A 122671-nucleotide genomic window follows, 5' to 3' on the forward strand; every position below is an offset into this window, starting at 1 on the left:
GGAATGCTGCTCTCCCATACAAATGTCCCTTCTGTAGCCACCTGTGACACTTCCAGTCATGCCCACAGGAACACTCTACTCCACCCAAACTGTTCCAGAGGAACCTGGGATTTGAACACTTGCCAGCATGCCCATTTCCCCTACAGCCCTTTCTCTGGATGGTGTACACATTTTGCAGGCTTTTTCAACAGCTGACCTCTCACAAAACTGTTCAGGACAGAGACTCTGCCTCCCTTCTGGAAGTGCACCCATTCCATAGAGTGCGCAAAATTCAGTCAACGTACTGATCATGGGAAAGTTTTAAGAGCCATTAATTTCCTTTCAGTTTTCAGAAAGATTTTCTGTGATTGTATAGCATCATACAGACTGAGTCGTATTTATGTGTTTAAGAATAATATGTACATATATGCACTAACAAAGGGGGAAGGCAAGGTGGGGAATTTGAAAGCAAGCAAATGAATTCCATACTTAGACATGATAGTGAAAATAATGTGCAGTTTATAGTATATATCCTATGTAATGTAGAGGCACTGGATGCGTTCTCAACACAGTATAAATAATACAACAAATGGAAAATATTACATATAGTGATGTAAGTAAGTTCTAATTTAATGACAATAACAAAAAGAACCCAAGTGAGTTAAACATACGTTCAAAATAAAACTTCCACAGTATATTAAAAAATGAATATCCACTACCAGTTGTCTGAGACATGCACACTTGAAACCAAAGAACAGAGAAAAATCTATTTTTAAAAAATGGGAAGCAAAATCAAGCTAGAAGAACAATATTTGACAAAATAAAATCCAAACATAAAGAGAAAGGTTAGATATTGATCAAAACAAATAGCAGAGTAAAAAACATAATCATGAATATTTATGATCTTACATTTTAATTTCAAAATGTTTAAAGCAATGACTGTCTTCAAGAAAAATGTATAAATCGACTATTATACTTGAGGGCTTAATACTTTCTTGGGTACAAAGAGATAAACCATTAGATATTCAAGTAGCTGAGTTATTGAACACAGAGAGACTCTGCGTCCAGCAATTATAGAATATATATTTTAATTAAAGATACACCAAAAGATAGGCCACTCTGAAATTGTCAATGAATTCTAAGCTCTCTGCATATAATATATGACATTAGAATTTAACAGTAAAACGTTAGTTTTGAAATCACATGAATTATAAAACAAAATTACATATTACTAACAACATCTGGTCTAACGCAGTAAGAAATGAAATTTGTGCTTAAAATTCAGTAAAAATTGAAATACCCTCACATCAAAATTTTGTGAGAATAGTTAAAAACAGACATTCAAGCTGTCTGTAAATTTATTACAATATAATATTACATACAAACATTCAACTCAAAAAGTTGTCAGAAGACTTTCATTACAGAACCTAGAGAAATTAAATTGAACTGACCTGGAAACTTCTTCCCCATTACTCAGAATGGCACACTACTGCAAGATGTCACACAGTCCAGTGGAAAATTAAAAGTCATCAATAGTCTCTATCAGGGGTTGAACCCGCATACTATAATACCAACCTGCTAGGCAAAAATGTGTTCACTGGTATAGTAGTGGCATGCCAGTTATAGAGGTCACCAACCACTTTATTTTATGCTTGAATCTGAGGGCCTCTCCACAAAAGTCCATGGCTCAGGAGGTCCATGTGACTCCAGCATAAGCCAGATGAGACAGGAAACAGGAAAATCCCTGGAAGCTGATGAGCCAGCTAACCTGGCACAAGCTCAAGAGCCAAGTAACCTTGACTATTAGGGATGAGCAACAAGAGACTTTGTCTCAAGTGAAGTGGAAGGTAAGGACCAACACTTGAGTTTGTCCTGATTTCTATATGTCCATTCAGGCATGTATATGCCTCCATTCACACACACACACACACACACACACACACACACACACATTACATATGCACACACACACACACACTGTTTTGTTTTTGTTTTTGTTTTTTGTTTTTTTGTTTTTTTGTTTTGAAAAGGATACAACTCAGGAGCAACTGTATAAGAGAAATAAGGGAGAAAGGATGTGGAGCTCATATGATGTCACCGGATGCACTGTCCCTACAGGTTCTCAATCTGTTCACAAGGCAGGAAGCTCTCCCAACACCAATGTTCAGGATTTTGATAGAATTCTTAGTATGTCAGGCACAACTGCATAAACCACTGGTATTTGGAAGCAGAACTCAGCCTGCAGCCCCTTTATACTTCCTGGAGGTTAAGAAGTAGATCTGAACATCCTTAGTTATCAGTGAAACGTAAATCAAAACAACACTGCATTCCATCTTATACCCATCATAACAGCTAAGTTAAAAAAAAAAAAAAAAAAAAACTCAAATGACAGCACATTCTGGCAAGGATGTGAAGAAAGGGGAACATACCTCCATTGCTGGTGGGAGTGCAAACTTGTACAACCACTTTAAAAATCAATCTAGCACTTTCTCAGAAAATTAGGAATAGTGCTACCTCAAGACCCAGCCATACCACCCCTGAGAATATACCCGAAAGATGCTCCACCATACAAGAACACTTGCTCAACTATGTTCATAGGAGCTTTATTTGTAATAGCCAGAATCTGAAAACAAGCTAGATGTGCCTCAGCCAAAGAATGAATTTAAAAAAATTAAAAATAAAATTAAAAAGACTGTGGTACATTTATACAGTGGAATACTACTCAGCTATTAAAAACAAGGAAATCTTTAAATTTGCAGGCAAATGGATGGAACTAGAAGTGGTCATCCTGAGTGCGGTAACCCAGACCCAGAAAGGCACACATATATATACTCGCTTCTAAATGGGAATCAGCCCAGCATAGATGTTCCCTTAGAAACTCCACCCAGCGAGGTATTGGGACAGATGCCAGAACTCGCTGCTGGACTCTGGGTGGAGCATTGAGAGTGGTTCGGAAAAACAGGCATATGGAAGGACCCAGAGGGTTCAGGAGCCCCACAAGGAGATCATCACAGCCTGTTGATCTGGACCCTAGAGGGCCTGCACAAACTGTAGCACCAACCAAGGACAACGCATGCAGTAAACCTAGACCCCTGTTCAGATCTAGCCAACGGACACATCATTCTCCACAGTTGTGTGGAGAGTGGGGACTGCCTCTGACATGAACTCTGGTGCCCCCAATTTGATCATTTCCCCTTGGTGGAGAGGTCCAGAGGCACACAGAAGAAAGGGAAGCAGGCTATCCAGATGAGCCCTGATAGGCTGCAGTCATATGGTGGAGGAGGAGGTCCTCTTCAGTCAAAAGGTCTAGGGAAGGGGAATAGGGCAGAAGGCGGGAGTTTGGGAAGAGGAGATACAAGCGAGGGGATGACAATCAGGATATAATCTGACTAAATTATAATAAATTAAATTTTTTAAATTCCACCAGGAAACTCCTACAGCGATAAATACTTTCAGCAAAGTAGATGGATACAAAATTAACACACAAAAATCAGTAGTCCTCCTGTATACAAATGACAAAGCGAGAATGAAATCAGGAAGACAGCACCTTTCACAATAGCCTCATGTAATATAACAATATCTTGGGATAACTGCAACTAAATAAGGGAAAGATATGTATGATAAAAAAATCTTCAAGTCTTTACTGAATTTATTAAATTTTAATACATTAAAGTTTAAAAATAAAAATAAACTGCAATTTAAAAAATAAAGGGTCTTCTGACCTCAAGTGATGTGGAAAAAAAAAGTAGAGCTGAACTTTCCAACCCTCTAGTCATATGGCTTGTTTCTCTGACAACTACACTTCTTCCTGAAGCCATTGAAAGACCCATCAATGGTCATCTCACTAACATCAGTGACGTTTGAATGGAACTTACTATATTAAGCACATATTTCTGTTGGGGCGGTTTTGGTTTTATATGTAAACATGTTTTTTTTTTTTTTTTGTTTTAATCCAAGGTGTGGGATATGGGGGCTGCTCCAGTTGGTCCTCATGAGAGGACACGTAATGTTTGTCATCAGGGAGCTACCTTGTGCCGGGGAGTGGTCTTTGCCAGTGGGAGTAAACGCCAGACCCAGAGAGAGACTGGGTGCTCTGAGACAGAGGAAGGCTGCTGGCGCTGCCCCTGCTGCTCCTGGTTGCAGTTGTAGTTTTACAAGTAGATGAAGAGCGAGGATTAGACTTGCCCCAAGGAACCCAATGACCCTAAACAGCAGGAAGTAGCTAAGGAAAATTACTCCCCTTCTCCCCACTAACTTTCTTTCTTTACTACCTGGTGTTGAGATGTTGAGAGGGGTTGTGGTGGAGAAGGGAGAAAGATATAAAGAACTGAATTTAAAATAGATTTTAAAAGTATATGCCTACGTATTTCACTCAAATTACTCAAATTATGGAATGCCAAGGATTCTGAAAGCTTGTACCAGGAACTCAGGCCAAGGACTAAAGATGTATTTCCTGTCACAGGGTTGGGGCCAGCAAGATGGCTCAGTGGGTATATATAGGTGCTTGCCTTGAAAGCCTTGTAATCCGTGTTCGAGCAACAATTGAGGTTGAGATACCAGCATTAGACTAACAGGGTTTCCTCAGTGAGTCGGAGCATCTGGTGGGGTCAGTTTAAATTTAAACAGCTTGTATTGGATGCTTGCTGCCTCTCTATAGCAAGGGGTCATTCTCAGAAGCCAGCCATGAATTCTTAACGAGAACTGAGCAATCGCCCCATGGGTCCTTGCCCAGGATCTCTTTTCCAGGTCAGCCTGCCAGGGCTCTGTCCAAACTGAATAAAATATTTCCTCATTTTACAAGAAAGCACTAAAATAAAACAGAATAGATGGCTTCTAAAAAAACCTTTCCAGTTCTAAGGGAAGTCCCTGAAGTTCCCCCATCAAACCTGCACAGCGAGACTCTTAAATCCCCATATCCTTCCTCCTGCAGATGCTTTATTTTCAGTTCTCTGCAGTTCTGGTAGAAGTGAACGGAGCCCCCTCATGAGCCTCCAGCTCACTTTCCACCCAGGCCGCACATGAAGCAAATGCTTATGCGAGGAAACCTAGGGTGGGCTGTGGGGTAAATGCCAGGCAGCCACACATAGAAGCTACTTCAAAAGTAACAGATGTCATTTCCATCCACCGCCCCCTCATTCATCTGGCAAGGAGCAGAGAGAGGATTAGAAGGGAAGAGGATTCCATACAGTCAGGCAAAATTAATTAGCTGCGATTTCACTGCTGAGCTGCCAGGTATTTCACAGCACAGTCACTCCAAGAGGCTGCCTTTGTATAGCAGTAACACTGGATATGCTTTCAATACTCCATTTTCCTCCGTGCATGGGCAAGCAGAAGATGCTGTGTTTGGCTTAGAACCTTAGGATAATCATTTTCGCACATTAAGAAACTCAATCATTTTTTATCCCATTTTTTTCTCTTCCAATTCACCTTACTCACTCGGGAGGGAGGCTGGAGCCCTCTCAGGGCTCACCGTCAGCAGGATGCTCACAGGGGCTTCTGTTGTTCTCCTAATTGATGTCATCATCCTGGGCATTTGGCTCAACCTTTCTGGATCTTTGTTTCCTCATCTACAAAACAGGACTGATAGCATCTGCCTCTGAAGCCCCCAAGCATAATATCATATAGGATTATGGAAGACACACACTCTGAAATCCTAACAGCAAGTTGGTCCCAGACAATGGATCATTAGCCAAAACTAATTAATTTGCATGGAGCTGAACTCTCAAGCAATTAGGAGCTCTTACACTCCATACCTGGTGTGTGTCTTGCAGGCTGAGCTCTGGCTGTGTCTATCAGGTTCTGCAGAAACACTAGCAGCTATAGACATGGATGGGATGCCCATCTCTACCGCCTGCTGCTGCTGTTTGGAAAAAGTCATTCCTCATGTCTGCTGTTGAGTCTTCACCAAACCATCAACACAGAGCCATTTATTTGCAATGGATATGGAGAGACCTATGCAATGCCTTGATTGAACTGATAGGTTTTCAAGGCAGTTTTCACATGAAACTAAACAGTTAGGGAGAGGGAAAAAAAAACTGAGACGCTAGGGTGTGATCACAGTCAGACACGGGAGTTAAGTAGTCAACTCTGTCACCACGTTGAAAAGCCAGGCTTTTCAATCACAGGTTCCTGAACATTCCTTGACTTTAAAGGGGAATACAGATACTACAGACACAATGTATACATGACAACAAGGTGTATTGACTTTCTGATTTGCATTTAAGGAAACTGAAGACACACGGGGAAATTTTGCTGGGTAGGAGAGGGATTGGGACTTTAATATCAGTCCCATCTGATGGCCAGAAACCACCAAGGAAAAACAACCCCATTCCAAGCCTGTTATGCACAACAAGTAACAGAGTGAACTGGAACTTGACAGGTATGGCTGACCAGCCCTGTCACAAATCTGTATCATTAGAAGTCATAGACAAGCCTGGCTATTGGAAAGGTACCCTGCATGAGATCATCTTTTCAGTGGCCCCCTCATAATCCTCAGCCTGCTCTCTGAAGCTACACAGAACAAATCAGAATCCGCCTTGAAATGGTACCTCTGATCTCTACTAAGGACCGCTTTCTCCTTTCTTAGTTTCCAACTTTGAGAGACACAGTGTTGCCTAGAGCTTTTCTTCAACACTGTAGTTGGGTTAATGTGGGGTGAATCTGGGTCAACCCTCTTTTAAGACTCAATGCCGAGGGCTTGGGAGTTGGTTTGATGGATAAAACACAACACAAACAAGGACTGGAGTTCAGAACCCTAGCTATCACATAAATATTGTGTGGCCATGACAACCTGCTGCTAATCGCATCACTCAGGAGGCAGAGGCAGAGGCTCCCGGGAGCAAACTGACGAGTTGGACTAAGCCACTCAAGAAGCTACATGTGGAAGTAAAAAAACTTCACATATACGTATATGCACAAACTAAGACTCAATATCCCTTCTGTAATATGGATTTTTTTTAATTTAAAAAAAGATACCCCTTGCAGTCTTTTGCATAATGTGAGCACCAACCCTAGTTCATATGAAATGCTCTCAAATGTTGGCACTTCAACAGCATGCAGATGATAAAGGAGAGCATAGCTCCTAATATTCTGTGAGCTATACAAACATAAGTCTAATGCAGACTGTATGCTCCACCGAATGCTGGAAACATTCTGTATTCAAGCTCTTCTGTTGACATACCGACAGCCTTAGGCATTCTGGTATGTGTGTGATGACACATGCACTAGCCTCTCAAACACTCTAGTTCCCTCCTGCCACATCAGCTCAAGCTACTCAGTGCCCTTTTCTGCCTGGGACCTCTGAATACCTGTTCAGACTGTCTTTGTTCTAGGTTCTGGAACCTTCCTTACTTTCTCCTGGCTTTTGCTACAGCCCTCCATGAAGGCCTTCCAGCCATATTAGCTCCACTTGGGATATTTCCATGGATCCCCAGACTCATCTACCAAACATTTACGTAGCATCCCCATATGGGTATTGTTTATGAATTTAACTCTGTCCCACAAGAGTCTTTCCCTTGGCTCCCAGGATAATATCATTAACACTTGGAAAGCCATGCCTGATAGAAGTAGGCCTCAACAAGGAAAGGCCACCCGCTGAAGACAAGACATTCTTTGTGGAGTCCCCAAGTCCTTTATGGTTATCACCTACCCCTTTGAGCAGCAGAGAAGGCATACACATCTCACTGATGAGCTCATACCTACTTCCTCAAACAGGGAGGGGACTATTTCCTCCAGATGGTGGCGCTATAGTTTAGATCTTAAGTATCCATGCAAAGGGCTAACTCTAAAAGCTTAGTTCCCAGCTTTGCCCTGTTGGGAGGTTGTTGAACCTCTAAGGAATGGAGCCTCCTAGGACATTTTAGGTCACTGAGAATGTGCCCTGGAATGGGATTACAATAACCCAGTCTCTTCTCCCTTCCCATTTGTATTCTGGTGTTAAGATGTACAATTTTACCATACAGTACACTCTCTGCCACAATGCACTGCTCGCAAACCAACTCCCCAGTGCACACAACATCAGGGCCTAAAAGCAATGGATCTAGTCACTCATCAGCCAGAGTCTTCAAAACTGTGACTACAGTAAGCCTTTTATCTTTGTAAGTTGTTGTTTTTTTTTTTTTTTTTCACAAATATTTGGTTTGTAATAAAGGAATCACAGATAGGCTTGTGATTCATGATAAAAATCTAACAGTGTGGTCCCTTGGGGATGGTCTCTACACAGCTAAGTGGTAGGGCTAGAGTTAAGGCAGTTCAGGTTTGTGGAATACACTGCTACCATGAGAGTTCTTTCTGAGGTCTTCAATAAAGTTCTCCCCACACTAGGATATGAAACACCCTCCACTGGACAAGAAAAAGAACCCGTGCCACCCCCCAAGACATGGTCCTTGCAGACATATGTGGACTCACCAGCCCTATCACAGGCTAGGGGGTAGTGCTTTGCCAACATGAAATGTCTTCTGCTAGTTCCCAAGAAAGACAGATAAGAAGCCAGCAGGCACTGCCTGCTGATTAGAAGCAGCAAGAATAGAGCCAACTCAGGACAATTGACGGCATCAATCTCAAGGCTTCTCACTCCACCCTGCCCCACCCCCCCAACTACTCAGGAGTCTCTCTCTCCTAGAGGACTCTTCTGTACAGCCTGCAGATAGAAGGCCTGTACAATGGAGAGATAAAAGGCAGCTCAAGGTGTTCCCTCTAGGAATAAAGACAGCTGAAAAGGAATGAAAGAAAACTTCATTCTTTTCATTGCAGCATTTATTTTTTTCTCTTATAAATCATTGTGTCTAAAAGGTCACTCCTTGAGGCTTTCTGGGGAATGTGCTTCCTCCCTGTTTTTAGTCATGAAGTCTGAGTGTCACAAGATGGAGCGGCTGATATGGCAGATACTCATAAAATCTTAAATTGTGACCACATGAATAGGTAAAATAAAACTTACCCATGCCCTCAGATTCTAGCCTTTTCATGAACTGACACACTACCTACTGCACTAATGAGACACCTAACTGTAGTCCTTGTAACGACTGAACTTACACATTTCTCTGCTTTCATGTGTCCCTTGCCAACATTTGTTTTTGAAAGGAACCAATGATGCTGGTTTTCCAGAATGGTTCAGGAGGCAGTGGTTACGACTCATCCCCTATCCAACTATCTGCCCACCTACCCATCCAGCTATCCACCCAGCAACCCATTCATTCATCTACATATACTCATCCAAGTTGGCAAATTTTTATTCTTATTATTTTATTTGGGTTCTTATATCTATCATCCTCTTCCACCGCAATCCCTTCCAATACCCCAACATTAGATAATTAAGAAAAGTTAGAGGGGAAAGGGGGCATAGAGTTCTTTAAACTGCTTCCTGCTGATTAGGGACATCGAGTTCCTTGGGACATGATTGATCTTCATCAACAGAATATCCAATTTCTTTTATTTCATCTCATTGCTCATGACCACTTGACAAACTGCAACAACAGCAACCAGGAGCAGAGGGACCAGCAGCCCTTCTCCTCCTCCTCCCCCTCCTCCTCTTCTTCTTTTTCCTCCTTCTTCAGAACACCCCTGGCCCCTCTCAGGGCTCTGACATTTATCCCCTCTGAAAAGTTCCAAGAATTCCAAATGTCAACTATCCTCAGCTGGCAAAATCACATCCTACTAGTGCATGAGGCAAATCATAATCACCTGCTGTGAAGCAGCCTCTTATACCACAGCTGGGACTAAAACAAAAACATATTCACACAACATAACTGGGCTTTTTAAGAAGCCAAAGCTCTCACTACGTATCCACCCATCCACCCACATGTCCATCCACCTACCCATCCAACATGCACCCACATGTGCCTCTACCCACCCACCTATTCACCATCTTCCCACCCTTCCCATTTATCCACCCACACATGCATCCATGTTTCCATTTATCTACCAACCCACCCATCCATTCACCCATACTTCTTCCAACAACAGTTCACTGTATCCTATGTTCTGTCCCATCATTAAGGAGCACAGCAGGAAATTCACAGACATAACACACCTGCCCTTATGGGGTGGGCATTCAAAGGGGGTGTAGACAAATCATTCAACACAGCAGAATAGTGAGGATATATATATATATCACGATTTCTACCCCCAAAAGACAACCTAGAGCCTGTGGTCCTGAAGCCTTGGCTTCTTTTGCTGTGAAGTGAGTACATTTTTGCTTTCAAAAGCCTAGACAAGTGGCCTCATGTTGCCCAAGGGCACACTTAGCTACCACTTTCATTATGCACAAGGTTTTGAAGGCCTGGATCTGCCAGGTGGGGAGCTTGGCATCCTGTCTTGCTGCTAACTAACTGCTCACTCTCTTTGGGCAGATGTGCTGGGAAAGTTCTCTGCCTAATGAAGAGGAATTGAGTTGGCAGTAGCTCTCAACCTTGGCTGCAGACAGAATCACCTGGAAGGTTTGAGTCTGGGTACCCAGCCTGTATGCAGACCAATTAAACAAGAGTCCTGAGCTCAGAGCCAATCAGTGCACTCCTTAAAGCTCCTCTGGGGAACCTGCTAGGAACTTGAGGGCAAAAGGGAGGGGGTTGAAGCTTCAGCTCCAACTAGCAAAGATGGTTTTACCATAGTCAGCTCAAGAATAGGGTATGCATTGGATCTAGGTTCCTAATAGGCACCACAACCTGTCTCTAGCCCAGCTCCCCACAAAGAGCAGGCCCATGGTGGGAAGGAATACCTGAAGGAAAGGCTCAGGCTGAAAGCAAAGGGAAAGGTCCCTAACAGGCATCCTAAACAGCCAGGGGCACTGAAGAGCCCAGGAGAAAAGAGGAAGTCAACAGATCTTGGCGCTACAAGCCTCAAACCTCTTATCCATGAAAAGACCAGAGATCGCCCTGGCTTCCTCGTGAGCTGAGCCTCTGAGTAGAATGGCTATTAGGAAGAAAAGCAAAGGAAATCATAAATATCCATATACCATAACTGTTATGTGATTCCTCCCTTCTGGTCACTCAGAGCTGGGAATAGTCAGTCACATGAGGCTTGGAGGGAGACCCTTGATGCAGGAATATGAAAGCCCACCCCCCCACACACACACTCTGGCTTGTGCAGTCTCTTCTCATAGATTCCCTAAGCTGCCCACATCTGCCCTCTTCATTCCCAGCCATGCCCACCAAGACTGGTCCTCTGAGTGAGAGGACCAGAGAGCTTCATTCATGCAGCCAAGGAGAGGGCAGTTTGCCCTGGGGTGGAGGGAGGTGGCAAGTGGGAACCCTGAGCCGCCACTCCTCCTAGGCTCCCTTCAACTGCACAATCTGGGGCTCCTACCTTCCTCTCTTGCCTGCTCCCTTCCCACCCACTGAGCACTCTCTCTTCCACACTCTCCTTCTCAAGCAGATTTGTTTGATTACCTATCCCCTGTCCATGCCTCTGAATTCCTCTGGGAAATGATGCCCAGGCACTGATTTTTTTTTCTCCCAAAGAAAACAGCTTTAAGACTGTCCCTTTGCTCACTGTTGAGACTACTGACTGTATTTTACAGAAATAAAACATGTAAGTGTGTTCTCTTGGTTGGCACAGATAAAAGGAAACAGCCGGCAGCTTGGTAAATACCTCCGTGGAATCCAAGTTCTGGAGACAGGAAAAGAGAACCACAGCCCAGTGAGTCCCCACTTTGGCTGTAGCTGTTATCACCTGGATGGATAAGGAGGAGGGTTTTCATCACCCATTTCCCCAGGGGCTATGATGTAATTAGTTTTCAGGAGGCAACCGACTTGGAATTTAGTCCTCCCTATCCTCACTCCAGGAAAGTCTAACCTGAGTAAAAAATAACAGCTGCGTCCTTTCTTCTTCCTTCCCTTCCCTTTTCCTATCCCAGTCCTTTCTTCCCCTTCTCTTTGTCTTTCTTCCTCTCCCATCCTATGCCCCACCCTTTTTGGCATCTTTCTGACTGTCCCACTCCATCATTCAAGCATCTTAAAAGAGATGGGTCATGATACAATGAAGTCTCACTACATTTTATCCTCCAGGATCCTGCCTGTACTCTCTGCCCACTGACCCTCCTGGGTCCCCACCTGTGCTCCCTCTGCCCACTGACCCTCCTGGGTCCCCGTCTGTTCTCCCTCTGCCCACAGACCCTCCAGGAACCCTACCTGTACTCCCTCTGCCTACAGATCCTCCAGGATCCTTCTGCCTGGTTCTGCATGGACAAGCCCTGACTTTGCAAATAGAGTTTTCAGGATAAGGTTTTTTGGAGGACCAAAGGGATCCAAGTGTTTTTTCATTCATGAGCTATAGGCTCAATTTTCTTAACAAATATATTTTGCTACGAACTTATTAACTGAGAGTACCTCACTTCTAACCCAACTAACCTAAACAATAGGAAAAGGAGATTAAAGAATACAATAACGAAACTGTAAGGATGTCAGTTCCGAGGAACAATTCTCCTGGTGGAATCAGCAGGATTTCTTCTGCTGGAACCTGGAGTAACCAGAACCCAGAACCTCAGCCAGAGCCAGGAGCCAAAGCCTTCCCTCAAGCGATTCTCTCTAGGAGAGTCTAGAAGTGGAGCGATGAACAGGCAAAATTATCCCAAGTCTCCAAAGGCCCTGCCTCCTGTTTCTGGCTCACATTTATACCTCCTCTCAGAATCTTTTCAAGGATGTTTTTCAGCTGGTTAATAACCAATCTCCCCCACACAGTGATTCGACTTCTTAAGGGGATAAACATCACCTGTTCTCTCACAACTTTTTCTCATCCCCCACTTGTGATTTAAACAAAAAACATGCTTATTTCTCTGAGCTTCTTCTAAGAATAAAGGAGGAAGCAGACAACAGACCCAACTCAGTTTGTCTAGCTAGAGAGAAGAACATGGGGTAAGCACTGCACTAGAAACAATTAGAGCTTGAAAACTCAGGAGTCTGGGGGCATGCTCGTGGAAAGAACAGGCAGTGAGATCAGAATCCAGCCCAGATCATAGGCTGAAACATAGTGAACAGGATGGAGTCAAGGAGAGTGGGCTTAAGTAAAGGCCATGGGCAAGAAGGGGGTAACCATGGGAAAGGGTGGACAGGAAGATGGAAAGAAATGTGAGCTGGGCGTGGTGGTGCACGCCTTTAATCCCAGCACTCAGGAGACAGAGGCAGGCAGATCGTTGTGAGTTCGAGGCCAGCCTGGACTACAAAGCGAGTCCAGGACAGCCAAGGCTACACAGAGAGACCTTGTCTCAAAAAAAAAAAAAAAAAAAAAAAAAAAAGAAAGAAAGAAAAGAAATGTGGCATGTGGCCTCCCTCTTTACCAGGATCCCTGCCATATCCTCCTGGGCATATCACCCCACCTTGCCTCTTCCCATATACCCCCTATAGCTACAGAAGGGTAATTTCAGAGAAACGGCCATTTATTGAACTTTAATTCAAACTATCGCCAGATCACATCCAACCATATTGATCACACTGACAAATTTTCCTTAGTACACACTAATTCCCTGACCACGTTTAACAACTCTTTGTGGCACAAGTGTCCTCTCCTGCAGCCAATTCAAATCAAGGCTCATAACATGACGTGGACTAAATTCATTTGTAGAGCACTTGACTAGAACAATGGGAGGGGACAGGACTTGAAATAGACAGGCAACAATCCTAGCTTTCCAGAAAATATTTGCATAATATACCTGATAATTCTTTTACATCTCTTTTAATCTAAAAGTTACTGCCACAAGACACATGCACACACACATATACTTACACATATGCACACACATATACAAATACACATTCACACAACAACTACATACACAGTCGCACACACATAAGCATGCATTCACATGTACACAATACCAACCCCTGCATGCACACACCCTTGTTTGTATGTTATATATTTTCTGAAGAATTTGGGTCATTTGGCACTATAAACTTATTAAAGTAAAGTGAAATATAAAACAAGCTGCAGAGTCTCTAACCAGGCAAACCAATCATCCCTGCTAGAGTTTCTCTTTAAAATTCCCCCCAAAGGCTCATGGTCAGACGCTGGACCCCCAGCGTGGAAGCACTGGAGAATGGCTGAACCTTTATGAGGTAGGGACTGTTGAAAAGCCTTGCAGTCATTGAGGTGTGTCCAGAGAAGGCATGGTGAGGCCTGATCGCTCTCATTTCCCTTTCACATCCCATCCAGGAGACTGTGAGTTCTTTTGCCATGCACTCTAGCTAGGACGTACTTCTCCATCTCCAGCAACGCCGTTAGAGACACCCAAGAAACCCCAGCCACTAGAAGGCTTTTCCCTGTGCAGTTAATCATCTCGGTTAATGTGTTACCATGCTGGACAGATGACTAACACGCACCCCAAAGCAACTTGAACTGCTTGGTTGGCAAGCATAAGCAAAGCTTTTTGGACTATTTCTTGTAAATCCCTATTAGAGAGAAGCAGAACTTCAGCTCAATCAATCAGAAGCCGTCAACAGATGTAGAATTATCAAACGAGGGGTAGCCCAGCAGGCTAGACAAATACACCGGTTGGGTAATGTAACTCATCAGCCACTTCCGTTACATCACATCCAATGTCCACACTACGAAGATATCCCTTGGGTTTTCACTGCAGGGTGACTGAACTGCTTCTGCTTGGAGCTGCCCCACTCTGGACTTGTTTGCTCAAATAGACATCTCTATTAACCCCATTCTTCATCTGATTTGATGCATCCTCATCTGTATGACCAGTTTCAAAGTCAAGGGAAGGACGGGGGCAGAAAATCTGCAGCACCAGCACGAGGTCAGCCCTAGCTAAGAGCTGTTTCTCTGGGTGAACAAATGGAAGTGAGAGGGAAGTGGACAGTTTGCCACCACCCCCCCCCCCCGCGTCCCCATTCCAAACGCGCTGTGAGGATGTCCCAGCCTTCAGGACTGTGCTGGGGAAAGAAGTGATGAGACCAAAGGGTGCAAGTAACACTGGCTGCTGTTTTGAATCATCTTGGGAGAGGGGGAAGCAGCTTTCTGCTTCCCACCATCTGTCTCGGGAAACCTCGCTAGGGTCCTTCTCTGGCCTTGTGCAGCCTTTGCTAGTGGCCTGAGCTGAGAATCCTTTTGCAGCTCTGATGTCAGACACAGCCAGAACACAAAGGAGCAGCAATGAGAACAACATCCAGTAACATCCACTGGGCTCTAGCTCCCCGCCCCACCCCCCGTGACAATCTGACGTTGCTGTCTCCCTAGGAACACGTTCCCGTGTAGCTGCCACCAGAATTCATTAAGGGATGAAGGAATCAGAGGGTTTGAAATACATAAAGTTCTCCTGGGGGAAAAGTCTTCAAACCATAGAATGTGTACAATTAAGGGCGGCAGCCAGAATTCTCACTACTGTTTAGCCAAAAAATGGGAGTTCTTTCAAGAATACACCATAGTTACAAAGTTACATAGTTACATAGTTACAAATGCAGCATGGCTGTGCTTTGTTGGTGGGAACATGGTGGAATACAGTGTTGCAGGTTTCATGTCGGAAAAGGAGTCTTTCATAATGCTAGCAACAGTTTACAAATCCCAACCATCAAAATAAGACATGAAGAAATGGGGGATCAACATTAAAAGAAAAGCAAGCTTATCTTTTTAATGCCTTGTATGAAAATATCACTGAATGGCAATTGTACAGGAAGATCACCAAAGCATATAAAATCCAAAGGAGAGCTGTAGAAAATGGCAGCCCAGGCCCAGTGTGGTGGCAAACACCTGTAACCCCAGCATTTGGGAGGCAGGAGCATGCAGAGCTCTGTGAGTTGGAGGCCAGCCTGGTCTACATAGTGAGTTCTAGGACAGCCAGAGCTACATAGACCCTGGATCAAAGAAAGAAAGAAAGAAAGAAAGAAAGAAAGAAAGAAAGAAAGAAAGAAAGCGATCCTCTCAGAAATTTGTTATGCAGTTATTTAGTAAAAACATTCTGCATGCTACCAGAATGTTGGGATGGGGGAGAGCTTGACGAGCATTTGTGTGTGTATGTGTGTGTATGTGTGTGTGTGTGTGTGATTTCTTTTTCTGTTTTATATACTCACTTTTTTGTATCTTTGTATGAGTGTTCATGTGTGTGCACATATGTGTGCTGGGGTGCATGTGTGAGCGTTGGTATCACATGTCTTACTCAATTGCTCTCCACGTAATTTTTGAGGCATGGTCTGTCATTGACCTGAAGACCCTCCAATTCCACTAGACTGCCTTGCCAAGAGCTCCAGAGACCCACCAGTCTCCACTTCTCCATCACTAGAATTACAAACCTATGCTGTTTCAGTCTGGTTTGGTTTGTTTAAACATTGGTGCTGACATCAAACTCAGATCATCATGCTGCCAGCGAGCACTTCACTGACTGAGCCATCTCTGTGGCCCCCATGGTCACTGCTATATGTTATGAAGTTAAAAAGGAAATGCAAGTGATCGCCAAGGTGAATTTTGGACATGATAATCATCTTGGCACAGTGTAATGAAAGGGCTCTCTTACTTATGACATCCCGGAATAATGCAACTTAAAAGAGCACTGAGGTGAACTTATATTCTTGAGTCCTCAAAGCCAGGATACAAAACCAAGGCCCAAAGCTCTGATGGAAAGTAGTGGCAAAGCCAAAATTAGTAGCCAGGTGCGCACACGCACGCACGCGCGCGTGCACACACAGACACACACACACACACACACACACACACACACACACACACACACACACACGCTACCTGTCTCTTGCTGCCCCCTGCTGCCCCTTGCTGCCTGTCCTCTTGACACTGAGTACTTAGCAGCAGATCATCATATTTTGGGGTTTTTGTTTGTTTTGCGTTTTGTGTTTTGTTTTGTTTTGTTTTTGTTTTTGCCTGGAGTTATTTACACTGCTTTCTTGGAAACACAGACTTGGACAAAAATCCCCTTTCCTTTGTGCCACAGTACCACAAAGCAAAATGCACCCCCAATTCCCCCACCCCACCCCCCGCATCGTGACATTTTTAATCCATACATTGCTCCCTCCTGTGGCCAAGGTCTGAGCTCCCTACCTTCACTGCTATAAACAGATCTCTGTGGAAGATGCTGGGAGCGAGTCTACCAGTGCCACCTACTGGCCACCTAGAGTATCACAGGTCTGGCTGCACCAGAGGTCTAGGAGGAGTATCTTTAAAAACTGGGAGAATTCGCCATCAGGGGGACTAAAGTGTTCTCTAAGACTGTTCCAGTCATGTTAAGTGGCCATCATGATTGAATCAGGACCTTGGAAGAAAGAGATTGAGATGATGTAACCCCGACCAACGCCTTGAAACTCCTTGTGCCCAAGCATCACCTGGAAACGTTGTTAAGATGTAGCTGCCCATCAACCTTTGACCCTGAATTATTCACAAGCTCCCAGGTGATGCTGCCAATAAAGGATCATATTGTGAGGAGCAAACAAATTTGGGCGGAAGTACACAGACCAAATCCAAATGCTTGGGTGGCAGTATCTTCACTTGCCAGCTATGAGAGCTCATCAAATGGATCTCCAACATTAAACCCTACATGTTTAAATACAGGCATGCCGACATGTATTCCTCACTGTACTCTTGTGGGGCTGTAGAGGTGATGTGTCAACCTGTGAGTGGTGTTTCTGGGGCATAGTAAGTAGAGACAGTCAGCCCTTACCATCACATTGGTTTCCACCCAGTAGTTTCATGTCCTCAACAACGTGCTGCCTGTGCATCCTGTCAGTGGAGAGACCTAATACACAAGGATGTAAATCACAACATCCCGGAGTTATGGATGTCACGGGTTCATTTATGAACCCTCCTTGCTGCCAAGGTTAGACCCACCTACATCTGTAAACCCAAGGCTTACAGTCAGTTCACTTCATCGTGGTCTCAGTCAACCCAGATGAATGTGCTTGTTCTCTCATAGCCAAACTGGAAAGACACAAAAGCACGAAGATTGATGCCTCGTGGCCACACTGGAGGTAGGCTGTATTTCACATGTGCTCTGAGCAGACACCAGAACGTGACCTGCAGGTAAAGTGTCCTGTGAACGCAGAGGGAGAGGCATGGTGCTGTGCAGCCACAGAGTCTGCATGCACACACTAGAATCATCTCTCTGTAACCAAGTGGCCCCAGCAAACCCTACAAGGTATTGCAGCCTCAGTTTCCTCACCTGTAACAAGACATAACGAGTATAGTATTATGACATCTGCATGGAATACGGAGAGATTCAAAAATGCTTGTTCCTCTCGGGCATGGAATCTCCTAAATGAGAGAGCTTCGACTTTAAGAGACACTGAAGCTCGCCTCCGCTGTCAGCTCTGGACCTGTGAGCCCAGGATATTAGAAGGAGAAGCTGTTGTAGACATCTCCACTTAAAAACCAAGCAGATGGTAATTTATTTTATCAGCGATGACTTTAGATCACTAAGGGTAAAAGATCTGCCTCCTCTGGGTTGCACCTAGAGGCAGAGTGACTGGAGTTTCCTCTACACTCCTCACCCTGGCTTCTGGCCAGGTAGGTCTAGCTTATCCCTGGCACTATCTTTACTAATCCCAAACTCCTCAGCCTCACTAGCATTCCCTTTTACACACCTCTAGACCTGACCGCATGACCCTCTTTTTCCTCCCCCCCCCCTCCCCCACAAACTTCTGACCCAAGGACCAGAGCTCAAGTTGCAGGAGATAATTGGACCACTGAGAAGGCTCCCGAAGCCTCTATACAGATATGCAGCGTGTTAGTTATTTGTCTTGTTGCTGCAACAAATTGCATGATGAAAAGCCGTGGGGTCTCTGTGACCTCCACGGTAATGATCTGCAGGAGACAAGAAGGGAGTTTGGGTGAATACTCAGTAGCCAGTGTTGGTTCAAACTTCTGGAGTCTGGCTCCAAGTGTTTTATTTTAGGCACCTTAAATACAACACAATTTGGTGAAAACTTTTCTAGTGATTGTTAACTCAATCCTAGGGGCACCACAGAGCATACATAAATCGCTCTGAGGAGCAAAGTAAACTGAATAAAGATTGGACATGACTACACTGAAGCTCTTTGTAAGGCACATGTGGCACCTTCCATAAAAAGGTGTCCTATAGACAGACTATGCATGACACCTTCTATCAAGATCGGTTCTACAGGTTGACTGAGAAAAGCGAGCCTGGGGGAGGGTACAGTGTGGTCTTCCACCACACAGATAGTGCACAGGTCACCAGGCTACTCTTTATCCATTTCCAGTCTTCTGGGCAGACAGCAGGTATGGCATTTCTTCCTTGAGAGAGCAACTTTGGGGCTTATCTGTGAGCACAAAGGCCTCCATGTCTCCTACGAAAGGCAACTTAAGGAAGACTCACAGTTTGAAGATACAGTCCATCATGGTGGGCAAGGCACAGCAGCAGGAGCTTGCAGTAACTGGTCATATAGTGCCCCAGGGCAGCAGAGAGATAGCAATCTGCTCACTTTCACCTTTTCATTCAGTCTGGGACTATAGTCAATGGCAGTGTATCCTACGTTTAGAGTAGATACTCCCACCTCAACTAACCTCTTCTACAAGCCCCTTCACAAACATGTCCGTATTTCAATGGTGATTCTAAATTCCATCAAGCTGACGAGATCAGCTGCCACAGACAAAAACCATGAAAAGCGGAACCACAAGATTCTAGGACAAAACGGTCCTGAGACCACACCTCGGCCACCATGTGCGGCTACACGTACACCAACATTGTCCATCCTACAGGCTTTTCTGCCCTTTCCTGCCAGTGCAAGACCCTCCCTGATATACACCCTCCACAATTCACATGGACACACATATAAACAGCCCTAGAACTGCACCCTCAGAACCCCTAACCATCCTGTCTTGCACTGCCCTCACTAGAGTCCAATGCCCACCTTATAAAGACTCTGCAGAATCTGACTTTCAGAGAAGAAGCGGTCACTGGTGATTTATGAAGTATTCCCAGAGTAGACCTGTGAGCGAGAAGGAAAAAGGAACAAGAGAGCAAAGACAGCAAGAGCACAGAGGGCAGCTTCAGCCTGGCACATCCCACACCAAGAAAATTCTAGAGGGTAACTCTAGATAATTCTGTAACTCAGAATGGGCCCAGCCCACGGCAATTGGCTGGGATCCCATACTTCATAGTCAGCAGCTTTTGATAGTGGCAGCTAGAAACATTAAGTCCAGCTGCTCCCAGCCATGGAACAATCCTTGAAGGAAGAGCGGCAGGTGGGGATGACTGAGAGGCGGAAGTTAGGAACAGTGTTGGTAACCGAGGTTTGGAGAGGCAGAGCCCTGACATCATGGTTTCATGTGGTCCCTGCAGACTCACGTGCGTTGCCCCGAGGCTGACTTGTCTCTGTGTTCCCAGCACTCAGAACAGCGCAGGGGCCTTACAAAATTGCAGGAAATCTCCAGCAAAAGAAATAGACATTGGCCAGACAGTGCACAAGATCTACAGATTGAAAAATGAGACAACAGGGAATGTGGAGACCCAAACAGGACCATAGGCAAAGGTCAAGGGTTTCTATCCCAGATTTGTGCTGTTTTTCTAGGCTACAAGTTCCGGCCATTTAAATCAAAGGAAAAAAATGCACTTCATTCCCAAAGCTGGAGGCCCCTATCATTACAAAAGATCTAATGGAGTTACTGCTTAGAGGACACTGTCTCTAAAGAGGGGACAGTATCTCTAGAAGTTCTGAATCGAAGCAGGAATGAAGCAGGGGGAGGGGGGATGAGAAGCCTCAACTTCCCGAAGTCACATGAAGTACCCAAAGGACACAGGCGATTGGTTATGGCAGCTCGCTTGTCTTCACCAGCTAGCAAGTGGAAGGCAGGGCTGAACAGGCTTGTAAGCCCCTGACAGATGAGCTTTCCCAGGAGAGCTCTGAAGGATCCGTGCCAGTGAACAGGCAATTTTTAGTCCTAGGCTGTTGAGAAAGAGCAAAGATGAGGACAATTCCCTCTCCCTTGTTAGAGTCAAGAGGCAGAGTGGCACCGCATGCACTCTCATATGTATTCATGAGTGTATACACACACACACACACACACACACACACACACACACGGGGATAGGGCGGAGGGGGGCAGTAGACAGACAGACAGACAGTGGTTCTCAACCTGTGGGTCTCGACCCCTTTAGGAGCTGTATATCAATCAGACACTTTATGTATCAGATACTTATATCATGATTTGAAACAGTAGCACAATTACAGTTATGAAGTAGCAATGAAATAATTCTCTGGTTGACCGACAACACCTCTCTTTGCTGAGGCTGCTCATCTGCAACCTTCATAATGAGTATGTGGATGCATTTCTGAGTTTCGTGAGGTATCACAGAAAACTAATGATGCCTGAGGAGGGGCTGTGAGAATACTGATATACATCCAGCTGGGAAACATCTATTAGGACACAGAAACCGAGCAAAGCTATGACAAAAACTGTGTTAAAATATCCTTATTAACAGCTAATCTGCTTTGCTTTAGGGTCCTTTTTTCTTTTTTATATTTTTTATTTTAATATATTTTATTAATTTATTCATATTACATCTCAGTTGTTATCCCATCCCTTGTATCTTCCCATTCCTCCCTCCCTCCCATTTTCCCCTTATCCCCCTCCCCTATGAATGTGACTGAGGGGGACCTCCTCCCCCTGTATATGCTCATAGGGTATCAAGTCTCTTCTTGGTAGCCTGCTATCCTTCCTCTGAGTGCCACTAGGCTTCCCCATCCAGGGGAGGCGTCAAATATGGGGCACCAGAGTTCATGTGAAAGTCAGACCCCACTCTCCACTCAACTGTGGAGAATGTCCTGTCCATTGGCTAGATCTAGGTAGGGGTTAGAATTTTACTGCACGTCAAAACACTAGTTGAAGGGATACGTCCCATGAAAAACTTTACTTACCAAGAAAGTGGGTCAGAGGAGAGGACATCCTATTGAGACCTTAGGCGAGAGTAGCATGGAAGAATGGGGAAATAGTAGGATCCACAGGGTCCTGGAAACCTACAAGAAGAACTTTATGACAGGCAGATCTGGGTCCTGGGGGCCGCCTCAAACTAAGGCACCAGTCAAGGAGAATATAAGCAGTAAACTTCGAACCCTTACCAAGACCTAGCCGACGAACAGGATATTCTCCACCGTTGAGTGGAGAGTGAGATCTGACTCTCACACGAACTCTGGTGCCCCTCTTCTGTCCACGTCCCCTGGATGGGGAGACACTCAGAGGAAGGATAGCAAGTTACCAAGAAGAGGCTTGATATTCTAAGAGCACATATAGGGGGAGGAGGTCTCCCTCAATCACAGACATAGGGGAGGGGAGAAGGGGGGAAGTGGGAGGGAGGGAAGAATGGGAGGAAACAGGGGAAGGGCTAACAATCAAGATGTAATATGAATAAATTAATAAAAAATGTAATTAAGAAAAAGAAGTTTACTGCACGTATTGTCCTTGGCTGGTGTCATAGTTTGATTTTGACTTCTTAGTTCTATTGCTGTGAATAAACACCATGACCAAAGAAATTTATAGAAGAAAGCATTTTAACTGGAGGCTTGTTTACAGCTTCAGTGGGTTAGTCTATAACCATCATGGTGAGGAGCATGGCAGCACACAAGTAAGCAGGAAAGCATGGTGCTGGAGCAGTGGATAAGAGCTTATACCCTCATTCAAAGGCAGAGAGAGAGAGAGAGAGAGAGAGAGAGAGAGAGAGAGAGAAATGGAGACAGACAGAGGAGGGGAGAGAGAGGGAGGGGGAAGGAAGGAGGGAGGGAGAGGGAGAAAGAGTGTTAATTGGGAATGACATAAGTTCTTGAAACTTTGAAGCTCATCTGCATTGACACACCTCCTCTAAAAAAAAAAAAAAAAAAAAAAAAAAAAAAAAAAAAAAAACCACAACTCCTAATCTTTCACAAATAGTTCCACTAACTGGAGACCAAGTATTCAAACATATGAGCCTACGTGGATTGTTTTAATTCAAGCCACCACAGTTGCCTTATACTCTCTGTATGCGCGGAAACTGCCCAGTTGTGCCCAATTGTAAGTACATCTCTGCTCCTATCTTATCCTTATGGCCCAGGTAGTAAGGCTGGAAACCTACTAAGCATCCTCTATTGTGGCTCCTTGAACCTCGCCTTCATAAGTGAGTCCTCCTCAATTAACGCCCCCTCTTTTTTTTTTTTTTTTTTAATTTTGTGGCACTGGAGATTGAACCCAGGCCTTCACGCATGCTCGGCAAACACGCTACCACTGTACTACTAACCCAGGTCTTTTCCTGTTTTTTGAAACAGAACCTTGCGAAGGCTGTGTTGCCAGACTGAGCTTAAATAGGCAATTCTCCTGCCTTAACCTCCGAAACAGGTGGGATTCCAGGCCTTCATGAGCAAGCCCAGCGCAAAAGGCCCTCTTTTTGTTTTGTTTTGATTTGATTTTGTTTTTGTATATTTGGCTTCCTGCTCCTTCCTAGAAGGTCCCTCACAAAAGCTAACACCAGTAGCCCCTGGATCTGCTTCCCCCAGGCCTTCTTGGCAACTACAGAAGACAAGCTGCGTGTTCAGCAGGGCAGGGGAATGACTCCACCTGAAGAAGAAACGGAGATGGGAGAAAACGAGAAAATGCTAATGAGTCTGAATGCATCGCTTTTGCTTCTCTCTGAGCCATTATTGTTCTTGTGAGTACAATTGGTTAAAGGAGTGTTCAGGGACTTCTAAAATTGTTGGGAGAGATGGCGCTTCCCCTAAACCAATAGTGGAATTACCTAATGGGGGACATAAATCTCCATTGTAAAAACTGACACTTTCTCTTTAAGGATGAGACGCACTACAGCTCAGACCTAAGCCTTATTGTTGTTATAGATGTGTCAGGTGAATGATGTTAGGAGGCGATATTCCTCCCTTGGTGTGTACTATGCAGTAAAAGTTAAGGAGTTTCTAAGAGGATTTTCCATGTCTGTCTCATCAGAGTCTGTAGCTATTCTTTGATGTTAAAAGAAGGTCTAATGCAGCCATCGGGTTTCTGGTGGCTGGCTCACTCAGGGACTCCTTGCCTCTTAAAATGCTGAACTGTTCATGGAACATAGTATTTTCTTAGGAAGATTCAGGGAGGAATCTGGCTCCAAAAATACTGTGCTAGACCCAGACTCTGGGCTACTAGCTTCCATATGGGTTTAAGGAATTTAGTTATTTTTTTAGAATACTATTATTTTAATTCTTGTGAAATCGTTTGACCATTTGATGCTTCTGTTTGTTGTGATTGACATAAATCCTCTGAAACTGAAAATGACCAGACTTAACTACCTCCCAAGAAATCATCTGGCCCTGAGCAATCCTCTAGTCCTGTGCAGCCCAGCTGCTAATAGAAATACAGAGATAAAAACAATACACACACGGGGTACATAAGATTCCCTGCCTATCACTACTCCCCAGAGTCAGAATTTTGGATAAGAAGCAAGAATTGCAGCCAACCATGAAGCCATAAAAACAAGAGGCATACCAATGTGTGGACATAGGCAGTGGCTACCTTAGACAGCAGTTGTGAAAGCAAGTCATGGTACCAAGTAGAGGAGCAAACCAAGTCATGGCAAGGCTGGGTTAAGGGTTTTGCCAACACCCAGCTTATTGGTATAAATTGCTGTTACTACAAAGGTTTGCAGAGTTGTCCATGACCTTGGCTCATTGCTCAGAATCTGAACAGAATGTTCCCTTTAGGAGAGAGTGGATGTGCAAATGTTTGTGTTTATGATAAGAGCAGAATAAAAGACAAGAATTCTAACAAGCCCATCTCAGCACCTCCCCTTCCACACACACATACTCTCTCTTACACACACTCTCACACACACATATACACACTCACACACACACTCTCGCACTCTGTCATACACACACATACTCACACATACACACATGCACACAAACACATATACATACACACATACACACACTCTCATACACATACACACAGATATACACACTCTCTCACATACAAACACTCTCTCATATACACACCCACACACACTCATAACCACAAGCACTCTCACACACATACGTAAATACACACTCACACACACATGCACATACACTCTCTCACACACATTCTCTCCTACACACACTCTCTCACATGCACTCTCACAAATACACACCCTCTTTCACACTCACATATGCTCTCTCTCACACACACTCTCACACAAATGCACATATGTACATACACACATACATAAACATACACACACTCTCATACACTTTCTTTTTATTTATTTATTATAATTTATTCATTTCACATGCCGATTGTTATTCCTTTGCTTGTATCTCCCCATTCCCACCCTCCCTCCCTCTTCTGCCCTATTTCCCCTCCCCTAGACCTCTGACAAAAGGGGACCGCCTCCCCCACCATCTGACAGCAGCCTATGAGGTCTCATCTGGATACCCTGCTTTCCCGTCCTCTGTGTGCCCACATGATTTCTCTGCCGAGGGGAGGTGATCAAATCGGGGGTACCAGAGTTCACGTCAGAAGCAATCCCTGTCCCCACACAACTGTGGAGAATGAGCTGTCCATTTGGCTATATCTGAACAGGGGGTCTAGTCCAGTGCATGCATTGTCCTTGGTTGGTGCAACAGTTTGTGCAGGCCCCCCTGAGTCCAGATCTGCCAGTCTTGATGGTCTCCTTGTGGGGCTCCCGAACCCTCGGGGTCCTTCCATTCCACACCCACCATTCTCCTGTATGACTCTCGTCGCTCCACGCAGAGTCCAGCAGTAAGATTCAGCATCATCCCCTGCTGCATGGAGCATCTCAGAGTACATCAATGTTGATACAATATCGACATGTCTTTCTGGGTCTGAGTTACCTCACTCAAGATGATTGTTTCTAGTTCCATCCATTTGCCTGGAAATTTCAAGATTTCCTTGTTTTTAATGGCTGAGTAGTATTCCATTGTGTAAATGTACCACAGTTGTTGTCTTTTAACCCGTTCTTCTGCTGAAGGACATCCAGGTTGTTGCTAGATTCTGCCTATTATGAATAAAGCTGCTATGAACAAAGTTGAGCAAATGTCTTTGTTGTATGGTGGAGCATCTTTCAGATATATGCCCAGGAATGGTAAGACTGAGTCTTGTGGTAGCACTATTCCCAGTTTTTGGAGAAAGCGCCAGATTGATTTCCAAAGTGGTTATACAAATTTGCACTCCCACCAGCAATGGAGGAGTGTTCCCCTTTCTCCACATCCTCATCAGCATGTGCCACCACTTGAATTTTGGTCTTAGATGTAAGATGGAATCTCAGAGTCATTTTGATTTGCATTTCCCTGATGACTAAGAATGTTGAGCATTTCTTTAAGTGTTTCTCACCCATTCGATATTCCTCTGTTGAGAATTCTTTGTTTACGTCTGTACCCCATTTTTAATTGGATAATTTGGTTTGGTGGTGTTTAATTTCTTAAGTTCTTTATATACGTTGCATATTAGCCCTTTGTCGGGTGTAGGGTTGGTTAATATCTTTTCCAAGTCTGTAGGCTGTCACATTCTTCTGTTGACGGTGTCCTTTGCCTTACAGAAGCTTTTCAGTTTCATGAGGTCCCATTTATTTTTTGTTGATCTTAGAGCCTGAATTATTGGTGTTCTGTTCAGGAAGTTGTCTCCTGTGCCAATGCATTCAAGGGTCTTCCCCACTTTTTTTTTTCAACAGATTTAGTGTGTCCAGTCTCTAATCCACTGGGACTTGATTTTTGTGCAGGGTGATAAATATGGATCTAGCACCATTTGCTGAATATGCTATCTTTATTCCATTGTGTGGTTTTAGCTTCTTTGTCAAAAGTCAAGTGTTCATAGATGTGTGGATATGGATTTATTTCTGGATCTTCAATTTTATTTCATTGGTCAACCAGCCTATTTCTATGCCAGTATCATGCTTTTTTTTTAATTAGTGTTGCTCTATAGTACAGCTTGGGATCAGGGATGGAGACTCCTCCAAAAGATCTTTTATTGTACAGGATTATTTTAGATATTCTGAACTTTTTTGGTTTTCTGTATGAACTTGATAATTGATCTTTTGAAAGATCAATTTACAGACATTGAGACCTATAAGAATTTTGTAGGTATTTCCATATGGATTCCATTTTAAATCTGTAGATTTTGGTAAGATGGCTATTTTTACTGTGCTGGTCCTCCTGGTCCACGAACGTGGGAGATCTTTCCATCTTCAAGTACGCTCTTTAATTTCTTTCTTCAGAAACTTCAAGTTTTTCATAAAAGTTTTTTAGTTGCTTAGCTAGTTACACCAAGATACTTTATATTATTTGTGGCTATTGTGAAGGGTGTAGTTTCCTTAATTTATTTCTCAGTCTGTTTGTCATTTGTATAAAGGAGGGCTACTTATTTTTTAAAATAAATCTTGTACCTTGCCATGTTGCTGAAAGTGTCCATCAGCTGTAGGAGTTCTCTGGTGGAATTTTGGGAGTCACTTAAGTAAACTGTCATATCATCTGTGAATAGCAATACTTTGACTTCTTCCTTTCTAATGTGGATCCCCTTGATCTCCTTTTGTTGTCTTCTTGCTCTAGCTAAAACATCAAGTACTATATTGAAGAGATATGGAGAGAGTGGCCAGCCTTGCCTAGTCATTGATTTTAGTGAGTTTCTTTGAGTATCTCCCCCATTTAATTTGATGCTGGCTATTGGCTTGCTGTATACAACCTTTATTATGTTTAGGTATATGCCTGTATTCCCTATCTCTCCAAGACTTTAAACATGAACAGGTGCTGGCTTTTGTTAAAAAGCTTTTTCAGCATCTAAGGAGATGATCATGTGTTTTTTTTCTGTCAATTTGTTTATATGTTAATTACATTGATGACTTCTGTATATTGAACCACCCCTGCATAGCCAGGATGAAGCCTACTTGGTCATGGTGAATGATAGTTTTGATGTGTTCTTGGATGCAGTTTGCAAGTATTTTATCGAATCCTTTTGCACCAATGTTCATAAGAGAAGTTGGTCTGAAATTCTCTTTCTTTGTTGGGTCTTTGTGTGGTTTAGGTATCAAGGTGACTGTGACTTCATAGAATGAGTTTGGTGATGTTTCTTCCATTTCTATCTTTTGTAGCAGTTTGAAGAGTATTAGCTCTTCTTTGAAGGTATGGTAGAATTCTGTGCTGAAACCATCTGGCCCTGGGCTTTTTTTGGTTGAGAGACTTTTGATGACTGCTTCTATTTCCACAAGAGATATAGAGTATTTAATTTGTTTGCCTGATCTTGATTCAACTTGGGTAAGTGAAATCTAACACAAAACTCTCCTTTTTGTCTAGATTTTCAAATTTTGTTGCATATAGGCACTTGAAGTAAGACCTAACGATTCTTTGGATTTCCTCATTGTCTGTTGCTTTGTCTCCCTTTTCATTTCTGATTTTTTTTTTTTTAATTTGGATGGTGTCTCTCTGCCTTTTAGTTAGTTTGGCTTAGGGTTTGTCTATATTATTTATTTTCTCAAAGGACCAGGTCCTGGTTGTGTTTATTCTTTGAATTGTTATCTTTGTTCCTAATTCATTGATTTCAGCCCTGAGTTTGATTGTTTCCAGCCATCTACTCCTCTTGGGTGTGTTTGCTTCTTTTTTTCCTAGGGCTTCCAGATGTGCCATTAAGTTGCTTATATGATATGTTTCAAATCTCTTTATGAAGGCACTTAGTACTATGAACTTTCCTCTTAACACTGCTTTCGTTGTGTCCCATAAATCTGGGTATGTTGTGCCTTCATTTTCATTGAATTTTAGGAAGTCCCTAATTTCTTTATTTCTTCCCTAACTCAGTTGTCATTGAGTAAAGTTGTTCATTTTCCATATGTGCGTAGGCTTTTTGCTATTTCTGCTGTTGTTGAGGCCCAGCTTTTGTCCATGCTGGTCTGATAGGATACACGGTATTATTTCAATCTTTTTGTATCTGTTGAAGCTTGCTTTGTGACTGAGCATATGGTCAATTTTGGAGAGGGTTCTGTGAGGTACTGAGAAGAAGGTATAGTCTTTTGTGTTTGTGTAGAAAGTTCTGTAGATATCTGTTAAGTCCATTTGATTCATGACATCTGTTAGTGTCCTTATTTCTCTGTTTAGCTTCTGTTTCATTGACCTGTCCTTGGGCAAGAAGGGAGTATTGAAGTCTTCCACTATTAATGTGTGGAGATCAATGTGTCGTTTAAGCTTTATTAATGTTTCTTTTACAAATATGGGTGCCCTTGTATTTGGAGCATAGCTATTCAGAACTGTGATGTCATCTTGGCTGAATTTTCCTTCAGTGAGTATGAAGTATCTTTCCTTGTCTCTTTTTATTAATTTTTCTTGAAAGTCTATTTTATTAGATATTAGAATAGCTATTCCAACTTGCTTCTTGCTTCTTCCAGCCCTTTACTCTTAGGTAATGTCTATCTTTGTGGCTGAGGTGTGTTTCTTGTAAGCAGCAGACTGTTGGGTCCTGCTTATGCATCCATTCTGTTAGTCTGTGCCGCTATTAGAGGGTTGAGACCATTGATATTGAGAAAGATTAATGACCAGTGACTGCTAGGTTCTTTTATTTCCATGTTGGTTGTGGTGTGTTTGTGTACTAATTTTTGTTTCGCTAAGGCACACACACACTTCCACAAACTCTCTCACACACATACTCTCTGGCACACATAGGCAATTTCTCATACACAATCTCTCTCTCTCTCTCTCTCTCTCTCTCTCTCTCTCTCTCTCTCTCTCTCTCTCTCTCTCTCTCTCTCTCTCTCTCTCTCTCTCACACACACACACACACACACACACACACACACACTTTCCTGACACCACATCTTTGATTATGCTACTTGTTTCCTTTCCCTAGAGATGTTATCCATTCTTTTCCTGATATTAAATTCATATTTTATTTATAAAAAGTCTCTGAGTTCATCCTCTGAAGTGAGGATAGACATGGATACAAACACATCCATGAGCCACACGTGTTGCTCAGCAAGAACAGAGACAATATTGAGTCTTTTTGAAATTTTGTGTTAATTGACATAGTGAACATATGCTATGTAGCCCATAGGCTACAATATGATAATTCAATAAGTGTATATGGGTGGCATACACAAATAGGATAATTAGAATTTCTTCTGCCTAGAAAATATATCCCTTTGTATTTTCAGCTTCAAATTGCCTCTCTTTAAATTTTTTATTAAATATTTAAGTTTTTATAAACTGTGGTCACCCTGCTATGCTGTAGAATAGTGCGTGTCCAGACTGTTTTTTGGTGCCCATAATCCAATCTCTTTTTAATTCTCCCTTCCTTGCCCTTCCCACAATCTAGTAATCAATTTTCTATTTCTAGGCAGCTTTAATTATGTATGTAAGTGAAAACATGCATCATCTGTCTGTCTGTGCCTGCCTTGTTTCACTTACAAAATGACCTCTGGTAAATAAATCAGTTGATTCCGTATTTTGGCTACTGGAAATGGTGTGCAGGTATCTTTAGTATACTGATTATTTCTTTCATTTTATATCCAGAGTGAGTTATCTGGATCATAAAATGCTCTACTTTTACTTTTTTAAAGAACCTCTACTTGGTAATGACAAGGCTTAGGGAGACAGCATAGTAGTATAGGGCTGGCTTAGCATTCTGGACCCAGGTACAATCCTCCGCACCATAAAAGGGAAAGGATGCATACTTTCACCAGCTATAAGGGGTCCCCTTCCTCTGCACCCTTTTCAACATCTCTGATTTATCACTTTGGGGCAAGTAACCATTCTGACTGGGGTGGGTTCATATCTCATCATTATTGTGATTTGCATTTCCATCTATATTACATAGGGGAACCATTTCAGGATGTCAATATAAGCAATGATTTTTTTTTTCAGCATCAATACCCTAGGCAACAAAAGCAAAAGTACACAAACAGGATTGTATCCAACTAAGAAGCTTCTTGAGCAAAGAAAACAACCAACAAGATCAAGAGACTGATATTCAGAATGAACAATGACAATAGTACCCAACTGAGGTAAATATCTAGAATAGAAACACACACACACACACACAACCACAAAAAAAGGTAAATAATATGATTAGTTGAATTAACAAATGATCTGAGCAAATGGTTTCTCAAAAGAAAATGCTTATGAGTAGCTAACAGATATGAGAAATGATAAGTGTGATAGTATGATTAAAATGCCCTGCATAATCTCAGGCATCTGAACACTCGATCCCAGGTTCCTATCACTGTTTGGAGAGGCTTAGGAAGTGTGTGTGGCCTTGCTCGAGGAAATACATCACTAGAGGCAGGTTTTAAGAGCTTAAGGGCTGGTACAATTTCCACTTCTCTGTCACTCAACTTGCTGTTTGTGGTTCAAAACGTGAACTCTCAGCTGTTCCTGCCACTATGCCTGGTGCCTTTGGCAAGGCTTCCCTGCGGTGATATCGATGGAGGCTTATTCCTCTGGAATCGTAAGCCAAATAAATCCTTCCCTTCTACAAGTCGCCTTGGTCAAGGTGTTTTATCACAGCATTAGATAAGTAACCAATACAATCAGCATCACCAGTCACCACAGAACTGCAAGTCAATGCACTGAGTCTTACTCAGTATCTGCCCAAAGATGGTGTCCCATCATCTCAGGCCTACCAGGAACACACATGTAGCCACAGTCATGCTGACTGGCCCTGCAACAGGGGTACTTAGCCGAGGAATCATGAGGCCATCAAAGAGAGAAAAATTGGGAAAGTGCACTCACTGACACTGGAGAGCTGGAATTAAAACGTACTCATGGTTAAGTGGCCAGAATCTGTACTCTCTGGGAGAATCAGCATAACCATGACAAGTCAAAATCTCAGCACCAAAGAAGGGACATGGTTAAAAAAAAGTCCTACCCCTAACCAAGAAGATAGTCACAACTGGTCAAATGCTCAAATGGGAATCAATTTTCCCCTGCTGAGTTTCACAGTGTATATCAACCAGACTCTAGGGAAGGTTCCATGCCCAGGAGTAGCTAGCTAATACAAACAGACCCTGTGTTTGTGTGTGTGTGTGTGTGTGTGTGTGTGTGTGTGTGTGTGTGTGTGTGTGTGTATGTGTTTTCTTCTGCCTTGTCTTTTTTATGTGTATGTTAATGTTTATTTCTGATGTTTTTGTTGGCTTTTTAATTTTTCATTTTTGTTTTTGTTTTGAGAAAGAGAGAGAGAAGCCAGGAAGAGACAACATGAAGTTGCATGGTCCTGGAGGAGGGGACAATGTAGGAGAAGTTGGCGAAGGGGGAGTGATATGCTCAAAATACATTGTATAAAAATTTTTAAAGAATATTATGACAAAGTATCAAAAAACATATATATATATATATATATATATATATATATATATATATACTCAAATTAGCATTATCCACAGTAACCAAAATATGGAAGCAGCCCAAATGATCATCAACAGACAAATGGGTAAATAAAATAATCTTTATGCTTTATGAGTACTAGAAATGAGCTACAATCCAACATTAAGATGGAGAGATTATTGAAATTTTTAATGTGTTTACTTAGGTTTCTCTGAAGCATAAACTTAGAAAGGAATTAGAATCCTTCCTAAGCTCTGTGGTTTGGAAGTGTTCCCAACAGGCCAGCCTATTAGAGCCTTGTCCCTGGCCTGCACACTACTAGAAGGAGGCAGACCCTTTAAGATATAGATCCTAGTGGAAGAAAGTTATGTGTGCCTTTGAGGAGGGTCCTAAGATGCTTCTCACTTTTGTCTCTCTGTTTCCTGACTGCCATGAGTTAAACAAGCCTCCTCCGCCACATTCTTCCTACCACTCAGTACTATGCCTCCTCAAGCCCAAAGACACAGGTCTTAGTGACCATGGCCTCAAAGTCCCCCAGGCCCCAGCCATCACCACCACATACGCTTCTAAAGAACCCACCTTCTCCCTCACCCCTCTTTAGCTCATGAACGCTTAAATATCCCCTAAGAATACCTGCCATGCAGGAATCTCCAAGAATCTGTGCCCCAATTTGCCCTTTAATTCCCTGAAATTTATCTTCCATTAAGATGCATATTGTTTTTTACAGCTTCTCTTTCCAGTTATAGATTGTAAATTTTCCTTCTGCTGAATCTTAGAACAGACTGTTTTTTTTTTTTTTTTTTTCATTATATTTGTAAGGCTCGGGGGGAGGGGGGAAAGGAGGCCATTCCTTTATTTGAGAATTCTGACATTTATTAGCATAATAAAACTCTCAAGATGAAATTGCAGTTTTCCAGACAGTAATTTCATTTGCAGGACAACTTACAAGGAATTTATCTGAAAGCCAGGTAAAACCTAAAATATATGAGACGTACAGAAAGTGCAGGCCTCAAATAAAATGAAATAAATGCGTTAAGGATGGAAAACTCAGCTGTTATCTATCGCATATTAATTAGCAGGTGACAGGAACCACTGTCCAGGATGTCAGGTTTTCAACCCATCTTGGACTCCGTTCAAAGTTGCCATTGGAACTTTCTTCCAGTTTGTGGGAAATCATCTTGTGGAATCCCCTGACACAGCACTGCTTGGCAGGAAGCTGCCACTGTGTGGTTGTGGATAGCAAGGTCTTTCATTTGGACAGAGAGTGCCTATTTGTCACTTAATTGATCGACCAGAAGAAATTAATGATAAACCACATTTAAAAAGCCTATTCCCGGTTATACTGAGGTTTAACGAGATTCAGTGGCCTGAACAATTTCACATAGCTGGTACATAGCAAAATCAGAACAAAAGTGGGTCTTCTGTGTCCTGGTAGAAATAATGTAATTAGAAAAGGACAGCTTGGCTAGAGTTTGAGAATACCATAGAGTTCAGAAAGCAAGATCTCTCCATCCTCACCTCATTTCACTCATGCAGTGATACAGGCTGACTGGAGGCAAGCTATGGAACTGATACATTAAACTGATATTATTTAACATACTATGTCCAGCTATGATGCCACACACCTGTCATCCCAGCACTCAGGAGACTAACACAAGAAGGTCATGAATTCAGGACCTGACTTGAGATACATAATGACTCCCAAGCCAGCTTGAGCTACTTGGGAAGACCCAGACTCAAGATACAAAAAGTTAAAATACATATTTGTATGGTAGACATTTACCTTGAGTTTCTAAAAGGTAAAGACTAAATAAAATACCTACTTGACTCAGGGGTAGTATCTCAGAAGACCATCCCAGAGAGGCAGAGAGGGAAGAAACAGAGAATGAATGAAAAGAGGGGTGCTGGTTGACCTAGCTACTCCATCTTGCATGACTGTCTTCTAAGAGGCCAGATCAAGAGCTGGATTTCAGAACAGTCCCTTTGCAAGGATGAAGGAAAAAATGATTGTCCAATCTGAGCATCCCACTGACCCAGGGCTCACTGTAAAAGCAAGGGGTAAATAAACGGTAGCCATTTTTTCACTAAAATGTGGAAAAGGGAGAAAAAGGGGGAGCCAAGCATAGTGGTACTCATGTATGCTACATGTAAGTCTTGTTTAGACTCTAACAGGAAAAAAACTGACTATAAGAGATACCTGCTGCTCCTAGCCCTTAATGAAGAGCTATTGGTAGTTCATAGTTGTTGAGGAAGACAGAGTCACTCTTCTTTGAAGACATGGTCACTAGCAAAATTTCTATGATGCAGTGAAAGGTCACATCCATGCACATATGGGTAGCACTAATTGTACTTAGTGAGTTATTTTTTTTATATAAATACATTATGTTGAGGATATACTGGTGTGGAGATGGGAGATAGGGTGGTCAAAGGGCAACAGTCAATATTATCACTTTTGTTGTATAGATGTATGAAATTCTCAATAATAAAGAAAAACTGTTTAAGGGATAATAAATAAATAAATAAATACCCCCGGAGAACCATGTGTGGCAAAGCAGCATTGGCATATGTACATATGAGGCTGAAGAGCATGGGGAATGAATAAAAGCAGAGTCAGTCACACAAAACTGGCTGTAATAATAGCCCTGAGGGTGTGCAATGCCACAAGAGGCCAAGGATGCAAGAGACAGAAGAGCCAAGAGGTTGATTAGAGAATAAAGATGCCTATTCTCCTGATGACATGACTCTCAGAAAAGATAAAACAGTTTCCAGAGTCCATCCATCCTTTTATATGCACCAAACCTGGTGCTGCAAATATTATACAGTCTCAGAATATTTCAGAGTGTGGATTGGAACCAAAACCTTCCAAATTTCAGAACCTGTGATCTTGCTCTCACATCTGCTATCTCCTTGTCGGTGACCATAAAGGAACAACATGATTAAGCTCAAATTAGACACCATCCTTGAGAGTTTCCGAGTTCCTGGGAGGTTACTGCCATTTATATGAAGAATATGTTCAGATTAAGGAGACAGAAGAATTAAAATGACAACAGAGCTAAGCCTTTAAGTAGGGAGCACACAGAGAGCATTCTAGACAGCAAAGCCTCATCAAGTATCTAAACAGCATCCTTGGATTTATAATGCATTCCAGACCTGTACACATTCACATGGAATCTTTACTTCAGCATTGCAAAACCAGAACCAAGGTGTGCAGTAAGGTGGAATAAAGGGGTAGAAGTAGTTAGAAGAAGAAGAAGAAGAAGAAGAAGAAGAAGGAGGAGGAGGAGGAGGAGGAGGAGGAGGAGGAGGAGGAGGAGAAGAAAGAAGAAGAAGACCAGAAGACACGACCGAAGCCGCAGAACGAAGAGAAGACGAAGACGCGGAAGGCCAGTCAGACAGACGCCATGCCAGCCAGCAAGAGTCAATCACCTATTCTGGAAGCTGAGTTTAGAAACCTTGGGTAATGTCCATGGTGGTGTCAACAAGCTATGAAAGATGCAAGAAATCTATGTCGTCCACTAAGTAGTCACAAGTTTGCTTCTGTTATCTCTGTGAATTTATGAAATGGCATAAAATAATTTGCTAGAAACCATTGCACATTGGTGTTTGAAGTTTTCCAGAAGGGCACTCACTCAACAAACACTTACTGAGTATTGGCCTTATATATTAAATGTAAAGTTCGGCACTGGAATTGCTTTGGGTTATTAAAATATGATCTATTTGCTCTAGGAGTTCAGTTTAGCACAGCCATGTCAGACCTCCAGGAGCATCATTATTTGGGGCTTCTGCCTTGAGATTTGGAATAGAACCAGTCTTGTAAATACAATCACATTTTGTAGGTCACATTCTAGAGACTCAGTGTTCATCTGAAGAATGGTGGATCTTCCAGAAGACCATGAGGCTTTGAGTTGGGACATTCTTAAGCTCAGTTCAAAATTAGGATATTCAAAGGAGTCTGAAGAGGAGGGGAAAAATCATTCAAACAACAAGTGATAGTCCGGTGGGCTATCCCTCTGTCCACAAGGTTCCTGTAGCAACTCTCCCCCTGAAACAGTGATGATTTCCTCCTAAAGGGAAAAAGAAGAAAAATCCAATTAAGATTCAGAAGAGAGATAAACATTCATAGGGAATCAGGTAGAAAATGGTTGAGACAAGAGGACTAAGGCCATATATCTACCTCCCCTCACTTAACTTTCTAGACATAAGGGGAAACCTTCTTTTAGAAGAAATGCAAACCAGTGCAGAGGTACATGCTTATAATCCCAGCACTCAGCAAGACAGAGGCAGGTGGATCTCTGTGAGTTCGAGTCCAGCCTGGTCTACAAAGTAAGTCCAGGACAGCCAAGGTTACACAAAGAAATTCTGTCTCAAAAAGAAGAAGAAGAAGAAGAAGAAGAAGAAGAAGAAGAAGAAGAAGAAGAAGAAGGAGAAGGAGAAGGAGAAGGAGAAGGAGAAGGAGAAGGAGAAGGAGAAGGAGAAGGAGAAGGAGAAGGAGAAGGAGAAGGAGAAGGAGAAGGAGAAGGAGAGGAAAGGAAAGAAGGAAGAGGAGGCAGAAGAGGAGGAAGAGGAGAAATACATCTGTACAGTATGAGAAAGTAAGAAGGAAGTCCACAAAGTGCAGGCTTGGGACAGGTTAGAAACACAACTCCAAATAAATGTTTGCCCCAGCTCTTGGTGAAGCAGAAGAAACCAAAAGCACAGACATTCCCATACCCCTCAAAGAGCTACTCATTGTTGGCCCCAAGCCTACACCAGACGACGATGGACTTGGGAAACAGAAATTGTCTACTCACAAATAAGCTTGAAATTGAAAGTTGGAAGACTGTCTCATTATTGAAGAGTTTAAGGACCACCTCAACCATAACAGAAAGATGCAAAGCTCAATAGTTCAACGGATTTCTAAGACAACACCAAGCTTCTAAGAGGGAACAGGAGGAAGCTTTAAGAGATCTACATTATCTTTCTCAACCAGACAAGTCATCCATGAAAGAAGAGTGGGCTGTTACCAGAGAAAAATGAGCATACAATTGAAAAGCATGACTATTTAAAATAAAAATATTTTCAGCAGAATAGGCATAAGTAAAAAACAATTTGGTAGATATAGAAATTATAACATCAAGAAAAAGATACCTAAAAATAGAAAATGGACCATGAATAAGAAAAGACAATTTACAGGTGACTAACTGGAAGTAGCCATTAAGTATATGAAAAGACACCTGAGCATCAGTGGCCACAAGAAAAACGCAAGCTACACAATAGTGAGCTACAGTGTCTGATGAGAGAAACTGCCTCAGACAGTTCCAGCAAGAACATGAATTGGTGCCATGTTTTTAGAAGGCAACCTGGCAGGTCTTCTGTAATTAAAATGTGCACACTTTTCCTTCCAGCAATTTTAGTTCAAGGAATTGATCCTGGAAAACACTGCATATGTATCCATGGTGACAAAATGGCATATACATAGTACAAACGTCTCTAAAACACTGTGCATAATCATGAAACTGGAAGGTAGAAAGATGGACACAAGAGGAACATGAGTAATTAAGCTGAACTCTACACCCATACCAAGGAATTCATGGAGCACTACAACTCCTTGTCCTTACAGTAATGTGCAAAGATCTGCCAGGCATGTCTTTGAGACAAGTTCTTATGTGCTGCAGGCTGCCCTTAAACTCACTATGTATCTGAAGATGATGTATCTTGAGCATTTTATTCTCATTTCTCCCTCTTATTGAGCATTGAGATTACAGACTTACTCATCCACTGACGCACCTGGTTTATTCAGTACCGGAGTTCAGATCCAGGCCTTTGTGCCAGGCAAGGGCTATAATGACTAACTGATGTTCATTCCCAACCCCACCCACCCAGATCTAAATAACAGACAGCACCTACAGATGATGCCGAAATGACAGGCATAAGTTTTCATCACTATACACAATGATACCTCATTGAAATCTCACAGGGATGTCACTGAATACACCCCACTGAAGAGGAGACTGAGCCACAAAGGCCTGAGTAGTGGCCCAAAGCCATGCATCATAAGGTAACTGGGATTTAAACTTGACATTCTGGTATCAAAGGCCATGTCTTTAAGCACTACCTTATAGTTTATTAAATATGGGGTTGGAGGTTAAATTGTTATATGCTGTGAAAATGACAAAACTATGTATTTTCTTATGTGCATAAGTTTTGGTATTACCGCCTAGCAAATAACATATGGTACACTAGTAATTCAAGGTAAAAGATGCAACATGGGGCTTCAAATGAGTGAGGCTGACATGATTAATGTAATCATGAATTAATGGTATAATTAAATTTTGATTTATTAAAACTGACCACCAGACGTCCATGTGAGCATAGATGATATCTCTGTTTAGGGCTTGAAGTGAAAGTGTTGATCTCCAAAATTTAAATTTGGAACAAATAAAGCCATTCAGAGATATGTGCTCTGGCCTTCCTGTGCAGAACCTGCCCTAAGGGCTGGGCATTGACCCTTTGATTGAAATCCTGGTGAAGACAAGGAGCCATAGCTGGTGACATAGCTTATTTTGGACGAGAAGGACAAACACTGGGCGCAGTGGGTACGCATGACCTGAAGAGGAAGGTGGCTGGGGCCTGAGCTCCTGACAGCAGCCAGTAGCAGCCATTGGAACTCAGCCAAGTGCCTTGGCCTCCTTAGTCTTGGTTTCCTGGCAAACAAAGCTAACATGTCTCTAAAGCATAGAGGTCACCGTGATTATGAGGGCTTGTATGCTTGACCCAGAACAGTGCTACCAGAATGCACACACTCCCTTCCTTCCTCCTTCCTCCTCCTTCCTCTGGCTGTAAAAGGCCCTTCCCAACACAAGTAGACATTTACCCTGACCCACTCTAAATTCACACCACGTATCTGTGAATGAACAGTTTTCTCTTCTGTCCTGTCTCCTCTCCCTTTCTGTCCCTCTCTGCTTTTGGTGTAGTGCTGTTGTTTTTGTTGTTGTTGTTGTTGTTGTTTTTGTTGGAGGTGTTGTTGTTTACATCCATGTAACCTGAGCTGCCCTTAACTGGTGCTGGTTCTCTTGCCTCAGTATCCACAGTCCTGGGATTTCCCAACACGCCTGCCTAGACAGGTGATTTTCTACGTGCTTTATTCATAAGGCAATGTGAGGATGTAGCTAGCTTTCCAGGCCTGAGGTGTTCTGTGGATGGATAAAATAAAGAAAGCAATCTATAACATAAGAGACCTTATAACAGCAAATCCCAGTGCAAGCAATTTTGTGACACCTTCCACACCTGTGAAACTCAATTAGATATTGGACCTGAAGTCCCATAACTTTACCCTAGAATCCCTAGAGCCTTCCTGAGGTCCAGTTGCCGAGGTACAACTGTTCTTACAGTTATGACAGCTCTCAACAACTGCACTAACACAGAAGCTGCTTCTCAGTATGATATGTGAGACATTTACAAGACAGCATCTTTCCTGATGTGATTCAATGGCAGGACAGATGACAGTACTGGACACAGGATCACAGGGTGCAGTTATGGATACAATACAGTTTAAAAATCCATAAGATTTCAAATAAGCACTATGTGTATTTATTTGCTCAATGTTATGGCTTAAATGTGCTCCCCAAAAGAATGTATTCCAGACATAATTGCAATTTAATGGTTTTAAGGGATAGGATCCAGAAGAGACAATCCGGTCCTAAGCACTCTGCTTCCACAAGCCGGATCAAAGCCATTGTCTCAGTAATGGGATCCTTGCTATAAAGTGAGTTTGGCCCATGTGTTTGTGTGTGTGTGTGAGAGAGAGAGAGAGAGAGACAGAGACAGAGACAGAGTCAGAGACACAGAGACACAGAGTCAGAGAGACAGAGTCACAGAGACCCAGAGACACAGAGACCCAGAGACACAGAGACAGAGAGACAGAGACAGACAGACAGGCAGGCAGACAGACAGACAGACAGAGACAGAGACATGCATATGCATGTGTATACACAAGTGAGCTGGCCTGTGCACATAGGAAAAGTGTGGAGGCCAGAGGTCACTCTCCAACTTAATTTTTGAGACAGAGTCTCTCCTCTGAACCTGGAGCTTGACACTTTGCCTGCACTGACTGGACAATGAGCCTTCAGGATCTGCCTTCTCTACCACCTATCAGGAGTTAATGCAGTAGGGAAAACCTCCGTGAGTGACACTCCCTCCATCTTGGACTTCTCAGACTCCAAAGGTGTGAAAAATGGCTTTTTTTTTTTCCTTATAAATGTTCCAATGTGTTGTGCTCTATCGCAGTGGCAACAAAAGCGAAGGATACTGAGGCTCAGTAGGACTATGTGACATGGCCAAGGCCACACATGTCCCAAGCATAAGAGTAAGTTTAGACAAAAAAGGTGCTGACTCTACTGTGGAGACAAGTTGCTAAGGCCACATGACGGCTTGCTGTACTCCAGCTAGCTTGAAAGCTGCCAGAGTTCAGGGTAGGAGTTGCTGAGAGGGGTGCATGCTAAAATTAAGACAAGGGCTTGGACAGAGAGCTAGCTGTCATCTCCTGTGCTAACAACAGGCAGCACTCAGGTACTCAGGGGAGAGACACCTGGGAGCAGCATTGCAGGTACACAAAGCAGGTTAAGGCATGAGGAAGAGGGGAGAGCACAGCCCCCAGAGCCAGCCCTGAACACCTTCTACCCCAACTTCTGCTGGTCTCTTCTGCCACAATGTGCCATAGTTCAGAGACCCTAAAGCCTTGGCTTGGAGCCTGCACTGGCTGCCCTTGCTTCCGTCAACGTCTCTGCCAATCCCGAGCCCTACTAACACTTCAATGAGGGATACCTTGTGGAAATCAATGAGGTCTGTGAGGGTGGCATGACGATTAGGGTCCACTCCCAGAAAGCTGTAGAAGTCCCCAGAGGCATCCACAAGGAAGTGCTTGAAGCCTCTCTGCAGGCGGTAGGACAGGGTGTAACCCCAGATCTTCTCACTGACCCGGACCAGAAATGCTCCTTCCGTCATATTCTCCAGAAGGTCTTCTGCGCTCTCTCTGCTAATAATTCCTAATTTAAAAGAGAAAAAAAAAAGAAAGGAAAAGATCAAAAGGCCTTGGTAGGCTCTGCACCTCCTTCTAATGCACTGCCAAGTCATCCTTACTCCTTTCCCTCCACCTCAGTTCACAGGCCAACTGTGCTGTCTAGGGTATGAGAGGGGAGGAGATAGGAGGCAGGTCTCTTCCTGCTGCTGCAAAAGTATACTGAGCCAGAACACCCAGCCATGAGCCTGGGGACAGCATTTCTACAGAGTGGAGCATGTTTTTCTCCAAATTAAAGCACACTAATTTGGATTAATTAGGTAAGCAAGGAATTACTAATGAGCTAGAATTATAGCATCTATTGATTACAAATACTAGAGAGCCTTAAATCCCAGAGTTAATGACTAGCCAGAATGATGGAGGACCATGCCACATTGACTGGGATCAGTGGATGAAACCTGAGTGAGTCGTGTTTTCCCTGAAGTCAGGAGGGTCCAACCTTGTGACATTGAAACACAAAATGATCATCAGCAAAGCTCACTCTAAAATAATACACAAACATTCCTCCAGTATGTTTGTTTACAATTTTTCTCAAAGCTGCCCCTAGAGTTCTTGCAGCCCCTGGGCCTGATGGAAGCGTCCTCCATATGCCTATGCACACTGAACCCAAGGTTCCTTAGTAGATGAAAGTGCATCTCTATTTCACTTGAGAACAGAACCTTCTAAGGTGCTTTGACCTATGCCATATGGAAGACAGGTCTGGCCTTGGAATTACCTACACATTGGCAGCAACCCCTAGAAATAAATGGTTTCATGCAGCTGCCTCATCCAGGTGACTTAGAGAAGCCAAGTATTTGGTGGGTCAAACTCTGGAAAGCAGGAAAGTAGGTAGATGAGAGGGCACCAGAAGAGGTATATTCATTCTTCAATGCCTGCCTCCACCAAGAGATCTTCTGCCAAAACCTTAACTTTTCTAATATTCTTTGATATTTATGTGATTATAACCCAAATCTATTTCATAGGTACACTATGGCTTTCAAGTCCAATAAAAAGTTCTAAGTTTTTTTGGTTGTTAGTTGGTTTTGATCCTGGTAATAGTTGTGGGTTTGTTGGGTGCTGTCTTAAAGAGCAATGAATTGTAACACATCCCCCTCTGCTACCTACCTGCCTATTTGACAAGGTACACATACTTTATGTACCCTGTGCCTGAGGAATGGTATATATGTACCCACACTGGCAAATATCCCTTTTAAGGACAGTCAACATGATTGAGGGCTACTGTTGACATCATTTCCCAGGTCTCATAACAAATGGCAATCAAGCTGGCTAGCAACCAGGCAAATAAGTGGATGGTCCAGGAGATGGAGAAGGAGAAGGAAAGCCATCTAGGCACAGAACACTTAAAGAATGTGCATTGCTCCATGCCAAAGCTGGACCAAAGAGTGGTCCCATATCAGAGAGCAACTTCCTGTGACTCCATCCCAAGGCCATAATTGTTTCCTCGCATTGAAACTCCATTTTGGAACAGGAACTGAAGCTAGGGAGACCCATCAAGGAACGAAATGGGCTGTGAGCTTAAGTGACTGAACTTTCACCAGAAAAATTAGAGAGCTAAACTGAAAGAGATGCATACTAAAAGAGATGACAACTTTTTTCTGTTGCAAAAAATTGATGGTCACATTTTTTTACATGTATGAACAGGCAAGCTTCATGGTGCACACATGGAAGTCAGAGGATAAACTGTAATTTATTCTCTCCTTCCACCTCATAGGCTCGAGGACTGAACTCAGGTCAGCAGGCTTGGGCAAGTAACTTCACCCACTGAGCCATCTTACCGCCTGCTCATTGCTAGTTTTAAGTAAAACATAAAAAGTATGCCTATTTACAGGATATCATGTGACCACGTGACATCTTTATATAAAATTGTCGTTGGTAAGAAGATTATGTGATGGATTTTTTTAGTCATTAACAGGAAGGTCAAGAGTAAGATGAGATTGCTTATCAAAACATTCAAGTTAGGGCCTAGTGAGATGGCTCGGCAGTCAAGAGTCCTGCTGCTTCACAGAGGGTCAGGGATGGATTCCCAGTGGCTCACAACTATCTTGAACTCCAGGTCCAGGGTGACTTGATCCATCTTCCCTGAACACCCACACACACATACATACACACACAAAAAAAAGGAAGGAAGGAAGGAAGGAAGGAAGGAAGGAAGGAAGGAAGGTTAGGAAAACAAGTTCTGCCTATTTTACATCCTTCCAGGAACAATAATTTAAAAGTCTGAACAAAGGGTGAGGATGTAGCCCAATGACAGAGTGCTTGACTGGCCTGCACAGACCAGTGGGCTCCATCCTTGGCACCACATAAGTTGGATTTGATGGCATAAGCCACAAGCCAATAATCCCAGCACTTGGGATGCTGAAGCAGAGAGATCAGAAATTCAAAGTCATTCTCAGAGAGTTTAAGGAGAGCCTGAGCTATTAATACCCTGTTTCCAAAAAAAGGAGGCAGGGGGGAGAAGAAGAAGAAGAAGAAGAAGAAGAAGAAGAAGAAGAAGAAGAAGAAGAAGAAGAAGAAGAAGGAGAAGGAGAAGGAGAAGGAGAAGGAGAAGGAGAAGGAGAAGGAGAAGGAGAAGGAGAAAAGGAGGAGACAGGAGAGGAGAGGAGAAGAGAGGAGAGGAGAGGAGAGGAGATAAAGAATCTTAATGAGATGCTGTAGGGAGCAGAAGCAGCCCAGGATGGGTGAATTTCTGAGTGAATGTGTATTGTTGACATGGACATGGCTATGTCAATGACTTCATAGGCTCAGACCCCTGGAGGAATGACAAAAAGCCTTCTCAGTGGGGATGAGGCTCCGAGAAAAAATGGCAAAGCCTTCTCTTCTGGCCCAGAAAATGTCCATCATAGCTTTCTCCTCCCAGATATTTATAGCCTGAAGACTGCTCCCCTACAGAGAATGTTCCTAACTAAGCCTTGATCCAGCTGGGGACTATAAACTCTGCCTCCTTGCTTACCTGTATGTAATAACTCCACCTCCTTGTTCAGCTGTATGCAATAACGCAGCCTTCCTGTTCAGCTTTGTATGAACGCAATGAGCTGGGCGCCGTAGTTTCTTCAGTAGAGTGCCCAGTCCACCCAATCCCAGATTTTCTGTCTGTGTGTCTCTCTATGTTTATCTTTTCTTTATTTCCCTGATGCCCCGGTGAGAACAAGCCTCTGGACACTGTACAAGGACACAGCAAGATACACAGGCATATACCCCAGGGCTTATCACCCTGAGCATTGCTGATACTTTAGACTGATTTTTTTTTTCCAGAATCACTGGCCTCGTCCTCTCAAATGCCCAAAGCACCTCCCAGTTGCTACCACCAAAAATGTCCCCTGCCCCAGGTTTCGTTCTCAATCACCTGCTGAGAACCCCTCACCATGGCACAGATTAGGAATCTCTAAACATATGCTAATAACTGAAAACAACAACAACAAAATCTTAGACCATACTACTGCAGCAATCATAAAGCTTACATCAAACGTATGGTTTCAACATTGGTTTATATTGATATATTTTCACAACTCTAACACCTATAAGAGCTATGAAAGCAATGACTTTTCAGGTTTCTTTTTCTTCCACTCTATCCTCGTGTCTGGGAATGTGTCTGGAACTTGGGCCATCAATAAGTAGCACAGAATACATGATAGCTGGGAACTACAATCCCACGACTGGCATTTATGAGACACTGGCATTGTGACAGCCACTGTGCTAAGAGGTCAATCAGCATTGGCTTGCTAAAGCCTCACAATAATCTTCTCAGGCAGATGCTTTTATACCCAAGCCCCATTTTGCAAAGTAAAAAAGGTGAGGCTGAAAGATACTGAGTTACTTAACAAGGTCTCTCAGCTAGCAAGTGGCAGAGGCTGGATAGAGGAACAGTCTGTCAATTTATTCTCCCTCCGTCCCCCCCGCCCCCCCCCACAGGGAACAGCCCAGAGCCTCCCATGCAGGAAACTGGAAGACTGTGTGAGCAAGGTGGGGATTAGCAAAACAAGTTCCTACCCCCAAGAAGACTCAACCAGGAAGTGCATAGAAGCTTCTCAACGGGCTGAGTTCTAGGTGAGCCAGGACCAGGGCTGTAGGCACAGACTGAGAGGAAGGCTACCCACCCTTGGAGAAGCAACGCCCAAGGGTATGATATGGAGAGGAGACAACAACTGAATCTGCAAAGAAGAACTCACATCCGGGTTTGAAGTCTTTCCAGCAGAGACAGACTCATCACCAGGCACTGGGAGATGAAGCTCAATGGCCCCTGAGTATCTCCGGAAGGTGACACCAGAAGCCCCGTCCTTTATATAACATGGCTTGGTCTTTACACATGACCTATGAAAACCTTCTGTATTGGGCACTTTAAATCACCTCCAGATGGCTCACACTATCTAACTCAAATGACATATTAGGCAACCAAAAAAAAAAGTCTGTACTTGTTTTATATAGATGAAATCTTTGTGGATTTAACTACATTTTCTTTGGTTGGTTGAATCCACGGTTACAGAACCCATAGACATAGAGAGCATAAAGGACATATTAAGTGAAACAGCAACAGGGCCTCACGGAGGCTGGGACCACAGTAGGAGGTTGGGTGCTGTTGCCCCCCAAGTGAGCCACAACCGCAGCTGATCTTGTCCTTTACACAGCTCAAATGTCACAGCTATAGGAATACACTGAAGCAAACAGCCTCCGTTTCTACCTGGACTCTTAATGGGAATGAAGGAAGAGGCTTACACCTGATCTCCCTGCAGGTGTCCAGAGCTCACAGCAGCCCAATAGCCACAGCGCCCTCTACTGTGCACCAGTAGAAAATGATAGTGCTTCTCTCCGGAGACAAGCCCTTCTTTGGAGTTAGTTGCCCAGGCTACCGCAGTGCCGAAGCAGGAATGCTGCTTGCTGAGTTAGACAACAAAGCCAGCTAACTCCACCCACCCACCAGCAACACTGCCCAAAAGCTGGCATCTGCAGTTTAGCAACCCACTGAAGGAGCCAGCAGCACCCAGCTTCTTCTTGCTGTATCTTAAGTACAGACCTTAAGTAGACACATACCGACACCCTCTAACTCTTGCCTCCAAATCCCACTCGAATGCTCTTAAACACCCTGAGCATCAAGTTCTCGATCCAGATATTTACTCAGCAAAAGGAGGGCACTTCATAGTCCCGAAAGTTGCCATGCTCTAATAGAGCCATAAATCTGCAGGTTAACACAGCCTCAAGCCTGACCCAGAGCTCCGTCTCCTTCTCAACCCCAGTTCCATCCTTGGAAATCATTAGCTGGGAACTGAAGCCACCCAGGTAACCAAATAAGCTTTTTTTATTTCTCTGTCAGTGCTTCACTCTGAAAAAGACACAGAGGCAGGCCGGCTGCCCAGGTTCCCTTTTTATGAGTCTCAATTTATCTAACGTGCATATTTCTTAAAGCTTTCGCCGGACCGCCTGACAACTCCCCCATTACCGCTTAGCTATTTCTCATTCTTTTTTTTTTTTTTTTTTTTTTTTTTTTTTTTTTTTTTTTGCCTGTGACTTTCCTTTCTTACTGCCACACTTTGCAGACAATATCATTAAGAAGGCCGGAGTTATTAAGCTCTTCATTCTCAACAGTTTCTCAAAGCATCTGAAAGCCACAGAGATTGTGATGAATAAATTCAGATACCTGCATTTTTTGTTTTTGTTTTTTTTTATTTTTTATACTTCCAAATGAAATTGAACCACGGCTAAGTGCTGAGACAAGGTTTTCAGTGGACAGGCTTCCTAGATCCAAATATACTTATGCACAGGGGGGATTATTGTCCATGGCTGCCTGTCTCCTCACAGCTTCCAGGCCAGGTTCTAAGGCCACTTGTGCAGGTCAGTGTTCTGACTCTACAGAAAACACCAGAGACAGTCAACACAGAAACAGACAAGGTTTGCTTAAGATAGGGAAGATCCACTGTAGGCCTCTGGAGAAGGAGCTGGGTGGCAGTGTTAAGACAGCACGGATGAGGCATTGGGGCGGGGGGGGGGGGGTGTGGGAAGAGATGACTTGGTGGTTAAGAGCACTGACTGCTCTTCCAGAGGTTCCGGAGTTCAATTCCCAGCTGCCACATGGCATTTCACAACTGTCAGTAACTCCAGGATCCCACAACGTCACTCACACATACAGACAAAGCACCAATGAAAATTAAGTAGAGATTTTTATAAGGAAGAACGGCATGGGCGTGGAGGACCTGCTCATCTCCTGGGGAGGGATCCAAAGAGAAGGGATGGGGCCCCGCCTATAATGCCATTCAAGGTCACACTCCTCATAGCCTCCCGAGGTCCGCCCACCTCCTAAGCACGCCCCTCAGTCAACAGCCTTTATCATATGGGCCTTTGGAAGCAATGTGCATCCAAACACATGACAGAGTGACAGACACCACCCAGCAAAATAATTTCTGAAGCTGGCTATGCATTCTGTATTCTGCGGAGCACTCATCTCAACTGGACGCATTTATTTATGGCATGATTACTTGTGTACCGTCAGTCTAATAGCCCATCCATCTGCTTCGATAAGTCAGAGACCAGGCAGCTTTCCTGTGTAGAGACCAGCCTCGCCTGCTTGATCCTGGCTACCATCTTCTGGCAAAGAAGCAGGGACCTTCCTTTGCCGTCTGTCTATGCAATTTCAACAGAGGTGGACTCTATCTACACCTGCTCCGGACAGTCTTAAGACAGCGCCATCAGGCAGCTCATCTACCAGGCCACAGCTATTGGCTTGGGTGTGATCATGTGACCAAATCCGAGCCATCAAAGCAGAAGACAGGAAACAGTAGTGGGACTGGTGAGTGAAAGCAGACCCTCTGCTGTTGCTGCTGCTGCTGCTGCTGCTGCTGCTGCTGCTGCTGCTGCTGCTGCTGCTACATTTAACCAGAGAGAAAAGATATGGCCCCTTAAACAATGGCTGCTTCAGAATGAAAGCAACGGTGAGTGGAAAGGGGCCAGTGGCTGAAATATGCTTGCTCCTTAGGTCAGGTAAAGTCTGAAACTGGTCCTAGCTGTCTGAGGGGGCGGTGCTTTTCAGTCCCGTGAGCCGAATTTCCTTTTAGTTATGTTGCTATGCATTTTTTCTATCACCTGCAAGTGCACATGAGTTCCATGAGGGCAGGGGTCAGCGCTTCCACTTATTACTTAAGTATACCATGAGTAATCAACTAGCTGCTTATTTGTTTGTTTGCGCTGAGACAGACTTATCTGTCTTTGAGGGGCTTTGAGGGACTATAAGTCCAAGGTTGAGTTGATTCATCGACTGCACTTGTGGTGACAGCCCTAGGCTGGGAAACAATGTGGTAGAAGAACAGAAATCAAATTTGTACACACGAAAGAGATCACATGACATGGCAGGAAGACGGGAGAGGAGACAGGCCCCAAAACCAGTAAGTTCCTGTTTAACTGTATTTACTGCCTACAGGCCACATTAAACACTCAGACAGCACACTTCGCTTCTCTGAAAATAAAAAATGGCCCCAACGTCTGAAGAAGCCACCTTCCCCAGGCAGAAATGAAGCATGACCACCAAGACTGCCCCGCAACCCAGAACACCTGAGTACCCCCTAAAGACACCATCATCTCTTCCACGTCAAGATGCCCAGGCCCTACAGAAACTGACCCCATCACTGTGTTCCCTGAGGTGATTGCAGTGTCTCGGTTTCCTCACTGGTGAGATGGTGGCGTGGCAGAACTCCAACATGGTGAAAAGCTTCTGAGATTCTGAAGCCAGATGGGAGTATAAATCCTTCCATGATTGTTTACTGGCAGTGTAGGCTGAGGCATGTGCCCTCAATTCTTTGGCCCTTCATTTCTGTAGTGGACTAAGTGGACATATGTGGAGCCTAAAGAATGCCTTGCATACTGTGAGCTCCATACACAAAATGGACAGAATTAACACCTACTTCATGTGTTTATATGTGGAGTAAATGGAATGTTGGATAGTCAATCAGTATTTGATATAAAGCCGAAACAAAGTCAATGTTCAAAAACCTATTGAAACATAAAAGGCCATCATACTCCCACAAGTGCAGCCAGACATAGACCCCAAAGATGTAGCCCAGTGTATGCTTGAGAACAGGAAGTCACAAGTCTGTAGTGAGAACTTTCAGTCATGGGAGTATTTTTGCTGTTGTTGTTGTTGTTTTAATCCCAGGTGAGGGATGTGGGGCGGGTTCAGATTGACCACCACAGCTGACTATGGTTTGTCTCATGCTCTGCAGGGGCATGATTATTCCAGCTGAAAATAGTTTATGTTAGCAATTCTGGGGACTCTTGATAAATGTTGGAGCCTGAAGAGGGGGCTGCTGCTGCTGCTGCTCCCCCTGTTGCTGCTGCTCCCCATGTTGCTGCTGCTCCTCCTGCTGCTACTCCCCCTGCTGCTACTCCCGCTGCTGCTGCTGCTGCTAATGCTATTGCTGGTTCCTGTTTGCTCCTCTTGCTATTTGTTGCTCTTTGCTGGGTTGCTGGATTGCTGGTTGCTGGCTGGAGACATCCTGATGACAAAGGTCAAATTTGCCCCCAAGGAATTTGATTCTCCTACTCATCAGGAAGTAGTCTAACAACATTGGCACCTCCTTTCTCCTCTAACTTTCTTTCTCTCCTACCCAGTGTTGGGAGTTGGAAGTGGATAGGGGTGGTGTAGGAAGGTAGGAAAAAGAACCCAATAGAGTAGCCAAAATCCCAGCTATACATATCCCCTATCCACAGAAGCCACGAAGCTAAATGAGGCTTTCGAATGTTCTGCTGCACAATCCCTATCGTATGCAGGGCTTGGGAGCAGAGCCGGCACTAGTGTTATAGTCGAAACCTTAGGGATAATAGTGCAATCTGCTTTCCTTAAGCAAAAGCAATATTGTTCTTTGTAACCCCTTTTGGGGATATCTAACCAATGTACACTTTCAGGAAAAGAATGAAAACAATTCTTTTGTTTCTTGGTGGAATACCTTAAGCAAAAATCGTAGAAGCTGGGATCATAGCTTAGCGGAAGAATGTTTGCCTGTCCTTTGCAAGGCCTCATGTTCAATCTTCAGCACTACAAAAGCCAAGAAAATGGGTCCAAGTGACCTACCCTTTAAAAAGTTTTTGAGACCAGACCTGGTGAAAGGTTTTTCTTTTCAATTCTGCTCAGGAGAGGGGGTCCAAGAGGTCTTTTAACTCCACATGCAAGGCAGCCCTCCCAACGGCCTGTGTCACACCTGTGGCTTTCAGAAACGACTTCAAGACAATAATCATTGTGTTGGTGTGAACAGGAGGGACCACCGTAAATGCATGTGTTTGAATGCTTGGCTCATAGGTAGTAGCACTATGAGGAGGTGTGGCCTTGCTGGAGTAGGTGTGGCCTTGTTGGAGGAAGTGTGTCACTGTGGAGGCCAGCCTTGAGGTCTCCTATGGTCAGTGTGACACAGTCTTATTCAGTTGCCTACAGATCAAGATGTGGAACTCTCAGCTCCTCCACCACTAGCTATGGAAATGATGGGCTAAACCGCTGAAACTGTAAGGTAGCCCCGATAAAATGGTTTCCTTTATAAGAGTTGCCTTGGGTATGGTGTCTTTTCACAGCAGTGAAAATCCAAACTAAGACAATCATAATTTTTGATTTGAACTTTTTTTTTTTTTTTGAGAGGGAGAGAGGCTAAATTAGTATCATCTTCTTTTGGCATAGCCATATGATGTCATTGTTTTCTTCTTATCTGAATGAGAAGACTGATTTATAGCATACCCTAGAGATACGAAACCACTGGTGTATACACTTCAAGTCCCATGGTTCACCTTCCAAGGCCACCATGTTGATTATTGCATATAACAAACAGCATTTATTTGTAAGACTTGATACCTAGGACCCTCAGAACAAGACCCACTGTCGTTATTGTCCTCAGCTTTGTCTGATGCTTCAGGTAAATTTTTAGTGCTTCAGCTCATATTCCTGAGACCTCAGCAACTATTCTTGGCTCCGTCCATCAACAGAAATATCTTCCCAAAGCCTCACACCAGGTTCTTCCTCACTGTCCTTGGATGCTAATGATAACTGCCTCATGGGCTCACACACACTCTTCATCTGCCTCAGAAACTCTAGGCCTAGAAAATAATCACTAAGAACAAACTGGCCATTCCCAGACAGCTCCTGGGGCTAGGTTGGGACATGCACATCAGCTCAATTCTGCAAGGTCATGGAGCAGGGAGAGTGAGAGACAGCTTGTACCGAAAGTGATTCTCAGTAAGGGTTTATAAATCCAAAGCAGACGTCTTGTTTTATCCCAATATCCACTCCTGGATATTCAGAGAATTCAAAGAAGAATGGAACACCCAGAATAGAGTATATAAGATCCTGTGTGTTGTTCAAAATTCTGGGTTTACTGGTGGGGAAAGATTGGGTCAGCTTCTGCAGCTTTCTAGGCCTTGTGGTGGTCACCCATAAAGGGATATCTATACCCAGTTTAAGAAGCCCTTGACAGTGATGTGAGGTGATGTATATCAAATTATACAGTTCAAGTAAAGCATGAGGGACTACATGGAAGAGGCACATCAGAAGGGTGGTGAGAGGAAAGCCATCTTAACTCCTAGGCTCCCTGAAGACAACACTGTTTACAAAGATGGGGAATGCCAGCTCCATACTTTATGCTTGTCAAAACAAGCACCATGCCAGTAACATATCATCTGGGTAAAACAAGCCTCACTTAAATTAGGGTGAGTCCACACCTGGGATACACTCCCAGTATCTGAGCAGAATTCAACAGGACTCACTTACCAGTGCCATGCCCATCATCAACCACACAGCATTTTTCTGTGCCAAGCCCCAAGGGCAGTAGCAAGGCCACCATGGGTCACTGCCAAGACAACAAACCATGGACCACACTTTAAATCTTTTCAGGAAGTAATGCTGAAGAAGAGAAATTCATTCTGAATGAGCCAATGTTCAGACAGAGAACACTCAATAATGTCAGACACATGCTGAAGTCCCAAAATAGCTTTTTCCCAGAGCCAAGCTTATGTGCTGGCACATCTCAGGAAGAACTTCACGTCTCTCATAATTCTTGGGATGTGGCAATGAGCAGAGGAGAAAGGGGATTCCTTTTTTCCTAGTCTTTTTAACAGAAGACTGATTAACTTCCCAGGTTGGTCTGGGGAAAGACAATCTTTATTCCGCGTGTCCTCTGTGCTCTATATGCATTTCTCTACACTGTGTTTCTTGGAAAACACGGAGTTTCCTGTGCTAGTTGATCCCACACTCCATGACACACCAGTACTGGCACTGACATGTGCCTTTTTGGGGGGACAAAATGTCTTTGTTGATTTGATTTGTATAGGCATCCAAATGTATGTTATGTCAATTTCCCAGAAGGTATTAAATGACCCACCCAAGGTCAAAGAAAGGCCCTATATCTTGAGATCTCTGTCTGTCTTGCTGTTTGGATTTTACCACAGTACATCTAAATGTCTGAGAAAACAGAAAACTACACATCACAGTAGTTATTCTTAACCCGCACCAAAATCCGTCTGAAGTGACTAGGAATGTCTTATTCAGGAAAAGAAAAGAATTATACCTCAATTGTGATAGACTGCATCATTGACTCAAATTCTTCTTAACTTACTCTGTCCACACCTCTTGATATATGACCTTGAAGTTTCTTACAAGGAAGGAGGAAGAGGAGGAGACGACAAATAGTGGCCAGCAGCCTGAAGCAGAAAGGACAATGTGCTAGTCCTAAGTATAGACTTCAAGAAACCCAGATGCTGCCCATCATTCTCTTCTACCCACACCATCACCATGACAACAGGATATCTAAGTGGACCCAGTGCTCCTAGAACATGAGCGCTACATAATGTAGGACTTCCCAAACTGAGATACCCAGCCACCCAAGGCAGGAACAGAGTCCCTGCCAAGGCAGGTAACAGATTGGTACAGGCTACCTGTGGGCTGATAAGCTCTCTGTCTCTGTAGGGATTGATACAGAAGGAGTCCCACCTACCCATCAGAAAATCTCCAATGTTGGAAAGAAAGTTGGGACCTTCTAGGTAGTCTCAACTTTAGCATTTTAGAAGGGAACAAAGTTACACACACACACACACACATACACAGACACACAGTCTTAGGAACCAGAATTGGGCTGCTGATATTTTGTTTTTACCCAAAAGTTCAGTATATTAAAGTAACCACTGTTAACTATCACCATCAAGTCATAAAAGATGGGGCATTTTAACACTAAAACTGAGAAAGAATATAATCCTGCGATATAAATATAGCTCAGTCCTTTTTTCTAAGCAAAGGCAGCTGGCCATTCGCCACATATGAGTTTTTTTCTTTCATTCTGTCACAGATCAATGAAAACTTGGTCACTAAATAGTTCTGTTCCATGTGTTAACAACTTCCCTACATGCTTTATGGTAGAAACTGTCAGGAGAACATGAAGTCAATTACATAAATTGTAAGACTTAAATCTAGGTTCTGTTTGTTCTGTGACAACATAAAACTTACCCTTTTCTCCCTTGAAATAAAAAGCAAAATTAAAAATAAATTTCTTTTTCCTTAGCTGGATGTCTGACGGCAACATGGGTGACCAGTAGCTCTATGGAAGTCACTGCTGAGCATGTGCAGGCAGTGTTTCTGTCATTACACAAAGGGCACAGGCTTCATTAAGTTGGACCAAGTAACCTTTCTTGAATGGATTATCCGAGACAGTCTACCCAGAGAAAGAGGCCACGTCAATCTTTTTACATAAAAAGAAAAATTAAAAACTCTAAGACCAGCCGGGCGTGGTGGCGCACGCCTTTAATCCCAGCACTCGGGAGGCAGAGGCAGGAGGATCGCTGTGAGTTCGAGGCCAGCCTGGTCTACAAAGTGAGTCCAGGATGGCCAAGGCTACACAGAGAGACCCTGTCTCAAAAAAAAAAAAAAAAAAACTCTAAGACCTTCCCCCTCCCCCCAAAAAAAGATGAATTTGAGCACGTCAACTATACCTTCCCCATTGGCTACCAGGAGCACATCTGAGCAACCAGTACAGCCACCAAACCCCAGCTCCACGGGGACACTTGAGCTGCACTCTGCAGCAGCCTGAGATACCATAAGCTACTTCCATGGTGGTAATAATGTACACCTGGGCAGGCGATGTCTCCAATTGAGGGTGGTGGTCCTCCAAGGGCTTCCAACCACACAATATGACAGAAGGCAGGGAGTCCCTGGTACCACCTCCAGGGACACATGGCTCAGTCACCCATGAGTGACTGTTTTCTCTGGGCAATGAAGAGCTATTGCATGATTCTGTTGGGTGTGTGGAGGCCTAAGAGAAGGAAGATTTCCAAAAGCGAAAAATAGTTATAAAAGTCTTACCATTCAAAACTCCTAACCACACCATGGGCACCATGGCTAATGATACCTGTGCAATCACAGCAGGTATCTGTTCCAGCCGGAAACATTGAGACTGATGTGTGACTCACTGTTTCTTTCCTTTCCCTATGCCACAAAACCATCAGACTTTCCAGTAGAAACAAAACTTCAGTCTGAGTCCTAGATGTTTAGGCCAACAAACTTGAGACCAGAGTATAAAATACCCTTAGTTGGTAGTAGTCACTGTGCCTTTGGGTGCCTCTGTTCTGAGGTACAGCAAAGCCTACATGCACACTGAGACCCGCATAGTAGGGATGCTATAGTTGTCTTCTAGAAGTCAAAAGAATGATGGCACTGGAAGATGATAAGCTGTGTTTCTGCACCTGACCCCTCAGCAGCTGGGAGGCAGAGGTGACAGGTGAACACAGAGATGCCTAAGACATGTGTCCTGCACTTGTTGGGCATATCACCAATTAGAAAAAAAAAGCCATGCCTCTCTTGTGCAGCTCTGGGCTGTTAGATTGTTACTAGACGCCATGGTGTGGGGGAACATACAGCTACCAGGCCCCAGCACTGAATACCGAGAGCCTGGGACTGGAAAGCCTAGGATCCCATCCTAACACTGGCAGCAAAGGCTCACCTTTGGCCACTCCTTCACAGACGCATACTGTGACAGGCCCTGGGTAAAACAGGCCAGGCTTTTAGCTTTCCAGGCGTACATTCATATAGGAGAATAGAAAATGAGCGTTAAGATAAATACAAGTGGCATAAGTGAGCTATTAAGAAGGATAGAAGACAAATTGAGAGAGCTTGAAGGAAATGGCCTTCAGAAAGAAATCCAAGAAGAGCCTCCCTGAGATATTGCAGATGAAAAATAAGACAGTATCAGCCAAGCAAAGAGCTGGGGGAGAAACCGCAAAGACAGAGGACATCTCATCACACAAGGACGAAGGGCCTGAGCTGCTCTTTTAAGAACAGAAGAAAGGCAAGATGGTTGACATCAGTGTAGTATGGGAAACTATCATCTGGGCCTTGTGGACCTCAGGACGGGGTTGGGGGAGAGGGAGTTGCATGCATAAAGGGAAGTAGAGGATAACACAGCAGAGATGTGACAGGACCCGACTGCATTTAAAATAATTCCAGAACGCTTTGTGAAGGATGAACCATAAAGAGGACAGACCAGGGAAGATATTCCCCAGGCCTGGACTGGAAGTGTCATTACCTTTGTGACCTTCAGCCATCCTATCAGTACTGCATGTCAGCTGTCTGCAACCTGCAATTCAAAGGTCACATGCTCTTTGGGCTCCATCAGGCTAGAGCAAAGGTGCAGATAGCTTTGCTCAGTGAGCACGTTCTCCTGCTAAGCATGTCTGAGGCTGCTCTCAGAGCTGGATGCATGCCCAGTACATGCTCATGACGGCCTTCCTCTGCCAGCTGCCAGTCAGCCTTCAAGACACCAGAACTCTACACCCCCATGATACCAGATTCTACCTTTCAGCTGGATAGAATTGAGAGTACACAGAAGTTGGTCTGGATTCGGAGGGCAGTTCATCACCAAGACAAACACAGGAAATACAGCCAAAGACAAGACTCTTCATCCACTTGGAGATGAAGCTGGCAGATGAGGATCACATGGGTAATAACAGTGGCCGGGGAGGTCAGTTCTGACCAGGGGAATCCCAAGCTTTCCTAACCTGAGCTAAGTGCTGGTTAGGGAAGGAACGCTCAAAAGAACAAGGCCAAGGTGCCAAAACTTGACAGTCTGATGGAATAGAAGCATTCACATGAGCACATAGGATACTCTCCTAGGCCACTCAGACCTTAGCTGACCTTCTGATTGGCCAGAGTAACATCAATGAGATCAGCCAAGATCATCTGAACTGCCCAGCCAATTCAGACACACGTGAAGAAAGGAACAAGGTGCACTTGCTTTAAAGTATGATGCTTCTAGGAGGAAGGATAGCAGACTACCAAGAAGAGACTTGATACCCTAGCATCATATTCAAGGGGAGGAGGTCCCCATCAGTCACAGTCATAGGGAAGGGGAATGGGGTAAAAGCGGGAGGGAGGGAAGAATGGGAGGATGCATGGGATGGGATAGCAAATGAGATGTAATATGAATTATTTTACTTTTCAATTTAAAAAATGTGTAATAAATAAATAAAGTATGGTGCTCTAGAGTTGTTTGTTATGCAGCAATAGCTAACTAATATTGAGGGAACTCAAAGCCAGTAGGGTATTGCTACTTCTCTGTAGCAAATCTCTGGTGAAGTCACAGTCCTGTTTGTTTCTCTACTTGAAGCTACTGCTTATTCAGTTCCCTGGACTTGGATTAGAGTCCTTGAAATTCACTCTTGAAGTTAACTTTACACATCATCTGTTACCTTTTGAAAACCCCCCTTCTGTCTTTGAGCCTTGGTTTATTATCTGTAATGAATGGGTTGGAAGATTTCTAAGGCGCCTCCTCATCTAATGTTCTGCCTTTGAGTGACTCTGATCCCTTCATTCATCAATCTGTCATAGAATCAAAATGCATTTTTTCAGAGCAAATAGGCTGCTGTGTTATGGGTATTGATAGGAGTAGTGTTGACCCTCCTCCCCAGTAGCCAGGGGCTTCCTCACAGTAGTCTCCACTACTCCACTACGGGGACTCAAGTTCACAGCTTCCTAGAAGATAAAGACTGTATACCCAGCAGCCCAGCAACCCTGAACTCATGGATTCTTGGCAAACATTTTGGAGGAAGAATTGAAGCACGGACCCCAAAGTCCTCCACACCCCTGATTACAGCCATCCTCCAAGACTTCTTCCATCTGAGAAAGAGTTAGACATGTATACATCATCTGCCATGATGCCCACAAAGTATACTACCATGAAACCAGGGGGCAATGGACTTGGTGTTCCTCTCAAAGCCAGCTCGGCGAGGCAGCTGTTCCTCTTTGAACCAGCGCACGATGATTTCTCTGGAGAGTGGACGCAGAGGACGCTCCCAGGTCCTGCTAGGAAGAAAGAGAGTGAGGGAGTGGATGAATCCGAGAAGAAAAAGAAAGGAAAGGAGAGGGATAGAGAGGAGAAGGGAGAGAAATTGAGTGGGGCAACATGGCCCAGCAGATAAAGGCATCTGCTGCCAAGTCAGACCATGTGAGTCTGACTCAAGGAACCCACATATAGAGAACAGACTCTCACAGGTTGTCCTCTCACCCCCACATGCATGGTCTGGTATATGTGTATGTGCATGCACACACAGAAAGAAAGAAAGAAAGAAAGAAAGAAAGAAAGAAAGAAAGAAAGAAAGAAAGAAAAAGAAAAGAAAAAACAAGTTTTAAAAGCACAGAAGTGGGGAGGCATTTCTGATTATTCACCCAGATTCAGAAAACACACAAGAAATTTATCTCATAAAAATCAAGCATTTCTGCACGGGAGAAAATTTTATCTCCCAAAATCAAAAGATAAATGACAAACTGAGAAACCAGATTTGTCGCAATATTTTTCTCTCTAACTTAGGTGAATAAAGAAAGCATGGACCACATAGTGAAAGGGTGGCCTGGACCACAGATAGAGAAGAAAATAACATGGCCTTTCAACATTTGTGGAATTCTTAGTCTGGCTCATAAATACAACATGAGCATTTAAAGGATGTGAAGATGCAAAGCCTTGGTGCTAGCCTGTGCAGGGCCAGTGAATTTCAAAGGCACACAACACTTGAGCAAAGACCCTGCTTGGGAGAATGTCTTTGCAGATTATGGTTGCCCACAGTAAAATTAATTTCCATGGTTTTATATACACAGAGCCCTGTTGGTGATTGCAAAATGTTTGAAATAGTAATGCCCACTGATGGAGTCTCTGATAACTAGTCCGCAGCAGAACACAAAGCAGCTATTAAAGAAAAGAGGAAAAATGAGTTTTGTTTGTTGTTTGTTTAATGTTGGCAACTGCACACACACACAAAAAAAAGGCCAGGGGTATATGTACGAAGCTAAGAACAGTGTCTATGGTGATACACAAGGGGAAAAAAATCAGATTTCTTTAATGAACACCATACCTTTTCAGATCTTCTAGTTTAGAAATTATACATGGTGGGGAAGGAAGGGAAGGGAGGGAGGGAAGGAGGGAGGGAAGAAGGGGGAAGGGAAGAAAAGAAAGAAGAGATGAAGGAAGACAGGGAGGGAGGGAAGGAGGGAAGGAGGGAGAAACCCTGGGGAGAGAAGGTGTAAAGTCAGAGTCATCTCTTGCTAGACTCTAGTGGAGAGGAGTAGTGGGTTATGAACAACCCCAAGCTCCAATCAGAACAAAATTGTACAAACCACATTTTCTGAGGGTGAACTGACCCCTGAACATTCCCCCATAGATAAGGGAGCCGCCACAGGTGCTCAATCCCATGTCTCCCCTCCACAGGATGTAGCTGCTCTGCAAGGATGGCTGAGGAGCCTTGAGACAAGAGGCCAAACCTTAGAGCTGCACAACCAGCCAGGCAGAACATGGAGAGGCTCGAGGTGACCTTGTGTCTTTGACTTGGCCAACATGTGTTGTCACTAAAAGAGCCTTAGCAAGCAAACCCTCTAAGGACACAAATATGTGTAAGGACCTCACAATCTACCAACTAGTCTGCAAAGATACTGTTCAAACTAGGGCAACCCAGCTCCATCCATGGTTAGAAAGGGCTGTGGACCTGCTAAGACATATTTATCCCATCTCATTTCTCTCATTGCAATGTTTTGACCAAGCCTAAGGGGTCTACAACTACAGAATGTTTGGGGTATTTGTATGAGCAGATTTTGAGGGAAAGAGGATGTAGTGCTTTCTTCAGATTATCAAGGATTACAAGAATCCTTGACCTCTGAAAGTTTAACCTCTCAAAATGCAAAGTTGTTAGAAAGGTCCAGATCCCACACTTTTCCTATGTTATACCCATTACATAGATGGGAATGATGAGGCTCAGGGAAGGCAAATGACCCACAAGCAAGAGACAAAGCCCAGACTGTGGACCTTGCCTCATGGGTCCATGGCTCTTCTCAGGGTTCCGCCTACTCTCACACACCTGTCAGGCCTTGTGAGGGGTGGTGGTGGACTGCCACTAGGAAGTCGATGATGGAGTCTCGCCTCTTGCTCAGGGTTCTGCCCAAGTTCTTGGAACATGGTGCTCAGGCCAGCAACAGTTCCCTTCTGGATGGCCCTGAGTGAGTGGCGCCGGTACTCATCCCGGGCTCGCTGAGCGCGACGGCTCCTCTCCTCATCAGCTGCTTTGGACCTGCGTACTGGAAAGGAGAACAGATTGGCCTTGGCCCACAGCCCCAGCTGTGCACTGGGCAAACATAGACAGCACCGAACACAACTTACTCGAAATTCCACAATTTCCTGGGAGCTGGCCACCCAGAATCTCATGGACCACAGAAGGCATGACTCCTCTAGGGATGACAACACACACTTGGCCATAATGTGTGTGTGTGTATGTGTGTGTGCATTCATGTCTATGTATGTGTGTGTATATGTATGTCCGTGTGCTGTATGTCTGTGTATGTACATGCATGTTTGTGTGTATTCACTCTCATGTGTATGTATGTTTGTGTGTGTGTGGTGTGTGTCTGTGTCTATATATGTCTGTGTACGTGTGTATATATGCATGCCCATGTGCTTGTGTGTCTGTGTATGTGAGTGCACGTTAGTGTATATGCATGTCTGCATGTGTCTGTGTCTGTGTGTGTGTGTGGTGTGTGTGTATGTGTGTGTGTCTGTACATTTCTGTAAGTCTGTACATGTCTCTGTGTGTGTCTGTGTATGTGTATGTGTCTGTGTGAATGTATGTGTGTGTGTGTGTGTGTGTGTGTGCTTGTGGTGTGTCTGTGTGCCTGTGTGTGCACATGTACTCTTAAGAGAAGTTTGGGCTTGAGAAAATGAAAACTGAACAAACCCTACTGAAATCAAGGGCTTCTATCTGAACTGGTCATCCTGAAGTCTGGCTGCTTCTTACCAGGTCTCTACCTGCCTCTAAAGTTCAAGAGTTCTCATTAGAAAGCTCTGGAAGCTGGTCTTGGACTTCAGCTGTACAAGATTAATGATCACACTGGCTCTGGCAAACCACCTCCCCTTCCCAGAAGGAAAGCCTTACTCTTTCCACTCAACATACATCGCAGACTCCTACGGCTCCATGGAAAGCACATTTTGTCAGTATTTGGAGGAGACAGGTGAGTTGTTCTAGTCCTCAGAAAGTGTTTCTCCTTCACAGGTGGTCAGCAGCCTTTCCTGAGAAAATGGCATCTCCCAGATCCAAGCACATAGTCTGTGCTACAAAGGCCTTTACAGAGTGATGTCACACACAGACTTTCTCCTGTATTTTGAGTGTCACAGGGGCAGGTTCCTTGGCCTGCTCATTGCCCAACTCCGGTGTCCGGAACAGGGATGGCAGACAGGGTACTGTTCTAGGTGATACGGGCATCCGGAACACTATGGAGATGGTTCATGGGTAACATGCTTGTCATGCATGAAGGGAGATGTGAGTTCCATCCTCACACCCTAACAAGTGAGCATGGTGACACATGCCAGAAATCAGCTCTGGAGAGGCAGAAATAGAAGCATCCCTAGAGCTTGCTGGCCAGCCAGGCTAGCTGAATCTGTGAGCTTCAGGTTCAAGGAGAGACCCTGATTTAAAAAACAATGTGGAAAGTGGCAGAGGTGACATTCAAAGGCAACTGCTGGCCCCAGTACACACACACACACACACATACACACACACACATTTTTTAAAAGTGATTTTTAAAAGCATTCCACTGTTTGACTCTGGGCTAGATGAAGAGAAGACATGGAAGCGCACCCTTCTTTCAATTGTTCTGTCCAAGTTGGAGAAAGGACAGAAAATTATCACTAACCTTAATGAAAAAGCTTATAAGCATCATTTTAAAAAGAAGGAGTAAGAGGAGGAGAGGAGGAGAAGAAGAAGAAGAAGAAGAAGAAGAAGAAGGAGGAGGAGGAGGAGGAGGAGGAGGAGGAGGAGGGGAGGGAGAAGAAGAAGAAGAAGAGAAGGAGAAGGAGAAGGAGAAGAAGAAGAAGAAGAAGAAAGGGAGAAGGAGAGGAGAAGAAGAAGAAGAAGAAGAAGAAGAAGAAGAAGAAGAAGAAGAAGAAGAGAGAAGAAGAGAGAAGAAGAGAAGAAGAAGAAGAAATAATTAAGTGAGAGATCAGGGTCCATAGCGCACAGCAACCAGGGCTGTCATGGGAGAACCATCCTGGGACTGTGCTACGAAGGAAGTGGTGTGTTCCCACCAAAACTCATGCTGGGATGTAGGGCCTTTGAAAGTGTCTGGAGTCACCTTCGTAAGGCTGCATTAATTTTCTCGGGGATAGATCAGTTCTTGAGAGACAAATGGCTAAAATAGATCAGCTGCTTTGTCCCCTCGCCACCTCCGCTTGCTCTCAGGCAGAGAATAAATCTGTTTTCCTTGTGAATTACCGAATCTTGTGAATTACACTGAAAGAAAATGAACAAGACAGTATGAAAAGATCAAGTGTTTTCTAGAGAAAGGAGGAGAGGTGCCCAGTCCAGAAAGAAAATCTGGGTTTCGGCGACACAGTGACTCATCTGTAGGTCTCTGGCAGTAAGAATTCTGTAAAGCCTTGATTTCACTGTGGGCCGAGGGTCAGACAGGGTCAGGAAACCCAGGACCAACTTCACAGTCATTGGAAGCCTCTGCCATACAAAATACAGGCAACCTCATGGAGTTTATAGTCCCTGAGATAATGCAGAGAGACAGAAAGATGTGGGATTTGCACATGAACCCATCTGGTATGAGACAATATTATTCTTTAGTTCTCTTTCCCTGAACAATAGAGACAGTGTCACCCTTAGTCCAAGGACTGCCACACTGGGCTATTCTAGAGTCACCTCCCTGATGACACTCAGGACTTCCACTCAGTTTTCTAGCACTGAAGAAGCACAGCAGTGTCTGCTTTTCTTCTTGGAAGAATCCGTATAAGTGGTCACACAGCTCCAGAAGTGCAAAGAGGAGAGTATTGGAAAGGGTTTCACCACTTCAAGTAACATGTTGGCCAGGTATGGTAATACACTCCTAATCTTTTAGGACCATGGAAGCTGTGGCAGAAGGATTGCAAGCTTCAGGACAGCCTGACTGTATAATGAATGCATGAATGGCATAGTCACACGAGTTTATTTAGTCATCTCTTTGTGCCAGCTCTGCGTGTTGCATAGGGCTACCACTTAAGACTATAAAGCCAGTAGCCACACAGCTCCAGGAGACCCAGTTTGTTGTATTTAATCCTCAGAGTCTATGGGAGGGGAAAAAACAGCACTAAATAGTGGAGGTGTGGCAGGGTGTTCATTGGCCTTCAGGGTTCCCAGATGACAGGCAACTCATCCAGACATGGATAGCTTCCAGAAGCAGGGAGGGGTCTAAGCTGGATGCCTGGTGGATCCAAAGGATTCGGTCAGCGGTGGCCCATGGAAGGGCAGTTGAGTAGGCTTAGAGGCCAGAGGTTAAGAGGTGCCTCTCCGCGGACAATGCAGCATCACTGGAAATATGCAGGGCAGATGTACCAGAAAAGGCCACTTAGAGACAGACCTGTCACTCCTGGATCATGTGTTTTCGTGCTGTCCTGAAAGACAACTGAAAGCCACCAGAGGGCAGAGTTCCTCTGCACTCTAAACAGGCCGCATGAGCTAAATAAGCACAGGGAGTGAACAAGAGGATGAGAATATGAAGGTGCAGAGGACAGGAATGCACTGAGCGAAGAGACTGCCTGAAGCAACAGCATGTAAATCCCGAGAAATAAAATGGGCAGAATCTGTATAATTAGGCTGAATTATTATTATTATTATTACTATTATTTTATTTTTATGGGGTGGGGGAGTGGAGTGTGTGTGTGTGTAGAAGTCAGAGGACAACTGTGGCAATCAGTTCTCTTTTCGCCATATGAATCCCAAGAATTGGACTTAGGTCGTCAGTCTTGGCAGCAGTTGCCTGTACCCACTGAGCCAATTACAAGCTCCCTTGGTCAGTTTTTATACTGAGAGTGAGCAGAAGGGAGGGACCTAAGGCCAGGTTCTTGTCTTTTAAAAATTATATTGAGTGAGTGAGTGACTGACTGAATGACTGAATGACTGACTTATTGTATGTGCACATGTGCACTGAGTGTGTGTGTGTGTGTGTGTGTGTGTGTGTGTGTGTGTGTGTGTGTTTATGTATAAACCTTCTGCCCTCTGTTTTTGTTGTTTTGTTTTGTTTTGTTTTGAGACAGGGTATCTCTAGATAGCCCTGGCTGGCCTGGAACTGGCAATTTAGACCAGATTGGCCTCAAACTCTAAAAGATCCACCTGCCTCTTCCTCCCAGGAGCTGGGACTAAAGGTTGTGTCTCCATGCTCAGCATCTCTCTGTGGATTTGAGCAGAGAATTAACTGTCTATATTTTCTTTTCCTGCCTAGAAAAGGAAGGCTTCGTGGAGTTGCTTTGAGATCTCAATGAGGGAGCAGATGGGAGGGTTTTGCTCACGTCCTGGCAAGACAGTCATGAAATGTGTTCAGGGTTCTTACTGCAGAGGCTGTGCGTTCTGGGACTGAACACACAGTTTGGAAAGAGTCCGTCCATTGGTGGGCATGGGAAGAGGGATGACTAGCGGGGAGGAGGGTGTTTAAGTAGAATCAGAAGTTCCTACCAGGAAATTGAAAAAAAAAAATGAACACGTGGAAAGAGCAGGCTTCATCGCCTCTGGAGAGGGTGTGTTGACTCAGAGGGTCCTGTGCACCAGGTCACCTGCATAAACCCAGTGCCTTTATCGATAAAGACTGTGAAGGCTGAAAAGTGAGCACCCAGGTCTTAGAAGGCCATGAGATTCTTCTGCAGTTAACCTGCTCTAATGGAAGGAACTCTCTCAGCCCCCACGCCAAGTCTTCTGGGGGAATCGCGCTATTTAGCCTCTTCCCTCTAGCACAGCTTTATACCTGACAACAGAGGCCCCCGTGCTGACCTTGGCCAACTGACTTATCCCAGCTTTCCTTGGGCCATGTAGATAGGGCAATGACTGCCTCTGCAAAGCTAAAGGCCCGGGGCTCTGTGAGCAACTCCACAGGAGAGGAAACTCAAATAGAGCCTACATCAGGTAGGCAAAAGTTAAGGTGGGCACTACCCATAGGTTTAATATTGAAAAAAGGCACACAGAATAGAAGTGGCCCCTGGTTTATGATGGTTTAATTTGTGATGTTTTTACAACAGTAATATGAATTTAGTCAATACTGTGCTTTGAATTTTGATTTTCAATCTCTTCCCAGGCTAGCTATATAGCTGTCTCTCTCTCTGTCTCTCTCTGTGTCTCTCTGTCTCTGTCTCTCCCCCCCACCTCTGTCTCTCTCTCTCTCTCTCTCTCTCTCTCTCTCTCTCTCTCTCTCTCTCTCTCTCTGTGTGTGTGTGTGTGTGTGTGTGTGTGTGTGTGTGCGCGCGCGCGCGCGCGCGTGCGCGCGCGCTGATGCTGGTCTGTGACAATGAACCACCGCTCCCACCCAGCCAGGTGATCTGAGCAGATCATCGCTCATTGAGCCAGAATGTTCTGTAGTTTAAGGTTAGAATTAGGATCATGATTTCAACTTAGGGCTTCAGGATCATAACTTTCTTATAAGTTGAGTTTCAACTGTAGCCATGTTCAAGGAATAACAAGGTACCAGTAATTTTTCTTGTCGCTGAGACCAACTACCTGATAAAAAGCATCTTAATTTTGAGGATACAATTGGTGTTGGTGGAAAAGGATGGTGGTGGGTGCCTAAGTCAACTGTTCACCCTACATCTCGCAGTGAGAAAGCAGAGAGCTGGCTGGTGTTCTGCTAGCTTTCACGTGCTTTGTTACTCAGTCAGGTACCACCCATATTCACCATGGGTCTTTCTCCTCAGATAATCCTCTCTGGAAACACTCTACAGACCAAGCTGGAGGTGAAACGTCTCAAGTAGCCTCGAGGTTTATTAATCCAATCAAGCTTTCCTACTGGAATCAGCTGTCAACCATGACACTCCCACATCCCATGCAGAGGACAACATAAGTCCTTCTTTCTTGTGTCCCTTCAACTTCCGGTCCACACTCGTCTCTGCTCCAGCCCACTTCCTGTCCAGCCCACTTCCTGTCGAGCACCATGCTCAACAGCTCCTCCAGGCTCAGCCTGTCCCATACATCTAGCACGTTAGAATCACTATTGTTCAACCGAGGACCCAGAACCACTTCTTTTTAAGAGGGAAATGGATAGAACCAACATCGCAGGACCTCGTGCCAGGTTTTATGAGCAGTTTTCTCAGGCAACGGTCTCAGTAACGTGACAAGGAGGGAGGCAACGGCATGTAGGAGGTGGATTTGGGGCCACAGCCCAAATCCCACAGTTGGAGGACTCTCAGAGTGACCAAAACTCCTACTCAAGATGGCCGAACCTCATTTACATTTTAACCTCATCTACAATACAAATTCTCCATAAATAATATCAGTTGCTGGATGCTCTCTAAATCTCCGTCCAACTCCACACGGCTACAAATTCACAGTAGGAAAGCTGTTAAGCACACTGCCATCCCTGACCTATCCAGAGAGTTTCAGAAGCAAGGTCTCTAAGATTTGAGCTGAGTAACTAATGCTCCATTCGAGTGACACTGAGAGCCATCTTTGCCAGGTTTTTTTTTTCTCAGTTGGAGAATTTAATTTGACTGTTTTATCAAAACTGCTGCTCCTGATAGATTAATGGCCCAGTATATCTTTCAGATTAAGTTAATTGTGTGCAGAATAGATGTGCTAGATTTGAACGACATGCTCTGAGTACAGCTCATCATTCTTTAAGAAAGAATGAAATGAGAACGTCTAATTGGGGAGCCTGAATTATCACATAGTGCGAGCTTTTCAGACACATTTCCATTTCCAGTGGCCACACAGCATACTGAGCTACAATCAAGCAGCTCTCAGAGGACAAGATTGCCAGTCTCTGTCCCCAGTGAAACAGCAGCGGACGAGCTCTGCAGAAGGGTCCCAGCCTTGCAGGAATAACCCCATAGCATTTGTTTGCAGTCACCCTGTAATCACCAGCTTTCCAGCCAGGGCTCTCCACAGTCACCTCAGCAGCTTCACTTTGTGCACCTCGCTATTCCTTTTTCTTTCTTTTCTTTTTTCCAGCATAAGTGTTGTCTTTTCTCCTCCTTCCACTTGTCTCTCCCTCCATTGTGAATTCAGATAAATGGTTTCACTTTTAGCTTTCCCCCTCTCATCTTTCCAGCCTCATTTTTCACAGTGGTCCATTACGAATCCCAGGATGCAGTTATATTGTGATTTTCATACATGCATTTTCTGCTTCGGTCATAACTACAAATATGCCCCAGAAACTGAGCATTTCAGGGATGAATTTATGAGAGAGACAGAGCTGAGATAGACACATAGAGATAGAGAGATACAGAGACAGACAGAGAGAGGATGAATATAGAGGGCTCAAAAGCAAAGGTGAATTAGGAACCTCTGAAGATGGGGATGAAGTGATAGCTCAGAGGTCAACAGCAGAGGACTGACATTCAGTTCTCTGCATACGTCAGATGACTCACAACCTCCCGTAACTTTAGCGCTGGGGATCCAACAACTTCTGCAGGCACCTCAATCACACACACACACACACACACACACACACACACACACACACACACTGAAAAAGAAAAATAAGTATTTTTGAAAAGGACCTCTGAGCATCCTTTCTCCTGAAGGCAGTGAGAACAGTGGCAAATGCTCAGAATACTAAAAAGTCTTCCTCAGAATATTAAAATTTAACCAAAACCTTAGATAAATTCAGGAAGCATTATTTAAAAACCAAGAGTTCAACCAAATGAAGCTATTAAATGTCCATAAAGAACCCCCAGGCCGAAGCGGCCTCACTGGTGAATTCTATCAAATGTTTAAGCAAGAATCCCAGTTCTTCAAGCCGTTCCCAAAAGTTGGAAGAAGCAAACGCTTCCCAACTCACTCACTGATACCCAGATTATTTTAAAACCCAGCCCGGACTTCCAACAATATAAGACGAGCAGAGGCTGCTCAGCCATCATGAATACTAATGCAAAAGTCCTCAACAAAATGTCCGGATACTGGGACTGGAGAGGCAGCTCAGTTGGTAAAGTGCCTGCTATGCAAACATGAGGCCATTGTTTGGATCGCTGGCATCTATGTAAAAGCTAGGCATAGTGACATGCGCCTGTAACATCAGAATCGGGGAGAGGCAGAGAGTGGAGACAGGCAGACTCTTGGAGCTCACATGCCAGCCAGACTAGGCGATCAGGGAGCTCCAGATTCGTGGAAAAAATATTTAAGAGGAACAGAGGAAGACATCCATCACCAGACATCAACATGCACCTTCTACATGTACACATGAACGCACACACATACATATGAATGCACACTTACACACATATGTGCACCCACCCATGTGCACACACTACATGCACCTCACACATACATTTATATAAAAATGTATACTAAGCACACTAAACATAGTAACAAATATTTCAAAAGATTATACGCTATAAATGAGATTTATCCCAGGACTACAAGACTGACTTCAAACCTCAGCCATGGCACGTACCATCTTAGTAAAGAGCTAGAGAGTTTACACAGAATCATCACACAAATGCAGAAAAACCCAATACCCCTTCATGATAAAGCACTCAACAATGAGGCAGTGGGGCCTTCTCAACCTGGTGAAAGCCATGTGTGAAAAACCCACAGCTAGTGGCATACTTGCCAATAAAAGAAGGAACTCTTTCCCTACAGCCAAAAAAGAAAGATGTCTCAGTTTGCTACTTTACTGCTACACAGTACTGGTAGTTCCAACCAGAACAATTAGATAAGACAGAGACAGAGACAGACAGACAGACAGACAAATATAAATCAAAACAAACAAAAAATCAACAAGACAAAACAATGCCAAAAATAAATTGTAAAAGTCCAGAAAAAAATAGGGTTTGTTTTGTGTTGGCCAACCACACCTGGCCATGTCTCTCTCTGTCTCTCCAACCCTGTCCCTCTCTGTGCGTATGTCTCTCCATCTCTGTCTGTCTCTTTTTGTTCACACACACACACACACACACACACACACACACACACACACACACATGCACACACACACACACACACACCTGCTTCTGCTTGCTTCCTAAGGGTCATGAAGCTACTGTTCTGGCTCAATGCCTGTCTGCTTCCTGCCATGACAGTCATGGACTAACCCTCTGAAACTCTAAGCAAGTTCCCAATTAAATATTTTCTTTTATAAGAGCTGCCTTGGTCATGGTGGTCCTTCACAGCAATAGAATCCTAAATCAGACAACAGCATAGAGTCAGGGAATTACTGGCTACTCAGTAAATGTAATGTTTCATTTCTTTAACGTGAGATATCTCCAGGGTAGGCGCATAAGCTCTTGAAGCGTAGGAGCCTTATCCCATCAGGACCATGAACATGGGGAAAGCCTTGTGTGGAAAGGAAGGAGCCTAACATGATGGTGAGGCACATGTACAGTGGGAGGAGCTGGGTGGGGAAAGCAGGACAGGCCTCCAGGCCCAGGACACAGCTCAACTCACACTGCTCTTCCCACTCGCGCTCCTCCGTCTCACTGGCTTGGCAGTGTAGCTGGGCCTGCTTCAAGGTCCAATAAAGTTCCTTCGCCCTCTGCTCCTCCTGGAGGCGAATTTGTTCTTCTCCTCGCCTCCTCTCTTCTTCCTCTTTCCTCTGAAAATAAATTATTGAAACAGAATGGCATTAGGATGGGGAACTGTCTATGGGATTCTGCAGTGCTGCCTTGAATAACGTGGCCAGCAGTGACCATGACACTCCCGGTCCCTACACCAACAAAATGTGATAGTCACGCTTAGTAACAATCAAATGGATCCTGTATTGAGGCAAATTTGATTTCCTGATTTGTGCTCCAGAGGATTAAACCTAGACTCATGAGCAGTGGTTCTCAACTTTCCTGATGCTATGACTCTTTGGTACAGTTCCTTATGTTCTGGCAACCCTTAGCATAAAATAATTTTCATTCCTGCTTCACAGCTGTAATTTTGCTTCTGTGATGAATCCCAATATAAATATCTGTGTTTTCCAATGGCCTTAGATGACCCCTGTGAAAGGGTCTTTTGACCACCAAAGGGGTCATGACCCACAGGTTGAAACCCCCTGCTCTAGAGCCTCACGGATGCTTAGCAAGTGCCCAACACTGTGACATCCCAGCCCAGCAATGTTTAAACCCTGCCGCATTCTACAAAGCTAAAAGGACTAAGCCATTCTCAAACTTGCTTCCATTAGAGGTCAAGAAACAGTTCAGGTACAGGGAACAGAGCCTAGTCTTTCTAAACCCTGCCCATCTGGGCATAGGGGAATGCCTTGACCAGTCTGGATAGAGTATTGACAAAACCATAGGCCTATGGGTCTTAAATCTCTTGTTTCTTACAAGTCCTATTTACAGGTTCCAAGAGGTTGTATGTATGATTTTCTGCCTTTGTTTACACAAAAATAGCATTTATACACCCAAAACTTATATGTGTAGCTAATGAAAAGTAGTTCACCAAATCCCTTCCCTCACCCCAATGGGATAGTGAGCCTTACATTTTATATAAGTGCTGGAGATTGAACACAGGTCTTCATGCTCGGATGATAAGCATGTACGGCTAGAGTCAGCCTTCTTTCTTCCCCTTAATACTGTTCATTCTTGATTTACCAGTGCTAAACATTAAACTCTACCTTTGATCTGAAGGGAAACAGAGGAGGAGTGGATCTGGGGGAGAAGAGGAGATGGGGGGGGGCTAGGAGGAGTGGAGGAAAAGGAAACTATGGTTGAGTTGTATTGTATGAAAGAATGATACATTTGATTATTGATATCATCTTAAATTTTATAGAACATGGCAGAACTTTTTCTCAAATATCTTTGCCATAACTGTTTTTCCTGGGTTAACAATTATTTTACCTTAAAGTAGAATATTGAATTTTCCCAACCTCCTATCAAGTATAGTAATCTTTGAGTTAAACCAAGTATGAGTTCTTATAAAGACAGTACTGCTCCATTTTTCAGAAGGCCACCCTTCCCTTGTGAGCTATTTTTCATTCTTCTATGGGCTGTGCTGGCTGCTTCCAGGATACCTCTCCATCCGTACTCTAGGACCCGCCTCTGAACCTTCCTTTGAGACAGAGCCCTGTGTCACTGCTAGCTACTCCCCTTCAGCAATGCATCTTGGGTACACAGAACCACTTTCTGAGTGTTTGCCAGAAAATGCTGCTAGTTGAGCCTCACATTCAACTCCTTATTAGCTGAGCATAGACCATGATTAATTACAGATGTTGCTACTTGTCTTCCAGCACTGCTGTCACTTTGATTGTCATCTGCTGCGTAGGACACTTGGTTTTCTCCCTGGAAACCTGCAGAGTCTCATTACCATGGCTATTCTAAAGCATTTTTCCTTGCTCTTTTTCCTTTTAGTGCTTTAATTGAAAATAGATTCTTCTCTCATAAAATAGATCTCAAGCATAGCTTGCCCTCCCTCCACCTCTCCCAGCTCCCCACAACCCCCCTCTCCCCCAGATACACTCCCCCTCCATTTTCCTTCAGTAGGAGCAGAACATGGCCAACCAAATCAACTAAGCAGGGCTCGTGTGGGTTCACAGGGACTGAAAAAGAGGCACAGAGCCTGCACAGCTCCGCACCAGGTCCTCTGTGTGTATGTTATGGATGTTAGCTGGTGGTTTAGTGGGACTCCTAGCAGTGGGATGGGTGTGCCTCTGACTTCATTGCCTGCTCTTAGGACTCCTCCTCCTGTTGGGATGCCTTGCCCAGCCTCACTATAAGGGCTTGGTTTGTCCTGCTTGATTGTTGACTCTAATGCATTTTCAATGAGGTGCCTTGCTGCTAAAGTCTCGTGTCCGTCCAGTGAGATACATCTCATTTGCCTGGATTAGCTTTGATGAGTTCCCTCACTTCTCTTTTTACAGGACTCCTATTAGTCAAGCACCAGTGAGTTGGGTCAATCTCCTAAAGACTCCATGCCTTTTCTCTCTTGCTTCCCGTGTCTTGTCTTTTCTTGTTCCTGGTTGAAGTCACTGACTTTATCTTTCACTTTCCATGGTAGCAATGTGTGATTTCTAAACCCTCTTTCCTATTTGCTCACTGTCTCTTTCTTGCAGGTGCATCCTGTATTTGTTTCAGAAGTGTGACAGCTCAGCTCTCTGAAAATTGAGACATTGGTCTTTCCCTCTGCTCTGCCTGAGATGTATGCCTTCTGTGTTTTGTTCTGTTGCATTTATTTGACTTGGTACCTGCCATTGCTTGAAAAAGAAGGCTTTCATCAGTTAAGCCCTCCCTATCTGGTCACAGCTAAGAGAGAAGTCAGACTTGAATGGGAAGCTAAATATGTAGCCAGCTTCACTGAGCGGCAAGACTTCACTCTGTGGCCATTGCATGAGGAACCAGTCATTTCCTGGAAGAACCATCAGATTGAATATTGCTTTTAAATTACATTATATTATTAGTATATACTAAACTATGTTAGTATAAACTAAACATAAATTAGTTATATTATCTGTAGACCCAGCTGGTAATCAATTAAGACACAGACACTTGTTATATTTTAAAATAGCCTTAGTTAACCTGGGGCAGGGCAGATATCAGTCCTCTAAACTACTTTTCATAGTAGGGCCTCAGGCATGGGATCCCTGTCTCAATCCCATGCCATCTGCTTCTAATAACTTCTATCAAGCTACCTCCCATCTATAATCCCATATACTTGCTCATGTTCTTTCTCTGGGCTGGCTTCTCCATCCACGCTGGCCATCTAACCCATGGCAGCCTTCCTCTCTTCCCTTCAGGTCTCTCTTTCTCCTTTCTCCTCTTGGCAGTCCTCCTTCTTCCCAGGATTCCTCTCTCTCTCTAAGCCCCATCTATCTCCTTTTCCCTGCCCAGGTGAGATGGCTTTTTATTAAGCAAAAGGTGACTCACACAGACAGCAAACAGTAATTAGCATCAAAATGCATCAGATCATCCCCCAACAATGGAAGATTCTGGAGCTCCTTTCTTTAAGACTACAGACTCTTCTATTCTTCCCATGTGGTGTCTGACCAGGAGTCAACAGTAAGAAGGCTTCAGGCAGAACTTCCCTTAAATCTTCTAGCCTGGGCCTCATGATTTATGGCAGTAGTTCTCAATCTGTGGGTTGCAACCCCTCTGGGGATTTCATATCATATATTTACATTATTATTATTATTCAAAACAGAAACAAAATTACAGTTATAACGAATCAATGAAGTGATTTTTTTTGTTGTTGTTGTTCTGGGGTAACTACAACATGAGGAACTGTATTAACCGGTCACAGCATCAGGAGGGTTGAGAACCACTGCTTTATGGAAAGTCATGTTTTGAAAGGCCTTACTTGTCTGTCAGTTTCTTCCTCCAGCTCTTTCCCCCAGCAGAGCTAAGAGGGGCAGCCCTGTTGTCCAAGGCCAGACAGGGCCTACATGAGTTCTGGGTCCTGTTTATTCATTTCTGCCCTCCTCCCCAGTATGAGTGTGGCCATCAGGCTGTGTCCTAAACTGTGCAGACCATCAGCTTTCAGGGTGTGCTATCCTTGAAGGACTGCAATTTACACAGCAAAGATCTCTTATTGCATCCTTGAAGTTTATTTCATGTGCATGTATGAACATTTGCAGGGCACATGCATACCATAGCACTCAAGTAGAGATCAGATGATGGTCTGTGGGAATTGGTTCTCTCCTTCAACCAAGTGGATCCCAGAGATGTGACTCGGGTCATCAGACTTAATAGCAAGGACATTTTCTGCTAAGCCCTCTCTCCACCCCCAAGGGGACAGTTTTGACCTGAATTACTGTACCCTAAGCCTAAATGTTAAAATAGGATAAAATTATAACATTTAATTCAAGTAAACAACCACCATCATGAGGCACAGACTGATAAATAATGTATTTATAATAAATATATAATTTATAAATTATTACACATGTAAATATATGGAATCGTATTGGAAACATCATACCAGATATCAGCCTCGCCCATAAGACCATAAAATGGAGCCTATAAGACCAAGATGCAGAATGCATGCTGACCCACCACCTAGTCACTTTTGTCACAAGTTTTGTCCTGAAAGTTTGCTACACCTTTTTGTCACCAGATCTCTAACTCAAGTAGTTTCTCTTGCCTATGACATGCGTACAATAGTAAAATAACATTCAAAACTTCTCTATACCTGCCACTTGGCCGTTCTATGCTTTGAATGGCTCTACAGCTGTGGTTTGTAAAAACCTACTTATCTGGCTCTCTACTGAAGCCTCTCCTTACATCCAGATAGCCTCTTTGCCACCACTGACCCCTGCATGCCAACTGCCCTGTTCAGAGCCACTCTGCGGCACATACTTCACCTCTGTACCATGTGAAACACATGTGTGCTTTCAGAGTTACTATTCATTATTAAGATTAAAACAAGAGAACCAGTAGTTGTTATTGGCCATATCTACCAAATGAAATAATTAGTACAGGCCTCCTGTCAGGAGTGAACGTATTCTACAGGGACATTTGTGCTCCACTTTTCTTGGCTATTGGAACAATTGTCCCCAGGAAATTGGAATTTTCAGGAATTTCACACAAAGGCTGGAGTCTGCTGCCCGACACCAAGGAACTGGTCTCCCTTCAATCAGTTCTGACAGCCTGTCAAACCATCATGCAAAAGAAACTGCAGTGGAGACCATCAATGATGGGTCGATGGCAGGTGAGACTACACCTTAAATCCAAACCTCTACTCAAACCTAAACCTCATGTCAGGTCTCTGAGGATAGAATTGGGACTATTCCGCCGGAGTTTCTTATTTGTTCCTCTTCCTAGTACGGCCACATTAGACAAATTTTCCATCTCTACTTATCACAATTACTGTCTATTTAATTGGCCTATTGAGAATGAGTACCCAAGCCTAACTCAGTAGAGCTGCCAGGTCGCAGGCTCAGATCTTAATAAATTTGGAATACTAGTACTTGATGAACTAAAGTGAACAAAATTGACATTGCGTATCACTTAATTGTTCTTCAATAAATTCTAATATTGTGGAAACAAACAAACAATGGACATGTGTTTCTAACAGAGCTCACTAATGATAATGAGATTGACCAGATGTCCCAAGAACTCCAGGATTCATTTTGTGAAGTTAGCCTGTAGCCCAGTGGCTGAGCTCCAGTTCCAAGAAGGCAGCCTGATAAGCAGATACTTTCTCCTGACAAATACAGTTTTTTTGTTGTTGTTGTTTTTTCCCAAGTTCACAAGAGAATCAGTTACTGGAACAGAGCCTATGAAGCTGGGTTTAGGTGGCTCTAATTGATAGTTAAGACAATGCCCTGCAAGACAATTAATCACCTTTTCCCTATATAACCTGGAGGCAGCCCTGGCTATCTTCCCACTGCTCTGGGTTCAAGCCTTTACTTAATGTCTTTCTTTCCTACCCATCTCTCTCCATTCTGCCTGGTAATTCAGGCTTTCCCCCTTCTCATTCCCCATTTCTTTCTGGTCTGAATATTTTTTTCATCTCATCTCTTTCCTTGCTTTTGAGAAACTGTAAAATTATAAAATGTAAGACACTTGTTTGCCCTGCCTACCCAGAGGCTTCTCCCAGTTCTCGTTACTGCTAGCCTCAGGAGTTCCACCCTAGTTCCCAGAATAGCTACATGCGAGCTCCCAAATATCAGAGGTCCCATACGGTTTCCAGTAACCGCCCTAGGGACCCACACCCAAGTCCCCACAAGAGGTCTCCCAACGCCAGATGTCCTAATGTCCATATGGTCTAACTTGATAAGCAACCCCACCTGCTTTGCGGTTTTAGCCTTTAAAACTAGCCTGTAACAGTCACTGGGGGTCCTTAGCCTCTCGAGTGCTGAGGGACCCTGGTGCGTCAGCAATAAACCTTTGCTTTTGCATCAGTGCATTGTGCCTCGTGTGGTCTCTCACGGCAACCCCCTTCCCGAGTTGGGCGTGAGGGTCCAACACTTTTTTGTTTTTAGGTCCATGTGGTTAAGTACTATTTTAATGAATAATAATAAAGGCAAGGTAACTATAAATTCTTAATCCTTTTTTTTTTTTTTTAAATGGCCCAGCAGCTAAGAGAATTATCTGCTCTTCCAGAAGGCTGAGGTTCAATTCCCAGCACCTACATGACAGCTCACAAAACTCTTTAACTCCAGCTCCAGGGGATCTGATGTGTTCTTCTGGCTTCCATGGGCACTATATGCACATGATACAAGACACACATGCAGACAAAACACACATACAGATAAATTTTTGAATGGAAAAAATTAATGACATTTTGTTGTTGCTGTTGCTTCTGAAGTGGTTTTGATTGGGGACTTCTCTCCAATTCAAGGATAAATGTGTGCTTCTAAAATATCAAGACCCATTCTCTATGAATTAGAGACTACAGGCTAAAGAAACAAAGTGGCTTTATTAAATCATCCATCAGGCCCTTACTGAGCATCTGTGGGACTCACAGGCCTACTGTGGGTGAAGTATGAGAAACAGAGTCCTCACTCACTCAGAGCTTGCCTTCTGGTGGTGACCTATGGTATGAAGATCTGTCACAGGAGATGGCATGCAGTCTGACATGCAAGTCACAAGCTGAGCACAGCCAAGTGAGTGCAGGGGAAGAAGTTTTTGGACATCAGAGCTGCATGCATGAAAGCCCATGTGTGCGATGCATGTCAGCCTGTTAGCGTCCAAAGTTACTCATTGTGGTTAGAGTGGAAGAGTTGGAATTCTAAAGTGCACGTGCTTGAGAAGCCTACTGAGTGGCTAACTTCTGCCGTGTCAGAAAGCCCATGCTTAGGCTGCACGCTGTGACCTTCCAGTTGCTGAGCTTTGCCAGAGGAGGTCTTTGTGTTCCAGGCTATCCTTGGACTATTTACCTTTGAAAGAAATAGGGAAGTCCCTACTGAGAGACACCCAGAAGATTAAGGAAGTCCTGACAGAGAGCTACTCAGAGGATTAAGGAAGATCCTACAGAGAGCTACTCAGGCTACTGTGTTCTTCTTGTAGGACCTGGAGAGAGAGAGAGGTCAGAATAGATCCTATTGACCTTGCTATAAAAAATCTTACTCAAAAAAAAGTCTTACTTGTCGACATTAAAGAGAGTCTTGATCAGAAATTTCCAGACTTGACTCATTATTTCTCATGTCTCTGTACCCCACTTTCAATCCCCACTCCCTCTTTCAGGTGAACTCTGACATGTCACTACTGACATACAGGGGGCCTGCTGTGAGTAATAAAATGCTGAAATTAAGGGCCTTAAGGCCAAAACTCAAGTATGCATACTAACTGTAGGGGGTGGCATCTGCCTACAGATAGATGTGACCCTAGTGGTATGCCTGAAAGTCAGCTGTTTAAGAGGCTGTCTTAGAGAAGACTAATAAAGTGAGTTCAATCCCCAGCAACCACATGATGATGCACAACCATCTATAATGAGATCTGGTTCCATCTTCTGTTCTGCAGGTGGAGCATTGTATACATAATAACTAAAATTTTTTTAAAAAGAGAGAATAACTAGAAGGGAGGATGACTGTCAACAAGCAGGAAGAGGAAGCACTTAAGGCTAAGCGGAGTGACCTGAAATGAGGCCTACGGAGATGTTACAAAGATAAAAGCTACCTGAGACAGCTGGGTGTGTCACTGGAAGTGACTAGAGATTGTGACAACAGCAGCCCTCACAGGACAGAGGGACAGCTATCTAGACACCCTAGAGAGAAAATAGAGATGACACAGGACATCCAAGATGAGAGATATGTGGGGTTAAGGTAGACACCAGGTGGCTTCTCAGTTTTTTGGCTAAGATCTCTCAGAGACAGACATGGGAAGGGTCGGTTAGATAGATTGTTGACACTAAGGCGGTTCCTGACTGACACAAAAGCGGAAGCCATGTCTCCAGCTCTAATGCATAGTAAGCGGTTTCGACTAATGCTGACAGAGCTTTTTCTATCTTACTTAATATATTTCCTTTCCCTTCCCCTGGGTCCCCTAATCTCTGACAGTGGTCACTGTGTCACTCAGCCTACAAGACTGTCAGAGCTAGCAAGTCCTAACACAGACCAGCAGGGTTGCTTTACTCTGAAGCTTCTCCTTGGCCCGCACGTGGCCACCTTCCTGCTTTACACTGTGTCCAATTTATTCTTCTTAGAAGGATGCCAGCCATATTGTATTCAGGACCAACCAATGCTAAAAGATTGCATTTGAGCTAAAATTGACTCTGTAAAGACCTTGACTTTAAAGACAGTCATGTGTTGAAGTTCTGGGAGTTTCAGGCTTCGGTGTAAATGAAGCTGCGTGGAGAACAGAGGTGGCAGGTGGCAATTGAGTCCATAGTGAGAAGACAGCACTCTGGAGCAGGGGCAACAGGTCAGGACTGGTGTGCCACAAATCAACTGATTCTCCACTTGAAATTACAGTGGGAAGTTTCTACGCCACCCAGCTGTGGGTGACCGGAGGCAGAACGTTAAAGAACAGTGTCATTTGTTCAGCTGTTTCTCTTCTTGAGTGGGATGCTGCCCAGGGAGCCAGTGGTCTGCGGCAAACTCCCCTCTCAAAGGAAAATGACTGACCATTTACTACAACAAAGGCACATCTCTTCACAAAGCCGGGGAGGGGGGGGTGGGCAACAAAGGAAAACAGTTTGTAACTACAAATCCACAAAATTGCATCTTTCTCCTCAAGGGCTCTCTCAAAGGGCTCAGCTCTCACAGCTAAAATTACTTAAGCATTCTCATTGTTGTGGCAACCACGTGAACTGTTGGGCCAGTCAGAGATCACTAAAGAAAAGTTCACCTCATTAAGTTGAGCAGCCAAAGGCCAACCCAGCCAAAAGGCAGCTGCGCAGATACTCCGATTCCACCCACGAAGGACACTGCCCTATGCTGGCTGCTCAAGGCCCCTCTGAGATGATTCAATCCCCCGTCTCCCAATAGATAATGCCAATAGAAAATGTCATAGAAACAAATGCTTTTTCTTGAAGGCATCAGCATTTTTACCATATTCTTGCTCCTACAATGCCACTGTGCCCCATGAGTGACTATATTCTGGAACATCAGGGATGGAATCTTGTTATTCATTCCTTCCTCTCCAAGTCACAGCGCAGGGCCCAGCAAACAGTAGGTGCTCCTTAAATGCCTAGTAGATTAATCAATACTAAAGAAAACCAGGAATAGCACTCGGGAGGCAGAGGCAGGTGGATCACTGTCAGTTCGAGGCCAGCCTGATCTACAAAGCAACTCCAGGATAGCCAAGGCTACACAGAGAAACCCTGTCTCGAAAACAAAAACAAAAAACAAAAAGATAACAGGGATTTGTATGATCCCTGAGAGGGAAAAGGTGAGCCAGTCATGTTGTCCTGTCCATGACATCCTTGTAGAGAGCCTACCAGGTTTTTACTCTTTTATTTATTTTTATTTTATGTATGAGAGTGTTTCATATGTCTTTGTATCACTTGTGTTCAGTGCCTGAGGAAGCCAGAAGAGAGCATTGGATTCCTTTGAGTTGGAGTTACAGATGCGTGTTAGCCATAGAATATGTGCTAGAAATCAAACTTCAGTTCTCTGGAAGAGCGGCCAGTGTTCTTTTTTTTGGGGGGGGGCGGGGGAGGGAAGACAGGGTTTCTCCGTATATCCCTAGCTGTCCTGGAACTTGTTCTGTAGACCAGGATGGCCTCACACTCAGAGATCAGCCTGCCTCGTGCCATGGGCTGGGATTAAAGGTATGTGCCACCACCGCCCAGCTGCAGGCAGTGTTTTTAATCACGGAACCACATCTCTAGGCCCGAGGCCACAATTTTCAAGAGGAGGGAAAAATGAGAAATGGCCATTTTGACCACTATTTATGATCTTCTTGGGGCCAAGATCGTGATGGTTGATAAGAATGTCATTCAGTCACTAAAATGAACTCTAACCTAAAACGGAAGGGGAAGAAAAACAGGGAGGCCTCCAATCAGGGAAATGGGATAAGGTTAGGGGGAATGGCAAGGGACTTGGAAGTTGAAAAGGAATATGAAGAGACCAAGGAAGAAAGCACAATTCTCAGTATGCCTTGCTTTGTGATCTTGAACAGAAGCAAAAGTGGCCATAGAAATAAGAAGGGAGTAGCAGGGCACAAACGGTATGTGACCCAGAATCTTCTTTTTAAAGAAATATTTTTATGCGCACATCCGTTGCATTCTAATGGCATCAGCCCACAAGACACCGGATGAGTATGTTTTTTGCTTTTGTTTATGTTTTATTGTGCCTCCTCCCGCCCCTTATATTTGCTCATATGTGTGTAGTTGTTTTGCCTGCATGTATGTTGGTGTGCCACATGCATGGCAGCATCCACAGAGGTCAGAAGATCTTCTAGAACTGGAGTTACAGACCATTGTTAGCCTCCATGTGAGTGCAGCCAATCAAATTCAGGGCCTCCAGAAGAGCAATCAGTAGTTTTAAACACTCAGTCATCTTTCCAGCACCCAAGAAATGTTGTTGGGTTTTTTTGTTTATTTGGTTTTTTGGTTTTTTGGTTTTGGGGTTTTTTTGTTTGTTTGTGTGGGGGGGGGCGGCTTTTGTTTGTTTGTTTGTTGCCAGGTACTAGGATTTGACAGCCAGATTATGGGAATGCTGGGCAAGTGTTCTACTATTAAGCTACAGCTAAAGGAGAAAGGTTTTTAAAAATAGATCACCAATTTGCACTATACGTTTTGTTGGTCTTCCATTGCAACCCCACACAAAGACTACAGTTTACTTTTCCCCCCCATTTTTAAAGCAAAATTTCAGCATTATCTTTTCAACAACATAGAGAATTAGAAGACACTGCCTACACCCTCAAGGCTCACCATCCCAAGCAAACCCCATCCTAATCCCCTCAACCACTGGCTTCTCAGATTCTCTTTTCTTTAGCCTCCATCGACCCCAACTCTCTCTTCCCCAGAACTAAAACCTCTACATGGCTGACCCAAGTGTGTTTGTTCCCCTCCAAGTCCACACCTGGGTGCAGCTTATACTGTAGGAAGATGCTACCACCTACCCCTCCCTCAGCCTGTGGCAAGTAAGTCCTTGTTCTTTGCTTCTTCTCGTTCCTATTTCACCACACCCTGCTAATTCAGCCACCACCAAATGCTTCCTGGTGCCCAACCTTTCTCTTCTGCCAACAGTCAGTCTATCTCAACTTCACATTTTAACTACTGCAAAATTCTCCTGCCCTCTTTTCCTGAAGCTATACTATAATTATACTGTCACCAGCATCCTTAAATTAACCCAATCATGCCCCCTACATATCAAGACATTGCTTTTGCTCACAGTCTGCTGCTACAAAACCAACTAATAGAAAAAAAAAACTGTTTAACACAACCACCATTTCATTCACTTGGGCTCCTGTAGGTTATTAATTCAGGCAAGGCTTGGCTAGATGGCTCTTCCATACCACACAGTATCAGCTCAGGTCAGTCCCTTAGCAGAGCTCAGTCCCTGGGTAGACTAGCTGCTTTAATACCTTCCACAGCATGACCTCGGGTATAGGACTATTTGTAAGCAGCTCCCAAAAATGAGCACAGCAAGCAGTATAAATAGAAACTTGGGTCTCCTGTAGGCTGTCCTGGAAAGGGACAGGGACAGAATATCCCAGCTGCCCTAGGGATTAAAGAGGCTGTTTGTTCATTCATTATGTGTTGGTTGGTTGGTTGGTTGGTTGGTTGGTTTGAGACAGGGTCTTTCTACACAGCCCTGGTTGTCCTGGAATTCTCTATGTATAGCAGACTGGCCTTGAACACGCAGAGACCCACTTGCCTCTGTCTTCTGAGCACTAGGATTAAAGGCATGTGCCACCATGCCCAGATGGATAAAGGGTTTACTATTCTTATGAGGACCTGGGTTCAGTTCCAGCAGCCACATGGTGGCTCACAACTACCTGTAAATCTAGTTTCAGGGGTTAAGATGCCTTGTGACATCTGTAGGTATCTGCACACATGGTGCACATAAACTCATGCAAATGCACACATATACAAATAAATAAATTATTTTCAAAATAAAGGGAAATAATATGGACATGTGGGACTTTAGGAATTTTAGAAATATTGGTATGTTTTTTGGGTTTTGGTTTTTTTTGTTTGTTTGTTTGTTTGTTTGTTTTTATGAATACAGTGCTCTGCCTGCATGTACTGTACACCTGCAGGACAGAAGAGGGCACCAGATCTCATTATAAATGGTTGTGAGCCACCAAGTGGTTCCTGGGAATTGACTCAGGACCTCTGGAAGAGTAGTCAGTGCTCTTAACTGCTGAGCCATCTCTCCAGCCCCATGGAATGTTTTAAATACAAAGCAAAACTGGAAATTCTGTTTGTTGCATCTCCAAGTTAGATTATTTTTTTATACTTAAGTGTTTTGTTTAAAAAATATTTGGTTTCTATACAGCTTTAATCGCAGTGCTGATGAGGAAGACTAAGGCAGAAGGATTTTGAGTTTGAGGTCATCTGGGTTACACAGCAAGTTTTAGGTTAGCCTGAGCCAGTGACTATGTCACTGTCTTAGTAGGGATTCATTGCTGTGAAAAGACACCATGACCACAGCAACTTTTATAAAGGAAAACATTTCATTGGGGCTGGCTTACAGTTTCAGAGGTTTAGTCCATTATCATCATGGCAGGAAGCATGGCAGTTTGTAAGCAGACATGGTCCTGGAGAAGAGGCTGAGAGTTCTACATCTTGATCCATGGGTAGTAAAAGGGGATTATGGGCCACACTGGGCATAGTTTGAGCATAGGAGACCCCCAAACACACACTCACAGTGACACACTTCCTCCAACAAGGCCATACCTCCTAATAGTGCCAATCCCTAAGGCCAAGCATTCAAACACATGAGTGCATGTGACCACACACAGTCACAGAATAAATAATTACTTCAATCAAATATTTGCAAAAAAAAAGGGGGGGGGTTTGAATTAATAGTTACAGAGAACTGTTTCTAGTACATGCCACACATCAAAGCGTCTTTCAAGCCCAATACACACTCAGATAACCCCACTCTAACAGGAAAATTGGCTAAAGGATTTGCTGCCAGCTCTATTCCATCCACCAGAAAATCCTTTTGAGACAGCATTTCAGCATATCTTACTATTTCCGGGGATAAAGAGCTCCACAATGAGGAATGTGTGAAAGAAAGGACACACAAACACACACACACACACACACACACACACACACACACACACACACACACACACAGAGCCCTCCAGCCTGGAGCAAACCACCTAGAGCCCTGTTGTGAAACTCCTGACAGGCCACTGCCTGAAGCAGACCCTCTTTTATTATCTCAAATTTCTGAGGCTTTTCAAAGTGAAACCAAACTAAATCAAGGTGCTTGCCTGTATTAAAGTTCAAACATGCATATTCGACAACTTGAATTTTAAAACAAAGACATGTACATCAAAACTAGAACCTTCTCTGGAAATAACACCAGACACCTATATTTTGGGAGTATTTTGGTGGCCTGAAGGCCTGGCCAGATCACCTTGCTGATGCCACTGGCAGAACCTGGCAGAACATCCCAAAATATATCGCCCTTTCATCACTGAGGCTCTCAAGGAGACCATCCACCAGAGAATCTCTACCAGTAACAAGACACCTCTGTGACCTCCCTGGGAAGTGAAAAGACCCAGCTCTACCTCACCTCACTCCAAGCACCCAAACTCAGCCCCATGTACAGAGAGAAGAGACTAAAATGGAGCCGATGATGTTCTCTGCTGGAGATACAGGAAGAGAATTACTTTTCTTCCCCGGCCAACTTAGAGGTAAATCATAGGTAAAGCTCACAGTATAAACCTCTCTCCACACTTGGATTGGATAGTGTAAAAAGTGGGGGTTTTCAGCACCAGATATATAAAGTGAGGACACATGACCACTCCAAGATACAGTTGAGGAGAAGGTTTTTATTGTAGCTAGGAGGGAGAGGAGAGCCAGAAGCATCTGGAAGAATCCAGAGCAGGAAAAGAAAAAGCAGTAGACTGAACATGGCCCACAGAATGGACCGGGCCATGGGGGGGGACCAAGAGAGAGAGGCAAGAGAAAGAGAGAACTAGGGAGAGCCAAGACAGCATGAGGATGAAGTGCCAGGGTTGTATAGGAACGAGAAGTTGAGGGAAGAGAGGCCAATGAGCTGGAGAAGCTTTTAGGATATGGGCAGGGTGAGAAGAGCTGAGAGGAACCACAGGGACTGAGTGAGCCTGGAGGCCAGCGGACACCTTGCTATGTTAAATGGCACCACAGTGAGCCATTCGCCCTGAAGTTCTCTGGGACCTGACAGATAGGAAATGCCCTAGAGTTTTACTCTTACGTGAAAGAGATAGGTTTAATAACAATTGCTCCAATTCTAAAGGGCAGTGTCCTTACTCAAAAAATACGCACGCAGAAGGACTTAGAGTGTTATCAGGCCATCAGGAAAACTCTAACCTCCATTTGTCTTTAAAAATGAAGTATTTGTGAAAGTCAGACCTGACTCTCCACTCAACTGTGGAGAATGTCCTGTCCATTGGCTAGATCTGGGTAGGGGTTTGAAGTTTACTGCACGTATTATCCTTGGCTGGTGCCATAGTTTGAGCAGGACCCCTGGGCCCAGATCCGCCTATCATAATGTTCTTCTTGTAGGTTTCTAGGACCCTCTGGATCCATATTTGACCACGTCCCCTGGATGGGGAGGCCTGGTGGCACTCAGAGGAAGGATAGCTGGCTACCAAGAAGAGACTTGATACCCTATGAACATATACAGGGCAAGGAGGTCTCCCTCAGTCACAGTCATAGGGGAAGGAAGCAGGGGGAAATGGGAGGGAGGGAGGAATGGGAGGATACAAGGGATGGGATAACAATTGAGATGTAATATGAATAAATTAATAAAATATATTTTTAAAAAATGAAGTCTTTGGAGGAAAAATGAAGTCTTCTTGAACACAGCCACACGCATATTGTAGACAGTGACTACCATACTTGAATGCAAACTGTGTAGTGTGACATGGATGGTATGGCTCCTATAGCCTAAAATTATTACCTGGCAATGTTCAAAAAACACTTTGCTGACACTTGGCTGGAGTGTCATGATCTACATAACTGTCTTTTAAATTGTTCAGCAAAACAATGACAAAAAGATACACAAATGTACATATAATTATGCAATCTGTATATATGCATATGCACACGTGAGTCCATATATAATTGTGTGTTTGTATATGTGCAAATATGTATACAGACATGTACAGAGGCATGTGAAAGACATTCGTGTGCATATAAATCCATATGTACGTATATGTGTGTGAAAAAGAGTAAATTTTGGCAAATATTAATTAGCAAATTTAAGTGAAAAATATATAGATGTTCATTTTTTTCTCCAACTCTTCTCATCTTTGAAATTGTTGATAAAATACTTAGACAGTGACTACTAGTTCATTTGAAACTTAAAAAACTCTCCTCATAAGTTATAATTCACACCAAACCCAATGTTAATTGCAATAGATTTAAAAACACTGCTTGAGCCCATGTGGCCGCACACATTTGTAATTCCAGTGCTTGGGAAGTAGGTGTGGGAAGACTGGCACATGTTTAAGATTACAGCCTGGATTACATAGGGAGACCCTGTATCAGGAAAAAAATATGCATATGTATGTATGTATGTATGTATACATGTACACTGAGGTAACCCCACCCAAAAAAAGAAAAAATACTCAGTATATGGTTTAATAAAAAGAAAGTGTGGAATAATCACTAGTCTTACCAAGGTCCAGAAAAGCTTATAGTTAAGAGAAGTTACTGAGGCTGTTTGGAACTAGGAAAACACTGACTTTTACAAGTTTGTAATAAAAAGTTAACAAAGACAAAAGTGTCTTTGGATCACAAGAGAAACAGCACATTCCAAAAGAAGACTCCAAAATTCAATATAATTTTTTCAAATGTCCACTCTCCAAAAACACAGCTACAACTTAATGCATTCCCAGTAAAAATCACCATGGATTATTATTTGAGGGGATGGACAGTTTTGGCTTTTGTTTGTTTGTGTACACAATATTCTGCCTGCATGCCTCCATGTCAGAAGAGGCCATAGATCGCAGTATAGATGGTTGTGAGCCACCATGTGGTTGCTGGGAATGAACTCAGGACCTTTGGAAGAACAGACAGTGCTCTTAACCTCTGAGCCATCTCTCTAGCCCCAGTTTTGTTTTTTGTTTTTTGTTTTTTTTAAAGTGTTCAAAGGTTCTGCAGGGTAGAAAAAAAATAGGTGACATTATTAGGCAAAGATATTTTGCAAATGAAAAATGATGACGTTCTTACTAAAAAATAATGTAGAGGCTGGCCTGCTCCTGCTTCTAGCGTCCTCACTTCTCTAAGTGCTGAGAGGAGGGTCTCCCCTGGCCTGGCCTTGAGAGCCCATTCTTGTAAGTCATCTCCGTCAGCACTGTGAGGACTCTCAGCTCTCTCTCCCAACTGTCTGTAGGTACCACAAAGAAAATTCTTTTTTTTTTTTTTTTTCATGTTTTGCTTCTGTCAAATGTTGAATATGAAAGCTGGGGCCTTGTGCATACTGTATTCCTAGCCCCAAGCTCTCTTTTCTTGCCTTGGCTGTGTTTGATTTCAAAGATTCAACTTGTAAAACAGTACAGTGTTGAACATGATTTTTTTTTCCTGTTTTATACTTATGTTTTTTCTATTAAGTAAATGTACTGAACATATATTATAATAAAAAATTGTTTTCAGGTGATTTAAGCTCCCTACCTGTTTCCTTTCTATTGCTGTGAGAAAACACTCTGACAAAAGCAACTCAGGAGAAAAAGAGTTATTTTGGCTCATAACTGTGGTTTGCAGCCCATCGTTGTACTGAAGTCAAGGCAGCAGGAACTTGATGCCGCTGGTCATATCCAGTCAAGAGCAGAGAGAGACTGAGTGTGGGAATGGTTGCACTCAGCTCACCATCTCGTTTATACAGTCCAGGGTCCAAGTCAAGGGACTTGCTGCTGTTTTTTAGGCTGTGGCTTCAAACATCAATTAACATAATCAAGATAATCCCACACAGACAGGCCCATGGGCCATCGAATTTAGATGTTCTTCATGAAGACCCCTTCCCCAGGTAATTCTAGATGACAGTTAGAATCAACCATCATGCTAGCAGAGAGCAGTAAAACTCACTAATGCAAAACTCTTCTAGATTTCATTAATAACAAGTGACCAGATATTCCTAGGCCAGAAAAAACACATATGTCCTCTCCGTGAATTTTCATAGAAATAAAAGATTTTCCAGGCATTTGGGCACAGATCTTTAATCCCAGGACTTGAGAAGCAGAGGGAAATGAATCTCTAGGGAGTTCAAGGTCAGACAGGACTATATAGTAAGACCCTGACACCCACCCAAAAAATAAAAATCTGAAGTAGTCTTTTCTTATTACCATTTTACCCAAAACAAGGTGATAACTCAGAAGTTTGGCAAGAATCTCAGGATCACAAAGCAGTCATTAGTAGGGCTGGACATGAATTCCAGCTATTCTGGTCAGAAGACAGTCCCTGGTGCTCCATTTCACAACAGTCCTGGGGTAGGATGGAGAAGGCCAATGTTCTGTTCCTAACTCTGTATCCTACCATATGTGGCTTTGGCAATTTCCTTTCCTTTTCTGGCCCCCACTTCACTCATCTATACAACAAAAAGAAGATGGGCCCAAGATGTATCAAGTTCCTTCCTGCTCAAGCATGCCAGATTTCTGTCTCATAACACACTCAAGACCAAAGGCCAAGAACAGATTTAAACTAGACATGGCCACACTGAGCTTGGAGGCAAGAGCAGGTGCCCCTCCCAGGTGCCCTATGCTCTGGGCCCACCTTGAATTCCTCATGTATACGTTCCTCCAGGATTTTGGCAGCCTTGCGGTCCTCCATTTCCACTTTCCACTTCTCTGCCAGGATCCGGGCTTTCTCATTGGCCAAGGCATCCCGGAACTTCTTGGTGATCTCTGCTTCCTTCTGTCTCCTTCCAAGAGAGCAACAGTGGGGAAAAAACAAGAAGACGATGTCTCCATGCAACTTCAAGTAAAAACAAGGAGCAGCCTTTCTTTGGTACACAGAAGAGCAAGCACAAAGGGCAACAGAATTCAAGATGGCAAAGGAGGGGAGAGATGACACTCCTGTCAGGAAGGGTAAACCAGCAGACTCACTCTAGAAAGGAAGAAACAAAACAGTGGTGTGGAAGAATGGGGTATAAAAGGACCCTGAGGGTCCAGGAGCCCCACAAGGAGACCATCAAGGCCGGTGGGTCTAGACGTAGGGCGGGGCTTGAACAAACTGTTGTACCAACCAAGGACAATGCATGCAGTAAACCTAGACCCCCTGTTCAGATCTAGCCAATGGACAGCTCTTTCTCCACGGTTGTGTGGAGAGTGGGGACTGCCTCTGACATAAACTCTGGTACCCCCAATTTGATCACTTCCCCTTAGTGGAGAGGTCCAGAGGCACACAGAGGAAGAGGAGCAGGCTATTCGGATGAGACCTGATAGGCCATGGTCATATGGTGGGGGAGGAGGTCCCCTTCTGTCATAGTTCTAGGAAAGAGGAATAGGGCGAAAGCAGAAGAGAGGGTGGGAACAGGAAGATACAAGTGAGGGGATAGCAATTGGGATATAATCTGAATAAATTGAAAGAAAGAAAGAAAGAAAGAAAGAAAGAAAGAAAGAAAGAAAGAAAGAAAAAGAAAAGAAAGAAAGAAAAAGGAAGACACCAAAAATCCTATTTCCCGTTCAAGTAAACAAAGGTGTATATAGTAGATGTTCTTCAGAGTTTCACTTTAAAAAATGATAAACAACTTAAATGTCCTTCGCAAACACAAATAAGTTGCCTTCCTGTGTAAGAGAACACTATATGCGAATCTTCAACAGCATTAGGATTTGAAGTGATAGGACTTGTCAAGGTGTAAATAAAATAGCCTTTTGTCTCTTAGATACTCGTCACGGTTAGCTTGGGTTATGGGTGGTGCGTGATCTTTAATTCATTGTAGTCTTCAGTCTTGTTTACATGTTTTTACAATGTTACAACTAAGACACGTCATTCAAGCTTGATGGAGGCGGATACTGGATACCATTACACGGATTTCCAGGTTTAGCAAGAAAAACAAAACAAAACAAAACAACAAGTTAAAAGTTGCTGATAAAAGGAGACTGACTCCAAAATTCCCTGAGGGCTCAGCTGTCCTTTTACTCTGACAGTATAAATAGTGCTCAGAGGAACAGCATATAGCCAAGCTGAAGCTGTACTGGTAAGGCCATCCTCGTGAGAACTGTGCAGAGTGGCTGGGCCTGTGGAAATGGTTCCGTTGGGTAGAGTGCTTGCCACATGACCACAGCAGATGAACTCACATCCCTAGCATCCTCATATAAATCCAGATGCTGGGAAGACAGAAACGGGAAGATCCCTAAAACTCACTGGCCACCCAGTCTAGCTGCAACAGTGAGCTACAGGTTCCATGAGAGACCCTGGCTCAAAAAATAGTGTGGAGAGCAACAGAAAAAGACATCTAAGCCTGACCTCTGGCTTTTACATATGCATACATGACAAGCACAGGCACATGAGTAAATGAACATGCACTACACACACACACACACACACACACACACACAGACACACACACACTATGCTGTCCTTACCATTGAGGTGAATGCACAGTTCATGCATACAGGAAGGGGTGTCAAGTATTTAGATCATTTTATCAACAGGAGAAAACTGAGGTCCCAGGGTAGCTGACTGGTGAGTCTAACACTTGAACCCACAAGTTCCACTGATGCAAGACTCTGATGCCTCGGTTACTAGATCTTTACAGAACTCAGCGCAGCCAGCCACCACCCATGACTTAGATCTATCCAGGGATCCAGGCTCAGGCCCCACCCAGCACCCTCCCAGCCAGCACCTCTCACCAGAGCTCCTCAGCTTCTCTCTGGGCTTGCAGCCGGGCTCTCTCTGCAATCAGCTCCTCAGAGATCTCTTCGTAGGGCTTGTCTCCAGGGCCTTCACCCATGACCCACACCCAGACCTCGCCATCTGCTCCCAGCAGCCACTGGATATGCTTGTTGCTCGCTGCCTCATGGTGGAAGAAGGAACAGAGAGAGGAAGAAGAAACAACCAGTTTTCAGTTAAAGAACGAGCAAGTCGAGCTTGAGCACAGCGAATGCTCTACGGTCATCACACAACCCAACAGAGCAACAGTGGCCCGAACACAGATCCAAGAAATTCCCTTAAACCATCCCCCTCCAGGCAGCCACAGAACAGCCAAGCCAGCACCTGAGGCTAGAGACAGAGGTGTGCTTTCATGAAGTCCAAATCAGCAGAAACTGTCAATGGACAGTGTGACATTCTCTGTAGGAAATGACTTGCGCCGCTCCTGGACGGAGGCAGCTGTGTGCCAGCGAGGCTTCTCTGCCCTCTTGTTTTCCTATCCACTGACTAGAAAGAAGGAGCTGGAAATGGTAGCACTACAAGATGAAACAGCCTGGAGCCTGGTGTCTGTGTGAAATGCATCATGCTGTAATTGGGAGCAAGAAATGAACCTTGGCTACATGCAGCCACGGAGACCCCTTAGTTTGCCAATAACAGCAGGCTCCATTGATGACTGTTCCTTAGTGACAGGGTTGCCACAGCAATAGAAAGCCCCACATCTGGCTTTAGCAGTTGGGTGAGTGATATCTAGCAGGCCAAACAGCTGGAGACCCGTGCATGCAGGAACAAAACAGCTGGTAGAAATGTCACAGACTCATTAGAACGTAAAAGGCAGACCCTGTGTTTTCTGAATTGGGAAGCTGAAAATGAAACATTAGCAGTGTAGGTTGGATGAATCTGACACAGTGTTAAGAGAAAAAGAAACTAAATTCAAGAAGGAATGGGGGGGGCAGTGAAAGAGAAAAGAAAGAACACAGACATTTGAGATTAGGGGGAAAGATCAGTTCCAAGTTGTAAAAGATCAGCAGGGCATGGTGGTAAATGCCTGTGATCCTAGCACTCTGTAGGTTGAGTCAGGAGGATGGAGAATTCCAGGTTAACTGGACAACTTGAGCACCACACACACACACACACACACACACACACACACACACAATAGGTGAACACATGAAGAGTTCTGCATGACAGAGCTCTGACATATGTCTCCACGAATGAGATTCCTAAGAACACAGAGCACAGTAGCTGTGAACATATGCTCTCTACACTCCACTACAGCAGATGCCGCTGAGGAAAACCTCCAGCCTCCAGGACCTTGTGTTTGCCCACGACTGTGCTTCCCTGAGGTTGCCCCAGTCTCTGACTAAGCACAACAGGCCCACAACTGAAATATCTGACTTCTTGCAAAAATTTCTTTGCATTACCCAGCTCTCTACAGTAAGGCTGCCAGCCTTCCTTCCTCCTTCACTCAAGGTCACGTGAGAAAAAATTTAAATGTTTATTTTAAATAGTGATAAATCTATTGTGTAATACTATAAAATGGTTTCATGAAAAAGCGATATGTTACAAAACAACAGAATTCTCATTAGGGCACCAGTCACGGGGCTGTTGCCCTGAAGGTTCAACTGCCTACCTTGTTCTAGATACATAGCTGATTTTTTTTTTTTTAATAATCAGAATGAAGAGGCAATCTATAAAAGGAGAAAAAATTCCTGCAAACCATACACCTTGTCTTAACCCTTAGGTTAGCACCCAAATACATAAGGAACTGAAGGAACACAGTATCAAGAAGACAAATAATTCTGCTGTAAGATGGGCAACGGGCTTGAACCCTAACCTCTCAAAAGAATACATAAAGATGGCCAGCTGTGAGAGAGCACATTCAACCTCATTAATCATCAGAGAAGCCCAAGTCAAACCATTGTAGGGTATCACTCCATACCTGTTGGAAGGGGGCAGGGGCTATAGCAGTGGTTCTCAACCTGTGGGTCATGACCCCTTTGGGGGTTCAAACAACTCTTTTAAAGGGGCCATATACCAGATATCTTGCATATCAGATATTTACGTCGTGATTCATAACAATAGCAAATTAACAGTTATAAAGTAGCGGTGAAATATTTTCATGAGTGGGACGGTCCCACAACATCCTCATGTTGTATTAAAGGGTCCCAGCATTAGCGAGGTTGAGAGCCACTGGGCTGGAGAGAGGGCTCTGCAGTTGTTTGTTGTTCTTGCAGAAGACCTGAATTCTATTCCCAGTACTCAGATGGCAGCTGACAACTATATGGAACTCCAATTCCAGGGGACTTAACACCCTATTCTAGCCTAGTTGTCACAGCACACATGTGGTGCACAGACACACATGCAGGCAAAGCACCATACACGTAAAGCATTTTTAAAATAAAATAAAATAAAATAAAAGCTTGAGGAGCATAGAGATAAAGGAACATTTGTACTCTGACTTAAGAATGTGAGTTAATACAGCCGTTATAGAAAATAGTACAGAAATTTCTCTGAAAACTAAATCTAAATAAATATGTGGATACACACACACACACACACACACACAGTCATTATATCAGAGATGTCTGCACACTCATTTCATTGTGGCTATACATGACAGACATGGGATTAACCTGTGTCCACCAAGAGACATGAACACATAAAAAACAATACAAAATTAAGTGATGAATAAATAAAATATGCTATACACGTATAATGAAATACTATTTCGCACTAGTAAAGAAGGAAATCATATCATTTTCAACCATATATGTGAACCTGTGGGACACTGTGATAAGTGAAAAGCAACCAGACACAACTATCATATGAACTCACAGATACGTGGGGTGTAAAGTGGGGAGAGAAATTAGAGGGGATACTAAAATAAATGCATGTGCCTCTAGTTTCATATATTAGCAGCACTAACTGGACACAGTGGGTTATTTTTTAAAAATGACATTAGGAGAGGGGTATGTTGGGGAGCATAGAAGGAGTTGGAGGATAAAATAGGGACAGATGGTAACACACTGAATGAAGGTTCAAATAAGTGTGGATACTCTGTTTGCCTGTTTGTTTAGACATAGGGTCTTGCTGTGTAGCCTAGGCTTGCCCTGAATTTATTTTATAGCTCTAATGGTCTTGAATCCTACTCTTCCCACCTCAGCCTCTCCAGTGCTGGATAATAGGCACATACACCATGGCCAGCTAGTAGTAGATTCTTTTTTTTTTTTTTTTTAAATTAATTTATTCTTGTTACATCTCAATGTTTATCCCATCCCTTGTATCCTCCCATTCTTCCCTTCCCTCCCCCCCATTTTCCCCTTATTCCCCTCCCCTATGACTGTTCCTGAGGGGGATTACCTCTCCCTGTATATGCTCATAAGGTATCAAGTCTCTTCTTGGTAACCTGCTGTCCTTCCTCTGAGTGCCACCAGGTGTCCCCCTCCAGGGGACATGGTCAAATGTGAGGCACCAGAGTACGTGAGAAAGTCATATCCCACTCTCCACTCAACTGTGGAGATTGTTCTGACTGTTGGCTAGATCTGGGTAGGGGCTTAAAGTTTACCGCCTGTATTGTCCTTGGCTGGTGCCTTAGTTTGAGCGGGACCCCTGGGTCCAAATCTGCCTATCATAATGTTCTACTTGTAGGTTTCTAGGACCCTCTGGATCCTTCTACAGAGGGGAGGACATCCTATTGGGACTCTAAACTAGTAGTAGATTCTTAAATGTTAATCACAACATGAAATCTAAACCATCTCAATAAGGCCATTGAGCCTTTTACATTAAAAGTCATTATTGTGATGACATAAGTATGTTATCATTAGAGGAAGTTGGGTGGGAATTCTTTAGGAATTCTCCAAACCTGCAATTCCTCTGAAATACATCTGAATTAATGAACTTAATATCTTTTATAATAATTAATTCAAAATAAATGTTCTATAGGTTTTTATGAGATTTTATTTCTATTTTTGTTTTGTGTGGTGGTGGTGGTGGTGGTGGTGGTGGTGGTGGTGTGTGTGTGTGTGTGTGTGTGTGTGTGTGTGTGTGTGTGTGTGTGAGTTCCAGGGGGTTGAGATAGACCTGGTATGGGTGCTAGAAACAAAACCCTGGTCCTCAGGAAGATCAGCAAGCACTGAGCCATCTCTCTAGCTCCAAAAAAAGTCTTTTGTTTGTTTGTTGTGATTGTTTTTGTTTTTTGAGACAGGATCTCTCTATGTAGGTAGCCATGGCAGTACTGAAACTCACTGGGTAGAGCAGGCTACCCTCAAACTCACAGGCTTGCATCTGCCTCTTGAGTGCTGGGATCAAAGCATGCTTTTGTACATGTCTGTGATCCCAGCTACACAGGATGCAGAGATGGGAGAATCAAAATCAGTACACAGGCCAGTCTGGCTACAGAACAAGACAGGTCTTTTTCTTATTTTTCTTTTCTTTCTTTCTTCTTCTTCTTCTTTTTTTTTTTTTTTTTTTTTTTTTTTCTAAAGTAAAACCCCACTGGTTCATATTCTGTTCTGAACAGACCTTGCACTCAGAAACGCCTTTGGTACTTTGCTCGTTGGTTCCTTGGAAAATGTTGGGTCAATGCATCACACAGGTCTTCCAAATATGGGTTTTATCTTACATTATCAGGAAAGCTGCATTTGTAAATACCATCATGATCTTATAGGAAAGGGATTACACCTTGGGAAATTTGTAAGCTCACTGTAGCAGATAGACATGTTTCAAAAATTTAACCTTTTTGCTTGAAAGCAGGAATTTTATCATCTGTGTAAATTTTGTCAGCTCCTTTTCTTGAAGTAACAGATTCTCTTTATTTGTGTTTAAGTACTCACCTATGAAAAATACATATATCATTGCCTGGAAATCTTTTCTTAAATAAAAACAGTGGACCATGAAAGAGGCTAGTTTATCAAATTACTGAAACATGCACACAACTCTTTTTTTTTTTTTTTTCCAGTATACCCCTGCATACTGCAGCAGGAGCAATGCTTTACAGGGCCTTCTCATTTGTCACATGATAAAATGTTTACTATTTCATAATAGACAGAAGTCATCATTCACTTGTATGGAATGGTAAAAAAATACATTGACCACTACCAGTATGGTGCCAGCAGATTTCCACAGCGTTGGTTGACTTTCCATCACTATGACAAATACCTAAGCGAGTCAACTAATAAAGAAAGGTTTACTTGGGCTTACAATTTGGGGATTTCAGGATATGATCAAGCCGACCCAGTACGGGATATCACACTATGGTGGAATCATATACCAGAGCAGATGCTCCAGAGAGGGCAAGAAAGTGAAGTCCCATAATCCCTTGTGGGAACATATCTCCAATGACAAGGCACACAACTCTTTCTTTTTTCCCCAGTATACCCCTGCACACTGTAGCAGGAGCAATGCTTTACATGGCCTTCTCACTTGTCACATGATAAAAGGTTTACTATTTTATAATAGAGGGAAGTCACCATTCACTTGTATGGAATGATGAAAAATACATTGACCACTACCAGTATGGTGCCAGGCCAGCAGTCGCAACACCTCCAAATAGCACCAAACTCAGGACCAAGCCTTCAATGTGTGGGGCTCTAGGAGACAATCTAGATACTAACGGTGGCAACCTCTGTTCACCTTACAACCTCGGGACAAGTATGACTGAAAAGAGCACAGTTTAACCTTACAGGTTGACCACCCAGGAAGGGTCTCAAAATCTCACAGGAAGCCAGGAGCCACACTCTGAGAATCATCCCATAACCTGATAGCTTAGTTTTCTTATATTATACTGACCTAAGACATGGGCTTAATACCTGGACTACACAAAGAATTCCAGTAAATGGCTGAAAAACATATCACAAATACTTCACTGCCAATTAAAAATATGGTCTGGGCCCAGGAATGGGCTGTCATTCTGTCCCTACAGCCCTGGAAAGCATGGAAAGGTGTAATGGTGTCAAAAGTGGCAAGGACATAGAACAACAAAAATTCTTCACTTTATCTCACAGGAGAAGGCACAGGCGCCACCATTTTGAAGATAATTAGCAATATTTAATATAAGGTTGAAAAGTTCCCCACCATGACTGGAAAGCAATACTTCTAAGTAAACAATCTGAGAGCTGCCTTGCGTGTGTATTCAGAAACACCTAGACAAAATGATTCCTCAAAACGTTGCTCAAAATATGAAAATTTGAAAATGACATAAATAATAGAGGAAAATGGATGAAAATGCCATAGTGTGTGGCAAGAAAAGTAGGTTAAGCAACATAATTACATCTCTTTTTTAAAAAAAAATGAAGACCTATAAAATTAAGTAGTGTGATAGAATGTGCCATTTATATACAGGTTATGAAACTTTTTATTTATGGACACAAAACACATATTAAAATAAGGAACAGACATAAGCAGGATACACACAGAATTTGAATAATAGTTGAATATACTGTGAGACTTGAAGACTAAGATTATAGATTCTAGACTGCCATCAAAATGGCTCTGAAATGCATCTGAATGGCTTAAGTACAAACATAGACTTTTAACAAAGGTATTTAAAAACCATGGAATTTATACTATTTTTATTATCACTGGAGAATCAAATGATCTTAATGAGAAATTTTTAAGTATTATTGTAAAGACATAATATGTGAGCTGGCAAAGTAGCTTAGCAGGTAAAAGTGCTTGCTGCCAAAACTGATGACCTGGAGACCCTGGAGACTCACATAGTGAAATGAGAGAACTGACTCCCACAGGTCGGCCTCACACACATGTGATGGCACATGTATACACACACACAAATGAATAACACTATAATAGCATAACTTGCCACAGCTGCTAGGCGTTAATAAGACAGATAATAACAAGAATTGACAAAAATAGAGAAAAACGAGTCCCCTTGTAACTGCTGCTTGGAATATGGAATTACAAGATGACCCAGAGATTCCAACCAAGAGAAACAGAAACATGTTTTCACACAGAAATGTACATGTGAAGCCAGGCACAGTAAGTACCATATGCATGTAAAGCCAGCACTTGGAAGGATGAGGCAGGCAAATCCCTGTGAGTTTGAGGCCAGCCTATGCTCTGTATTAAAGGCCCACCTCAAAAAGAACAACCAGCCAGAAAAAAAAAAAAAAGCTTGTACATAAATGTTCATAGAAATATTGCTTACAGTAGCCTAAAAAGGGCAAATAAGCCATGGACTCATTAACAGAATACTGAGTCAACAAAGATGGCCACAGGGTAGGGGGTATACCTTGAACCCCAGTATCTGAGGAGCTGTTCTAAAAGTCCAAATTGATCCGAACATTTGATGCTACCTTAAATGTCCACAATGAAAGCTGATTTTAAGATTTGGCATAATAGGGGCTATAGAGACGGCTTAGAGGTTAAGAGCGATGGGTGCTCTTCTGAAAGTCCTAAGTACAATTCCCAGCAACCACATGATAGCTCACAAGCATATATAATGTGATCTGGTGCCATCTTCTGGCATGCAGGTATACATATAAGCAGAATACTATATATAACAAATAAATCTTTTTTTAAAAAGTTTTAGCATAATAAAAAAGCTATTATAAACAAAATAAATCTTGGGGGGAAAAAAACCAAAGTTGAATGCCCTATATATTTACAGTTTGAAATTTACTACAGCTGGGTGTGGTGGGGCACACCTTTAATCCTAGCGCTCGGGAGAGGCAGAGGCAGATGGATTGGTGTGAGTTAGAGGCCAGTCTGGTCTACAAAGCAAGTCTAAGACAGCCAGGGCTGCAAGAGAAACCCTGTCTCAGGGGGTGAGGGGAACAAAAACCCCAAAAAAACAAAAATAGAAAGAAAGAAGAAAGAAAGAAATTTACTACAAAGCTACAGCTTCAAGACTTACTAGAAAGCCACACCCACTGATATTTCTATAAGGTAGACACACACAATGGCCAACTAGTAGATAGAATCCAGAAATGGAACTACCCATACTTATTTGGCTAATTGCTTTTCAACAACAGTGCCAAGATAATGAAATTTAAAAGGGGGTTGTTTTCAACTAACAATACTGAGAAACTAATGTTCATAGGAAAAAAAATGGCTCCGCTTTACATCATACACACATCTACATTAAAGCTTTTAAGGAATTAGGACACTATTAGAGTTGTGCATTCAGGTTCTTCTCCAAATAAAAAGATACTTGGTATCTGAAAATGCTAGGAAGCCCAAGATAGAACACAGCTGATTTGTCATGCCTTCCTCCAAAGCCTCACCACCTGATCATTGTCTCCAAGAGAGGTCCTAAAACATTTCTTATCTCTTTGATGATTCTTCCCTGCGTTTACAAGGCACCAACTTTCTACTCTGATGTTTTCACCAAGATGTATTTACCGATGCAAGAATAGAGTGGTCAGCAGTTGTAGTCAGCCTAAATGGTGGCAGGTCCCCCAAGATGTAGGCCTCTCAAACAAGGAAAATCCTGGCCAACCACAACAAGATGCTGGACCCTAACTGAAAAATTTTCTATCATTTTGACTACTACATCTGAATTCTTTCCTAGTGTTACCTTTCAAATCTTGAACTCTGAAAGAAAGCAGCCCATCTTCCCCATGGCCCTCTTTTCAAACAAATAAAGAACAAAATCTGGAGGTGATACAAAAGAATGGGGTTATTTAAGGTCACATGAATTCAGACTTGGATTTCATGGAGTAGACACTGGATGGATGGGAGATACTGGATAGATAGGGGAGGGGCCGGATGTCATAGGGGAGACACTGGATGTCATAGGGGAGACACTGGATAGCATGGAGGAGACACTGGATAGCACGGGGAGACACTAAATGGCATGGAGGAGACACTGGATAGCATGGGGAGACACTGGATGTCATGGAGGAGACACTGGGTAGCACGGGGGAGACACTGGATAGCATGGGGAAGACACTAGACACTGGATAGCATAGAGAGACACCGGATAGCATGGGGGAGACACTGGATAGCATGGGGAGACACTGGATAGCACGGGGGAGACACTGGATAGCACGGGAGAGACATTGGACACTGGATAGCATGGGAGACACTGGATAGCATGGGAGAGACACTGGATAGCATGGGGAGACACTGGATAGCATGGGGGATACAGCGGATAGCTTGGGGGAGACACTGGATGGCATGGGGGAGACAGCAGATAGCTTGGGGGACACACTGGATAGCATGGGGGAGACACTGGACACTGGATAGCATGGGGAGACACTGGACACTGGATAGCATGGGGAGACACTGGATAGCATGGGAGAGACACTGGATAGCACAGGGGAGACACTGGATAGCACAGGGAGAGACAGCAGATAGCATGGGGGAGACAGCGGATAGCTTGGGGGAGACACTGGATACCATGCAGGAGACACCTGGAGGAATGGAGCCTAAAAATGAGGCCGACTAAAATCTCATGCAATAGCCAACTCTATTTGGAATATCAGACAATTTATACCCTAAGGGTTAAGAAGAGTCACCTGAGTCCAGATCCGCTAGCCATATGGTCTTCTTGCAGGCGGGTCAGCTCAAACTACTGTACCAAACAAGGACAATGCATGCAGTAAACCTAGACCCCCTATCCAGATCTAGCCAATAGACACCACATTCTCCACAATTATGTAGAGAGTACAGACTGACTCGGACATGAACTCTGATGCCCCCTATTTGACCACTTCCCCTTGGTGGGAAGACCTGGTGACACTCAGAGGAAGAGTAAGCAGGCTACCAGGAAGAGACCTGATAGGTTGTGATCTTATAGTCACAGACCTAGGGGAGGGGAATAGGATGAAAGAGGGAGGGAGGGGGAACGGGAAAATACAAATGAGGGGAAACCAAGTGAGATGTAATCTGAATAAATTACTTAAGTAAAATTTTTTTTCAAAGAGTCACCTGGGTAACGTGTACAATCACAAGAGCTGCACATGACAAAAACATGTTTCTCCACAGAGGCGTGTAATCAAAAATGTCCAGTTGTGCCAAATAACCTCAAGTGTACTCACTCCTATCCGCTACACCTGGGAGGGACATGAAAAACACAGTCCAAAAACAATTCACAGGACTCCATTCTTGGCTGTGTCCTCACAATTGGATAGCATGGCAGAGACACTGGACAGCATGGTAATGGCATTTGATAGCATGAGAGAGATACTGGATACCACGCCAATAAACAGCATGAGGAGCCTTTCAGTTGAAACAGTGCACAAAGAAAAGCATGACCAGGTGAGAGAGAAGACAGCCCTGCCTGTAGCCCACTTTCTGGTTCCAAATAAATTTTTCTTGAAATCTTTAGATTCTGACACATACATTACTTGGAAGAATCTTCTTTTCCATGGCCATCTTCACTGATATGTCTGAGGACATAGCCTGATATCAGAGTCAGCATTTAGTATATGTACTTACTACATATGGATATGATTAATTGCATACTGTGCTAATATAATTTTTATCACATTAATTTCTTTCTCTGTCTGTGTGTATGCATATGTGTGGGTGTGCATGCTACAGAACATATGTGGAGGTCAGAGGCCAACTTGCAAGAGTCACTTCCCTCGCTCTATCATATGAGTCCTGGAGATCGAACTGAGGTTTCATGCTTGGTGACAAGCACCTTTACCTGCTGAGCCACCTCCCTCGCCCTGAGATGGTTAGTTTTATATGGCTACATGGCTAGATGTGGTGCTAAGTTGGTTGTTCTGTAGTCTGAGTATTACTCTAAAGGATTTATTAATATTTACAGTCAGTTGACTTTTAGCAGAGCACAGGAGCCACCACGATGCAGCAGGACTCATCCCATCAGCTATAAGCCTTACGAAAGAAAGAAAAAGAAAACCAAGATTTCCTTAAGAAAAGGACTATCACCTAGAACTGCTGCTTGCATTTCAAGGCCATAGATTTTAGATTCTACTCTCTATGAGCTGGTTTCTTAAAGTTGTAAATACATACCCATTCTAATGGTTCTGTGTCTCTGGAGAAGCCAGACTTAGAAACATGCAATAAAAACTCTTAAGGGTAAAAGCATGTGTGGCTTTATGACATCTCTCAGAGAATCCTGCGGGTCTGTGACCCAGAAAGAAGTGTGTTCCCTCAAGGCAGGTATCATTTGTTCTACGCTACAAATTTGACATCCTAGAAAAACAAAAATAACTTGGTGAGGTATACAATGGGTACTGTTAAGCTACTACAAATCAATAACTTATAGCATATTGGGTTTCATTGGGACCGTGTCATTTCATCTTCCCCCACAAAGCCAGGGCATATGTCCTATTATCTTCAGTTGACAGAGACACTCGAGTATCTTGCTAAGGCCAAATGAGTATGTAGAAACAGCCACAGTTAGTGAGTGTGCAGAGCCAAAACTCAAACCAGTCACCGAATGCCACTCAAAAGCCTCTACATAAATAATACAAGCCCGCCCCGCCCCCCACCTGAAAAAATAGTAATAATACAAAGTCCCAGGAGAATGTGAACATCAGGTCGATGGTATAGTTTACTTTACACTGTGTTCTGTACAGACCTCACAGTCGGTCATCCAGCATGTACTCTAAGCTGTGATGATAACACACCCACACACACACACTCCAACTCAAGATGATGCCGCCTGTTGAAGGGAAATGTCTTAGGACTTGTAGCAGTCATCACAGAGGCTTTCCCACCATTCGGCCTCCAACCCTATCTCCTTATCTGGATTTCCTTATGGACTGAAACAACAGAAAGAGGAGAAGCTCAGTGCCCTAATCTTTATCCTGTTCCTTATTAGCACATTGTCCTCACCTAGGACAATGTCCGAGGCATTAATCCCTTACTTTGTCATAGGAGGGGGGCTGAAAATATTAAGCCTAAGTCTTCAGCATCTCACAGAATCTAGACACCTGAACTCAACTTTGGCACACCCACGAAACAGGTTAGCAATAAATGATCCCCGGTGCTTAAAGTAATTTTGAAGTGACTCAGGGGAGATTGACATGGAAACAAACCCAAAGAATTTACACCTCCAGGTCTAATGTAAAAAATAGATTTCCATATGGAAAACCCCCTAAGAAACATTGTTGATTTTTAAGTGAGAAAAAGCTAGAAAGCAATAGTGTTCACCACCCTAAAAGACAGAAAAGCAATGCAGCCTTCTGCAAGCTGTTGCTTCAACAAGGCTGGAGCTGAGACCTGGGATCAGATTACAAGGCCATAGCATCCCCTGATTGCCTTTCTCAGGAACTGTCCCCGCTGACCTCCAAGGTGGAGGGGGAAGAGGAGGTGACATGCACAAGAGTCTATGACACAAGGAAAGAGAAATTAAATCCGGACAGCTCAGTCCAGCATCCCCAACTGGGGCTCCGTACCAGTCTGGAAAGGCACCTGTCTCCATGCAGGGAACCCAACTCAGGTGCTCTGCAAAAACAGTGTACTCTTACCTGAGCCATCTCTGTAGACCCATGCTTTCTTTTTCCTGGGAATGGTGCTACCCACATCCAGGGTAGGTATTCCCACCTCAAACAAGCAAGCAAACAAACAAGCAACAACAACAAACCCCAACAAAACCTGTGAGACCCAGAGCTCCCTCCCCCGCCTCTGTCCTTCCCTTCCTCCTCCCTCCCTCCTCTCCTCATCCCCTGACTCTAATATTATTATTGATTCTTTGAGAGTCTCACATCATGCACTTCAATCTTCCATGTCCGTCCCTTGTGACCTCCCCACCAAAATATTTAAAAATAAAAAATAAAAACCCAAGTTCAACTTGTGCCATCTATATACTCACTGGATCAGGTCAAACTTTCTGTGGCCTCTCTCTTAAGCGGAACTGAGTTGTTCCCCTGCACCCACTCTGGAAGCCAGCAATTATGGAGTGCTAACTTCAGCATCTTTGTCACACTTTTTAAGAGTTCTTTTCTGCCTGATGATGGTGGTACATGCCTTTCATCCCAGCACTTGGGAGGCAGAGACAGGCGGATCTTTGTCTGGTCTACAAAGTGAGGCCAGGACAGCCAGGGCTACACAGAGAAACCCTGTCTCGGGGGAAAAAAAAAGAATTCTCTTCCATGGCTTCCTGTTTAGGCTGCTACTTTTTGGGGGTTGGGAGGTTGGGGTTGGGGTGGGCATAGGTTTGTCTCTTAAATTAATATAAGCCCTGTCAAGTTGACATCATGATTAGCCATCACAAGCAGCAAGCTTGTGATCTTTTTCACATCTTCATTGTGATTTAAATAGTCCTTTTGTAAACTTCTTGTTCAGATATTTTCTTAATTTTCCTCTTAATTGTCTTTTCCTAGTTGATTTGGAAAACGTGTGTATATTTCCTAAATATTAATATTTTATCTGTTTTATGTTATAAATCTTTTCCTTTCATATATCTTCTGTTTTGTTCTTTTAAAAGTTTTTATTATTATGTGTGCATATGCTTGCATACATGTAGGACTTGTGCATAAACGTGTGTGTGCCATGGCATGCGTGTGGAGTGGAGAAGACAACTTCCAGAAGTTCACTGTCTCCTTCTACCGTGGTTTGATGTACGGTCTCGCTTGTTCCTGCCATGCACAGAACATGCTCCAGGCCAGCTGGACTTGGTCTTCTGGCTTAGCCTCCTGTCTCTACTTTCCTACCTCAAGGTAGGACTAGCAGACAATAGTTGCAAGCTACCTTTTACTGTGGGTTCTAGGGGTTAAGTTCAAGTCATCAGGCTTGCACAAAAAAACTTGTACTAAACTGAACCATCTTGATGGCCTTTGTCTTTTTCAAAACTATTTATTAAGGAGATTGTTTTTTATTTAACGATGTTTTATTTTCCTTGCTCCATATTTTAAATGTCTTTATTTTGCATTTTTCTGTATTCCTCTAATAATTTTGTTACACTTTTGCTTTTTTTATTGCTGGCATTTAATTATCCTTTAGATGTCTTTTTAGGAGCTGAAGAAATACTTCAGCAATTAAGAGCGCTGGATGGACCTGCGTTCAGCTTCCACAAGGCGGCTCACAGCCATCTGTGACTCCAACCCTGGGAGATCTGTTCTCTCTTCTAACCACACCAACATGGTACTGCAAAGACATACATTCAGCCAAACACTCATACACAGAAAATAAAACTAAACATCTCAAAAAATTAAATAGATAAACAAAATCCTTTTGTATGTACAGAAGAAACCGTAAGAAAACGCTGTGTGTGGAAGCAGGAAGAATGGAAACTTGAATCCTAGAAGGCAGGTGGGTGCTCAGATCCTATTACCTAGTTCCCCAGTGCAGGCTGCTAAGCCTGCCTGAGATTTCATCTGTTCAACCCAAACAGAGCTCATCCCTCACTTCATCAACTCAAAGACACACATTTTAACCTTTCTGCAACCTGGGTGTCTTTTACAATCAACAGTGCATCATGATTTAATTCATAAAATACATACAAGGACAGCTTGCAGGTCAGTAAGAAGGTGAGGCTAAGCAGGATTAACACAGGCCTGGCAGGTCTTCATTTGGGTGAGTTATTCCCAAAGAATGTAACTGTTCTTGCTTTGCCTGACTTGCTGGTACCCTTTGTTTTTTAGCTTGCTACACTCACTTGCTGAGGACTCCTCCAAGATCCTCCTACCAAAAGCTCTCAGCTGACACTCCCTGTAGATTAAGCATATCTAGAGCTAGTATTTAATTTAAGGGCTCCATACAAAGTAAGTCTTTCTCAATAACTTCAAAAAGTGTACCTCACCCCTGCGGTCCCCCACACCTGTTAGATACCAAGAGCTATTACTACAGTCCCTACCAATGATTACTTCACCATAGTTTCTGCTCTGGTCCTTCTCACCAACTACCTGGTAAATTTGGAGCATCGAAGCTTCTGAAAAGCTGGCATGGAGACAGAGAGCTGTGAACCTTAGTGATTTTTGACAGATGGGGATGCCTCAGGAGACTTGGGAAAAGCAAAACAGGAATAGAAGCAAGGCAGTTGAAAAGGACCAGAGGCCATCAGCTGGTGCCATGTGTATAGGGTAGACACCAAGGATTCTGCACAGTGGCCCACTAACTACTTGCAGCCAGTTATAAAGGAAAGTAGTTTTAGCAACTCCCAGTACAGAGGAAAGACTGAGCTGCAGGAGGGAAGTGATGCTGAAACTGTACCACTGAGATGCTCACTCGCTGGCTGCTGTCTCAGAATCCTGGGTTTGGTTTCAGAATAAAATATGAGCTACACAGTGGTATCTATCGAAGTCAAGTCCATGAACCTGCTGGAACAACAACACATGGAAGGCCCACTAGATCACACAAAACAGATGGGTAGAGCATAGAGGTGTGTCTATATGACATCTTCTCTTGTGTCACAGACCATTGGCAAAATGTATGAGCACACACCAATGTTCATACTTCTTTCAGAGATCACTAGCTTTGTTCCATTGCTCTGACCAAGCAGAGACCCCCATGTCCAAGCATAGTCATAACAAGGATCATTCCAAGCCATAGGCTATGCCTCCCATTGTCAGCAGATCACAGCAGTTCTCAGTGGACTATCTCCCACGCTCATCATAAAATCTGTCTTCATTACACCCATAAGAATATTTATCAACATAAAAAAAAAACCAAAGGAGGTCTTCTGCAATGATTAAAGTTCTTTCCATTTATTCTACGCATTGAAAATAAATTTGCAAATCATACTAGGAGTAGTAGCTTGAGAGACACAGAAAAAAGCTCTGCACTCTATGCTACACCTTTATCCCCCAGGCTACAGAATATTTGAGGTTGGCCAAGTAGAGATGCCCTCTCCCACACTACCATACCAGAAAAAGAAGAAAATAAGTATGACCTGCCTCTTATGATATGTGCCTGCATGGTGGTTGAGGATTTTTATATGAAGACTCTTTTTTTAAACCCCCCATTATCATTAGAAAAGTTTTGCTACTCCCATTATAAGATGAATTTCCAAGGTTATAGCATCAGATGGTAAGATCCAAGGGACATGGTTCCATCCCCCAAGCTATACACATTTTTTTAAAATAGAATCAACACAATCCAAGAACAGAGAAACTAAGACAGTGCTACTTCTTGCCCTTGAACAGCTTAAGAATTTAACTCCAGCACCAAGGACGTGGAAGGGAGCAAGACTCTGAACTTGAAGCCTAAGGTCTGGTGACACCAAGAGGAACAAAGAGAAAGATGACACCGCACAGATCCTAGGAATGCTGGAGTGACTGGATGAACTCTTGCAGGAGCAGAGTTAGGTATGACACTATCCCAGAGTCTCAATGTGACAACACAACTTCCCGTTGAACAACAAATGGTCAGCCATAACAATTGACTCCACCGAGTCATTGAACATAAACAGTCAACATGACAACAGATGAGCAGGCTTTCAAGCTGGGGGTCTCCATTTGCTACAACTGGGTCAGGAGATGGCTACACAGGAGAAAGTGAAAACAGAAATGTCTCCTAGTGAGAGAAACAATATGTGCCCATCCCTGACTCCCAACATCCTCATCCTCTCCTTTCCCCCTATAATAGAGGTCTAACCTGTCATTTCAGCTTTAGTCCCAGCTGTGTGTCCAAAAGTTGTGAAAGTCACAAAGTTTTGTGAACTCGAATGATCTCTGGCCCCTGGGTTTACTCACAGCCTCATCAGATATAACTAGAGAGAAGCCAGGGCACATCTTGCCCTCACCTGCCTGCAAGGGCCATTGGAGTATGACCTGAGCTTGCAGATGGTGAGCTCAGGCCTATAGAATCTGGGAAATGTTCCAATTAAAGGAAGAGGCTCAATGGAGACGATGGCCAGAAGGACACAACACCGCTTTAGGCTGAGCATACCTGAGCAGTGTTGTCCAGAGAGATCCCAAGAGGCCAACATACCACTCAACAGGGGCACAGCAGATGTGTCCTTCAGAACAAATTAGGAGAAGGGAAACTGAGAAGACAGGTGAGTATTCAGGAAAGGAAAAAACCCAATGGACAAATGTTCCTACTTTGAGCCACCACACAGATGCCTTGCACAATACCTGGCGCCTGGCACTTGTGTCAATTATGATCCTTCTATTCAAAGTTCCAAAGGCTAAAATTCCGTGCAGTGCATCAAGGTCAGCCCTTGGTACAAGTGAATGAATGAGTAAGTGACTAGACGAGAGAACAGGTAACAGATCATTCATTTGATTGGCGTTCTAAGATCAGAAGAAATTGTATAGGAAAATCTCGGTGGTGAAACTCTAGGTCAAAGTCATGGGATGTGTATTTGATTCCATTTCTCAGCAGCTGGGTGGCCTTGGCTGTACTGCATCTGCTCTGTGAGGCTCAGCACTCTCACGTCAAGTAGGGTCAGAGGTTCTTGCCTTTCACATAGACACCCAGAGACATGGGGAGCACTCAGGTATGTGCCTAAACAAAGCTTGGACACAGGGTGTAGGGCCTTCAAGGCTCTTCATCATGAGTCCAGAATAGGAATCAGGTATTTTGCACCTCAACCCTCCAACAAAAAGATTTTTGACTCCTGGGGTATTGTCATTCCCTCCTCTAGAACTTTCCAGAGTGGAGCTTAAGTGGGTCCCAGGGGTAGCACTGAAGTGCAGGGCTAAAATCTGAATGGGATCTTGGCCTAGGATGCACGCATTCCTCAATGGGTTCCTTCTCTTTTCTGTTCTTTATAAATCACAAATGTAATTACCCAGAAAAGAATCTTCTGCACCAAAAAATCCAAATGAGTTTAATGTATAATTTATATATGAAAATGCAGATGTCAGTGTGTGATGAATCTCCACATAAATATTTTTGCAGTTAAATTTTTAGGCATCTTTCTTTTTCCCAAAGGAGTTACCAGACAGATGTGAAGCCTTAGGACTCAGGCTGAGTGGGGCTGGAAAGCTGTGGCTTGTGGACTTCCCAGCTGTGGATCAGTTGTCAGAGAATAGATGCCAGACTTTGCAGCAGCCACCTAAAGTCATATCAGAGGTCCGTCAGGGGTGAGGGTTATATGTGTAGAAGAGGCATTCCAGTTATTTCTTGTTCAAAACAGGTATTCAACATTGTCCCAGATCTAGTCTCCAGGAAAGAAAATACAATGAAGTATAGCTCCAAGTTCCAGCAGTTTGGAATTTACTGGGAGAGTCAGACAAGTAAAAGATAAATCACAATGCCACGGCAGCAAAAGCTACAGCCAGGGTTGGTCCCTTGTGCTAAGAAGCTACAGAGGAGCAAGTCCTCCTACACCAGTGCCATCCCCCAAGAGTCCAGGGGCAGGGCAGATAGATACAGCAAGAGAGCATTGCCAATAGTAAGAAAAACAGACACTCGGTTCAATCACAGTGTCAGATCAGCAGGACCTGGCTGGGAGCTACAGAGCACCAGAGCTGGAGTGCTCTGGGTGAAAGGGGTACTCAATATGTGAAGCACAGGTGGGTCTGGACTCAGGCCATCCAGCAGGTCCACAAAGGGGTCCCTGGGTCTCAGTGGATAGGTGCCGAGTCCCCATGCATACCTGCCTATGAGCTGCATCTGTGGTCTACACCTCCAACTCTGTGCCTCAGACTGAACTGAAAGCTGCAGAGCACCAGTGTCTGGGTCTGCTAGCCTAGAGGAGACCCCAGAATATGGAGAACGTAGGTGGATCTGACCTTGGATCACCAGCCAATGTATGGAAGGCTCCAGGGCCCAGGCAGTCTTGGGCATAGTCTCCAAAGCCCAACCAAAAGCAGGCCAGGATGCTGCACCAGCACTGTCTCAGACTGAACTGTGGGCTGCAGAGTACCACCTTCTGGGTCTGATAGCCCCTTGGCAGGGAGCCCCCGGTGGCACACAGAGGAAGGGGAAGCAGGCTACTTGGATGAGACCTGATAGGCTGTGGTCATATGGTGGGGGAGGAGGTCCCCTTCTGTCAGAGGTCCAGGGGAGGGGAATAGGATGAAGAGGGAGGGAGGGTGGGAATGGGAAGATACAAGTGAGCGGGTAACAATCAGGGTGTAATACGAATAAATTATCATTTATAAAAAGAAAGAAAGAAAAAACAGAAGTACCACAGGCTCTGGGCTAACATTACTGAGCAAGGACTCCAAGGATGCTGTCTACATCCTGCCCAGGAGATACCTGCAGACCCATGCTGATTGTGGCACTACTCACAATAGCAAGGCAATTAAGTATTGAAAATGCCTAAAGGAATTCTAGTAATGCTTGCTAATGAAAAATGAACATTTAAAGAAAAGAAGCAAAATACTAAGCAGTCAAATTAACTTATAACTGGCTAAATGCATTCTTAGGATAAAGTACTGAATTCATTTTTTCCTTAGCATTCTATAGCTGAAGACAGTAAAATTATATTATTTTAGATTTCATTGAAAACTGCCAAGCTAAATAAGTGTGAGACAAATGAAAGTGTCATGTCTGAGTTGAGACAAGTTGTGATCTCATAATGAACAGACATGGATCCACAGCCAGAAGACGCCCTGAGAGCCACAATCCCTCAGAAACAACTCAGGTTCCACAGAGAAGCCCACTTCGTCAAAAACTATGAATGTCATGGACTCCAGCAGACATCTTCCAGGAGGCAGAGACATTCTCGGGCTCAGGGAGAAGGAACAAAACATGGATGGGGGTCTATCTCTGCATCTGGAAGGAGAAAGCAGGGGAATCCAGGAGCCAGGAGAGTCTGCTGGGCTGGAGGCTGGGGAGGGGCTGTGGCAGCCTCCCTCCTGCTAGGAGCCCTTTGTAATGTGGAGACCACTGCTGTGTGATGTGGCCTGCACCCTCTAGACAAGTCTCAACACTGCACTCCCAGGACTCAGTGCCTGAGAGCAGCACTGTGGTGCAGAAGATGGAAAGTTCTCTCCTTCCCCTGAAGGGCATTAGCAACTCATAGTTGAGTGTCAAATCCATATTTATAGCAACGGACATGACCTTAGGCATTATGTGTGGGATGGGACTCTTCTCCCTACTAATCCCACTCCTAAAGAAGCACCCGCGTCACCACTACCTGGGAGTAAAAGGAACGTCCCAAAGGTGGTGAAGAGGGGGCAGAACGAGACCAGGAAAAGAGCTGCTACTGTAAAAGGTTGTACACATGGCAGAAAGAGATTGGAGGATACCCAGAATGCATCACGACCAGAGGACATCTCCACTGAGCATCCTTTACTGGACTCCACACTACACCTCTTTTGGAACTCTAAGGAGAAACTGGATCAGCTTCCCATCTCTCATCTGTTGTCTTTCTTTAAAGTCTTACAGGGTATTATACAGCAGAAATTTAGCTGACTTTTCTGGGGCAAGTCTTCTGTGATCTCTGAGTCAGTGGGGGCTACTGCCTGGCTTTCCAGGACACCTTCCTCTGCAGGACCTAGGACTGTGAGGTCCAGTGACACACATGACCCTCCCTCAGCTCTTCCTTTGGCTCAAGGAACTCCACCGCGTTCCCAGGCCCAACCATTGCCCCATCAACTTGTGGCACCATATTTGGTAGGTGTAACAGAGGTCCAGGAACTAGACAACCTCCCAAGATCTACACCAAACCAAATACCTTTTTCATCCATAGATAGGACCCGTAGAATAGCATATCCTACCACTGAGACAAGGATATGGGCATCCTGACTGACTGAAAACCAGCCGTCGCAGCGGGACTGAACTGGAAAGAAACTATAGATTCTAATATCCAAAGCCGGCAAGCACTCATCAGGCAGCCCATTGACAACTTTCCCAGGAGGCCCTTGTCCACTGAAGGTATCAGGTCAGCCTCCATCCTTCCTGGGAAGTGTCAGGTCCTCCAGTACCAGGAGGAGCCACAGGATGAAGACAAGGTAAGTAAGATGGGAGAATGAGGAACAGATTCCTCCCATCCAATGATGGGCTGTATGCCCAGCCCTGAACAGGACCTGGCTTGGATTGAACACTTTGAACACATCAAGGCTGCAGTTTACTTGATGAATAGATAGAGGCCAAGTTAGGGTCACTGGAGCAAAGAAGAAAGCAACTAGATTTGTGTTGCAAAGTATAGAGCCCTGGCAACCAATGTGCTTTAGTAAGACTATTCCTTGTATTCTTTTTTTTTTTTTTTCTCAAGACAGGGTTTCTCTGTGTACCAGCTCTGGCTGTCCTGGACCGCGCTCTGTAGTCCAGGCTGGCCTCGAACTCACAAAGCTCTGCCTGCCTCTGCCTCCATTCCTTGTATTTTAACACACTGGTTTTGCTGCACCTCTCAGCCAGAGTCAGTCATACCCGCTGAGGCCATGTAAGACTTAAGATAGATTGTTAAAGCCGTGGCAGCTTCAAGTCCAACTTCATAAATACATTTGTTTTCACAGAAGCATGTGGTTTGGTGGCTGGAGGTAAGAGGCACCTATTGCACTCACAAGGCCATCTTATTAGATACGCCAGGGCAGCCCCTACTCCAGCAACGCCCACAAAAGCCAGCAGCACATTTCTGATGCCGCCTTCTAGGTCCTGCATGTGGAAGAACTCCACAAACCCATCCCAGCCTCTTTGTTTGACAAGCCAGTCCTGGTTTGTCCTTACAAGAACATCCGTGATACTTTCTGCTAAGGGCTCGATACAGCTTTCTCGGTTTACGCTCTTCAAGTGTTTGGCCACAAAGGCATGAAAAAAATAAGAGTCACAATCCTGCCCCAGTTTGTCACGCCATCTTTGAAAACATGGACCATCACCCAGGAGAAAGACTTTGTACTTAAGGATCACAAGTAGATGCCCTGTTGAGCCCTTGTGGACTCACTAAATTGTAAGGTTTGGGAGAGCAGGCTAGACTCATAACCATGGTGCTATTCACAGGATCTACTTGTTTCACACAAGTTGAAGCCTGGTGCTGTCAATAAAGCAAATACACATTTCTTTTCTTAAAAAAAAAAAAAAAAAAGACTTAAGATTCCTGTCCTACTGTGTACTCTGCCTATTTGTTTAATCTGCCTTTAAGAAGACAATATAACAACCAACCTTAACTGCCTTGGATCTCCTAGGTAATGAACTCTTACAATTTAAGCTTAATGCGTAGCTGTAATCTTAATCCATCTGGCATTAGTGAACTGTACCAAGTCTGAGACTTTGAGTAGATGGATCATAGGGCACACCACTGACTGAAGTATCAGCATAGGGAATACTGTTGACTCAAGTACCAGGAGCCAAGTGTCACACCAGGCACCTCCCATGCCCCTGGCTCAAGAGCAATGCATGTGTTCTAATACATGGGTTATAATCACCAGTGGCTGTAAAGAACAAATATAGGTTGAAAGCAATATTATAAAATGAAAATTCACCATAAGTGTTGAATACAACATATGAATACTGCTTGATGAACAGTGATGCTTATAGTAGTCTTTGTTATCTGGGTCAGTTAGGGTCAGTGACTTAATGTCTCATAAAATTTTCTTGAGGATTTCTGTGAAGCTCACATCATTCCTTCCCCCATGTGATGTGTTTTGTACTGTTCAATAAAAGAGAGAGAAAAATCCTTTGTTAGGGACAGATACACACACCCAGATAAGGACTGAGTCACAAGCCAGTCTTCAGGCAGGCATGTAAGCAGAGTCATACAACAGACAAGAGGGGGACAGAAGACATAGGGAGATTGAAGCTTCAAATCTGGGCTCCCGCTTGATCAATGACACCAAGGGTGAGTGCTTTATTGATCTCTGTGCTTAATGCATGCAACACCAGCACATTATGGGTGACTCTGAATTTACTCTATGGTAATGTATTCAAGAGGCCGTAAAGCAACTCCACCATACACAAAAGCTGCTCTCCATAGCAGGACCTCGACTTGTGCAAGGTGCATTAGCCTGCCTGACACTGACTCAAGGTCCCAAGCAGGTCAGTTAGCACCAGTCCATGGCTTTGACTAACAAATAACTTTGAATATTAATCACCTGAAAGATGGCTCGGGCCCTTGCTTCTTGCCTGAAGTTGTTATTGGCATTTGAAAATGATGACTCATGGGCTGGAGAGATGGCTCAGGGGTTAAGAGCACTGCCTGCTCTTCCAAAGGTCCTGAGTTCAATTCCCAGCAACCACATGGTGGCTCACAACCATCTATAATGAGATCTGGTGCCCTCTTCTAGTGTGCAGGAAGACATGCAAACAGAATACTGTATAAATAATAAATAAAGAATAATAAGATAAATAAATAAATAAATGTAATTTTAAAAAATGATGACTCATTGTACAAGAAAATTTCCTGGCATCGTTCTGACAGATGTGCTGGGGGACTTGAAACACAACCCATGGCATTGTCTGGCATGAAGACATACACACGGAGAGGCGTGATGCACAGAACAGGCCTGAGCTGAAAACTGGAGTCTGCACGCCAGAGGGGAAGGACCTACAAAACTTCAATGCACTCTGACTAGAACTGATGCGAAGAGGAAGAATGCGCGCTTGGCTTGGGCATATACCTTAGCGGTAGAGTGCCTACCTAACCTGCACAAGGCCTGAGAGTCAATTCCCAGAATCAGAAAAAGAGAAAGAAAAGACTATGTACTTTATTACCCACCATGCAATTGTCAACCATCTGAGGACAGTTTCAATGGTGCCTTCTCAGAACTGGGGGCCTTATATGACATAACAAAGCAAGTCCCCATTTCCCCAGCCCATCTGAGTCCTGCCTAGTCCCAGCCACAGCCTTCATCTATAATCCTGGCTCGAAACTCAAGCTAGTGGGACCAGAGCCCCCAGCACAAGGGTTCCAATTCCTCTGTCTTTATCACACTAGTTCCCATATGAAAGGAGAGCCCAGCCTTGACTCATGAACTTCTTCACCTCCCGGAAGATCGGTGTCTCCAAGCCACATACCTCGTTTGACCTTCAAGGGCCTGAGGCCCTCCGCCTGAGCCAGGGCGTCCCATGCCTCCCGCTCCCTCCAACGCCGAAGCTGTTCCTCTCTCATCTTGTAGAAAAGGATGTGCTTTTGGACATCACTGAGCTCAGCCAGCAGCTCCGGGTCGATGTACATGTCGTGCAGGATTTGCTGCAGCATGGTGCTGCGGAGAACACACAACCAGAGAGCAGCCAGTCACAACCGCAAGGCCGGGCAGATCCCCAGCCCAGGCCAGGGGCCAATCTTCTAGCCCTAGCTCCTCACTTCGGGGCCACTCCAGATGTTCTTTTTCTTGGTGAGCATCTTCGTTCTGTCTCAGGTCCCAGCCAGTGATGAACTCATTATCTTCTAGGACAGAAGTGTCTAGCCAAGCAACAGGAATCCAGGAGCTGTGAAGGGAGGCAGAGGCAGGGAACCGTCTAGGCCTAGGATCCTTAGTGACCACTGCGTTGCAGCAGTGCCTTGTGTCATCGCCTCACCCGAGACAATAAGGGTCCAAACCTCTACTCAAACCCAGCCCCGCCTGGGTTGGTAGGTGTCGAGTGATCTGTTAGTGGAAGGTAACAATGACACCAGCTGTATCAGTGACACTGGCCTGGCCAGCTGAGAACTGATCCCTCCCCTGCAGATAAGAGGGGGTGGGGAAGAAGCAGTTTTGCCTACTAATTCCATGTCTTTTGAGCCAATGTCAAGTGGAGGCCTATGAAACATTCAGAAGCTTCTGGAATCCTCATCTGCACACTGCATCTGCTTCACCATGGACAACCTTCCTCATTTCAGGGCACCGGGGAGAATGGGGTATTACTTTTCTTTTTTTTTTTTTTAATAAATTATTTAATTTTATTTTAGTGTGAGGGTGTTGCCATTGGAACTGGTATTACTGACGGTTGTGAGCTGCCATGTGGTGGCTGGGAATTGAACCCGGGTCCTTTGGAAGAGCACACAGTGCTCTTAACCACTGAGCCATCTCTCCAGCCCCCGGGGTATTATTTTTTAAATTGCCTTGGGGAAGAAAAGTCTCCCCTCCTATCTATTTTGGAGGAGAACAAAAAGCAATCAGTAGAGGGAATGTAGTACGTAGGGGTTGCTATCATAGAGTTCATGGTCATAAAATGACTTCATTTCCTCTTTCCCCAGGGTCAACGCGCCTCTCCAGGAGGCCACTTGGGAACTGTTCTTGATGATATCTTTGTTGTTCGCGTCCTTTATGACAAAGCAAACTTGTCTTTGTGCCTTAATCGAAGCCTCCTGGCTTCTGCTTTGAGGGGGCCACCTCTGGCTTGGAGGGTGGGTAGGAGCTGCTGTTGCTGAGACCACTGGCTCCCTTCTAAACTTGCTCACTGGGCTGCTCACTGGTGCCCTTTTCTCCAGATAGAAAGTCCAGGGCAGGTACAGCACGCCCAGGGCTACCCAGCCAGTAAATCGCTGCACCAGAACTCCATCCCGGTTTCAAATTTGACATCCTGTTGGTAGTTTAAAGCTGCAACTCTATCAGGGACAGCGGGCAGACAAGTGGGATGTGACACTGGGAGCCTAAGGAAGATGGCTCTGGCAACCAAAAGCCATAGAAGGGATGGTTGAGTGCGGCTAGTTCTCCCTCTGCAAAATTGGCGTGAAGGTAAGCAGAGCTAAGCAGAATCTCACCAGCTGGGCCCACAGGGTCAAAAAGAAGCTGGCAGCTAGGCAACCCTCCCCTCAGGCCAGTCAGTCAGTCCCTTTGTCCCAGTCTGACTCAGAGCTGAAAGCCTCCACATTGGACCTCCTACTGGGACAGAACTGTGGCCTTGACCAGGCTCCTTCCTACCTGTTCTTCCTGACCACAATTTCTACAGACTGCCCCTACTGGAGCTCTGGCTCCCCTCAGTGCCCGGCCAACCGTTCTAAGCCCAGCCTACCCATGCCTCTGATATCGTTATTTTTATCTTCTCACGGCGTGTGCTAGATAATTTTTTATCAACTTGACACAAGCTAGAGTCACCTGGACAGAGGAATCCTCAACTGAAGTCCTACCTCCATCAGACAAATCTGTGAGTGGCCCAAACCACTGAGATATTTCTAGGCCGCTGGGCCTGATCTCTAGAAGAAAGGTAGCTGAGCAAGCCTGAGGAAGCAAACCAAGAAGCAGCCTTGCTGTTGAGCTCTGCATCAGTCCCTGCCGTGGCTTCCCGTGGTGATAGAGTGTATGCTATAAAATGACATAAACCTTTTCATCCCTCAAGGAGGTGGTTTTTGGTCAGCATTTTATCACAGCAGAAGGGAAGCAGGACGCGCATCTAGCCTCTTTCTGTGTTCCCAGATTCCTATAAGAAGGAGCTGGAAGGCAGAGAGAACACTGTTACAAGCAGCAGAATGGGACAGCTGTCTAAGGTCCAGGGTTCCAGTCCTTTGAAAGTGGTGGTGACCCTGGGGAATGTAAAAGACATAGGAGGAATGACTCCTGGCTGGTGCTACTGAGAGGCTCTCCCAGCGGTGGGAGGAGTGCTCCCTGGCAATCCCAGGTCAGTGGGGCAGGAGGCCAATTGACACCAAATCCGTGGACCTGACCCCAGCCGCGGGCTGTGTCAGGTTTCTGGAACACTAAGGGGGCGGCTCCGCAACACCGGGTGCAACCTGCACTCTCATCCACGTGTCCCACAGGCTGCTTTCGGCCTGGTGCGCCCCCTGCCGGCCGCATTGGACCACAATCCTGACTGCGCTCCAGGTGCAAGCAGGAGGACCTACCTCAAGAGCAGCAGCATCTTCAGACAGGTTGTGTTTTGTTTTTATTTTTTCAGTGGCCCAAGTAATGCCGGCTGCAGGCCGACGCCGTTCTTTGAGGAGCAAGACTGTTGTGCAAGTTTCTGGAAACCACCTGGATGTCCCTCAGCTAGGAAAGATGACATCAATTGTCGGGAGGGGAAGAAACACCCAGGGCAGATAAAATGAAAAGGGAAAAAGGTGGGATATGTCCACAGTGTGGAAAAATGTGTTTGAAACCCTGGGAAGTGGACTCGGGGAGGGGACAGAAATGATAAAAGATAAATTGTGTTTGACTGTTTCTGTGTAAACAACAGGAAACAGGAAAATTACATACCTAATTGTTTAGCCCAACTATTTGCTTTCTTCTTAGAGAATAGGGGGTTGGTTGCTGTACTGTTGGTGTGTATTTTTAATACCTATTTTATTAGGCTCCTTATGCCTCTTTCCCCCTTCTCCATCCCAATCCCTTCCACTTGGTAGGAGGGAAAGAAGGTTAGTAGGGAGAGGCGGCGTAGTTCTATTTAGCTACTTCTTGCTGGGTAGGGTCGTTGGGTTCCTTGGGGCAAGTCCAATTTTCATTTCAGAATCTCTCCAGCTTCTTCTCACCAAACTGCATCAACAGCAACCGGGAGCAGCCATTTTCTTCCCTGGAGACCTTTCTCTCTCCCTCTGGGTTCTGGCATTTATTCCCTCTCCAGAGTCCTCAGAATTAAGCTATCTGCAGATGGCAAAGAGCCCCTCTCAGAGCCTGCATGAGGCCAACAGTTTGCTAATGTGGATAATCTGAATTAGCCCCATATCCCACACCTCAGATTAGAATAAAAACATGTTTCTCTAATATAACTGAGTTTTTAAAAACACCAAAACTTTCCACTACACTATACAATGAGTTAGGGAGGCTTATATAACTCACATGACTAAGATCGAATATATTTCAAGTTTACTAAAATGTGCCCCACAAACACCATCCCTGGAAATCAGCCCCCCATGGGATCACAGCTAGAAAGAGCCTGGAAGACAAAGTCAGGCCTCCCTACTCTGGGGAAGTCAAGAGGTCAGCCATGTCCCTGAACTGAAGAACAGCCTTGAGAATAGCTGAGAGGACGTGCTAAGAAGGCGCTGGGAGACGTTCACAGGGAGACGTCCCTCCATGTGCTCTTAGACTTTTGTATCTCACACTGACCTAGAACTAACTAGGTATGTAGCAGAGGAGGCCCTTGAACTTTTGATTCTCTTCTCCACCTGCCCAAGGGCTGGGTTTACTGGCCCGTGCCACCCACCCCATTTTAGGCAACTTGTGCTGGGGATTGAAATCAGGGCTTAAGCACATCCTTGAGGTTCAGTGACCAGACAGCCTGCCCAGCTTACTTGGTAAGTTCCAGGCCGGTGGCACACCCTATGTCAAAAACAAGATGTGTGTTGGGAATGGAGGAGGGGATGGCTCAGTGGGTAAAGGCCTTTGTCCCCAGCCTCGGCAACCTGAGTTCAATACCCAGGATCCATAAGGTGGGAGGAGACAGCCAAGTCCCAAAGTTGTCCTTTGACCTCCACATGCATTTTGTAGTGTGCACACACTACACTACACACACACACACACACACACACACACACACACGGTAGAGGGAAGGGGAGAGGAGGGAAGAGAGAGAGTGTGTGATGAGCAAAGCAAAACACAAGGCTGAAGCCAACCAGACTTGCACCCAGCTGCATAGCCCACAGGCCTCCCAGGCAGTCCTCCCTCTTTCTTGACTCAGTTTCCTCATCTGTATACAGGTAAGCATTCAGGTCAGGTCACTTTTGTCCTCATTAACTGGCTGTGATATGAGTAAGTCAGGCACATACAGGGACAGCGTGAGTTTGGTTCGTATGATTCTCCGTGGAGGGCCTGGTTCCTTGATATGCTGAATTAAAATAGTCAGGCATGGGCTGGAGTGACCAATTTTCTCTGCAAAGCAAGCATCACGTAGTCCTCTCATTAAAAGAAAGTTCTGTGTGCTAGATGGGCACGTGACTCTAGTCCAGATTCATCCACAAACATTAGGAAAAGTTCTTCCCTACATGAGAAGCCTGTGAACCACTCTTCGTTTAGGCAGGAGTTTGCCCTGGGCAACCTGGGCGACCTGTCCTGACCCCAGCTCCCCGCCATGGCTGGAATTTGAAGACCCAATTATCTTGTCAAGGGTGCTGTAGAGAAGGTCAGGAAATGACACAAAGAAGCAGGAACTCAGGCCTTTCCTGGTGCCATTTCCCACAGGAAATCCTCCCAGACTCCTGAATTCAGTCATCCAGCACATCCTTGCTGGGTGTACGCTTTACTGGAGATAATCGTCTTAGTCCCTCTACTTTTGCCTCACTATGGGCAACCAGAGACAGCGAACGGACCAGACTAGGGGAAGAGGCACATCATCTGCTCGTAGGTGGTCCTTTTTGCCAGCTCGTGGAACAGGGAGCCCTGGGTCCTTGATGTAGAAGCATTACTGGGCTGGCTGTCACCTTTCTACCTGATATCTGACATGGCCACCACCAGCCTGCATCCATACTACATAAACTATTCTCGGAGCCCCAACCCTGCCCATCAGAAAGCACTAGTCCATCCCACTTTCCCTCAACTGAGGCCCTTAAGCAGCACTATGAGGGGAGTTTGCAGCCCTAGGTAGTAGCCAGCAGGCTATGGTAAGGATAGCCTTACAGGATCCTTGGGACTCACTAAAGACCAGGCATTATGGTCCTGCCTACTGATCTTTACACTGCAAAAGAGTCACATGCACAATTCAGGCCCCACCAGACCCAGGCCACCTTGGCCAGAAGTGACAGGCTCTGGTTTTGCCTCAGAGTGTCTAAGGATAACAGTCAGCCTAACCCTCCAGGCCAGGTTAGGAAGCCACAATCTAGGTAGGCCCTGTGGGATAGAGCTACCGGGAAAGAGATACTAGTGTCTTGAACCCACCTGTGGTTTTGTTTTGTTTGTTTGTTTTTCTTTTAAAAATCATCTCATTTGCATTTGAGGAAACACAGGTGAATGGTGGATCCAATACTAAACCCCAGATCTCTAGGTCATGACTTTGTACCTTCTCTGTGCCTCCCCCACTGCATCCCATTTCCAGCTCTTGTTCTCAGCTGGAGTCTTTCCAGGTCCCTATATTTGCAGTCCACCTGTCCTTCTGAGAGTCCTATCTGCAGCCAGGGAACGACCTGTCTGCACCTGGACACAACCCGCCCACATCCTGGATCTGCATGTGAGAAGCTGCTCACAGCCTCCAGGCTGGATCAGAGAGAGAGTGTAGCCCCAGCGGCTTGAGCCTCAATTTCCCCACAACGGGTCTTAGGAAATCTACTTCTTCACTTTCTTGATCCACAGGAGTTTAGCACAGACTACCTGCACCCAATGTCTGCCTCTCCCCCTCCCCACCACACTTCCTTTTGTGTACATAATCAGACCTTTGCCTGCCCTCCAGCCACCGCTAGGACCTGTGGAAACCGTAAGAAGTAAACAAACCCTTTCCAAAGCACTCAAAGTTTGGGGGTATTTGTTTAGTGTTTTATCTTCTCACGCAAATATATATGACAGCTTCCAAGCCTTTTTTTTTTTTTTTTTTTTTTTTAAGATTTTATTTATTATTATGTAAACAGCACTCTGCCTGCATGTTACCTGCAGGCCAGAAGAGGGCGTGAGATCACATTACAGATGGTTGTGAACCACCATGTGGTTGCTGGAAATTGAACTCAGGACCTCTGGAAGAGCAGACAGTGCTCTTAACCTCTGAGCCATCTCTCCAGCCCACTTCCAACCCTCTTTATCCATAACCTGAAACCTGAGCTCCACCAGAGTACCTGACTCCCTAAGCCTGGTGGATCGTTGACTCTGTATTTTTACAAGCTCTGGAGTGATACTAAGCTCCTGGTTTGGGGGGGGGGGGTCACACTACGAGGCTGGGAACCACGGCATCCCAGGTTCTTAGGACATTCACTACAGAGTCTATTCTGTTCTGTCAAAGTCCTTATGTGCCCACAGCTGCCAGGAAATCCTCTAAGCTACAGAGAGAGAAGGTGAATACACCTCAAAATGCAGCTATGTTCAAAAGGAGATTGTAATATTGGTGGGAAATCTGCAGGAAGAGTGCAGACAGGTCAGGAAGATGAACATTCAAGTATCCTGAAGGGGCATCAGAGCGAAGCATCAGCAAATGTACAGGCGACTTTCAGGCCAGGTGGCTTGACACCTATGGGAGAACCACTTCCTTCTCAGGGTCCACGTGATAGATGTCTCTCTCCTGGATTTGGCCACTGGTAGATGGATGGGATGGGGACAGGAGTAAGGGTGAGATTTGGGATTGAGGAAGATGGGTTCAACAGACATTCAGGCACTGACTGCCACTCACGCATCGCCTGAGCCATTCACACACACAGGTCCACCAGCACCTGAACACCTTCCGTGGTGGTTGACAATGACCTGGGATGGCTGGGGGGCCACTAGTCACCCGGTTTCACTTCTCACCTTGAGTCAACAGCTCCTTTAGATAACCTGCCTCGGTCCTATTTAAAAGTGAGCTCTGCCAGATGGATAGTTAGAAAGAAATTTGAAGTAAACAAGTCTCCACCAATGAAAACCTGTGTGTCATTTAGGACACACCCTAACAGCTGTCTGAGTCTGAATCTAGACTGTCATTACCTTTGAGGTATTTTACCTGTCATTATCTTTGAGGTAGTTTACAACCGTGCTGCAGAGTTAATGCAGACTTATTCTTATGGGTAGATGTGCACATAATATATCCAAATGGAAGTCAGGAGATTCCGTTTCTATTGAAAAACCATTTTAACATTGCTTTACTTCACATGGATTGATGCCTCGTTGTGACTTCTCCTTTGAATTGGTTGTTAACCTTTCCACCTCCCTCAACTGCTTAACTAGTCTTTTTTTTTTTTTTTTTTTTTTTTACATCTTCACATGGGTTTATCTATATTTATGAGTCCTTAAAGAGAAATGTCCTTTAACAGAGAGCACGGGAAGACTGTCGCCTCTTAGAGATGAAAGGACTCACCTCAGCCCATGAAACACAAACCCGCCACCTCCTATTTCCCATGGCCCCACACAGGGTACCAACCAGGCCTCCTCACATACCTTCAGGAATTGGGTGCTCAGTCCCTCCAAGTGGCCACGCCAATACTTTCCATATGGCCCCCAGTTGCACTGATTTTATGCAACAAAAACTAATCTAAAAGAACATAACGTCATGATTCATCTTGCTGAGGTGATGATTACTGTTTAGGTCCAAGGGGAAAACAATGCAAAAACCTCTCTCCCAGGCTTCTTTACAAGGGCGCAAGGCTAAAGTGGCCAGGCACGGAGGGTGAGGAGCATGACACAGGCCCAGCAATGAAGTTGGGCTGGAGCCGCAGTGAGAAGACCGCACACTCCCACTGTGCTGTTGACTGGACTTTCCCCACACTTTCATGCCACACCTTCTCAGCGCCCAGGAAAGCACACGGGAACTAGTCCCTGCTCTCATGGTGAGCCTGACTATCCATGGAAGGTGGGGAGGGCATGCTTTCCCACTGGAGCTGAGGAACATGTGACCTCCTCCAGGGAACCCCAGCACCTCTCAAGGCCTGTCCTCCATCCCAGGAGGGAAAACAGGGTCTCCCAACCATGCAGATATGAAAATCCAGTTTTCAAAACACAGCTTGTGCCAGGTTCCAAAACTACAAAGCCCTGAAAAGACTCAGATGTGACCGCTTCACCTGTTTCCCTCAGAACTCTATGTCACTCATCCTGAGTAGCTCAGCTAACAGGATGTAGCTTCAGAGAAACATCCCTATGTTAAACACTTCACTTACCTTGTTTCATTTAACCCTTGAAACATCCCAAGGGAAGGAGCTACCACTTCCTTTTTTTTTTTTTTTTTTTTTTTTTCTTTCTTTCTTTTTTTTTTTTTTTTTTTTTTTTGGTTGTTTGAGACAGGGTTTCTCTTCTAGTCCTGGCTATCCTGGACTTGCTTTATAGTCCAAAATGGCTTCAAACTCAAGAGATCCACCTGCCTCTGCCTCCCAAGTGCTGGAATTACAGGTGTGCGCCACCATGCCCAGCACCATTTCCACTTGGTAGCTGGGGGCATTCACCCACACACCAGCAGTAAGCAATGACCTGGCCTGGCACCACCAGCCCCTAGAACCCACTAACATGTGCACACCTTCCTGGAGATAAAAATACACACATACTTTATATATATAGCAAAAATCCTATTAAGGGATTTCAATAGCAAGTACTGCAGTTTTTTTCCCCCTTTGTGCATGATTTGTGTACCTCCAGGTACTACGCAGACACACTCCTGTGTGTGACTGTGGTTATGGGTGTGGCACATCACATATATGAAGGTCAGGGGACAACCTCTGGTGTTGCTTTTCCCCTTCCACCTTGAGACAGGGCCTCTTAGTTGTTCTACTGAACAGGCCAGAGAGCTGACTCACAAGCTTCCTGGGATTTTCCGGTCTACACTTTGCATGTCTTGGTAGAGGTAGTGGGATTACAGATGCTCATGCAAATGCAGGTCGCTAATGCTTACACAAAAGTCCCTTTCATTCACAGCACCTCTCCCCAGCCCATGCAGGGGGGGGGGGATTTTTTGTTTGTTGTGTTTTGAAATAAACACTTTTAAGAGCAAAACATACCACAGGAGGAGG

The 122671-nt window shown here is 44.2% G+C and overlaps 1 protein-coding gene across 2 annotated transcripts; it reads right to left on the reverse strand.

Annotated features, from left to right (window-relative positions):
* Nucleotides 1-35751: 35751 nt before the first annotated feature.
* Sh2d4b (SH2 domain containing 4B) lies at nt 35752-113673 on the reverse strand. 2 transcript variants are annotated; one of them, XM_051143384.1, is made up of 9 exons: nt 113230-113673; nt 110650-110652; nt 89487-89646; nt 87406-87553; nt 69106-69253; nt 59572-59788; nt 57405-57532; nt 40980-41200; nt 35752-36241 (listed from the first exon to the last, which is right to left on the reverse strand). In XM_051143384.1, exons 1-9 carry the CDS (start codon nt 113411-113413, stop codon nt 36149-36151), a joined length of 1302 nt encoding a protein of 433 aa, XP_050999341.1. In that variant the 5' UTR covers nt 113414-113673; the 3' UTR covers nt 35752-36148. The 2 variants fall into 2 exon arrangements, with proteins under 2 accessions (XP_050999341.1, XP_050999340.1); XM_051143383.1 differs by lacking the exon at nt 110650-110652 and having other exon boundaries at nt 57405-57529.
* Between the last annotated feature and the right edge of the window lie 8998 nt (nt 113674-122671).

The sequence above is a fragment of the Acomys russatus genome, chromosome 3 (genome assembly GCF_903995435.1).
Source record: "Acomys russatus chromosome 3, mAcoRus1.1, whole genome shotgun sequence".
Classification (NCBI taxonomy): Eukaryota; Metazoa; Chordata; class Mammalia; order Rodentia; family Muridae; genus Acomys; species Acomys russatus.

Excerpts from the sequence above, each read along its gene's own strand:
- Sh2d4b (XM_051143384.1), bottom strand. The coding sequence starts at position 113,413 with ATGCTGCAGCAAATCCTGCACGACATGTACATCGACCCGGAGCTGCTG. Across the intron at positions 57,533-59,571 it reads CCCCTCACAAGGCCTGACAG|CAGGACCTGGGAGCGTCCTC; the intron begins GTGTGTGAGAGT and ends CTTTCTTCCTAG. Across the intron at positions 36,242-40,979 it reads ACCTCATTGATTTCCACAAG|GAGGAAATCATCACTGTTTC; the intron begins GTATCCCTCATT and ends TTTTCCCTTTAG.